This window comes from Dromiciops gliroides, chromosome X (genome assembly GCF_019393635.1).
Source record: "Dromiciops gliroides isolate mDroGli1 chromosome X, mDroGli1.pri, whole genome shotgun sequence".
Taxonomy (NCBI): domain Eukaryota; kingdom Metazoa; phylum Chordata; class Mammalia; order Microbiotheria; family Microbiotheriidae; genus Dromiciops; species Dromiciops gliroides.
In genome coordinates, this window is record NC_057867.1 from 23,271,047 (window position 1) to 23,405,999 (window position 134,953).

Below are 134,953 nucleotides of genomic sequence, written 5' to 3' on the forward strand. Positions count from 1 at the left end.
CACCAGCCCTGGATTCAGGAGGACCTGAGTTCAAATCTGACCTCAGGGGCAGCTAGATGGCACAGTGGTTAAAGTGCTTGTCCTGGATTCAGGAGTACCTGAGTTCAAATCCAGCCTCAGACACTTGACACTTACTAGCTGTGTGACCCTGGGCAAATCACTTAACCTCCATTGCCCCGCAAAAACAAACAAACAAACAAAAAAAAACAACCAAATCTGACCTCAGGCACTTGACACTTACTAGCTGTGTAACCCTGAGCAAGTCACTTAACCCTCATTGCCCCCTCCCCAAAAAAGAGACTGCCTCATCACCACTAAGGCAAGGCAGTTGGAGAGAGGGAGTGTGGAACCCTTGAATTCAAGAAAGAAATGAGAGAAAGGGGCTCATAGGACTTAATCTAGCTATACCATAGCAATGCCTGGTTGATTAAGGCTTAGCATTCGTGTTCCCTGTGGGACTGGGGCTGGTAACATACCAATCAGTCCAGTTTTCACTGGCTCACACCAGACAAAGAAAAGAATATGGATTGAGATGGTCTCAAATAGAAGGCACACAAAAACATGTGGAGGCGAGAGGCATAGGGCACGGGAAGCCAAGTTGTCCAGTCTGTCTAAAGCAGAAGGTTTGTGTAGGGGAGTCATGGGAGATTGGGCTGGAAAAGTTAGTTGGAGCCAGGTTATGCTAAGAAGTCTGGGCTTCATTCTGCACACAATCAGGAGTCGCTGCAGGATTTGGGGTGGAAGAGCTACATGATCACAGCCGTGCATTAGGAAGAGCAACCTGGGAGTGGGGAGTGGGATAGCACTGGAGGTGGGGAGATTCTTGCAATGCTTTAAGTCAAAGGCAGTTTGGGCCCAAACTAAAGCAATAGCAGCATGAGTGGAAGGGAGAGAACGTCATAGCCTTGCCAAGGACCTAACAACTGATTAACCATGAGAAGTGAAGGAGAAGGAATAGAGACAACTGGGGGCGAGGGGCTTGTAGCTACATTAAAAAGACATAGTTTAACTACGGTGTCCCATTGCCAAACTCGAGAAAACAGACACCATGTCTTACTTCCTTTGTGTCCTTTCCAGCGGTCCATAGCAGCCAAACAATAAAGGATCGCTGATCATAGAATAAACACAATGATTTACTTGCCCTGGGGAAATAAAGCAAGTCGGCAGTCTTTCCTTCCAGAGGTTCTCACCAACGGAGAGGCTATCTCCATCCCATTGGGAGGCTATCTCCATGTTTTTGCTAAGTTATTAGCAAAGGAACAAAGCTGGGGAAGTCCAAATGTGAACTGGAAGGGCTGGGAGGAAGGTTCCCCCATTACAAACAATACCTATGTTTCCCAGGGTTGAGAGAGGCTTTACTGTAGGTATGGATCCAAAGGGCTAGCCTCATTTTGTTGAAACTGCCCCTAATTTCCCTAATCTTGGCATAGGCCCTCACCAAGCTGGGCCCAACCTATTTCACCCTTGAGTCAGATTGGTCTCCTTACTCCTCTTACTCCCCAACACACTTGGTCCATCCCTGCCTTCTTTGTACATGCCTACTTCCCGTTACCCAAAATGGAATGCCCTCTCCCTATGCCCATCTTGGAGGCTGTGTGGTAGAATGGGAAGAACACTGCAATCAGAGTCAGAAGACCTGAATTCAAATCCTGGCTCTGCTACTTCCTGCTTGTGGGACATTGAGTAAGTCCCTTTCCCTTCCTGGGTCTCAGTTTCCTTATCTGAAAAATGAGAGGGTTGGACTAGCAGGCCTCTGGAATCTCTTTTTCACTCGATAATCTATGATCTTTATCTATTCTTTAAGGCCAAGTTCAAATCCCTCCATTATGCTTTCCTTGACCACCCCATCCTATACCAACATCCTACAGTATCTGGTACTTATCTACACTTGTCTGATGCACACAGAGGGACTCGTTTTATACTTAGTTGCAACCTCCACAGCAGTCTAGGGCCCAGTACAATGCTTTGCACACAGTAGGTGCTCAGTTTAGATTTATCAGATGATTAAACCAGGACCAATAAATGTGTTTGGAAAGGAGAAAAACTAGCAGAGGATCTTGGGACACCAAAACAGCTTGTGGCTTTGATTCCTTTTGAAGGACTAAAGAAGATGGGTGGACACAAGACTGGAGGACCAGTTTGGATGGCCAGACCCAAAGGGTAACCATGAATGGTTCGGTCAACTTCCAATGTCTTCAATGGAATTCCTCAGGGATCTATGCTTGGGCCTCTATTCTTTTTGTTTTGTTTTGTTGTTTTGTGGGGCAATGAGGGTTAAGGGACTTGCCCAGGGTCACACAGCCAGTAAGTATCAAGTGTCTGAGGCCAGATTTGAACTCAGGTCCTCCTGAATCCACTGAGCCACCTAGCTGCCCCTGCTATTAAATATTCTAATCAACGACTTGGATAAAGGCCTGGTTGGCATCCTTATTTATTAAGTATGCAGATGATACAAATCTGGGAGGGAGAGCTAAGAATCAAAATCCAGAGACATCTGAACATGCCCGAGTACCAGAATAAATCTTATAAAATGTAATGTAGTGAGGGGTGAATGTAAAGTGTTATGCTAGAGTTCAAAGAACCAACCATCCAAGTCCATGGTAGGGGAGGCATGGTTAGGTAGCTGTTGGTCTGTGTCAATGGTGGAATGAGGTAGCCCCCAAAGAAGGCCCTCCCTAATACAGTCTTAGGTAACTTAAGAGAAGCATAGCTGATAATGGGAAGAGCTTTTAAACTGTACTTACTATGTACCAGACACTGTGCTAAGTGCTTGACAATCCTCATTTCATTTGCTCCCTATAGCAATCCTAAGGAGGAAGGTGCTATTATTATCCTCATTTTACAGATAAGGAAATTGAGGCAAACAGAGGTTAAGTGACTTGCCCAGGGTCACATAGCTAGAAAGTCTCTGAGGGTGGATTCAAACTCAAGCCATCCTGACTCCAGGCCCAGGGCTCTATTCACTGCAGCGCCACCTAGGGCCCAGAATAAAGGATGCTCCCACTGTACTGGTTAGCTTTCATTAGAAGTACTGGATTCGGGGCAGCTAGGTGGTGCAGTGGATAGAGCACCAGCTCTGGAGTCAAGAGTACCTGAGTTCAAATCCGGCCTCAGACACTTAACACTTACTAGCTGTGTAACCCTGGGCAAGTCACTTAACCTCAATTGCCTCACTAAAAAAAAAAAAAAGAAAAGAAGTACTGGATTCATATACTATTTCTTTTGTTTTTGGTGCTGTTGTTTTTCTTTTTTGAGGTTTATCCTTTTTGCTCTGATTCTTCTCTCATTACATGACTAATGCAGAAATATGTTTAATGTGATTGTACATATATAACCTATATCAGATTACTTGCTGTCTTGGGGAGGGGAGGGAGAAAAATTTGAAACTAGAAATCTTATAAAAACAAATGTTGCAAACTATCTCTATGTATAACTGGAAAATAATAAAATACTTTTATAATTAAAAAAAAAAAAGAAGTACTGGGTTCAGGTCTGGGTATGTTTTCGGGAGGATATTGGTAAGCCACAAAGTGTCCAGAGAAGGATAAAGAAGGGCCTTGAGCCTGCATCTCTTCAAAAGCAGCTCATTCCACTTTGGGTCAGTTTTGAGTACCAGGAAGTTTTTCCTCAAATCAACCTCAGTTTATCTGTCTGAAACTTTTTCTCATTCCTCTTAATTCTGTTCTCTGGGGAAAGACAGAATAAGTCTCATCCATCTTTCAGGTTCTTCAAGACAGTTATCATGTTATCCCTCGGCCTTCTTTTCTCCAGGCTAACTAGACCCAGTTCATTCACCTGATCGTCATGTGAAGGCCCGTGATGAAGAGGCCCAAGGAGATAAAGTGATTTCCCCAAGATCACCCATAGGCTCCTATACCTACAACTGGAAAGACCTCCAGAAGTCATTGAGCCCAACACCTTGTTTTACAGGGGAGAAAACAAGCAAAGGGAAGAGTGACACAGGCAGCGTGTCCAAAGTAGGAGATGAACCCAGGTCCTCTGACCCCACAATCGATGTAACTTCCATTGTACTAAACTGCCTCCCTAATGGGTTCCCCCTTATCAGACGTCTCTAAGCAAACACGGGATGAGTGCCTGTCAGTTATGTGGTAGGGGGCATTCTTCTGGGATTGGATGGTGGCTAAGTGCCTTCCAACTCTGAAATTCATTGACTTCTGAGGGCATTGAGTGTCCTCTCACCCCACCCCACCCTCTCCATCCCAAAGGGCAGGGCGAGAAGCAGCAGGATGGACAGCCATCGTTTATTAACTGATTCTGTACATATAAGGCAAGAAGGTGAGCCACTCCTTCCGATCAAAGGCGAGGGAGCCCAGGCTGATCACTCCAGGATGTGGTTGGTCTCTAACACAGTTTGCAGGATCTCATCCACTTGATCAGACTCAAAGTTGACCTCTTCCAGCTCCAGGTGAGGAAGGATGGAGGCCAGCAGCCGGCTGACATTGACCCGGAGGCTTTTCAGCTTCTTCAGGGTGCTGAGATGGAGAAGGAAAAAGGACATCAGTAAAGGGGCCCCCCAGACAAAGGGCAAAGCAAAAACAGCTGCTCCAAAGTGGGCTTTCTCCCCTCACTCCCAGCCCCTGACCCACCACGCCTCCATCAGGCAGAGACAGGAGGGAACGGAACACCTGACCCCCAGCCCAGAGCCACCACCGAAGCTTCCCAGCAGGCACTGGAAGTGAAGGGAGCCAGAAGTCCGGGCTCTCCCTCCATACCTGCCCTGTTTTTTAAAAACCCAATCTATTGTAAAGCATGTATAAAATTGTAAAGCATGTATAAACAAAAGTTGAGAACTAAAAAAAATAAATAAATTAAATTAAATTAAAAAAAAAAAACCCAATCTAAAGGATTCTTCAGGGATCCTTTTTATGCTTGAGTGAGACCATAATCAAGTAAGTAATCTAAGGCATCAAAACATGAGTTACTGGCAGCATGAGATTGGCACAAGAGAAGCTTCGGCCGATTTCAGTTAATGGCCTGGGAGCTGGCTCCCACTTCCTTCTCCGTCCAGCAGGTTTGAGACCCGGCTCACCCCTAACTGGCCACACAAGCTACCCCAGTCTGTTTCCCCAATCTGTCAAAAGGGGAGAACGCCTGCTTGATCTCCCTCTGGAGTCAGCAAAGAAGGCCTTACCGCTTCTCCAAACACAAACCTGTCTGTGTTTCGTGGACTGCTAGAGAGCAAATGAAAGGGGCTACTTCTCAAACTGGGCCTTAGGCTTCCCTAGTGGAGCTGGGGATGATGGAGCAGAGGACAAGCTGAGGACTAAAAGAATGGAGGGGGAAGTCTCTCTTTTCTTCCTCTCTCAATCCCAGATCTAGACATTCAACTTGTTGTGCAATTATAATGACCAAAGAACAAATATGAGGCTGTAGCTCACCTCCTTCTTTGCAGAGGTGGGGGACTACAGGTGTGGAACACTGAATACACTGTTGGACTTGAATGAATATAAGAATTTAAGCTTCTTGAGTAGAGGAATATTTTGTCTTGGTTACTACTCTTTCTCCCCAGTTCTTAGTGCACAGCCTGGCACATGGTAGGTGCCTAATGTTTGTGGATTGATCAGAAATGCAGGTGCACAAAGACTCTGTACGGGAGGCTAGCCACAGGGGACAGGCCAGCAGTTTCATGGGTGTTGGGAGCTCCCAGTTGGGGAGACTTCCTTTTCTGAGGGACGTTGGCCCCTTCTGTATGATTTCTAAATCTTAGGGTGCAGCCTCGAGCCTTGAATGCCCTGCCCTCGTCCCCAGGTCTTCCCGGCCAGCTCCCTAAGCCCAGACAACAGGGGAGCTGGAGCCTCTAGGGCGCAGGCCTGCATTGCCCATCCCAGCCAAACCCTGGTAACAACCTCCTGTCTTCTCCCTCCAGGCTCTGGTAGGAGCCCTGGGCCTCTCGAAGAACCTCCATGCGCATCTCCGTGGCCTTGAGGCGCTCCTTGAGCTCCGTCTTCTCCTCCAGGGTCCTCTCCAGCTCGGACTTCAGCACCTGCAGCTCAGCCTGGCGGTAGCCCATGTGCTTCTTGCTCCAGTACAAGCTCTCGCTCTCTCGGGCACGGAGGGTCATCAGCTCGTGCTGGGTTCTCTCAAACTCGGTCTGCCAATGGCTCTTCTCCTCTTCTAGCTCTTGAACCTGCGGGCCAAAGGACAGGAACACACACACGCACACACACGCACACACACGCACACACACGCACGCACATGTGGAGACGCGTCTCCAAGCCATCACTGCCACTCCACACCTCGTTCCATCGCCAGACCCTGCCCTGGCCCCCAGTCCTGGGCAGATACCTCCTGGGGTTCACCCCCTTTAGGAATGGCCGGCTCGAGCCTGAGCTCGGGAGGCAGAGGAGCTAGACCTGCCAACTTCCCTGGGCAAGTCGCAGCCCCCCTGGGCCTGCCTCAGTTCCCTCACTGCCCCCCTTCCCCTTGTGCACCCATGTGCCCCTGACCTTCTGCTGCAGCAGATCCCTCTCTGCCAAGATGCTTTCCAGCCGTCTCTCAGGCTTCTGCTCCTTGGGCCTGGGCTGACTCAGAGCTCCAGGATCTCCGGCTTCGCCTTTCTCACCGCTGGCCATGGCACGGATTTGGCTCCGGTCTTCCGCCCCCCGTCGGTGCTCAGCTCTCTCCTCTCGCCCGAATGGGATCAGCTGGATGGGAGCCCCACCATCCATGACGGCTTCGGTGATCCCAACCACAGCCACGAAGGGGCCTTTGGCCACTTCCTGTGGCAGCACTCTGCCCTGCTCTGCCCCCAAAGAGCTTCGGCTTGAGGGTGGCCAAGCTTTGTTGGCCACGTCAGCCATCAAGGACGACCGCTGACTTCCAAGCTCCTCGGGGTGCTTCCCAGGCACCCCGTCCTCTCGGGCGCTCACCAGGGAGCCTTGGCCTGGGCCTTGCTCTCCAGGAGGTGCCACCCAAGCCTGGCTGCTACTCTGGCCTGCCTCTGGGAGGAGGCTTCTCTCAAGGTCAGCTTCGCCTCTGCTGCTCTCCATTTCTTGCCGGAGGGCAGCCAACTCTGCCCTCTTGTGAGAGTCACAGGCCATCCCTGGCTTCTGGGAGCGTCTCCGCTTTCCCAGTGGCTCCTCATCTAGGAACATTTTGTGCTTGCTGCAAGGACAAGAAGCAAGTGATTAGCATGGAGCCCACCGAAGTCCAGGCGGTGGGCAAGGCCACCTTTTGCTGGGGTCCCCTCTTCAACTCCCCACATTCAAATCCTCATCAGCTGCCCATCGGGGCTCAGGAGAACTTCTGGACCCAACTCTGCCCTCTGAATCTGCCCCCCACAACCCACTTTGCTCAGCAGCAGCTGGTCCGGGCTGCAATTGGGGAGGGGGCAGAGAGGGAGCCTGCCCAGGCAGGAGCTGCCTGACCTTTACAGGAATTTTGGACACAGGCACTGAAATCAGCCCAGCTTTGAAGTCTCCCAAAGGCAAAGAGAGGGAGAAAAAAACACCCAAATAAACATAAAACAACCCCCTAACGCAATGATAAAAAAAAATAAGGTCACACAAAGGCCTGGTGGGGTATGTGGAGGCGAGCAGGGCCAGCCTGTTCATTGCAAAGTGTCACAAAACCAGGCAGTTTCAGACTCAGGCACACGTTGTTATATTGCAATGGAACACCACCCGCTCCCTCTGCCAGCCGCCTGGATTGTGGCTATGGCCCATTATTCGCTTGTAAAAGTTAATTAAAACACTGGGTCCTCGCCAGAAACAGAGGCCGAATCAGCCCGACCTAAGCTGATTCAAGCCAGTGGCCAACAAACTCTTGGTTGACACCAAGGACGCCTCCTTGGGTCCTTCAGGAGGACTCAAAGGAACAAGCTGAGACCTTGACTCAAGGCAAAGAGATCTCTGGCCCTGGATGGCTCGGTGCATGCATCTAAAGCAGGCAACAAACCTTGGGGCCACCCTGCCTTCCCTTTAGCGAGTGGCCCCTCCGCAACTGAAACTGAAAATGTGATTTTCCACTTTCCAGTAAAAGAAAGTCAATCAACAAGCACTTATTGATAAGCATTTCTTACCCAAACACACCAGGCATTGTGCTAAACTGAGAATGTAAAGACAATGGATGAAAATTTCTACTCTCAAGGAGAGTCTTCATTGTGAAATCACCACACTGTCCCCCCTCCCACTTCCACCCTGGTTCTTCTGAGGGGCTAAAGTCCACACCAGGGCCATGTTTGGGTATAGCCCATGGTGGGACCCTTCCAATGACCTTCCAGCTGTGTTTGTTCCCCAGTTAATTTTCTAGGTGTGACGTGTGAGATTGTTCCACTTAGCTGTGGTATTCAGGATGGAAACTCCCTGAGGGTAGAGATTACTTGATTTTTATCCATTGTTTCCAGGGTCCGGCACAGTGCCTCACACATAGTAGGCAATTAATCAATCCTTGTGGATTGACTGTTTGATGGCTCCCCCAATGGAAAGTAAGCTGCTTGAGGGCAGGAGCTGTTCCCGTTTGTCTTTATGTCCCCAAAGTGCCTGAAACACAGCAGGTGCTTAAGAAATGTTTGGTGGTTGGCTGATATGCCTATGCTTAGAGAATGTAATCTCTCAGAGGGCAGGGACTATTGGATTTCTGACTTTGTTAGCTCCAGGGTCTAGCATAGTGACTGGCACACAGTAGGTATTTCATTAATGCTACTCAACTGATCGATGAGAGCAGACCAACTCACTGATCTGCAAACACCTGGGAAGGTGCACAGTCCTAGGTAGCAATTATCTCTATGAAGAAACAAAGAGGCCAAATTAGAATTTCAGAAAAGTCTTAGATTCAGACCCACAGAGTCCTCATGAAAAAGCTAGGAATGAATTGATAGGAATCAGACTGTCATTAGGCAGGTACCAAAACTGGCAAGAGGGCCACAGCCAGAGTATAGTCATCAATGGTTTGGGGTCAGCCTGAAGGGAAGGGTAAATTGAGGCACATCCTACAAGGTTTTGTTCTGAGGCTAGCACTAATGATGCTGATAATGACAATAATCATAATAACTAGCATTTATATAGTACTTTAAGGTTTGCAAAGCACTTTACAAATATCCTTTCACTTGATCCTCACAACAATTCTGGGAAGCAAGCACTATTATTATCCCTATTTTGCAAATGAGGAAACTGAGGCTGAGAGCTTAAGTGAGTTGCCTAGGGTCACACAGCTAGGAAGTACCTGAGGCAAGATTGGAACTCAGTTCTTCTTGACTTCAATAGCTCTGTTCTCTCCCCCCCAAAGCATGTAGCTGCCACTAGTGAATGTTTGTGGCTAGTCAACAAAGTTGAGTGGCAAAAAGTAATTCAGGGGCAGCTAGGTGGCACAGTGGATAGAGCACTGGCCCTGGAGTCAGGAGGACCTGAGTTCAAATGCGGCCTCAGACACTTAACACTTACTAGCTGTGTGACCTTGGGCAAGTCACTTAACCCCAATTGCCTCACCAAAAAAAAAAAGTAATTCGGGGTTCAATGTTTGGAAGAGGGCAGAGAAAGCTTCATGGAGAGGGTAGCATTTGAACTCAGTTTTCAAAGAAATGAAACCAATAAAATATTAGCATTAAGGGACCTCAGAGTTAATCTACGTGAGCTTCAGAGAGGCAGAGATGGGCTTTGATGGGGACCTCCATAGGGTAGAATGGTAAAAGGTGGCAGCTACGGCACCTGGATGAGTCTGAAACCAGAATGACAGCTTGAAGGGGAAAGCAGGTTCAAGGCCAAGACATCCTAGGTGTCCCAAAATTCTCAGTGCCATTTTAAGCTTTCATAGGACACAAAGGAAGACTCTGACAGAGTGCAAGACACTGAAGGAGTCTGATTGGCACATTTTAAGAGGGTTATGGAAACACCGCAAAGGGTGGAAGATGGATTATTTGGGCCAAAGAAAAAATGATGATGTCCAAGAATCATAAATGCCCCCCCAAAAGGTCAGATTCTAATGATAGTCCAGGGTAATGGAAAGAATTGCTTGGCCTGGGAGTGTGGAGAGGACTGGCTTCCAAGCTTAGGAGGCCTGTGACTTTTTTTTGTGAGGCAATTGGGGTTAAGTGATTTGCCCAGGGTCACAATCTAGTAAGTGTTAAGCGTCTGAGGCCGGATTTGAACTCAGGTCCTCCTGAATCCAGGGCCAGTGCTTTATCCACTTCACCACCTAGCCCTGTGACTTCTTTGGAAGATGAGGCAGTGTTGTGCAGCCAGTGCTGATTTGCATTCTTGGAGAGACTTTCCACACTGGGGGTTCTGTATACCAAGGAAATCAGAGGCCTGAGCCAAGAACAAATACTTAGGCCTGGAAGATTTGAATCAGACTGTGAAGACATCTAATACCATGTTAGGGGCTTTGGGGAGTGCCTTGGCCCCTTTTAAAATAAATACAAGCTTTTAGTCCTAAGCCTTGTTGGGGAGGGCTGGCGGCTTCTTGGGGGAGGGATTGTTTTTCAGTTTCATCTGGCTTTTCTCAAGTGCCTAGCATGGTGTCCTGTATACAGCAGGTATGGATAAGTATTTGGGTTTGGGTTTGGGGACTTTTTTTTGTGCTGAATGGCTTTCTAAGTCCAAAGATTTAAAGAAGCTTCATCTGTTAGTCAGTCACTGCCTTTGTCAACATGCTTATCTCTGTATTGAAGGTGAGCACCCCTTGGTCCTGCAGCCTTTATAGACATGTCTCTGTCAGATGCTGTGAAGTGGCTGATCTTCCCTTCTTTTCTAGAAGCAGATCTTCTCCCGGGGCTGGGATTGTGTGTGTGTGTGTGTGTGTGTGTGTGTGTGTGTGTGTGTGTGTGTATACTCACACTTGCACGCACACAACAACTTAGCAAAGCGCTTATATAGCTTTGTTGAATGAAATAATAAACAAACTTCTCAATGAGGAAGGCATGATTTCCTATTAAAGCAACCAGGGACTGGGGGCTGGCTAAATAAATGGTGGTCCATGGGTGTAATGGGATACTCCTGGGCTGTAAGAAATTATTGGTGTGTGATGAATGCACTGAAGCTGGGCAAGATCCATATAAAACAAAGCAGAGTGAGGTAAGTGGAGGAAAAACACTCTCCACAATGACTACAATGATATTGATGGAAGAACCACCATGTACCCTGAATCAGAAGTCAATGTATCTGGGGCAGCTAGGTGGCACAGTAGGTAAAGCACTGGCCCTGGATTCAGGAGGACCTGAGTTCAAATCCGGCCTCAGACACTTGACACTAGCTGTGTGACCCTGGGCAAGTCACTTAACCCTCATTGCCCCACCAAAAAAAAAAAGAAGTCATTGTATACAAATTCCAAGGTTCTGGCGGGACTGGGATACAGGGAGGGAGAGGACCCCCACACATACAAGCTGGTCCTTTGGAGAGGTATCAACTCCACAGGTGCTTCAAACCAAAGCTTCTTAAACTGTGGGATGCAGGGCCAGCTAGGTGGCACTGCAGTGGATAGAGCAATGGCCCTGAAGTCAGGAGGACCTGAGTTCAAATTTAACCTCAGACACTTGATACTTAGTAGTTGTGTGACCCTGGGCAAGTCACTTAACCCCAATTGTCTCACAAAAAAAACCTGTGGGTTGTGGCCCCATATGGGGTTGTGTAACTGAATATGGGGGTCTTGGAAAATTTGGCACCAGTTGAAGGTTTCTGACTGTTCCATGACCAAAATCTGTATATCTGTATAGCCAGGGTTGTGTAAAAAGTTCTCAGGTGAAAAGGGGCTGTGAGTGGAAAAAGTTTCAGAAGCTGTGCTATATACTATATATGTTCTCAGGCATAGTCAATGCATCCATCAGCTGTGCTGACTTTTTGTTCTCTTGAAACAGAGATGCCTGTCAGGGAGGGGAAAGGGAAGGGGTTCTTGGGGTAAACTCAATGACAACTATTTTTTTGAAAAGAGAGATGTTGATTCCGAAAAAAACAATGCCCTGCTCTTGCTGCTGCCCCTGGTAACGTTTCCTGTGTGCTCTGAACAAAGCCTAAGAATGGACTTTGCCATTTGAACCCAAGGCTTGTATTCTAACATTGGGTGGCTGGGTGGTACAATGGATAGAGCACAGGAGCTTGAGTCAGGAAGACCTGGGTTCCAATCTAGTCTTAGATGCTTACTGGATGTGTGACTTTGGGCAAGTCATTTAAGTGCTTGTGGTCTCAGTTTCCTTATCTGTAAAGTGGGGATAATGATAGCACCTACCTTGAAGAAAGTTGTTAGTGGGGATCAAATGAGATCGTGTTGGTATGGTGATTTGTAAATAGAGCACTATACAAATGTTAATCTTCAAAACTGTGAGTTTTCTCATGCTGAAAGAAAGTTGCCTTCAAGTTAAAATGTAGCCACAACACAAACTATCTGGTTTTCCTGAACTTGTAAACAAAACACTTCTTTGTTTTATCAGGAGTCCTTGAGCTCAAACAAGAGGGAGAGGGACAACCCACAATCCTCCAAAGGTAGTTTGAGATAGCAGCTCTAAGGCACAATATCATTTACCAAGCCCACACAACATGAATGGAATGAATTATTATTATCAATCGCCACCTACCTCTTTTTCTGAAGAGAACAATTATTGTTCTCAACAGGCTATGGGGCATAAATGAACAGGCTGTGCAAGGAACAAAGTACTTTCCTCCACTCCTACACACCAAGGCCAAACTGCCACCCCTGGCTAAGAAGGCTCATCCAAAAGAAAAACTTAACAAGAAACTGCTGAAGTGCACCACCTACTGGCAAAGGTTATACTCCACCTAGCACACATATACCCACAATTCCCTCCTGTCCTCAGAGCCCAAATATTCCCCTTCAGAAGTTATAGAAGTGATGGATAGAAAGGGTGTTAGAAAAAGACAGAGGAAAGAACATAGGAAGAGAGACAGAAAGAGAAAAGGAAGCATAAAGGAAGAAAACAAACAAAAAGGATTGAAGGAAAAAAGGAAGGAGGGAGAGAAAGAAGGAAGAAAGGAGGGAAGGAAGAAAGGAAAAAAGGAAGGGGGAGGAAAGGAAGGAGGGAGGGATAGAAGGAAGGAGAGGATGGAAGAAAGAAGGAGAAATAAAAGTATGTGTTCCATGAGGCAAAAAATCAGCCACACCAATGGCTATAGTATGTTATGCTCCAATCCAAGAAAGGAAGAGCAAGAGGCTTCAATGGAGCCTCCTGGCATTAACCAGGAACCGAGGCCATGACAAGAAAAGGCAACATCCAAGGCCTTTGGCAGCCCTTGTAGGGAGGACAACGAGAAACATCCTGGGGCTCTAGAATGGAGACGGCAGGGTCCTCCAGAGGCCCTCCAAGCCCAACCCCCATTGCCCAGGGAGGGGAATTGCCCGGCCAGCGTCACCCAGGCTGTGAGTCTCCAAAGTGGGAACCGAACCCAAGCCCCCACTCACTGGAACACGTTGCCCAGGCCAACCTCATTTTCCCAAAACGTCAACACAAAATTCAGAGGCTGGTGGTGATTTGGAGTAACGTCATACAGTAAAAAGAACACTGATTTGGAATGACAAGAGCTTGGTTCAAATCCCACCCCCATCACTTCCAACTCACTTCCCCTCCTTGGGCCTCAGTTTCCTCCTTTGTAAAATGAGGGCATTGGACTAAACAGTCTCTAACGCCCCTCTCCAGGTCTAAATCTAAGAGGCAAGTTACTGTCCCTTTCTGGGCCTCAGTTTCCTCCTTTTGAAAATACTAGGATGACCTTCTACTAGAAAAGTGATTTCTTTTGTTTGATTCTGCAGATATATTTCAAGGATTTTCTTTTTCTTTTCTCCAGTGAGGATGGGGTTTGGGGGGGGGTAGATAAAAGGGAAAGAAAATAGATTTTATTAATTGAAAAAAAATTAATGTAATTCACTAAGTAAAACAAGGTAGAACAAGATGGCTACAGGGGTTCCTGCCAGCTCTGAATCTACAATCCTATGATCCCATAAGGCCCCTGGCAATTCGTGTGTCTGAGAGCAGCACTATTCTATAAGAAGCTACAGCAAAGCAGGGTGTGTGTGTCTGTGTGTGTGTGTATAAGTGTGCATTGTGTGTGCGTGTGTACATGTGCATGCGTTGTATGTGCATGTGTACGTGTGCACGTGTGTGCAGTGTATGTAAGTGTGCATGTGTGCGTTGTGTGTACATGTGTAAGTGTGTGTGCATGCATGTGTGCATTGTGTGTGTGCGTGTGTGTGTGCGTGTGAATGTGTATGTGTGTATGTATGTGAGAAAAGGCTGGCTCCAAAGCTTCAGAGAACAGAGCCATGCTCCCAGCCCAGCCTGGCCCAGTGGGAGCCATCTCTGAATAATGTCCTTCCTTCCTCTCCATCTTGCTGTGAAGATTAAGAAGGTGATATGGTGAAGTAGTTCAGAGGAGGGAAAACCACCAAGGGAGCCCACACTCCCCTCCCAGCCCCAAGAGTATGAACATTCAGGGCCACCTGGGGCAGTCACTGCTTGCCCAGTAAGTGCCAAAGCAGCAGGCCACCCACCTCCCCTGCTGCTGCCAGCCTGCGGGGACCCTTGGGGGCTTGCAGGACCCACGGGCCCCTGCCCACCGCCCAAAAAGCCAGTCAAGGGCTCTGCATTGAGCTTTCTCATCCACGAGTCCATCTGTGTTCTTCGAGTCCCTGGGCCGACACAGTCTGAACACAGCAGCCATGCCAAATAATCATCCCCAAACAGTCACTTACTGTTCCCAAGCAAAGGAAAGGAAACTTGTAAAATTACAGGTCACTTAAAATGTTGAAAAATTCTCTGAAGCATACACATGCATGCATAGAAATATACCCCCACACATACAGCTACACACAAAGACCTATGTATACACACATGCACACACAGGCACATGTATATACATATGTACACACATACACAAAACATCCTACTAAAATAAAACATAATAAATATGTATTTATAATAATCTTATAAAATGTAATGCAATAAAATCATAGAATCCTAAGCTAAGAGCTAAAAGTTCTACTAATCCTTCTGAGCTCGGTGCTTATCTAGAATGAAAACCCAGATAAAACCCAAACCCGGAGAGCCAGTAGCCTTATGGGGGGGCAGCTGATGCTGACCACTAAAGTGAAGGGCTCTTGTTTCTGACCCACCTGGATAAGTGGAGGTACATGGGCTCCGGAGGCCTGGGGAGAAGACATGGAGGTGGGCGTTCTCCTGGCAGGAGCAGAGGTGCGTGAGAGCCACTGGCTCCATCGCCCCTCACTTCCCTGAGGTCCTCCAGTTCGGTTCTAGCCTGCATAGGAATGGACTTCGGTGGAGCAGTAAGTACCTGGGAGAGAGAGAGGAGAGAGAGAGAGAAAGTGGTTTAGAAAGGCCTGGTTTCCAAAAGGAACCCTCAAGGAAGCTGCTGTCGGCTGGGCGTAAGAGATGAGTTAGCCAAATCACAACAAACTCATTCCCATACAAGACAAACAGAGCACAGTGAGATACGCTGGGACACTGACCCCAGGCAAGCCCAGTCATCGTCCTTATCAGCTGGCCACCAAGAGCCAACCTCCCCCTCATTTGGTTATTGGCTCCAAAGCTTTCCCACCCAGGAAGTGGACCCAGAACTCTTAATCATTGTCCAGCTCTGCCACAGTAGGAGGGCAGGGCTTCCAGCCCTCTGGGATCCATAGCAGGGATTCATTCAAAGGAACACAATGGAGATAAGACTTCTGAGTTGGGTTCACAGAAACATATGCAAGGTCCCAACTCATTTAGTCCAACCCCCTCATTTTTCCAAATGCATATACACAAAGACAAAGTGTGTGTAGTGAGGGGGACTCCTTGGGAGGGGGTATCAGATATCTAGCACTTGAAAGATGAAAACAAAAGTAGACAAAGAGAAATCAACCAGAGGGAAAACAAGGCAACCCTAAGGTAGTACCCAATCTGTGTGTGTGAAGATCCATCCCTTCAAGCCAAAACAGTGGGGCTCGACATCTAATATGTTACTTAGGTGTATGACAATTAGCATGAGCTCAGATAAGAAATTAATTATAAAAGGGAAGTTGCCCCCTGGCCTCCCTGCCCCCAACCAAATCTGACCTTCTTTGATGGAGCAAATAGAAGATGAACTCGGCATATAATGAGCTCTATGTAGGGAAGAATGTACGGAATGACAAGGTTGGGTGAAGAAGGTGTACTGTGCTGGGGTGGGTGATGAGAAGAGAATGTCCTGGAAAGAGCAGCCAACCTTACCGTACCCTCGGGGTGTCCTGGCTCTATAGCTGAACACCAGAGAGGCCCAGAGGGATTAAGTCATAGATATTTACCTCAATAGATTCAATAGACATGTCAGAAGCCATTTAATCCAACCTCTGCCATTTTACAGAGGAGGAAATTGAGGCCTAGAAAGGTCAGGTGACTTGGCCGGAATCAAATAGCTCTTAAGTATCTGAGGCAAGATTCAAACTCAGATCTTTGCTAACTCTAAATCTACTCACTTTTCCAATTAGTCTCAAGGAAATTGAAACCCAAAGATAGGAAATGCCTTGCCCAACATCACTCAGGCACGAAGTACCACAGCTGGCCTTCATGCCTAGGTCTTCTGAGCCCAAATCCAATATATTATCCACTGTGCCACTGTCTTCTTCTCTCAAGTCCCTTGCCCCTTTATTCTATTGCCAATCTTGCCCTTCCAGGCACAAGTCCTAGGTCACTCCCACCATCCGCTGCCTTCATTCTTACTCATGTGCTGCTTAATAAAGTGTGTGTGTGTGTGTGGGGGGGAATCTACCAAACCATGCTGGCTGGATTCACCACCAAGTTATGCCATGTGATCTTGGCTGGGCCTTCACTGCTGCCAGGCAATCCTTCTCAACCTGCCTTATCAACTTCCTATCTCACTTTCCAAAGCAGCTCTTCTAAACCTTTTCAAACATCCCAAGGCTTTCCCTTGCCCTGCCCCTCAGCTGAGAACTCTGCCTCATATTTTATAGAAAAATTTTTGAGGCCATTTGCTGTAAACTCCCTGTTCATCTTACATCATCCACATTCCCCCTACCACTATGTTCACTTTCACAACTGATCCCATTCCAGTCTCCTCTAGAAGACTACCCTAGTCTAGCACTCAACTCTATCATTTCACTTCCATGTTTTTCTGTCTATTGGCTGTTTCCCTACTTCTTACAAACATGCCCACGTTTCCCCAATCCTCAAAAAAAAAAACCCTTACTTGATCTATTCAGCCCCACTACCTATGATCCCATAACTCTCTTCCTCCCTTTTGCAGCTAAGCTCCTTGACAAGGCCATCTACAGCAGATTTCAGAAAAACCTGGAAAGACTTACATGAACTGATGTTGAGTGAAGTGAGCAGAACCAGAAGACATTATACACAGTAATAGCAACATTGTGTGATGATCAACTGTGATAGACTTGGCTCTTCTCAGCAGTGCAGTGATCCAAGACAATTCCAAAGGACTTGTGATAGAAAATGCTCTCCACATCCAGAAAAAGAACTGTGGAGTCTGAATGCAGATGAAGGCATACAGACTATTTTCACTTTTGTTGGGTTTTTTTGTTTCTTCTTTCTTGTGGTTTTTCCCTTTTGTTCTGATTTCTCTTTCACAACATGACTAATGTATAACATATATCAATCAGATTGCTTTCTGTCTTAAGAAGGGGGCAGGGAGGGAGGGAAGGAGGAAGAAAAAATTGGACTCCAAATCTTACCAAAATGAATGTTGAAACCTATCTTTATATACAATTGGGAGAAAATTAAAATACTATGAAGAAAAAAAAGAAGGAAAAAGTCATCTACAATCGATGCTTTTCCTTACTCTCTTCTTAACTTTCTACAGTCTGACTTCTAACCTCATCATTTGAACAAAACTGCTCTCTTCAAAGTGACCAATGATCACTTTGTTAATCTAACTAGGCCTTTTCTAAATCTTTATCCTTCTTAACCCGGACAGTGTCTGACATGATCAATTGCCTTCCCTTCCTTGATAATCTCCTCTCTCTAGGTTTTCAGGACACCCCTCTCTCCCGGGTCTCCTCCTACCTCTCTGACTGCTCCTTCTCTGTCTCCTTTCTTGGATCTTCATCCAAATCATGGCCACCAACCCCAGGTGGCCCCAGGGCTCTGTTCTGAGTATTTTCCTCTTCTCCCTCTATATTATTTCTCATGGTCATCTCATCATTTCCCATCAATATCACCTTTATGCTAACCATTATCAGATTTGCTCATCTAACCCTAACCTCTCTGCTCACATCATGTGCCTACTGGACATCGTCAATGCAACAAATCCCAAATTGAACACAGTGTCTTTCCCCGAGAACCCAGCCCTCTTCTTTAATCCCTTTTACTGTTGAGGGCTCCGCCATCCTCCAAGTCACTCAGGCTGGAAACCTAGGTACCATCCTCGACATCCCCATGGCCAATTGGTTTCCAAGGCCTGTTGATTTTTTGGTAACATCTTTCCCCTCTGATATTGCTGCCACGCAGGTGGCATCACCTCCCTCCCAGGTTATTGCAGTAGCTGCTGGTTGGTCTCCCTGCTTCCGGTCTCTCCTCACTCCAGTCTATCCTCCATTCAGCCGTCAAAGTGATCCTTCTACAGCACACATCTGACCATGTCATCCCCTCTAATCAATAAACTCCGGTGACTCCTCATCCCCTCCAGGATCAAATATAAAGTCTCTGCTTGTCTTTGAATGTCCTCAATGGCCACCCCTCACCTTTCCACACCACCTCTCCCCAGCTGCCTCATGTACTTGGCTTCCTTGTGGCTCCTTGCACAAGACACTCCATCGCCTGATTGCGAGCATTTTCCCTGGCTGGCCCCCATGTCTGCATTTCTCTTTGCTCATCTCGGCTTCCCTGAATTCCTTCAAGTCCCACCTAAAACCCCACCTTTTCCAAGGAGCCTTTCCCTATCAATCCCCTGAAGGCAAATGCCTTCCCTCTGTCAATCATCTCTACTTGAATTGTCTATGGCTTCTCTGTACATAGCAGTCTGCGGGGCATCTCCCTCATTAGATCATAAGTTACTTGAGGGCAGGAGCTATCTCTGACCTTCTTTGTACCCCCAGTGCTTAGCACAGGGCCTGGTGCTTAATAAATGCTTATTGACTGACTAGCCGCTCTCCCTCTTTTGGAGAAGCACATCCCTGACTTCTAGCATAGTGAATATGATGTTTTTATTTCTCCATAATCAGTATTTGATTCTTGTGGGGGGGGTTCCCTGATATTAATTGGGTGCCCAGAACAGAATCCCTGGGCAGCAGAATATCCAAGTAGAAGCAAACACTTCCCTCTTTGAGCAGGGTCAGCAAAGGCCATTTGTCATGGCCTCTGTTTCCTCAAAGGACTAGCACAGTGTTCAGGAGTGACGTGTAACACTTTAAACTAATGGACTGATGGGAGCGTGCTGTGCTGACAGTTTTTTCAGAATTTCAAATGCCTGTAATTTAACAGATTTATTTTCCTTTGCTTGGGAACACTAAGTGACTATTTGATGATGATTATTTGGCATTCAGGCTGTGCTGGCCTGGGGAGATGAAGAATATTAACAGAGTCGTGGAGGGGAATGCACTGTGGGCAATGGGCTGGGGCTGGGATTATACTGACGCACATAGGCCATGCTCCTGGAGGCTGTGTGGGAGGCAAAGGGCCTCTGCTCCATGGAGCCCGGCCACTTGTTTACTGTTTCCTGGTATGGATTATTTGTGTGGTTCTCCTCTGGATTTTTCTCTTATTTTTAAGAACTTCATTAGCCCCATTTCATTATTCTTTAGAATAAGAATAAGAGAAAGAAGGAAATCACCAGCATAAAAAGTTTTGCTTTGGAAGTAGAAGCCCTTGGGTTCAACTCCTGTCTCTCGTACTTACAACATGTAAGGGACAAGTTGGCAAGCCCCTTCCTGTCCCTGGGCCTCAGTTTCCTCCTCTGTAAAAATGAGGGGGTTGAAGTAGATGGTCTCTGAAGGTCCCTTTCATCTTTTTTTTTTTTTTAGTGAGGCAATTGGGGTTAAGTGACTTGCCCAGGGTCACACAGCTAGTAAGTGTTAAGTGTCTGAGGCCGGATTTGAACTCAGGTACTCCTGACTCCAGGGCCAGTGCTCTATCCACTGCGCCACCTAGCTGCCCCAGGTCCCTTTCATCTTGAGATCTAGGAACCTAAGATCCTCCTCTGGAAAGAATGGACCGGGATCTTTATCAACAGTAGTAATTCCCAAGGAGACAGGTAGATATTTGTGGGTGAGTAAAGGACAAAAGGGAAGAAGATGGAGATATTTCAAAACAAAGCTAGTTTACCATGGAACATTAGAAAAGGGGAGAAAATGAGATCAAGTCAACAAATAATAATGAAGTGCCCACTAGGTGCGAGGCACTATGTTAGGTGCTGGGGACACTAAGATGAAAAACTATGTAGTGCCTGCCCCCTGAGAGGGTGCTTGCACTCCCCTGTTGGGGGTGGGGTGCAATATGGCCACAGAAAAGTATGATATCAAATTGAGCGATGGAGGTGGTCGGGAATGGGTGTGTGTATGGGAGGCGGGGGGTAGCCAGAGACCAGAAGAGACACCTTGGTAAAGTTCTCCAGGAAAATGTGAAGAGGGAAAAATAATTCCATTTTGGAACTGAATTGTTCAATGATAAAAGAAGATTCTATAAAGAAAAACAAAAGAAACCAGGAACCCTGTAGCCTCTCACCCTTGCCAACCTTTACGAACCTCCCTCGAGGCAGTTTCCTGTTTTTTGAGTTTAGTAACTTCATTTCACATTGGAACAACATGCAACTGGAAGGCATTTCTTCCTGGCCCACATACTGAATGACAGCTCGGCCTGAAGAATGACTCTTGGGAAAGAAACATTGGATAAGATGAGACAAAACCATCTTGATTTATAGACAATATGTTGGTATATTTAGAGAAGCAATGAAAAGGGGGGAGAGTGACTAATTTCAGTAAAATAAGATGAAAATAAACTCACAAAAAGCATCACCCTTTCCACATACAACCTGTCCCTAAAGTCTTAGTTCAGCTTTAAGCTAGTAAAGCTATTAAAGCTTAAATTTAGTTTTAAGCTATTTGAATTATTAAAGCTTAAAACTGCACCAAGAACTTTGGGAGACCCTGTGTTACTAACAAAACCAAGTAGGAGGGGGATAGAGAGAAATTCCATTTAAAATTACTTCAAAATCCAGAAAATATCTGGGACTTAACCTCCCAAGACATGTTTGGGCTTCATGGAAACACAATTACAGAGCGCTCTCCAAAAATAAAGGAAGACTCAAATAGAGAGCATTCATTGTTCTTGGTTAGGTCACGCCAATATAATAAAAAAATATTACCACTGAAATTAATATATAAAATGAATGCAATGCCAAATAGCTGACTAGTTTTGCAGAACTACACAAAATAACAGCAAAATTAATTTATGGGAAATGGTCAAAAATCACAGAAAAATAATGAAGAAAAAGCAGGAATAATGGAAGTCTAATATATTATAAAGGAGTAATCATCCAAACTATTTGATGCTGGCAAAAAGCAGATTGGAACAGACTGGATAAGTAAGACCCAAAAGCAACAGAGCACAATAACCTAGTGTTCATTAAACCTAAGAACATAAACCAGTAGGGGAAGGATTCATTGAGAACAGCTGGGCAAACTGTAAAGTGGTTTGGCAGAAATTAAGTTTAGATCACCATCTTATGCCATAAAAAGTGTACAACCTAAATATGAAAGATCACATTATTTTAAAAAATTAGAGGAAAATGAATGGACTACCCATTCACAATTTTGGTCAGAGGGATTTAAAAAAATGTTTATCTTATTTTTATTTATGGCTTTTGTTTCTATGTCACATTTTTTCCTGAATCTATCCCTGCCCTTCACAACCTTCCTTGTAACAAAAATTAAACCAAAAAAAGAAAATAGTTAAAAAAAACTAGTGCATGCACACACACACACACACACACACACACACACACACACACAAACACACACCAGCAGTGAAGAGAGGAATATGTTTTCTCAAGTTTTCTCCCAGGCCAGGCTTGATCATTACAAAAACATTTAGTTTGTATTTTTTCATTTTCCATTTACATTATTGGAGCTAGGTTTTCAGGTACTGCTTGCTTACTCCCTTCTGCATAAGGCCATATGAAAGGGTTTGGGTTTTTGTTTTGTTTTTGTTTCTGTTTTTTAAGGGAGTGGATTCTTCACCAAATGAATGAGGCAAAGGAGAAAATTCTGACTACATAAAAGCTTTTGCATGTAGGAGCTAGAATAAGGGAAACTTATCTTTATATCAAATGATTGTAGATAAAAGTTTAAACTGAGAGGCATCATGGGATACTGGAGAGGGAGCCAACCCTGGAGCCAGGATGACCTGAGTTCAAGGTAGGGGAGTTTCCTCATTTGGAAGTTCTCTATTTTGATGAACTCACAGGTTCAGTCCCTATCTTCCTAAAAGGACTCTCCAGACCATACATCAATAGACCATTTCCCAATAGAAGTGGTCGGGCAGCTAGGTTGGTACAGTGGATAAAGCACTGGCCCTGGATTCAGGAGGACCTGAGTTCAAATCCGACCTCAGACACTTGACACTTACTAGCTGTGTGACCCTGGGCAAGTCACTTAACCCTCATTGCCCCCCACACACACACACACAAAAGAGAGACCAATAGAAGTGGTCAAAAGATACAAACGGTGTCAGAAAAAAATGTGAATGATGAATACATCACATTTTTTTAAAATGCTCCAATCACTAATAAGAAAAATGGAAATGACAACAGCTTTGAAGTTCTACCTCATACCCAGCACTGTGGCTAACACTGACAAATGGAAATACTCGACATTGGTCATAGGGGGAACAGTGTTGATGGTACTGGAACTTAGAGAAAAATCACTAAACTCTACAAAGTCTGGGAACCAGCAATTCTGCTACTGGTCATATACCCCAAGTAGAACAATGACAGAAATGCAAGGTCCTATTATATAACAAAATATTTTATCAGACAAAGTTAAAATTAAAATAGATTTAATCAAAAGAGAAAAATAGAGAAACCTCATTATGTGTGAGCAACAGTATTCAATACTGTTTTAGACCATAAAATACCTGAGCGTATACCTGCCAAAACAGACATAGGAACTATTGGAAGATAAACATGAAATACTTTTTATACAAATAAACTCAGATCTGAAGTAATATTTATTGTTCATGGGTAGGTAAAGCCAATATAATTTTTAAAATGACAATTTTACCTAACTAATCTATAGACTCAATGTCATCCCAATCAAATTAAAATTATTTTACCGAATTAGAAAAAAATAATAACAAAGTTCATTTGGAAGAACAAAAGGTCAGAAGCTTCAAATAAACCAGGAAAAAAGATGTAAAGGAAATAGTTTCAGCAGTATCAGACCTTAACCTATGTTATAAGGTGAGAGCACTGTTAAAGTGCAAAATGGATAACTTTAGTTATTTTAAATTAAATTGTTCTTGTATAAATAAAATCTACATAGCCAAGATGAGAAGGAATACAGAAAATTGGGAAAAAAAACCTTTCATGGACAATCTCTCAGGATGTGATTGGGTTGGAATATTGCTGTGGTGTAGGAGTTGATGAGCTGGTTGACTTGGAAAGACATGGAAAGACTTGGACTTGTGAAGGAAAAAGCTCTCCAGCTTCAGAGACACAGAAATAAGGAAATAAGCACAGTACTGTTTTACATGTATGTGTATGTGTATAGATATCTATATATTGTAGTAATATTAAGTTTTAGAGGAGTGTAGTAATATTAAGTTTTAGAGAATGTTTCAATTTTTGTTTTTATTATATGTTTTATGTGTAACAACTAAGATTCTGAATTTCCTTAGACATGTTTTTGAGAACTCTCATTGTTTGATTTGATTATTAGCAAAGCTATTTAAAGTTGTGTTAAGCTCAATTTTGTAGGAAATTTTCCTGGCTGATTACCAGCACCCACACATCAACACTTGAAAAGACTTCCATCCCACAACTACACCCAGAGGATATTCCAAGAATCATCTCAGAAAAGATTTCCAAAGACTTAAATGGACATTTTCCTGTTTTCCTTTTCCACATTGTATACACTGTTTATAATGTCCACTTACTAAAGGGGAGTGCCCCCTTTAGTTTTTTTTTTCTGTTTGTGATTTCTACCTGCTAATAGAGGAGTGCCCCCTTTAGCCTTTGTCAATGTGTCGCTCAATTTCTTTTTCTTTCTTTTCATTCCCTTTACTTAGTTAGTCATAAGCATCTGTAATGGGGGCAGCTAGGTGGCACAGTGGATAGAGCATCGGCCCTGGAGTCAGGAGGACCTGAGTTCAAATCTGATCTCAGACACTTAACACTTATTAGCTGTGTGACCCATGGCAAGTCACTTAACCCCAACTGCCTCACCAAAAAACAAAACAAAACGAAAACAAAAAATAAAATAAAATAAGCATCTGTAATGTTATTGCTTCATGTGAGGAAACCATGTTTCTTCACCTAAAGCACAGGTGGGACTGTGAGAATTGGAATAACTCCCCCTGCTGGGAGGAACATTTTGTGAGCTCTGGCCTGAAGACATAGCCATGTGGCCTTGACGTCAGGAAGTGACATTTGCTCATGGGTACTGTCAATCAAAGCTATCAGCCAATTAGCTTGGAGCTGTGTGTGTGTGGATGGCCCTTTTTCCTGTTTCATGAGAGGTTTCTGGGAAGAAGAAGGAGCAAGGGGCTCTCTCTTTCGCCGGGACCTCGTGTGGAGTGGAGCAGAGATGCTGGCTCTCTTAGATAGATAGATGAAGGCATCTTGGCCTCTTTCTCTCTCCTCACCAAATTCTTATGCTCCTTAATAAATACTTAACAGTCTAAACTCTTGGTAAAGCTTATAATTTATGGCGACCAGTCATTAGATTTTTAGACAGTTTAGCTAGAATTTTAGCCACTTTACAGATAGCAATTTTACAGTATATATGTATCTATCTATCTATGTGTGTGTATGTGTGTGTGTGTATATCTCCATACTTAATTGCAGCCTTCTTTGGGGGCAGAAATAACAAAGTAAAAAGTACACAGCAGAGAACAAAAGAACCAATAAGGAAGAACAGAAAAATTGGGCAGATTTGAAAACAATGTGTAGTATTCATTATATAGGTCTTCTTGAAATTGAAATTTATTGTTTTATATTGTATCCTCTCCTATGTTCTGCTGTATACATGACAACTGTTTTTTCTTTTCTCATTTTGTATTTAAGTTCAAAATTTGAAAATTAAAAATCTAATAAGAAGTGGCATTCATATTAGAAATAAATATATGTTACGTTTTATATATTCCTAAAAATATATTCATTGAAATGCTCTTCCTTTCTAGGCATGTGTGTGTGTTTTGCTAGTTGAAGGGAGTTAGTCATCATCTGGCAGAAAAGCTAATCAAATTGTGGTATGGGAATGTAATGAAATATTACTGCATCATAAGAAGTGATGAAGTGGAGGGCATCATAGTGTATAGACAGAGAGGATATCTAAGAATCAGGAAGACCTGGGTTTGAGTTCTGCCTCTGGCACCTACTGGCAATGTGATACCCTGCCATAACCTCTCCAGGCCCTAGGCAACTCTCCAAGTCTCCAAGTAGCAGAAGAATTGCTAATCTGTATCAGTATACTGAATTTCTAAAAATACAGGTCTGGTCTACCACCACCCCCCACCACCAAAAAAAAGGGAAGTTAATTCAGAGAAACTTGGGAAGATTTGTCTGAACTAATGAGAAGTGATGTAAGCAGAACCAAGAGAACAACATACAAAATGATCACAATAATGTCAAAGAAAACCACACTATGGGGCAGCTAGATGGTGCAGTGGATAGAGCACCGGCCCTGGATTCAGGAGTACCTGAGTTCAAATCCGGCCTCAGACACTTACTAGCTGTGTGACCCTGGGCAAGTCACTTAACCCCAACTGCCCCGCAAAAAAAACAAAACCCCACACTAAAAAACAGTAGACCCCAGATCAATGCACTTCCCAGTCTTGATTTCAGGACTAATGGTACCCCTCTCCTCCAAACAGTGAGGTAGTGGACGACAGGCACATGATGAGGCACATGCTGTCAGACATGGTCACTGTATTGGTTTGGTTCACTTAATGATACTTTTTTGCTACAAGGAAGGGTTCCATGATGTGGGGAGGGGTATAGTAAATGACTGCAGAGGGAAAAACAATCCAGAAGAAAATCATTCAGATAATCTGGGGAAAGTTTGTACAGTATCAAAGCCCAGAATTTCAAGGGCTCTAAGTGCTCTCACTCCAAAGTCATCCAGTTCAGCCCAGACCAAAACAGAAATCCCTTCTAAGCCTTCCCTGATGAGCGGTAATCTAGGTTCTAACCATTAGGCAGGTTTCTCTTACATAAAACCTGCTTCTCTACAATTTCTACCCACTGTTCCTAGTTCTGTTCTCTTAGTCAGAACAACGTATTCCCTTTTCCACATGAAATTCTTCAAATATTCGAGGACTGATACAATGTCCTCTGAGGCTCCATCAAGAATCATCTCTTCTCCAGCTCCTCCAAACAACCCTTGCAAGGCATCTTGACATCTCACCATCCTGGTCACCCTCCTCTGGATGATCTCTAGCTTGGCTCTGCTTCTCCTGAACTAAAACTGAACATGATTCGTTTGTTTTCTCTTTTGCCACTGAGATTATTCTTTCTCTAGAATACTTCCAATATTCTAGTACCTTCCCCTCCACAAAAACAAAGCAACAACCCCCCCACCCCTTCACTCTTATTTTGAGGCTCTGCAATAAAGCTTCATAGTGTTACAGACAGCAGGCGACTAGGATCATTTCCATTCAACAAATATTTGGGGGTGCCTATCATGGTGAGGACCATAAGAAGTGTTAGCTATGTTGTAAAGGTGCTTACCCCTTCCTAGATTACTTCCTTGTCACGGTGGAAAGGCTTGCATAGCTCAATGAAACTAAGAGCTAGGCCATGATGCAGGGTTATCCAAGATGGGCAGGTCAAAGTGGAACGTTCTGATAAGAGGTGATCCGCCAGAGGAGGAAATGGCAAATCACGCCAGGATCTTTGCAAAGAAAACCCCATGGACAGAATTCTAGTGGAGGTGCTATGGTCCATGGGGTCACAAAGAGTTGGATGAGATTGAATGACTGAACAACAAAAGTGCTTATAATCTCTTTTAGAGTTGTAGATATGTAAACCAATTCAAGATAGTATATGATCGAGTTCCAAAATATGTGATACAGGAAATAAGTATTTCAGAAAGTCTAAAAAGAGATAAATCTCAGCTAGAATCATCAGAGAAGCCTTCCCAGGGGAGGTGAGACTTGAGCTGGGCCTTGGACAGTGGGTAGGATTTGGTTAGGTAGAAGAAAGCAGAATGCATTCCAGGTAAAGTGAGGAAAGTAGAAATGATCCTGTCACATGTACGGGAAATTAGATGACTTCCCTGGTCAGAGCATGAGGATCTTTATTAGGAACAAATGAGATCAGGTGGTACATTTTACAATTATAGCTGACAGAGAATTTTTTTTTTTTAGTGAGGCAATTGGGGTTAAGTGACTTGCCCAGGGTCACACAGCTAGTAAGTGTTAAGTGTCTGAGGTCAGATTTGAACTCAGGTACTCCTGACTCCAGGGCCGGTGCTCTATCCATGACAGAGAACTCTTAACTAAACTAGAGACAATCTGACTACATAGAGTAAAATTGTATAATAAAAATCAATGGATATAGGATTAAAAGGAAAATAATTGAGTATGAAAACTATTTGCATCAAATAGTGCTGATAAAAGTCTGATCCCCCAAATATAGAGGGAATTAACACAAATATATAATAGTGAGATCCATTCTCCAATAGATAAATTGTCAAAGAATATGAACAGTTTTCAAAAGAATTGTAAACTGTAAATAATCTCAGGAAAACATGCTCCAAATCCCTAATGGTGATGAATAAATACACACTAAAGCAGAGGTTTCACCTCACACTTAATGAGAAAGGGTGGGAAGGATCGATGTTGGAGGCACTGTGGGAAGACAGGCATACCCAGGTACTGTTGGTGGAGCTGGGAAGTGGTACAAACATCACAGAAAACAAATCTGGAATAATTATATGAAGGTGAGTAAAATGGCCAAGCCCTCTGAGCCAGCTGGTGGACTGCTGGGCAAATACCTTGTGGAGATCAGGTAGCAAAACAAAGGCACCACATAACCCAACATGTTTATAATAGCTCTTTCTGTGGTGGCAAAGAACTAGAAACAGATTCGAGAACAGTTAACCAATTGTGGTACATGAATGTCACAGAATATTACTATACCAGGGGCAGCTAGATGGTGCAGTGGATAGAGCACCGGCCCTGGAGTCAGGAGTACCTGAGTTCAAATCCGGCCTTAGACACTTAAACACTTACTAGCTGTGTGACCCTGGGCAAGTCACTTAACCCCAATTGCCTCACTAAAAAAAAAAAAGAAGAAGAAGAATATTACTATACCTTATGGGAAATTATAAAGATGAGGGATTCAGAGGAACATGGGGAGATTTGTATGAACTGATAGAGAATTATGGCAAGAGAGATGAGGAAATGCCAGTGATAATGCTATTATCACTAGGACAGAATACAGTACACTTTGCCAGGTTAAGATTCAACCTGAGGAAGTCACCTATTCTTTTAGCTCTACTAGAACAGAATGGAGTGAGGCAGCCTGTTGTCTGACTTGGAGTCAGAAAGCCCTAGGTTCAAACCATACCTCACACTGATGAGAAGTGTGACCCTAGGCAATTCATTTCCCCTATCAGGGCCTCAGTTTCCTCCTCTGTAAAAGGACAGGGGTTTGGCCTCTGAGGTATCTTTCAGAGCTAGACCTTGGATCCTACAATCCATTCTCAGATAAGTGTTGGCTTAATTTTTTTTTTCGTCACAAGGGAGGTTTTGGTCTGGAGGAATGTGTGGAAAGTAAACTATACCAGAGAGACAAAAGGCATTGGGAAAAGTAGGGGTTTTTTTAAAGAGTAGTGGGTGTGGGGGCAGCTAGGTGGTGCAGTGGATAGAGCACCGGCCCTGAAGTCAGGAGGACCTGAGTTCAAATCCGTCCTCGGACACTTAACACTTACTAGTTGTGTGACCCTGGGCAAGTCACTTAACCCCAATTGCCTCACTCAAAAAAAAAAAAAAGTAGTGGGTGAGAAGGTCGACTAGGTCTAAGGGAGCCAGATGGCAGACAATAGGGTTCTGAAGAGCAGGCTTCTGGAGACTTTGGATTGGTTTAGAGCCACAGGCTGGCAGGCGGGCAAACACAGAGAGCGCACTGCTGGGTGGGGAGTCGGAGGGCAGAATAGTTCTTACCTGTACCTTGGATGGGGATTAAGGCAAGAGAAACCCTTCTCAGGTAACAGAGACAGATCAACCTTGTCAGGAAGCTGCATCCATTGAGACACTCCTCCCACTGTCCCTGGATCCAGTCAGGAGCCCCACTGCATGAAGGAGCAGGAGAGTGAGTTACATACCGGCCGCGCGCCTTAACTTACTTCTGCATCATCAATCATGTACAAGGACTTTGCCTCTGTATGGAAAACATCCTGTTGCCGTCAGCTTGATTGCTCTGTGTGTGTGCACGTGTACGTATGTATATACATGTAGACACACTTACTTATAGGAATATATTTACACATATTTCTATATGTGATCTAGCAATACCTATTATATATACACATATATAGTATATTCTATATACATATATTCACCAATGTATGTATATGTTATGATTATATATATATATATATATATATATTCTATATATCAATACAAATTCTAGATAGAGAGATATATCGTGAACAACTCTGATAGGACTCAGGATCCCTGAAGACAGCTTCCTCCCAAGGAGGTTACAAGCTCCCACCCAAGAGCTCCCCCTGCCAATTCAGTAAAAAAAAAGACGGTGAGGATTATGGACTCCACGAGATAACAACCCTGCTCTTGAGTCAGTGAAACAAGAACACCTTACCTAAAGCAAACAGGCCACACTGAATTTCCCAAAAGCACAAGGAAGGAACAAATTCGACCCAAGTTTCCTGTGCCCCACCCCTGCAATGACAAGCTCTACAAGGCCCGGCGGGGCTCATGGTGTCAATTTGCCTGACACTTGGCCAGGCTAAAAATACATTTACAGGAGTCACCAGAGCAGGATTCCCCCCTCCCCACTCTCTCCTCCCACCACACACATACACACATACACATACACTCACAAACTCAGGCTTTAAGCCAAGCCATTTTCTCTTAAAGAAATACCATCTACACCTCCAGTTTTGTCCTAAGATTGGGGGGGGGGTCCTAGATTGAGAGGCAGAAAGGGGAACCTCAGAAGCTCTCTGGTCCAAATCCTTCACTGTACACAAGAGGAAAAAGACTCAAGGTGGGGAAGTGAGTTGCCCTAGGTTACATAGAAGATTCTGGATTTAGAGACGTAAGGGGGGACCTCAGATTTTAAACAGAAGGAAACTGAGGCAAGGCTCGAACAGGAAACACGACTTGCCCAAGGACACCACAATAAAGTCCTAGTCGTAGGCCGGGTTCTGTTTGCATTTTTTTTCCCTGGGGTGTCTCTACAGGGCTCTTATAAATCTGAAATGAGGCAAAAAAGGCTGAGTTCAAATCCGGCCTTGGACACTTAACACTTACTAGTTGTGTGACCCTAGGCAAGTCACTTAACCCCAATTGCCTCACTCAAAAAAAAAAAAAAGTAGTGGGTGAGGTCGACTAGGTCTAAGGGAGCCAGATGGCAGACAATAGGGTTCTGAAGAGCAGGCTTCTGGAGACTTTGGATTGGTTTAGAGCCACAGGCTGGCAGGCGGGCAAACACAGAGAGCAATGTGATGTCTGTTCTGAGGGCTTGTGTCCTCAGGGAGGAAAAATGGTTCTGTGAAGATACAGGAATCCTTTGTGAAAGAAATGTATCTTTTCTTTTTTAAAATGTTACCAATATCTTTTGTTTTAAAATCGCCTTCATTTTCAAATATTGCTTTCTCCTCTCCCCTATCTGGCTCAGCATCCCTTGCAGGAAAGACTAAAAAAGAGGGCAAAGACAGTTCACCAAGGGCAGCTGACACACCAGCTGTATCTGACAGTGAATGCAGCATTCTGCAGCCAGAGTGCCCCACCTCTACAATGAAGGGGGTGAGTGTGTGTGTGTGTGTGTGTGTGTGTGTGTGTGTGTGTGTGTGTGTCTTAAGAGATGGCTTCTTAAAAAGACTATGCTGCAGGCAAAAAATTGAAGGAGACATTTTTGGAAGTGACTTTCATTCTCAATTTCAGTTAAGTTCCTATACAGGTGTCCTCCTACAGGGAGTATGATGGTGTATCATACATCCTGGGGTATGTGTGTGTATCAGAATGTCTGCTCCTGCCCACTCCCTATGTTTCCTCCCTGAGGCTTCTGGGAATTTCATCTGTTATCCACTGTTTTCTTCTGCCTCCCTGATTGGCTGAATTCCCTAATCACTTACCAGGCATTTAACCCTAAACAGCGTGATAGAATTCCTATTGAGTTTACATATAGATTTAAAAGCTAGGGTGGAATTGAGCTCTATCCATCAGTAACCTCAAATCTGCTACTCACAGTCTCTTTTCTTTGCTGGGCCTGGGATCAGGAATATCTGAGTTCAAATCTGGTCTCAGACACTCACTAACCCTGGGCAAGTCACTTGACCTCTGCTTGCCTCAGTTTCCTCATCCGTAAAATGTTGTGAAGATCAGATGAGATAATATTTGTAAAGTGTTTAGCACAATACCTGGCACATAGTGGGTGCTATCTAAATTCTCTTCCCATACCAGGCCATCTTCCCCCTGGCTACTAAAGTGACTTTCCTAAAATATATGTATTGATTTGGTACAAGTATATGTATACATGTGTCTACATGCACACACATGCATGCGAGCACACGTTTCCTCCTAAGGGCAGGGACTTTTTCACTTTTTCCTTTTGTATGTCCTGGACCCAGCACATAGTAAGCACTTTAATGCTTGTTGATTGACTTCATCTCCCCCCATTAAAATGGAAGCTATTTGAGGGAAGGCTGTCATTTCATTTACATGGTTGTATCCTCAGGGAGTAGCACAGTGCCTGGTTCATAGTAGGTAAGTAACAAAAGCTTGTGGATTTCTATGTTTCCCCCTCCCCTACAGAATGCAAGGTCCTCAGTGCGAAGGGCTGCTTTCTTCCTGTATCTTTAACACCTAGAAAAATTCCTGTCACATAGTAGGCTCTTAGTAAATCCCTGGCAATTGATGGACCCAAAAAAAGGCTAGTCAGAAGGATTCTGGGCAACCATTCTAATCTGAGAGTTGAAAAGTGCTTGGAGATCATGTAGTCCCGCCCTGTCATCTTGCATGCTGGAGGTCTTGGAGCCTTCCCTGCCAACTCCCTCCTGCCAGCTCCCTCCTCCCTGCCCTGCTCCACTCTGTGGGTGCGGCCCATCTGACTCACACTATTGGACTGGATGCAGCTGAGTTGGGAACATTTTTCTGGGATGCCTTCTCCTTCCAATGAGCACTGAGCTTCTGGCCAAGGGCGGCTCGAGTCAACCTGAAGGAAAGAAAGCAAAGAGAGAGAGAGAGAGAGAGAGAGAGAGAGAGAGAGAGAGAGAGAGAGAGAGAGAGAGAGAGAGAGAGAGGACAGAGAGAGGGATTTCAGGCTCCAGCCACAATGGCCCAGCTCAGGGCCAGATGCCTGCCTCTCTGGTGCCTTAACAGAGGCCATGCCCAAGCTGCCATTGCTATTTTGAGCAGACCTAAGACGGGGCCCATGGCCTTCTCCAGTCACACACAGAACAGCCAATGTAACGCTGGAAAGTGATTTCGAGTGGAAGTTTAAAGGAGTTCCCAGTCCTGGCACCAGCAAGCCAGGCAGCTTCGCAGGCCTTGTAGAGCCATTTGGGGAAGCGATTCAAGGAGCAGCGTTGACAGAGGCTCAAATAAAGCCAGCTCAAGTTGCAGGGTGGGGCTGGAAGTTGAGAGGCCGTCCACAGGGCCTGCTGTGAGGGACTGACAAGGATCAAGTTACTGGGCCAGATGATCAATAGGGCGGCCTTCAGAGCTCTTCAGTCTGGCCTAGAAATTGAGCAGAATTATTCTGTGCCCAGGTCTCTGTCTCCCCAACCCCTGACCCAAATGGTGTACCCAGCAGGGCAGCAGCAGCTCACCCCCAGCCCTGGTGCTTGACTCACCCCTCCCCCAGCACCGTCTGCAAGGCTCCCAGGCAAGGCATGCCATGAGAAGAGGTTCAGACGCCTGTGCAACGTGGCTGAGTCAACAGCGGGGGTGGGGGTGGGGAGAGAAAGGCACAGTATTTTCCCTTCCTTGACATGAATAATGCCATTTTAGAATGGCCTCCATCTCTGTTTAAGTCACATCTAATCCCTGGCTTTTGCCTTCCTTTACAAAGCCCCATAGATCATGGGCAAGGCCAACCAAAAGACACAGCCTGCCCTGTCTAAGAAGCCCAAGGCCAGTGACAAGCCAGGAGATTAGAAAGTCTCCATCCTCCCCCCTAGAACACAACAAACTGCCCACAAGGCCAGTGATCAAGTGGCAGGAAATTCAGAGTCCAGAATGATCAAGCATTTTCTTTAGACTATAAGGACCTGTAGAAAATGGCACTTATTCAGAAGGCTGATTGCCCTGTCAAGACCCCAACTTCCCTGTTGGCAGCTAGAGGGCACAGTGGACGGTGCTGGACCTTGAAGTCAGGAAGACCTGAATTCCAATCCTACCTTGCAAAATCACTGTCTGGGCAATTCACTTAACTGCTCTGGGTCTCAGTTTGCTCATTTGGACTCAATGGCCTCTGACATTCCTTCGAGCTCCTGTTAGAATGGGAATCTGTGGTCTGATGATCCTCTGAAAATCTGAGTTCAGATTTTGCCACAGACACTCCCTAGGTGTGTGACCCTGGATAAGTCACTTGAACTCTCCTTGGCCTTAATCTCATTCCAGATCTAGAAAAGGAAGGGATGGAACTCAGCCTCCAAGATCCCTTCCAGATCTAAATCGATGATTCTATGGTACATTTCTCTGCCTCAGCTTATAACTATGGACATTGTAAATAATGATTTCGTCCTTATAAGGTTTGCAAAGCGCTGTACATGTTATGTCACTTCATCTTCACAACAACCCTGAGAGGTATGGTGCTGTTATGATGCCCATTTGGCAGATGAAGAAATTGAGGCAGACAGCAGTTAAGTGACTTGCCCAGGGTTACACAGCTAGTAAGTGTGTGAGGCTGGATTTCAGCCTGGGACTTTCTGACTCTGGGCCAAACACTCTATTCCCTGGGCTTCCTAGCTGTCCCAGAAGGCCTCATAAAGCCTTTTCCTGACAGAGGACCTAAATTGTAAATGAAGGATTTCCTTTCCACAACAAAAGAGGTACCCTAGGAGTCAGGAAGCCCTGGGTTCAAGTCCAGCTTCTGACACATCTCCCAGCTGTGTAGCCCTAGACTAGTCACTTAAGCTCTCACTAAGTTACAGAGCAGGTGGAGAGCTACAGGTGGCGAAGCTTCTCAGGAAGGAAATGACAGGTGTGGATCCCCTCCCCCCAAAACCGTTTCTAGCCACAAGTGACAACTAGTCTAGGCCTCCATCTGCCCACTGTGCCGAGCCTCTCGGCCCCAAATGAGTGGCTCTAATCCTTCTCAAGTGCCCACATTTTCTCCTCACCCTCTGGTCCCTAGGAGTACAGCAGAAGTTAAGGTTGGGGTCTTCAACTGTACACTCAGCCCATGCTATGCTATTGACCCTTAGAGCTGGCAAGCTGGGCCTGTCTTTCCTTTCACTGCTAAACCCCTACAAAGAACAGCCCCTCTTGGCCTCTTTCCTCCCCACCCACTTCCTGATCACCCGTGTGATCTGGCTTCTGACCCCAGCACCCCAGCATGTTACCCTCTGTGAGCTTGGGGCCTTGTTTCAGGCCTGACCTCCTCCCCGATGCTCTGCTGCTCCCACCACGGGGGCCTTGCCTCTCCCAGCCAGGCTCTTGTCTTGTTTTCCTTGACACTATTCATCTATGAGGTCTCCCTCTCAGCCTCCTATGCTGGCTCATCCATCATGACCACCCCGCTCCCCAAGGTTGAGGAATCATGTGAAGATGTGCCCTGGGCCAGCTTCTGTGTTCTTTTGGTCCTCCCTCCAGCTGACATCATAGGTTTCCCTGAGGTCAATTACAGGGCAGCATGTGATGGTTCACCCTTATTCTTCCCATGTCACATAAGGCTTTGGAGGTATTTTCTTTTCTTTTTTTTTTTTTTTGGTGAGGCAATTGGGGTTAAGTGACTTGCCCAGGGTCACACAGCTAATAAGTGTCAAGTGTCTGAGGTCTGATTTGAACTCAGGTCCTCCTGACTCCAGGGCCAGTGCTTTATCCACTGCGCCACCTAGCTGCCCCTTTGGAGGTATTTTCTACCAAAACTCCTTGGAAGGAATGGGCTGCACCCCACCTCTCCACACTATGTGTCTTTCTGTCCCCCTTTGAGTCGCGTGACATCAAGAGGCTTTGGTGATGGTTGTATGGAACAATTCACAAGCAGGAAAGAGCTGCAGCAGGTTGGGATCACTGAAAGTCTCCGAGTGACCCCAGCCAACCTCTTCCTCGGATTGTGCAAGAGACACTAAGTTCACATGGAAGTAGCTGGAGAAAGCCCCATTTGTAGAAGATTCTCCCAACCCTGTGAACTCTGCACAAGACATCAAAGGCACAGCAGGGCAGCCATCTTGAAGGCCCATTAAGTCCATTGCTTGTTTTGTAAATCAGTAATTATTATTCATGAGTGACTGTGAAGGTGTCATAGGAATCCTAGCTCTCCAGCTTGAAGGGACCTCAGGCAATAGAATCCAAGCTTATTGTAAAGAGGAGGGAATTGAGGGCCAGGCAAGTGCCTTAGCAGCTTCAAGGGACCTCAAATCCCTTTATTGTACAGAGGAGGAAAGAGAGCTGGGCTTCTCAAACTTTTTCCACTTGCGACTCCTTTTCACCAAGACATTTTTACATGACCCAGGGTGTGTATGTGTATATATCTACATCTACATCCATCTCTATCATCTATCTGTCTGTCTGTCTATCTATCTATCTTTCTATCTATCTATCTTTCTATCTTTCTTTCTATCTATCTATCTATCCATCTTTCTATCTATGAATTTCCCTCTCAGGTCAGAAAATGGGCTGGCATGTATGCATACATATGTGTATTTATGTGTATGTGTGTATATGTGTGTGTGTAGAGAGGGGGGGGGTCGTTACCCATTCAGAAACCTTTTACTGTTGCCAAATTTTTTATGACCCCCACATTCAGTTACTCCATATGGGGTCTCAAGCCATAGTTTAAGAAGCTTTGAAGGGGCTGCTAGGTGGCGCAGTGGATAAAGCACCAGCCCTGGATTTAGGAGGACCTGAGTTCAAATCTAGCTTCAGACACTTGACACTTACTAGCTGTGTGACCCTGGGCAAGTCACTTAACCCTCATTGCCGTGCAAAAAAAGAAAGAAAGAAGGAAAGAAAGAAAGAAAGAAAGAAAGAAAGAAAGAAAGAAAGAAAGAAAGAAAGAAAGAAAGAAAGAAAGAAAGAAAGAAAGAAAGAAAGAAAGAAGGAAAGAAAGAAAGAAAGAAAGAAAGAAGGAAAGAAAGAAGCTTTGAAATAGAGGGCCAGGGAGGGGAAGGGATTTGTCCTGCTGCTTCTAACCTGTGTAACCTTCCCTGGGCCTTGGTTTCTTGATCTGTAAAATGAGGGCCTCTGAGGTGCCTGTCAGCTCTAGACCTAGAAGCCTGTGCTCCCTCCAGCTTCCAGGGTTTCCACTCAACAATATAATCTCCTTGAGGACAGGACCCATTTATTTCATTTTGGTATTGGTTTCTCCAGTTCTTGGCGCATAGTAGGTGACTAGTAAATGTTTATTGATTGATTTGAGGAGCCTGACCAGAATGTCTTCAATAGAAATGGAGAATCGGCTCCCTAGACACATGGAAGGCCCTTTGCTTGGGGACCATCACCATAACTCTGGCAGATAACGTGATTGAAGGCTCCTGACAGCCCATTTTTCCGGGCTTAGAGGGAAATTCATATAATCGTCATTCGTGGCTTCATTACCCTTCACCCATGGAGCCCTGTCCTCTCCCTGTTCACCTACTCAGCCAGCCACTGTCCCCAGCAACAGAGACTAGAGAAGAAAGAGAAGGAAAATAAAGCATTTCGGTAAAACCCAAAGCATCAACCAAGATGGCCAGAAGGAAGAATTCCCCAAACACTTATTAATCAATTGCTTACTATGGGTAAAGGCCTGTGCTTGGCTCGGTCTTGTCTGACGCCACAGATGCTAGAACAGGAAGTGCTGTGCCACCTCAGAACTTTCCCATTTACTTTTCAAAGTTGTGCGGGCACTTGGAGGATTCTCAGGAACATGGGCTGGCTGCTTCAGCCCCCTAGTGGCCTGACGGTGTGGATATCCCTTTAACAAGGAGTCACCCGACTGGGCTCTGTTTGATGTGAGGGTTGGAGCCCACACACATGCCCCTGGGCTTAAAGAGCTCTGGCAAGAGGCTGGAGATGGGGGCATCTAGTTTATACCCTCTACTGGAAAAGGAAACTTAAGGCATATGTCCTACTGACAGAAAGTTTCCAATGTGTTTCTTCATAGCAAAAGAAGAGAAGAGAAGAGAAGGAAATGTAGCATAATTACAATAGCCAAGCTTGGTCTCAAAGAAGACATTAACAAATGCATGGCTTTGCAAAGGTGAGGGGCTATGGGCATGGAACACTGCATACACAGTCAGATTCAATTGATATATGGGTTAAGTTTTTGTTGTTGTTGTTGTTGTTGTTTTTCAGGGCAATGGGGGTTAAGTGACTTGCCCAGGGTCACACAGCTAGTAAGTGTCAAGTGTCTGAGGCCGGATTTGAAGACAGGTTCTCCTGAATCCAGGGCCAGTGCTTTATCCACTGCGCCATCTAGCTGCCCCCATGGGTTAAGTTTTATAGAACTGTCTTTTTTCCCCAAACTCTTTTCTAATTTTTTGTTATAAGGGATGTCTTACAGTAGAGAGATGCCTTCGACAATGAAGGTATTATAAAAACAAAAGGTAAACTGAAATGTAAAATTAAATAAAAAATTAAATGGAAACATTATTAAAACGTTCTTGTTCATGAAGTACAACACATTGAATGTTCAGGAAATAACTTTAACACTGGACAAATGTGCTTGCTATGTATGAAATACCAGGGATTTCTCAAGAAGAAAGCACTGATTTTGAAATATTTCTGATTTCCCCATTGGCAGCAATGGAAAAAGTGAACCACCCAGAGAAGGATTCTCCCTCCCTGCCCCCACCCCCACCCCCATCAGCCATCCTACTCTAACCTCTTAGTCCTGCCCTAGTTGGGAACATGTGCTATACAAACTAACAAAGATGTTGCAGATGCTTGGGGGAGGGGGGGTTGTGATACTGAAGGCATGGCTGAAGACAAGGAAAAAGAAAAAAACTGTTCATTAGGTCAGAGACCTGGAGCCATTTTATAGATGGGGAAACTGAGGCCCAGGGAAGGGATTTGCCCAAGGTCATACATAAGATCCTAGATCTAGGGCTAGAAGTGACCTCAGAGGCCACCTAGTCCAACCTCTTCATTTTACTAAGGAGAAAACTGGGGCCCAGGAAGGGAAGTACCTTGCCCAGGGTCACATTGTGGCAGGGGTTAAGAATTTGAACCTGGGTCCTCTACCTCCAAAGTTAGCACCCTTTCTACTGCCTCTTTTTTTTTTTTGGTGAGGCAATTGGGGTTAAGTGACTTGCCCATTGCGGGGCAATTGGGGTTACGTGACTTGTCCAGGGTCACACAGCTAGTAAGTGTCAAGTGTCTGAGGCCGGATTTGAACTCAGGTCCTCCTGAATCCAGGGCCAGTGCTCTATCTACTGCACCACCTAGCTGCCCCTCTACTGCCTCTTAATATGTTCTCTTGGGGCACATGGGGTAAGGGTAGGGGAAGACAGGGGAGTATTTTCATGGTCAATCACACTTCTGGCCAAAATGGCTGCCAGCTCCCAAACACCTACTCTAGCAAAAAAAACTGAGATTCACCCAAGGCCGAAAAATGATCAAGAAATCCAATCAGATGCTCAATTGTGATAGACGTAGCTCTTCTCAGCAAGACAATTCCCAAGGACTCATGATGGAGAATGCTCTCCACATCCAGAAAAAAGAACTGTGGGTTCTGAATGCAGATTGAACCAGATTGTTTTCACTATTCTTTGTTTTTTCTTTCTCGTGGTTTTTCCCTTTTGTTCCGATTTTTCTTTCACGACATGACTAATGTGGAAATGTGTTGAACATGATTGTACCGTATAACCTATATCAGATTGCTTGCTGGCTTAGGGAGGGAGAGAGGGGAAAAATTTTGGATACAAAGACAGGGAAAAGCCAAGCCCTCTGTAGAAGAGACAACATGCAAATAACTGTGTGCCACTAGCTCTAGATGGGATCAACTAGAATTAAAAGGGGTGGGGTCAGGCTTCCGCTAGAAGGTGAGATTTGGGTGGGGCCTTGAAGAAAGCCAGGGAAGCCAGGAGGCAGGAAGGAAGAGGGAGAGTCTTCCAGGCATGGGGCCAACCAGGGGAGATGCCCAGAATCAGGAGATGGAGCATCATGCGGAAGCCATTGTATGAAGGGGTGGGGGGAGTGAGGTATGAGGACGATGGAAAGGTAGGAGGGGGGCTGAGTCATGAAGGGCCTTGAGTGCCAAACAGAGCATTCTATATTGGATCCTGGAGGCAACAGGGAGCCACGGGACTGGATAGTGGGGTGGGGGGAGGTGACATGGTCAGACTGGCCCTTTTAGAGGCTGAGTAGAGGATGGACTAGAGCGAGGAGGGAGACTGAGGCAGGCCAACACACCAACCAGCAGCCACTGCAATGGTCCAGGTGTGAGGTGATGAGGGTCTACACCAGGGTGATGACAGTGTCAGAGGAGAGAAGGGGGCACATTGGAGAGATGTCGTGAAGGTAAAATCAGCAGGATTTGGTAACAGACTAGATATGGAAGGATGAGAAAGTGAGGGGTTGAGGCTGTCACATAGGTCGTAGGCCCGGAAAATGGGAGGATGACGGACAGTGACAGGGATGTTTGGAAGGGATGAGGCTTAGAGGGGAAAGATACTGAGGTCAGTTTGGGACATGTTGAGTTTAAGACGTCTACCAGACATTCAGTTTGAGATATCTGCTAGGTGCTTGGAGATGTAAGACCAGAGGTCGGGAGAGAAGTGAGGGCTGGACAGACAAGTAGATGTGAGAATAATGAGCATAGAGATGATAACTGAATCCATGAGAGCTGTTGAGATGACCATGAGAAATAACATAGAGGGAGAAGAGGTACCAAGATAAGAGCCCTGGGGGACAATCAGAGTCAGTGGGCATGACTCGGAGGAAGATCCAGCAAAGAAGTCAGACGGGGAGGAAGAGAACCAGGAGAGAGTGGGATCATTAGAACCTGGAGAGATATGAGCACCCAGGAGAAGAGGGTGATGAACAGTGTCAAAGTCAGTGAAAAAAGTACATGAAAAGGGGGCAGCTAGGTGGTGCAGTGGATAAAGCACTGGCCCTGGATTCAGGAGGACCTGAGTTCAAATCCAGCCTCAGATACTTGACACTTACTAGCCGTGTGACCCTGGGCAAGTCACTTAACCCCCATTGCCCCGCCCAAAAAAATGTACATGAAAAGTAAGCCCAAGGACACTAGGAAAGGGGGCCACCAGAAGAGCTTCCCAGCATGATCAGCAATGGGCTGGAGATACATGGAGCCTACATGGCCCTGGGTCTGGGTGGGGAATTGGGAAGTCCCAGGGATTGGCAGTGGCCAATGGTGTATTTGTCATGGCTTCTATAACCAGAGCTCAGAGTTCCTGGCCTTGGGCTGTCCTAGTGAGATGCTATAGAGGGTGTTGAACATCCAGTGCTCTGAACCTCAGTGATCCAGAGGGCCAACCTCACATGGCAGAGGTCAGTGTAGAAAACCTGGGGGTCCAGAGCATGACCAGCAGGGCTGATCACCCTGCCTACAAGTCCAGTGGGGTAGTGGAGCCTGGTATGTGAATATAATGGAATAATATTGCTCCACTAGAAATGAAAACACATTTTCTGAGAAAGTGTCTGGGTGGTATGAGCTGACACAGAAGTGAACGGAACCAGGGGAAAAATTTCTACAAGGACAGCAACACTGTAATGAACAACTCTGAGAGACCTAAGAACTCGGACTGAAACAGTGATCAGCTGTGTCCCGGGAGAACATCTTATCACCTCCCGATATGCAGCTCATGGACACAAGATGCAGGGGCCTATTTTTGGACCTAGCCAATGGGTGGATTTGTTTTGCTTGGCTCTGTTTCTTGGCTGGGTTTTTTCCCCTTTCTCTCGATTTTTAATGGGGGGGGGCAGGGAGGATAGAGGAGAATTAGCAGTAGTAAGGCTAAACAAAAGGTGGCCATAAAAACTGCTCCTCAGCCTCCATTGCTAGATCTTTGTCTAGGTCACATCCACCAAAGTTGGGTATCCCCCAAAGCTCTGTACTGGGTATTCTCCCTCTAAACCAGGGCTTCTTAAATTTTTGCCACTTGTGACCCTTTTTTACCCAAGAAATTTTTATGCAACATCGGGTATATAGGTGTGTGTGTATGTGTGTGTGTGTGTGTATATATATATATAATATATATATACACACACACACACACATTGGTTATTGCACGTTCAGATACCTTTTACTGTCGTCAAATTTTTCATGACCCCCACATTCATCTACTCAACCCCATATGGGGTCTTCGACTCAATCCAGTTTAAGAAGCTTTGCTCTACACCATGTCTCTTTGGTGACATCATGAGCTCCCAAGGGTTCAATTATCAACTCTCTGTAGATGATTCTCAGAAGGCCAAATCAAGCCCTAACCTCTCTGCTAAACTCCAGTCGGGCAGCACTAATCATCTTTTGGACACCTCAGAAAGGCCATCCTCCAGCCATCTCAAACTCGACATGTCTAAAACAGCCCCCATCATCTTCCCAACTTCCTGATTGCTGGCTAACATGATGCCATCCTTCCAGCCACCCAGGGTCCACCATCTCACTGTCATCTTGGACTCCTCACACTCTCTTACCTCCCATGTCCAATCTGTTGCCACCCATTCGTTGTCTTTTCTACCTTCACAGCACCTCTCGGAGATGTCCCCTTCTCTCCTCTGGCCTGGTGCGGACGCCCTTCTGTGGACTCTCCCCTGCCTCCTCATGTCTCTCCACTCCAATTCAACTGCCAAAGGGATTTTCCCAAAGGGCAAATCTGACTGTGTCATCCTTCTTACTCAACACACTCAAGTGGCTCCCTATTATCTACAGGATCAAAGAGCAAATCCTCAATTTGAATTTACACCTCTTCCCATCTTGGCCCCCTCTTGTCTTTCGGGTCTTCTTCCACCTGGCTCCCTCCCACATACTCTGATCCTGTGACACCAGTGTCCTGGCTGGTCTGTGAACACATTGCTGCAGGCGTACCTCCGAGCCTCAAATCCCAGCATGCTCGAGGCCTGCCCCCCACAGCTAGTCCCATCCCTCTGAGGTCACCTCCCATTTGCACTGTGGACATGTATCCAGTCTGTGATGAGCTGTCTGCAAGTTGTGTGCTCCTTGGAGGCGGCTCCCAGGCTTTTGCCTTTCTCGGGATCCTTAGTAAGGGAGCTAACACCCAGGAAGTGCTTCTGAGATGCTTGTTGACTGACAGAGAGAGAGCAGAAGGAAGTTCAGGAGGAAGCAAAGACGAGCAGGACAGTTTTGAAAGTGACGTGTGGAATTTATTGCATCCTTTTTTTTGGAAAAAGCAAGCAAGAAGAAATGGAGATTTGCAGTCTCACGGGGCGGCCTCTCTCACGGTTCGGCCCGGCATATAGAAACGCTCCTTTTTGGTGTTTAGGTTCTGAATTTAAAGCTTTTTTTTTAAGTGGCCAACAGCATGCAGGGTACTTAGCAAGGGGTGCCTTTGGCATGACAAGCTAAGCATCAGCTGGAATAGGGAAAAGTCTTCCTAGATTCTGAGAGCTCCAGAGACATAACCTTTAGGCAGCCTCGTGTTAGGCCCAGCTTTTCTGCTTGGGAGGCGTGTGGTCCGGGGACATGTGCCCATTGCATCTAGCACTCCAGTGGATCTGAGAGGAGCAGGGCAGAGCCCTGCCTTGTTTGTTGTGAGAAACAGGGTAGCTGAAGCCTCCTGATTGAGGGGGGAGGGAAAGGGGAAGAGGAGGAGGAGGAAGAAGAGAAGGGGTATGAAGGGGAAAGGGAAGGGGGGACAGGGAGGAGGGGGAGAGGGGAAAGGAGGAGGGGGGAATGGAGGAGGAAAAGGAGGAAGAGAAGGGGAACAAGGAGGGGGATGAGGGAGGAAAGGAGGAGAGGAAATAGGGAAGAGGAAGAGGGGGAGGAGGGGGAGGAGGGGGAAAAGGGGGGAGGGGGACAGGGAGGAGGAAGGGAGGAGGGGGAGAGGGGAAAGGAGGAGGGGGAATGGAGGAGAAAAAGGAGGAAGAAAAGGGGGACAAGGAGGGGCATGAGTGGGGAAAGGAGGAGAGGAAATGGTGAGGAGGAAGAGGAGGGATGAGGAGGGAAAGGGACAGGAAAGAGGAAGAGGGGGGATGAAGGGGGAGAGGGGGAAGGGAAGAAGTGGGAAAAGAGGAAGAAGACAGGGGAATGAAAGGAGAAAGAGGAAAATGGGGAGGAAGAAAGGAGGAGAGGAAGCGGCAGAGGGTGAAGAGGGAGAGAAGAGGGAAATGGGAGAAGAGGAGGAAAAGAATAAGAGAGAGAGAGAAAGAGGAGACAAAGAATGGGGGAAGGGAGGAGAAGAGGGGGGAAAGAGTGGGGGGGAAAGAGATAATTTTTATTTAAAAGTTATAGTGAGCATTTTGATTTTTCTTTTAAAATTTCAAAGTTACCAGGAGCATACACACAATAAGTATGACAACAGCAATGAAAGAACAAATCTCAGCCAAAATTCGGGGCTGCCCCTGCCCTGTGCCTCCCCCCACACACCCCTGGCCTCCCCCACAACTTCCCCTTCTGGCCTGTTTCACTTTTGCCTCTGCATCCCCAGGCCCAGCACCGTGTCTGGCACACTGTCCAGACTTGTCAAATGAGACTGAACAAACCTGGCCCTTGAGCAGAGTGGAGAAAATGAACCTCCTTGTGTCTCTGCAGAGCTGGGGACTATGGGTGTGGAACAGTGCATACACACCAGCAGATACAACTGCCGCATTGGTTAGTTTTGCGGGGCTGGTTTTTCCCCCTCCTACTTTGTTATTCCTTGTTACAAGGGATGTCTCGCTGGGACCGGGAAAGGCAGGGCATATATTCAGAAATAAAAGGCATCCATACATTTTTTTCCAAGCTCCCAGAAGAGCATCATGGGGGCCAAGGATATGAGACTGCTCTGGCTTTTCTGAGTGTGTCTGAGGGGTTGTGCCGTATCTCAGCCTCTGGTGGGTTGGGTCTCTGGGCCAGGGACCAAGGGCACCCTCCTCCACTCCTGTCCTGGCTGAGGGAAGGCCTCACACAACATTTCTAGTGTCCTAACTAAAGAACAGGCCTCCCTAGACCCCCTGCACTCCCCATCCTTCACTCTCTAACCTGCTGAAAACAAAATGTATTTTTGGAAGAACTGAGATTTCACTTCAATTTGGGTTTCTTTGACACAGAGAGTATGTACGTATACATAGGTGGAGGTTCTGGGGGAGTGATGAGGCCTGGTGATTCCACAGCCTCTCGAAATGAGCCCTAAACCCACATGAGAAGAGACACTGTGGATTCAAATCAATAACAATACTAATAACTAGCATTTATGAATCACTTTAAGGTCTTCGAAGCATTTTACCAATATTATCTCACTTAATTCTCAACTAAGGTAAGGTAAGGCAGGTGCTACTATCAATTAAGCCCATTTCATAGATGAGGAAATGGAGGCTGAGACACAAAGTGCTAGGAAGTGTCTGAGGCCAGATTGGGGCTCAGGTAATCCAGCCCTGAGGCCTAGCACTGGCCACCCGGATCTTGATAGTAATGAGTTCTAAACAATCTAATCACCGCTTCTAAGTAGAAGGAAAAATAATTGTGCAGCAGCAGAAAGATCACTGGCTCTGGAATCGGAGGGCCTAGGCTCAAGTCCTACCTTTGACACTATCTTTGTGACCTTGGGCAAGTCCCTTCCGTGTGTCTCAGTTTCCTCCTCTGTAAATGAGGGGGTTGGACTAGCTTATCCCTGAGAGCCTTTCCAGTTTTACTTCTGGAATCCTAGGTGTGAGCTGGGACAAGTGCCTTCCTCAACCTGGGCCTCTGTTTCTCCCTCTGTAAAATGAGGGGGTGGGCCTGAGGGCCCTTGCAGCTCAATCTACGATGCTATGGGATAAAGGCAGCAGGGACAGAGCACAGGTTTCTAGCGTCAGTTCCGACAATGTCTTGGTTTCTCAATCATTGAATTTTCATGCCTCAGTTTTCTGCAAATCTTGGAACACTGCTTAGTCTCAAAGGCTGAACTGGCTTTCTCCTGACCAAGGCCAACCCTTCCCCTTGTACCCTTGACCAAGTTCTTTTTGTACTTATCTCATCCCTCAGCTAGATTTGAATCTCTGAGGGCTTTCTGGGCCTCAATTTTGATTTCTTTGTCAAATGAGAGGTTGGACCCTCCCAGCTTGAAATCTGTGACGCTGTGAGCGTCCAAGGCCAGCTCCTCCTCCTCCTGTACATACAACGTGGCAAGAAACAAATTGCACCATTCATCACAGGCCCTGGGGCTCCAATCTCACCTGGATGGCTTTGGCCAAGTCATTTCAGTTCTCCGGGCTTCAATTTCCTCCTCTGTAAAATGGAGGCTTTGGACTAGGTGACCTCCCAATGTCTTTCCAGCTCTAACTCTCTATTATCCTCTGTGTATTTTGTGTGTCTGTGTGGACATGCACATATATACAAGTTATCTCCCCCCTTTAGAATGTAAGCTCTCTGAGGACAAGGATTGCTTCACTTTTGTGTCTGGCACATAGACAACCGCTTGTTGATAGGCTGGTTGATAATGCTTTATCTCTATCCCTTTGGGCCTATCATAGTGCCTTTTGTATCATAATGAGTAGTTGTGGAATCAAAGGGGTTAGGAAAGGACTTTGGGGAATGAATACCAAACCCTGACAAATAAAGGTGAAATGTTAAAGCTTTAACCAGAACCCATTAAATGTGCCAAGATATGAGGAAGAAGAAAGATGTCTTGTTACCTGAGCATTCGGTACAGGTCCCGAGGTGTCATTCCACCACCATTATCAGGACAGGTAGAAGCTCATTCTTGACCCCCTCGACTTCTATGCAGAGCATGTGGGCCGATCCCCTGGCATCTGTGGCATTGTCTGCAAAAGACAGGAAACTCTGAGACAAGATGCCAGTCTCAGCTGTCCCTTCACACACTTATTCAGACCTCTCCCTGGCATTTGCCTAAATCGCTGGGTGTATGAAAGATGCAAAGGGTTACACTAAGGAAGTAGCTATCTGAACCAGTGCTTAGCACAGTGCCTGGCATATAGTAGGTGCTTAATAAATGGTTACCAACTGGATATTTACTATTCAGTATTCTTCTCAGATGATCAGGATTTGCTCCTTCTTCTAAGACAGGGAATTCTCAACCCGAGGTATGTGTTCTTCCAGGGAGGAGACAGGGAATGAGTGGCAAAAAATTCTATTATTCTTCTGAGATTAATCAGTCTATTGTATATTTTAATGCACATGCATGGGAAACTCTAGAATTTATTTCCTTTCATACCAAACAGAAGGTATGGGAAAGTTTTCTGAAAAGCAAATGGCATATTAGACCAAAGGAGGTTGGGAAACTTCTGTCCCAAGAGAAAGGAATCAAGGCCAACTCTTATCTCACAGCTCCCTGGCCTTGATTTCCTTCTGCTGCTCTATACTTTTTTCTTGGGTGACCTCATTTATTCCGCCACTCTGAGGATTTTCAAGTCCACTTCATTATCACCAGTCTTCTCACTTGCTCTCTGCATAGATTTCTTTTCTGACACCAAGTGCTACTTGACACTAACTCAAATGAGTTCATCTCGCCACTGTGAGTCTCTTAACCTACTCTTCATCATCTCGTGTTTTGTCAGCCCTTGATGACTCTTTGCCTTTACTGGGCTGTGGCTCATCATTTGCTGGCATTGCTTCAGATGTGGGGCCGGTGGAAAGTTGGGAAATGAGCTGCCTAAAGGACAGCTGTGAAGAGGGACAAGGGCTGGGGGGCAGGGGCAGCCAAGAGACCCTAAGAAGACTCGATGGATTGTGTGTGGTCAGGTGGCAGGGCAACTATGAAACCCATTTGTGCATTTCATTTAGTCACCAGGCGTGCTCCCTCCTGGAAAAAATCCATTCTGGGGGTGGGGTCGGTCACTTTCCTAAGGCCCCAAACACTTGGATTTTTCTTCCCTCTTACTGCCTGACTCGGCCATTTCACTGATGCACCTTTGGGAAAAGGATGCCGGTGAGCAAAGGTAAAAACAATTTGGCTATAATCGATCCTATGTTGTCTTATTTCACCTTAGACAAATCTCATTTTCAATAGGAAAAATGATCATTTCTTCTGCTTAAACAAGATCTTTGTTAAGATCGTCATCTCGATCATAGTCTAGGAGGAGTTGGGACAGAAGGAAATCTGAGATTCACTCCTTTTAAGTCAGAGCCATTTAATTGCCTCTTCTGACCCTAAGACAGACAGCAGTCCAGCATAGAAATTGAGTAAGCACATCTCTTTTTAGGTCTGGTCTTCGCATTAGTCTGAGGAGTGAGGTCATCTATTCCAAAAACAGGAGGGGGAGTCCATAGCGTTGTCCAGCTTCCAAGGTAGCTTTCAACAAAGGGCTTACCTCTGAAATGGGAACTCTCAGACCACTGGACACCCCAAAAGGCGGAAAAAAACATCCCAAGTGGACACACACAATTTGGGGATTATCTATACACAGTCTAGGATAGGAACAACCAATCAGAGTTTAAGTTTCTCAAGGGGATGAAACTTTTAGACCTCTGGGTATGTTCATGACCTACCATTACACCCCATAGTTTGTCTAACGTCCCTAATGGCTGCATTGAAAAGGTAAGTAGGAGGGGGCAGCTAGGTGGTGCAGTAGATAGAGCACCAGCCCTGGAGTCAGGAGGACCTGAGTTCAAATTCGGCCTCAGACACTTGACACTTACTAGCTGTGTGAGCCTGGGCAAGTCACTTAAACCTCATTGCCCAACCAAAAAAGAAAAAAGAAAAAGAAAAGGTAAGTAGAAAAAAGCATGGGTGTGACCAGGTTATTCCTCTGCTCAACAAACTCCAGGGGTTCCCTATTACCTCCAAGAATCAAATCCTCTGTTTGGCATTTATAGCCCTTCACTACCTGACTCCATCAGGCCTACCATTCTAGCCTCATTATACATGACTCCAGTGGTCTCCAATTGTTTTTGTTCTTTGAATCAACTTCAACAATAACAACAAAAGTGTGGTGGATCCCTGGGGTGGGAGGTGCCTGTATAGATACAAAATATATTTGTAACACAATCAGGCAGTCACTTACAGCTTAAGGAGCCATTTAAAGAATATTCAGTGCAAAGCCCTTGGACCATCATTTGGACGCCCAGGGTTTGGAAACCACTATATTATTCCCTCTATACACTCTCTGCCTCTTATCCCTCACCTGTGACATCTCATCTTTTGTGTGCTATTGCTCATGTTGTCCCCCTTGACCGGAGAGTACTCTCCCTTTATCCCCCCCGCCCCCCCCCAATCCTAACACTAACCCTCTACGAATCCCTCCTTTCCTTTCCTTCTCAGCCCCAGGGCCACCTAGGAGAAAAGCTGTTCTCAATTTTTTGGACTCAGAACCTCTTTACACTTGGGGTGGGGGTGGGGGGGCAATGAGGGTTAAGTGACTTGTCCAGAGTCACACAGCTAGTTAAGTGTCGAGTGTCTGAGGCCGAATTTGAACTCAGGTCCTCCTGACTCCAGGGCCGGTGCTCTGTCCACTGCGCCACCTAGCTGTCCCTCACCTTTACACTCTTAAAAATAACTAAGGATGGGGCAGCTAGGTGGCGCAGTGGATAGAGCACCGGCCCTGGAGTCAGGAGGACCTGAGTTCAAATCCGGCCTCAGACACTCGACACTTACTAGCTGTGTGACCCTGGGCAAGTCACTTAACCCCAATTGCCTCGCTAAAAAAAAAAAATAAAATAACTAAGGATTCCCCTCCCGACAAAGAGCTTTTATTTATGTGAATCACACCTGTTGGTATTTGCCATATTAGAAATGAAAATGTCTTCCATTATCATGAAAATGGTTTTGCCCTCCTGTACCCCGGAAAAGTTCCGGGGCTCCGCAGGGATCCTTGTTCCACACTTTGGAACAGCTGTTCTAGCACAAGTCTTTCTTCGTGTCCCGTTCCTAGTGCCTTCCCTTCCCCCGCCCAAAAAACCCCTTGTATTTATTTGGCATATTCCACATATAAACCTTGTTTTTGACATGAAAATTCTCATTTGTATATAGGCTATATGTATATTAAAAATCCCACCTCCTACAAGAAGCCTCGGGCTTTCCCCCTTAATCCCAGTGCTTTCTCACTGTCGACCATCTCTAATAGATCCCTGCCTAGAGATTGTCTGTACTTAGTTGTCGGCATGCCGGGAGTTCCTCGAGAGCAAGGTCCGTCTTCTGCCTTGCCATCCTTAGGGCCTGGCACACAGTAGGCCCTTAATAAATGCTCTTGCCCACTTTGAAGTTCTCTCTTCCATAGAACAGAAACTTCTTGAAGGCAGAGGCGGTTTTATTTAAGTCTTCGGAGTTCTTTCCAAGGCCCGGCCAGCAGTGGGTGCTTCCTAATTGTAAGTTGAATGGCCGGCCAGCAGTGGGTGCTTCCTAAACGCTAGTTGACTGACTAGGTGGGGCCAGGAGGGGCCAGGAACGGGGGCAGCGCCCGGCGGGCTGGGGCTCCTCTCCCCTCTCCCCGGCCTCTCTGGGCCCCAGCTGGCTCCCTCCCCACCCCAGCCCCCAGGCACCGGAGCTGCGCAGGTTCACCTGGCAGGCCGGGCCTCTTGTTCAAACAGTTGAGCGCCGCCCGCTCCCTCCCAGCTCTTTCCTGCTCCGGGCCCCCTCGCTCCCCCCCGCCCCTCCGCGGCCCCCGGCCCCGCTCCCCGCTCCTCCCCCGCCCTCCTCCTCCCCGCCCCTCCCCCCCCGCGTCTCTCGCTCTCTCTCCCTTCTCTCCGGGTCTCGGGCTCCCCGCCCCTCCCCCTCCCCTCCCCCCGCCCCCTCCCCCCGCGCCAGGCTTCAGTTTACACTCGCCCCGCTGGGCGGCCGCCTGCCCTGCGCCCGTTATGTGCTCTTCTCGCCTCGGCTGCGGGCCGGCAGCCAGCCTATTCCGGAGCGCCCAGTACACCTAGAGGCGGCCCGGGTGCCGCGCCGCCCCGCCCCGCCCCGGCCCGGGCCCCCGCGCCCGCGCCCGCGCCCCAGCCCGCCGGGGGAAAGGGGGGCCCCGGCCCCCGGCCCCTGGCGCCCGCTCCTCGCTCACCTACCTGGCAGGGCGCTCACCTGGCAGCTCGGCGAGGGCACCGAAGGGGGGCCACGTGGGCCTGAGGGCGGTGCTGTGCAGGTCCCCGGGGCTCACCTGTGCCCGCGAGGCGGCCCGAGCCCACCTGCCGCCCGCCCGCCCGGGCTCGCCTCTCGCCGCCTCCCGCTCTCCCTCTCTCCCCCTCTCTCCTTCTCTTTCTCCCTCTCTCTCTCTCTCTCTCTCTCTTTCCCTTCCTCCCTCCCGCTGAAACCCGTCCCTCCCCCCCCCCACCTCGCTCAGGGGCAAGGCCAAGGCCGGCGGGGGCGGGGCCGGGGGCGGGGCCTCGCCTTTCCTCCTTCTGGCTCCCAGCTGGGAAAGGCAGGAAGGAGGAGCTGGGCTGGGCTGGGGCCGAGCCCGCCTGGGCCCCTGGGCGGCACGTCCCCGCGGCCCGCCGCGGCTGGCAGCCGCCCCGTGTGTGCCTGGGGGGCCGCGACGCCCCGAAGGGAGGGGAGAGAGATGGAAGGAAGGATAGGAAGAGGGAAGGAGGAGAGAGGAAGAGGAGGGAGGGAGGGAGGAGAGGAAGGAAGGAGGGAGGGAGGGAGGGAGGAAGGAAGGAGAGAGGGGGGAAGGGAGGAGCCTACTGGGGTAAGCGATATTGTAAACCCTGGCTCCAAAGCCCTCCCCTCCCCCACCGCTCCCATCTGTCCGAACCTCAGTTTTTCATCCATAAATTAGGGACGGGGGTGTATGTGTATGTATGTGTATGTATGTGGGGGGGGGGGGCTCTGACAGAGCACTGTGTTCAAATCCTCCCCCCCCCCCCATTCAGGAGGGGCAGTGTGGTGTTCGAGGTCAGGATGGCCAACACCCACGCCCCATTTTCAGGTACTAAAAGTACCACCCTGGAGAGGTGAAGTGACTTAATCCGGGTCCCACCGCTACTTGAGCAATCTTCCGCGGGGATGCCTCCTCGGTGCAAGCCATTGCTGAGCAAGTCAATTGCCCAAACTCCTCCCCCATGTGGTCATTTGTTTATGCTAACTCCCAGGCACCCTCCCGACTGGATACTTTAGGTTTGTTCGATAGTATCGGTCGCACGTTCGGAGCCGAGAAAGCCGATCTTTTAGATCAGAACAACCACCTCGATTAGTTTCTAAAATCCAGGCAACATCAGAAAGCCGAGGTTCTGATTCTAACTCTGCTCCTAACTCATTTGCATGGGACTCAGAAAGCCATCTAACCTCTGGGCCCCATATGCATGCAAGGAACCTCAAAAACCACCTAATTCAACTATCCCTAGCATCGGGTATCCTCTCTCTAACATCGAGGCCCCCGCCTGAGGCATTCATTCCATTATTCCACAGCTCCTTCCTTCTTAGGATAGCTCAGAAAAAGTCTGCTCTTCTAGGGGTAGAGACTAGACCAGTGATTTCATTAGCATAGGGAACTCGCACGAGGAAACTCTACCAAAGCAGGCCCAACACCTTCTCTGCGACTTACAACCCAAGAACTGGGGTTCTTAACTTTTTTGGTGTGTGTCATGGACCGCCCCCCTCGGAATCATGTTTGGAAATGCCCAAGATACCTCAAGATAACAAAGGACCCCAGTTATATTGAAATATAGTCATGAAAATATTAAGTCCACAGAGCCCAAGTCAAGAAGCCCTGTTTTAAGCAACTTGCCCAGATTCACCCAGACAGTAAGTCATAGTGGCTCTCTGGCCACCACAACATGATACTTCTGGGTCATCCTTGATGACAAACACTCAAAAGGCTTTTAAAGTAGTGGGTTTTTTTTTTAAACTAATCTCCTTTTAATCTCACTCTACTTCCCTTCTTAATTTAAGCCACAATCTGCTTTTCTGTAGATCCCATCCATCGTCTGGGGTCAAGGAAAAGAGGTCTCTACTCTCTCTTCCTTCAAATACACAGCTTCAAATACCTCTCCCTCCTAAGTCTTTTCTTCTCCATTTTCTTCCATTGAACCTCATACAGCATGGTCTGAATTTTTTCAGTCTTGGTTGCCCACTGGCCTTCCTCTACTTTGTCCCCATCCTTCCCAAAGGGTGGCCCCCACAACTGTGATGGAGGAGGCTAAAAGGGTTAACAGATAACCTATCAATAGTACCTAAAAGGGTTAACAGAGAAACTAAGGTTTGTTTTCTTACAGTAACCAAGAGGGTTTGTGCATATCAACCCTCACTATCAACAGAGACAGTAACCAGGGACCATTAACCATTAATAGCCATTAATATTCCTAGATGATAGGGCACCTAGAAACCAGATCTTAAGATACCATAAACACAGAGACCCTCTTGAGATTGACAAGTTTAAGCATGTCCTTGGGAACATGCGCAAAAAAGGCCAAATTTGTCCTTAAGTTCACCTTATGACACGTAAACCCCCAAAACACACCTCCAAGGAAAAAGGTACCCACTTTGGGGGTTGGCTCAAGCCCCCAGGAACTCCAAATTAGAATAGGCCCTCCCCTGTACCTCCTTAAGGTGGAGATTAGGATAATGAGATGATCAATTATTTTCTGATTATAAACATAACCATCTTTCTTTTCTATTTGAGACACCTGTCTCCTTTGGGTGATACTCCCTGTGGTCAGCACAGTATTGCAATAAAACTTGGGAAACGGAGTCACTGAGTCTTATAATTCTTTTGGGATGCCTCACGATCGATTTAATCAATTAACCCCGCCCCCATCAACTGGACACAATGCTCTGGATGTTCATTCCCCCCATAGTGGACATTGCATCTCCCTCAGTGGAGCCCAAGATAATAGTCACATTTTGGGTGGCCATGTCACATGCAGCTCACACTGAGCTTGTGGCTCAGTAAAACATCAAGATCAGGTTTTTTTTTTTCCTTTTTAAATGCTTTATTGAAGCTCTTTATTTTTTTTAACATCGTTGTCACTTCTCAATGACTCCCCCCACCCACGCCCCACAATGGAACCTTCCCTTGTAACAAATAAGTACAGTCAAGCAAAACAAATCAACATATTGGCCACATCTGCAAGTGTATGCCTCATTCCACACCTAGAGGCCACCACCTCCCTGCAGAGAGGTTGGAGGTGTACTTCACTGTCAGGCCTCTGAAGTCACCATTGGTCACTCACTGAACTAATCCGTTCAAGATCTTTTTCACATGAACTGCTGTCTAGTCACATCTCCTTAAGCTTGTCAGAGAACAGAAGCCCAATACAAAGGTAACAACCTCTTGCTCGCTGTGATGGGGCCGCTCTGATTGCTGGACCCAACTACTGATCGTTTAAACTGTATTTGTTTGTTGTAACTAAGTTTCAAGCAAACTGTTTCTCTACATATCCCTATTTCTCTAATATGTTCTAATATCTGTGACACACAGGACATTTCTGAGACAGTTGGAGGAGGGAAGAGAGGAGTAACTAGCTGAGGGCTGCTCTCTGAACACAAAAATGGGGAAACACTAGAAAGCACCCTTCCAGGAAGGGGCCCCCTGGACATGGAAGAGTACCCGCTAAATCACAGACACTTCCGGGAGAAAAGCGAGCAGGGGCCCTTGCATCCCGGTTGGGGAACAAAAGAAACCAAAAACACACCCCCTACCACCTCTCCACAGATATACAAACACTCATGGACACACATTCACATAATGTACCAAGCCTAATACACAAACAGGTATCTGCCCACGACACAGTACAGTTGTGTTGGTACATCACAAAATAGTATACACATAGCCATGGTTTGATGAGTCTTGTCTGTGCCCATCATTTGTGAAAACTTTCCTGGCTTCCCATATTCTCTTGGCCACAAATTCCCTTTTCCCACCTTCCCCAGGGTGCTTTGAATTTTGGCTCCTGATTGGCTGTTCCCAGGACACTGAGAGAGGAAGAAATCCTTGGATTAGGGTTGTTGGGGGGCGGGGGGAGTGGGATAGACTGTTTGGTCCTGGAGGAATGGCTAGTTCATCTAGGTGGACAAGTGTTCTAGTGGGAGGACAGAGCGAGTGGGATCTCGGGAAAAGATGGGTCCCACAAGAAATTGACTGGGAGACTAGGGGCAGGATCGTCTCGCTGCTTGTTGTCCTAGAGCTCTCTGGACTGGCCATAGCCACCAACACTACTCTTGCCCTCCCCTCAGTTCCCAAGGGCTGGTTTGGAATCTGCTTTTGCTTTTGGGGGAGCTAATCTTGCCCTGGACGAGGGACTAAGGGATACAATCTGATCATGGACACCAGAACTGCTAGTCCGGGCCCTGGATGCGGAATGCATTATAAGCAAAGGAGGCAACCTGTTTGAATGCAGACTGGAAGAAGGCCTGCCCCATGGAAAGGTGTTATTCTAGTCTGAAAATAAGGATGGCACGTGGGGGAATTGTGTCCAGGCCAGCAGGGTAGCAAAGAAGTTGCAAGTCCGCCCTGGGCATCTGTATCTTCAGCCAACTCCCTCAGAGCAGGCTTGGCAAACTTAAGAGGGAGCCAAGCCACTGGGCAAAGCTAAGGGAGAAAGCTGCTTGTGGGGGCCAGGGTCCCAAAGGGTATAGGCCTTCAAAGGGGGTGATGCTCTAAGGGCCTCTTAGGTTGTTATGGAATCAATCCCATCACCCACAAATCTACTATGTACAGGGCACTGTGCTAGGCACAAAAGAGGGAGACACAGAAACATAACACATGGTCCCTGCCCTCAAGGTGCATATGGTTTAGCTGGGGAGATGAGATATACAAATTAAATACACTTTGGAGCTGGTAGCTCTCCTGCTTTGGGGGGAGGGGGGACTTAGAGGAGGTGGGGCTGAGCGAGACCCATGCCCTTCCCCTGTGGCTAACAGGAGACAGGCTGGGAAGTTTGGTCAGCCTCTGGAAGGTAGCAGGCAATCTACGAAGACCAAACGGAAACAACTTGATAACAAGGCGATCTTACCCTGGGGAGGGGGAGAAGGAGGGCAAACTTTATTCTCAGTGTCTCCTCTAGCCCACATGGTCTCTCATTGAGGGAAATGTTTCCAAAAGTTACCCATAATGAACACTTGAAAAGGACTGTCTTAGGTGCTTTCTAATCACTCTCTCCTATGAGATGGTTCTTTATATACAGACCCTAGAAGTGAGTTGCAAATACAAGCGAGAACACGTAAGGACCCTGGTCCATTTCTCTTTTAGCTCCCATCACGTTCTGTCGTGCTATCTGCCGCACACGGGATGGGAGAGGCTGACTGAAGCCCCGACAGCTGCGTCTTGTTTTTTCCAAACTCTATCACCAGGGTTTTCCCCAGGAGGTTGTACCCATTCACCAGCAGCAATGCCTGCTGGGCCATCTCCAAATCTAAAAGAGAAAACAAAAAGAATTTACCAAAAGGCTCAACAACTTGATTCCACGGACTGAACTGGACTGGGGGAATTTTATATTATTATATTAGGGTTGATTGGCAGGCCCAAGGTTAGCTGGCCCCTTTTGATAATAATGTTCGCCAGCATTTCAATGTAATTGGAAGCTTGAGGCCCTCTCCAATTTTTCTGTCAGTACAAAAGGAGTCAAAGAAAGGCACCAGAGGAAAAGATGGGCCCATCATGTGGTGAAAGAAAAAGCAAACAGTTCGTGGATTCCATTAGCATCTTCACAATGTCAAGAGAAATTGAGGAAGGTTCCCCGCACACAGTGGATGGACCTCCTGCGATGAACTTCTGGGAAGACATGAACAGGCAGCCAGAGGTGGGTTGCAATCTGTACTGTCGGAGGGAATGTCCACATCGATGAGATCACAGATGCGTTTGGGCATACAAAAGAAGAAACAGATGTGGACGGTCCACTATAGGAGAAATCTAAGACAGAACTAATTGTGTACAGAAATCAGTTACTTAAGAAAATGCAACGAAACCAAAAAACCGGGTCTGACATGCATCTGCATTTCCTAAAGGAGTGCTCCTCAAAGCAAAGGCGGTTTGAAGGGATGGCAGAGATCTTGGAAGCCGGAAACTTCATCAACCATCACAGCTATATAACAGGCTTCTTAACCACCTTCCATTTCTGGCTCTTTGTGTGTCCCTTTCTTCACTAGAACTTTAGAGTCATAGACTTTCATCCATTTATGACCCCAAAAATCAGCAAAACAAAAGACACAGCAATCAATCAATCAAGCACTTGTTAAGCTGGGCACCAAGGATACAAAGACAAAAAAACAAAAAAACAAATAGTTCCTGCCCTCGAGGAGCTTACAATCTATTGAAACACCAGGTCTGTTGTTTGTCCTTTGTTCTCAAACAGGACCATGACATGAGGGATGTCATGACTTTCAGTGAATTGGATTTAAGTGAGGGAGGGCCATGCAAGGTCACCAGCCTCACTCTTTCCTCCAGAGCCATCTGGGTCCAGTGGCGAAATAGACATCAGGAAGACTGGAGATGGCCCTGGATGTTTGAGGCAATCAGGGTTCAGTGACTTGCTCAGGGTCTAAGTATATACTAAATATATATCAAATGAATACAAGGTCATGGGGGGGGGGCGGGGCGCGGGGGCGGGGAAGGGAGTAGAGAAGCCCTAGCATCAAGGGAGATGAGGAAAGGCCTCCTGAAGGAAGTGGCGGCATTTAGGTTGAGCCTGGAAGGACACTAGGTATTCCAAGGGGCTATATACAAAGGCTAAAAATGTCTATGAAAGCTAGATTGTGAAAGGCTTTTGATACTGACCAAATAAATTTGCATTTGATCCTAGAAGTGAGAATGAAGCAAAGCTTAGAGAGCAGAGGAGCAACATGTACTTTAGGGAGATCACTTGGCAGGTGGGTGGAAGACAGAATGGAGAGAGTAGAGACCTGAGGCAGGGAGATCAATTATCCAGCTCTTACAATAGTCCAGGCAAGAGGTAATGAGGGCTTGAACTAGGGGGGTGGCATTATGAGCCGAGAGAAAGGAAAAGCTGAGAGAGATAGCATGGAGGTAGGATCAGCTGCACTTTGCAACTGAAAGGGAACGAGAAGTCAAGGGTAATGATGAGGCTGCACATCTGGGCAACCAGGAGGATGGTGGTACCCTTTGGTGAAGTTCAAAAGAGGGCTGGGTTTTGAGGAAAAGATATGTGTTAGACATGTTGAGCTTGAGAGGTCTACCTACCGTACACATAGTTCAAAATGTCCAATAGATAACTGGTGAGGTGGATCGGGTAGATCGGCTGGATCTGGGAGTCATCTGCACAGATGATCATTAAACCCATGGAAGTCAATGAGATCATCAAGAGAGAAAATCAGAGAGAAGAGGGCAAACCAAGCTATAACCACAGTTAGGGGAGAGTATATGGATGATGATCCAGCAAAGGAGGCTGAGAAAGAATGGTCAGATGAGTAGGAGATGAAGTGAGTGGTGTCATAAAAACCTAGGGAAGAGAAAGTACATCTACAAGAAGAGGGTAATCAAAAGTATCAAATGCTGGTAAGGATTGAGAAGACCATCAGATTTGTTTCTTTTTCTTTCTTTCTTTCTTTTTTTTTTTGCCAGACAATGACGGTTAAGTGACTTTCCCAGGAGTGTCAAGTGTCTGGGGTCAGCTTTGAACTCAGGTCCTCCTGAATCCAGGGCTGGTGCTTTATCCACCCACCGCACCACCTAGCTGCCCCCAAGACCATCAGATTTAGCAATTAAGAGCTCACTAGTAACTTTAAAAAGAGGACTTTCTGTTAAGTGATGAGAATGGAAACCAGATTGTGAGGAATTAAAAAGTGAATGAATGCTAAGCTCAAGTGATGGCTCAATGTTTGTAGGCAGTGAGGAATGAGTCGGACAGAAGTTACAGTGGCAATGGGGTGTGTGTAAGGGTGAGCACAGGAGTGTGATGACCCAAAGAAGGGAAGGGAAGGGAAGCACAGAAAGAGAAATTATAGAAGGATCAAAATAAACTTTGCTGCATGCTTCTTCTAAAGAAGAATGAGTACTGATTAATGTTTTAGCAGAAGAACCCAGAGCTGAATGACATTAGAAATAAACTATTCAGCAGAAATAAATAAAATAAAGTTTTTTAAAAAAAGAAATAAATAGAACAGAAAATGAAAAACACAATAGGAACATAAGTTTTAGAGTTAGAAAGGTTTTTAGAGGTCATCTAATCTAACCCCCTCATTTGACAAATGAGGAAACTGAGGCCAAGGGAGGTTAACTGATTTGCCCAAGATCACATGAATATTAATAAAAACAAGAGCTGTTTTTAAGATAAAAAACCAAAAAACTAAAACCAAAACTGACAAACCATTAGCAAACAATCCAAAAAGAAGAGAGAAAACACAAATCACCAAAATTCGTGCAGTTACCACTAACAAACGAGAGAACTTTAATGAAATGGAGATTATTTGCAAAAAATACAAATTGCTAACATTTACACATCAGGAAATTTATAACTTAAAAAGACCAATCTCAAAGCAAGCAATATGAATTACCCAGCAGAAAGGCATCTGGTCCAGAAGGGTTCTTAGATGAACCTTCAAAGAATGAATAATCCCTTTATTACGTAGACTATTCCTAAATATAGAGAAAGATGGAAGATTACCCAATTCCTTCTGTGAGTCAAATATGGTACTGATTTGAAAAACAAAACAAAAAATAAAATTATAGACCAATTTCCCTAATGAGTAAAGATACCAAAAAGCTAACTTTATAAAATATCATCAAATATCATGTGGTAAAATATTACAAATGATTCACTGTAGCAGAGCAGGATTTATTTCAGATAACCAAGGCTGGTTCAAAACCAAATGAGTCCTGGAGCAAGGGCACTCACAAAATAGAAAGAGATCTAGAAAAAGGATCCCCACAAACAGGGTAGCTCCTCTCTGGTGTAGTTATGGGAAAATATGGACAAGAATCACCCAGAAGGTATAGGTGACTAGTGACCTGCATCAAAACAGGGTACAATCACATTGATGAGATCACAGATCATCCACTGAAGAATCGATCTAATACATTCAAAAACTTTAAAAAGATCCATGATCTTATCACCAGAGGCTCCCCAAAAGCCTTTTGAGAACATCCCAACACTCAATCATAAGCTGAAGCTGAAGCACATAATGCTGGTTCTTTTAGTAACTGAGAAATATTTGAAATATTTCCATTAAAAGCAGTGCTCACTTTCACTATTTCTATTTGGTATAGTATTGGAAATGATCGCAACTGCAGTAAGATAGGAAAAGATTTAGGGGACTAATGTTGCAATGAAGAGATTAAAATGGAAATGACATGATACTGTATGTAGAAAAGCCAACCACTGAAACAAAAAAAGTATTGAACCAATAAGTTTCACAAGTCAGCTGGATACAAAATAAATCCACAAAGATAATTTGTATCCTTATATACTAAAAATAAAAATCAAGAAAACATCATTTTAAAGGAAACCCAATTGACGACAAAAATTAAGGGTCTGGAAATTAACTAATCTAGACATATATCCACATGACCTTTAAGAAGGCAATGAGAAGATTACTGAAAAACAAAAGAAGAATAGGAGGAACGTTCCATGTTTATGGATGGGTCTGATTCATTTAATAAAAATGTCAATACTGCCTAAATTAATTTAGAAATTTAATGTAATACCCATGAAGATATCAAAAAATTATTTATAGAATTAGATAAAGTAGTAACAAAATTAATATGGAAAGAGCAAACTAAAATATCAAAGGGCACTCTGAAAAAATGTATGCCAAAGATAGACTTACAGATTTTAAAATGTTATAAAGTGGTTATCATCAAAACCATCAAAAACCAGGCAAAAAAATAGCTCAATGGAACAGAATGCAGACACCAGATATTAAATCAAATAGCTATTAAAAAACGAGTGCTTCTGATATGTACATGCATATGTATCTTGTAAAATATACAAATGTATGTCTATATGCACATACATACACAGACAGACACAAAATAAGATTCGTTGTTCAACGCAGTTAGAGGAAATGATCAGAAGATGGTATAGCTATTCTGGAAAACACTTTGGAATTGAGAAAAGCCATTAAACTGTTTATATCCTTTGACCCAAGCACCATTATTATCACATACTTCTTAAGGTCAAGGAAAGAGGGGAGAGTTTCATATCTACCAAAATATTCATAGCAATATTTTTTGTGCTAGCAAAAAACTAGAAACAAAGTAGTTGTTAATCGATTGGGAAATGGCTGAACAAATTATGACCCGTAAATATAATGGAATGTTATCAAACACTTAGAAATGATGTATAGGAGGAATTCAGAGAAACTAGAAGGGAACTTATATGAACTGATACAATGTGAAGACAACATAACTAAGAGCAATGTATACGATGATCATAATAATATAAAGGAGAACAACACTAACAGATTAATGTGATGACCAATCTTTATTCCCAATGAGTCATATTTCCCTCTTCTCTCCTAAGGAAGTGGTGGGCTATGGGGGCAGAAAGCTGTATATATTGTCAATCAACATATGAGCTATTTATTACAAGTGATAATAATGTATAAAAACGAAAAGAGCAATGTAGAAAGTAATAAAATTATATCCACACCTCGCACTCTACAACATTAAATTACAGCCACTTAAAACTATAAAAAGATGGAAGAAAATCGAGCAATATATTAACTTTAATTGTGATGGGGAAGTATCTTTTTATCTACTAACTAAATAGAGGAAATTATTTGGAACAAAGTAGATGCAACCAACTGTAAAACATTTCTACAAAGCAAAAATAAAAATCGCAATTATAAGGGGATAGGTATTACTAGACCTGTTATTTCATTAGGTATAGGGAACTTCCAGGTGAGGAAAGTCCCTCTAGCAATGCAAGTCAGCACCTGCTCTATGACAAACAAATCTAAGAGTTGCTAGGATTTGCATTAAGAGACCAAGTGACTTGCCCAGGATGACAAAGTAAAACTCTAAAATTTATTAAGAACTGATAAATATAAGAGCAAAAACCTAATCCCCAGTGAACGAATATTCAACAACTAAGAACTGATTTCACATGTATAATTGATATCATATTGCTTGCCTTGTCAATGAGTGGAGATGGGGTTGGAGGGAGGGAATTTAGAAATAATTTTTTTTAATAAACGTTAAAAATAAGTTGAAAAAGAAAATAAAAACAAAATATAAATAATCTACAATTGGGGAAACAATAATTATTTTGGGGAAAAAAATCACTTGAAAGTTAAAAGAGCTTTGGGGCATCACTTCATACTCATCAAAATGGCAAAAAGTTCAAAAGCAGTAGTGTCAGTGCTGGCAGAGACATGGAGAAACAAAATCCACTCGTGTCCAGCTGGTGGTTTTGCAAAATGACAAGACCTTTTTGAAGAGAAATCTGGCAGTGAATTGTAAAAATCACTAAAATAATCACTCCTTTACCCATAGCGAGAATATAACTGGACTGAATTCTCTAAAAAACAAACAAACAAAAACCTGTACATTCAAAGATTTTTATAGCAGCATCGTTATTGTCAAAAATTGGGACTAATCAAACTGCTGAACAGTGAGGGAATAGCTGCATAAGCTGTTCAAAAAGATCTGGGGAGAGCTAGGAATGAGGTGAAGGAAGAAGCACTAGAGCAGGCATGGGATGATTACATTGGAGGGGAAATCTAAATGGAAATCATGTGGGAGTGAATGGCCAAAAAGGAAAGACACAGGAGACTCAGAGGGGATAACTGCTTAGTGGTTGTGAATATTTTATATGTTGAAATTCAGGTATTCAGATATAAATATTTGTAGGATCTGCTTGATGGGTTTTGTCTGTGTAAAGGCTATTGGTTTTTCAAGTAAATTGTTTTTCTGCCTTAGAAGAGGTGGTAGGTAGTTTTTGGGGGGAAAATGCTATAATTTAGTGGTTATCTTACTGATAACTGAGTGAAGCTACTTACTGGGGAAGGTGATGAAGGCCTGGCCCTTCATGCGGCCAGTCAACATTCGGAATTGAATCGGGGGTCCTTTTTTCTCCTGGAACCGGGCAAACAAGGAGACAAGTTCCTTCTCAGTCACCCGAGGACTGAGGTTCTTCAAATACAGTACCTAAATCAAATTCAGGTTCAATAGGAATATTACATGAAGGAAGTACAAGGTAATTTAGTCATCATAGTTAGCACTAGCCAGACCTTTCCTAGCATTCTAGGCTCAACTTTATGTGAAGAGCCTCATTGAAAAGGGAGCGGCAGCTACAAAAAGACTTAAAAAGGCTGGGTAAATCAAGACCATTTCTTCTCCATTCTTACTTGGCTGTAGCTGGAGAGAGTCACATTACATGACAGGTCATAAAGGGAGAGGTGATGGTGAAATATGCCTCCCATCTCTTGGCAGACACGTCCAATGTGCTGATTTGTTTGCTTGACTGTACTTGTTACAAGAAATGGTTCTGCTGGGAAGTGATATTTTTAAAAGATGTTAATAAAAGAGCAATAAGACAGCTATAAAAAGAAAAAAGAAGTTGTCGTATAACCATGCCAACTGAGGCTATTATAAATGTATGTTATCTGATTTCAACTGGACCCTCACGGCTGCATTACAGTCCTTTTATCTGGCCCCAACCGATCGAATGATTGTTTCTAACCTCCTTTCTCAAGAATCCAAAAGCACCTCCTCTTCAGGATATCTCCTGTTTTCTCTCCTTTTCCACACCACGGAAATCCCTCATTTTCTCTTCCTTTGCTCTAGTCTTGAAGGAAGAGCGAGCCTTTCTTAGCAAGCTTAACCTTTCTCACTTGTGTTCTTGATCTCATTTCCTCCCATTTTCTCCTAGAGATGCCTCCTTGACCATTACCTTTTATCTTCAGATTCCCCTTCACCACTGGCTTGTTCTCTGCAGCCTATAGGTCTCCTTGATCCTTAAAGATCATCTCATTCCCTCAAACTACTGTCCTGCACACTGTCTCCCTTCCACAGCCAAACTCCTAGAAATGATTAATCATCTATACTACTGACCTCACTTCCAAAGCCCTTAGAACTGGGCCTCTGACCCTACCACTCTATTGAAACTGCCCTCTCCCAGGTTACCAAAGATCTCAACTTTTAAATTAAATGGCCATTTTTCAGCCATCACTTTAACTCTCTGTAACTTCTGACTCTCACATCTTTCTGGATACTCTCCCTCCTGTCTTAACTGCTTCCTTTTGTTGAGTCCTTTTTTGGTTGTTTCTGACTCTTCGTAACCCTGTTTGGGTTTTTTGGCAGAGATACTGAAGTGGTTTGGCCTTTCCTTCTCCAGATCATTTTACAGATGAGGAAACTGAGACAAACTGGGTTAAGTGACTTACCCAGGGTCACACACCTACTAAGTATCTGAGGCCAGATTTGAACTCATACAGATTAGTCTTCCTGATTCCAGGCCTGACACATGCCAATTAGCTGCTCCTTTACTGGATCACCATTCATCTCCTGTCTCCTTAAGCATGGCTATACCCTGAAGCTCTGTCCTCTGGTCCCTCCTCTCTCCATTATTACCACTTGTCTGTTAGACCTCTCTACCTGGATGTCCAATGGGTATCACAAACTTAACATGACCAAAATGGAATTCAGGTGTCTCTCCTAAACCCATTCTTCTTCCAATTTCCCTCATTTTAGTTGAGGGCATCCAGACTCACCACCTTGGATCCTGATCAGTTGCCAAGTCTTGCTGATTCTTCCTTCACAACATCTCTCATGTCTTCTCTCTTCTCTTCACTCACGTAATCGCTACTATGGCAAACGCCCATATTATTCCTCACCTGGACTATTGCAAAGTCTCCTGATTGGTGTCTCTGCCTCCAGTTTCTCCCCTCTCCAAAGTATTCTCTGCACCTGCTGGAAATTTCTATTTCTAAGTCTCAGGCCTGACCATCCCATCCCATCCCATCCTCCTGCTCTGCCATCTTTGGTTGCTCGTTATTATTACTTCAAGGATAACATATAAACTGCCATTTGAAAGCCCTCCCCAGTCTGGTTCCTACCAACAATTACAGGTTTATGACATTTCCACTGAACCAGCCTACGAACTCCCTCTAAAATGACTTGCCTTCTCTCTCTCTTCTGAGTTTTCAAGACCCTGCTCTCTCCTATTTCCCCTCTTACCTATGTGACTAATTCTTTTCAGTCTCCTTCACAGGATCTTCATATAACTCCCAATCCCTAAACCCTAGGTATATCCCCAGGGTTCAATCCTATTCTTTCTTCTCTTCTCTCTTGGTGACCACATTCAACAGCTCCCATGGAGTTTAATGATCACCTCTATGCAGACAACTCCCAAGCCAAGTCAATAAGCATTAATATTAAGCACTATGTGTTAGACCCTGTGTTGAGCTATGTAGATTTTTTTAAAAGAGCAAAAACAGGATCTGCCCTCAAGGAGGCCAGTCAAATGAAGGGGCTGGGGGAATGCAATGTCCAGACCTACACATCCAGGTGTCATATATCTTCTGAGCTCCAGACCTCTGTCCTCACTGCCTGCCTGACGTCTCCACCTGGCAATGCCAAAGGCAGATCAAACTTCATGTGCCCAACAAATTTCATTATCTTTCTCCTCTAAATCCGTCCCTCCCTCTTCCCAACTTCCTTATTTTTAGCTAGGTTATCACTATCCACTCAGTCGCCCAGATTCACACCCTCGGAGGTCTTTACTCTCCCTTTCCCCTCAAATTCCACCATTTGCCATTTCTTGATTTTACCTCCTTATCTCTCAGTCCATCCTTTTTTTCTCTACTCATAGCCATCACCATAGTCTAGGCCCTTGACGAACTAGTACACTGGCCTCCTAATTGGTCTTCCTGTCTCCAGTCTCTCCCCTCTCCATCCATGCTCCACACAGCTGCCAAAGTGATACAATGCAGTCCCATTGTATGTGCATCTAACTTTGGCAAAATCAAAAGGGGAAAAAAGCAATTAAATAACATAAGCAATTCCTTTTCCCCCAATTCCATTTGGTGAGGTTGTCCCCCCTCCCCCACAGTGAGCATGCGATGAGAGAGATAAATCTGCTCTTTCTCCAGTTTGCCCCAGTTGCTGTGGGGTACTCAGAGCATGAGAATAACTCTAGAATCTTATCAGCCCCACAGGCTCTTCATTCTGTATAGGCTGGTGAGGATGAAGGAGATGGCCTTCCCAGTGAACTAGAAGGCCCCTGACGTGCTTCCTTTAACTTCAATGCATTCTTTCTTGCCGCAGGAAAAAGACACAGAATTGGGGTTGTGTGATTTAAGATAATCACACTTCCACACACAAAGGATTTTGAAGAGCCATGTTCCCTAATCCTTATTTTTCCTACCAGCTAAGTCTTTACCTGTTTTTGTTTTCTTCTATTTGAGCAAAAGCTCTGGGTATTGCTCCGCTCCTCATCACCAGATTAGCTGGGTACAGGGAAAATCCAGCCTTGTCAGGGTAACCATAGGCCAATCTAGATTGCCTTTTGTTTGTTTGTTTTTGTTTTTTTGTTTTGCGGGGCAATGGGAGTTAAGTGACTTGCCCAGAGTCACACAGCTAGTAAGTGTCTGAGGCCGGATTTGAACTCAGGTCCTCCTGAATCCAGGGCCAGTGCTCTATTCACTGCGCCACCTAGCTGCCCCCTAGATTGCCTTTTAAAAAAGAGGCCTGGCCGCTTAGGGGCTCCAACTATTTAAAGAGACTCTATTGTACTTTATGGATGACTGTGGAGATTTTAAAACATTACTCTGACCACACAGCTTTGGCTTGAAAACCAAACACTGTGGAAGATGCTACTCCGCTATGTTCTTAAAGTACACTGCCCTCATCAAGAAGCTTCAATGGCTTCTTCCTTTTGCCCTTCTTCATTGGAGCATTTTAAATGCCCTTAACAACCTGGCTCTGACCCACATTTCTACACTGATTCCACATTACTCCTGCTGCCCATAAATAACACGTCATCTCCCACCTCCAGGCCCTTCTACAAGCTGTCCCTCATGCCTGGAATGCTCTCTTCCTTTGCACAGGGAACTCAGCTCTAGTGCCACCTTCTGCAGAGACCCTTCTTGTGACCTTTGCTTGTTAATATTCTCCCCAACCTCCCCCAAATCCAAACTATATCTCTTGTATTTACTCATCTTGGTATATATCATTTTCACCAAATAGACTGTAAGCTCTTGGAGGGCAGGGAATATTTCATTTCTGTCTTTGCATTCCCAGCCTGACACAGGGTAGGCGATTAAGTAACAAATGTTCGTTGAAATGAACCTAATTCGTGCCTTTACATAAGATTCCACTGGAATACACTCCCCCCTCATCTCTGCCTCTGAGAATCCTTCCACCCCTTTCAAGGTTCACTGGAGGTACGGCCTTCCATAGAAGGTAAGCCTTCAGCTGCTCCTCACTCCCACTCCATGCATACTCTTAGTGGCCATTGTCTAACCTATATATGTTGTATCTCTAAGCTCCTTGAGAGCAAATGACTATGTTTTTTGCTTTGCTTTCCCAGAACTTAGTATAGCTCTCTTACTATAGCTGAAATGAACTGAAGGTTGGGGCAGCTAGGTGGCACTGCAGTGGATAAAGCACTGGCCCTGGATTCAGGAGGACCTGAGTTCAAATCAGACCTCAGATACCTGACACTTACTAGCTGTGTGGCCCTGGGCAAGTCACTTAACCCTCATTGCCCCACTAAAAAAAAAAAGAAGGGAACTGAAGACTTTGGGGCAACTGAAAAATTGATTTCCAGTACAATGAAGGCTTCTCTTATAGATGATGGTGGTTCTCTTTTTTCCCCACATAAACAAACAATTTAACATGATGCAGAACAAAGACTACATAGCTAAGACCTTCCTAAAAGTGAGTACCTCTTCACACTGCGACAGGTTGTACTCCCTCAATTTGTGTTTTTGAGAATAACAACAACTAGGGGCAGCTAGGTGGCGCAGCGGATAGAGCACCGGCCCTGGAGTCAGGAGGACCTGAGTTCAAATCCAGCCTCAGACACCTGACACTTACTAGCTGTGTGACCCTGGGCAAGTCAGTTAACCCCAATTGCCTCACCAAAAAAAAAGAGAATAATAACAACTAAGTGCTTTATATTCGTTACCTCATTTGATCCTCACAACAACCCTGTGAGGTAGGTGCAGTTGCTAACCCCATTTTACAGACGAGGAAACTGAGAGGTTAAGTGACCGGCCCGAGATCACACAGCTACTAAGTGTCCAAGGCAGGATTGAAATTCAGGCCTTCCTGACTCCAAGGTCAGTGCTCTATCCAGTAAGCCAGCTAGTTCCCTGCTAAAATCAGGAGTCCCTTGTCTGAAATGATTTAAGTGTGCTCAGCTCTTTATTTATTTTTTTTTTGCAGTGCAATGAGGGTTAAGTGACTTGCCCAGGGTCACACAGCTAGTAAGCATCAAGTGTCTGAGGCCAGATTTGAACTCAGATCCTTCTGAATCCAGGGCTGGTGCTTTATCCACTGAACCACCTAGCTTCCCCCAGTGTGGTCAGCTCTTAAAGGAAAAATGTAATCCTGTGATTTAATTAAAAGTCATTTCTGGAGGTGAATGAAAGGATCTGAGCTTTCAAGTACCCAGCATGAAACATCATTAAGTCAAAATAATTCTCCTGGGTTTTTGTTTTTGTTTTTTTTTAAAAAGGAGTTTATAAAAGCTGGACTAATGTTCTTACCCTCTCAGAAAGGTCCACATTGAGATTTACTTCTTTGATCTGTCCCAAACAAAGTCTTCGAGTCATAAGCAAGAATTAACAGCAAAAATATTTTAGAAATGAAGTCACTGAAAAGATGTTAACAGGCCTCACCTACAACGCTCCTTCTATAATACCCAAGGATTGACAGACTCACTGAGTTGTCCATATTTATAAAATTAGACATCCCCCCTGCCCAAAAAAGCACATGTTGAAGGAGTGTTGGTCACTTTTGGGAGTGATATGCTCAGAGAGCGCTTTCCAGTCTACTTAGGTCATATGCCATTAGTGCACAACCATATCATTAGTGGAGATGGGGGCCAGATGATAATACAATGAATTCGACATGGAACTAGCTGAATTGGCAGACCCCAAAGAGCACTCTACTCGTTCATGTTTGTTTAATGTTAACTTTGAGGGAGCTCTCTGAGGCAGTGCCCCAGAAATTAATGGCTGGCCTTGTGCCATGGATAAAAGCCTAAATGGCATGCTCATCAAATCTGCAGATGACACTAAGCTGGAAGGACAAGCAAACACTAGGTGACACTCAGAATCCAACAACTAGAACCAAACATGGAGCCAAATAGAAGAAGAGATTTAAGAGGGATAAATGAAAAGTCTTATACTTACATGGGTCCAAAAGATGAACTTCACAAGTGCTAAATGGGGGGGACCTGGCTAGAACGCAGGTCTCTTAAAAAAGATCTAGAGTTTTTAGTGGAATAGAAGCTCAACAGGAGACCACTATGTGATATGATTAAAAGGGTACCTTAACCTTAAGCTGCACAGAGAGACATACAGTTGTCAGAAATAAAGGGGGGAGAGGTGATAGTCCTGTGCTCTGTACCAGACAACATCTGAAAGGCACCACATTTTTGGGAAGGACACCGACCAATAAGCTGGAATGCATCCAGAGGAGAGCAACTAGGACGGCCAAGGGCCTCAAATTCATGTCATTTGAATGGGGGATATTTATCCTGGAGAACAGATGCCTCAGCAAGACCATGATGGTTTTAAGTATCTGAAGAGCTCTCATACAGAAAAGGGATTAGCCCTGCTCTGCTTGACCCCAGAGGATAGAATGAGGAATGGTGGGTAGAAGTTGCAAAAGGACCAATTTAGATCCAACGTTAGGAAAACTTTCTAAATAATAAGAGCTAGCCAAAGGTAGACTGGGCTGTCTTATGAAGCAGTGAAATCCTCCCCCTGCTGGATGTCTTTAACTAGGCAAGGCCTAGATGACCACCTGTTAGACGTGATAAAGACACCACTTTTCAGCTACTGGCTGGCACATCTAAGGTGTCTTCCAACTCAAACTCTGTGATTCTGTGAACCTCAGTTCCCTCATCTGTAAAATAGCAATAATACTTGTATTACCTACACCTCGTAGGGTTACTGTGAAGAAAGTCTATGATGTTTTGTATACCTTAAAGCCCAATATAAATATGGATAAGTCATAGCATCCTCACCTCAGCCTCTCAGAATCTTTTGTCCTCCAAAGCATGAGGTCTTCCCTGATCCACCCAGGCACTAATGCTTCCCCCCACCTCCACCTCCCCAGTTACCTTGTGTTTATTTTGTGTCTACTCATACGTGTACATGTTGTCTCCTCCAACAGAAGGTAAACTCCTTGAGGGGAGGAGATGTTTCACTTTTGTCTCTGCATCCCCAGAACCTGAAGAGGTGCCTGGATCATCAAAGTCTCTAACAAATGCTTGGTGGTTGACTGGCTGATAGTCTCATTATTAGCAGCCTAAGTTACCAGCTACCTTGGAGAGCAACAAAGCTACCCAAAAGAAGCCACCCTTCACTATCCTTGGCAAGCTTGGTTAAGGCCATGCTGAAGAAATAAGGGCCAGTGGGCACCACTGCCCAATAGCCAAGCACCTGAGCAGCAGATGGCGCTGCTGTTTACTATGTTCAGAGCCATCCCAATGGCCACTAGATGGGATAGTTTCTAGTAAAAATAACTCATATTCACCTAGGCCTTTAAAGCTAACTGCCTATCATGTGGCTCCCCTTGTCCCAGGGGACTAGACGTTAGTTATTCTTTCCTAAGCTTGGGGGGCAGCTAGGTGGTGAAGTGGATAAAGCACCAGCCCTGGACTCAGGAGGACCCGAGTTCAAATCTGGCCTCAGACACTTGACACTTAACTAGCTGTGTAACCCTGGGCAAGTCACTTAACCCCCATTGCCTTACAAAAAAAAAAAGAGAGAGTTATGCTTGAGAATGCCAAGGGTGGCCGAGTGAGGAGCAAGAATTGGTGGTGGGCAGAGCCTAAGGCAGCCAGCTGCTCTGCAAAGGCTATTCATGGGGATGCTCAAAGGGAGAATCCATCCAGGCCCAGCAGGCTAGGCTAGGTGATCTCTTAGAGCCCTCTCAGATAGATGAGTCTATGACTCCTCAAGCTGAAAGGCAGACCCAATTGCCATGATGATCTCGTGACTCTGCCTTCTCATTACAAGGCCTAATCTACAGTCCTGTTTTGGTAGAGAAAAAAGGAAAGCAGCCTGTGGGTGCCAAGCTCGCTTTGGCCTATACCTTGTTCGGCTCTCCAGGACTGTAGGAAGCAAACATGGGGATTTTTCGGATGTCCTCCTCTGACAGACGATTTCTCTTGATCTCATCTTCTGGGACAAACTCCACTAGTTCTGTCACCTTCTTGGGCCCAGTAAGACATTGCTGGGACTCAGATTCAATAGCTTTCACCACATGGAGGCTAGGACCCTCAGCCTGTGCTGCCTGGTTTCCCTGATCCTGAAGTACTGACAGGTTCTTAGCTGTGACACTAGTGTCCACTAATGCATCTGGGTCCAATGAGGGGGAAGCAAAGGGTTCACCTCTCATAAGCTGAGCCTCTTCAGGATGTGGTTTGGCCATCATCTCTTGGTAAACAGTCTCCAGATTATTAATGGGGTCTTTCTCAGCCTCTAGTCTCTTATGGGATTCACCTGGATCAAGGCAAAGAGGAAGAAGAGTTATTATTCAAAGTCCATTCTAGCTCATGACAGAAATCAACCAATGAGCCCAGGCCCTGAGTCTCAGGAGATGTTCTGTTGAGGGGCAGCTCTTTAAAGTTTGTCATAACTGGAACTAGCAGACAATTAGGAAAATGTATTTGGTTACAGCAGTATCTTTGCTATACAAAACAGATGCGTTAGGTTGAAAAGAAAATGATTTATGGGTCTTTCCATATGGTAAAATTTCAGCTTATAGAACTGAAAAGAAACTCAGCCTAAAAAGACCTAAAGAGTCAAACTTTGAGAAAATGGCAGGCAATAAGGCTATTTCCTGACAACTCCCAAAGGGGAAGATCTTTCTTGTCCCAGGCACTGGAGCCAGAGGGCCAGGCAGAGGGCTTCCTGGCCCCAGGCAATGGACTGCTTTCCATGTGGCAGCCTCTTGGGCACTGCAGAGCCCCATCCTTTGCCTGCTGCCTTTCACTTCCAAATGGAATGTGCCATCCCACCACCCTGTTGAAAATGGAAGTTAGTGTGGGGAATTAAGGAGAGATACAGGGGTGTCTCAAAAGTCTTAGTGTGGTTTTAAGCTATTGAAATTTACAACTAAACTAAGACTTTGGGAACACCTCTTCCCCCCTCCCCCTATGGATAAACATATATGTTTAATAAAAACTAACATTTACATAGTGCTTTAAGGTTGGCAAAGCACTTTTTCCATGTATCTTCTCATTTGATGATATATAATGTATATATTTACTTTATAGATGATTCGGCTAGAATCGATTTAGGTCAAGATATATATGTAATATAACCTATATCAGATTGCTTGCTGTCTTGTGGAAGGGAGAGGGAAGAGAGGGAGGGAGGGAGAAAACCTTGGAACTCAAAATCTTACAAAAATGAATGTTGAAAACTATCTTTATACATAACTAGTAAAAAGTCAAATACTATTAAGATTGAAAAAAAGAGGCATATGTATACAAATTCTGTTTTCCCACTTATTTAGGATTATATAACTAGAAGTATGGTTTTCAAGAAAAAATGTCGGCCCCAAGATAATAGTAGCAATTAGCATTGGCAACGCAAAGTCCAAAATGTTTTAAATAAATTTTCATGTTATTCTAATTGAAAATATTTGGAAGGCACATGCTTTAAAGAGATATTATGAATGATGAACTGTGTTAGGGAGTAGCACAAAAGATCTAACCAAAGAGATGAATGAATGACCCAAAAAGGAGGTGGGCTGGCATGGAGCAAAAGCTTGGCCTGACAAATGGGTAGCCCACCGGCTATGTGAGTATCTACTCTATGTCAGGAGGACATGGGTGGCAGTTGCTTGAGATGAGAGAGAACGTGTAGATGGGTTGCAATCTAGACCAGTGGAAAAAGTACCTACCTTAATTAGACCATGGAGTCATTCAAGTATTGAAGAAATATTTAAAGGAAAAAATTATTATTTTCTCACAAAACACAATAATGGTTTACATACATATTAGTACCTCGGGGACACAGAACATTTTACTTATATTATCTCATTTGATTTCCACAATAACCTTAGGAGTTTTGTAACCCAGATATTTCATCATTCCCATTTTGTAGATGAAGAAACTGAGGCTCAGAGAAGTGAAATTACTTGTCCAAGTAGTAGGCAAAGCCAAAATCTGAACTTAAGTTTCCTCCCTGAGTCCAGTAAAATATGACTTTAAAATATTCTTTACATTTGGTCAAAGAGCTTAAAGATAAAAGCAAAATAAGGACCAGAAGCTTACTGGGATAGAGCTGTCCTAACTGGGATTTCAGGCACCATGCCTGGAGGCATCAGGACTGGGATTTCAGGCAAAGGCCTACAGCTAACCTGGCCATTCCACCAACACGAGCCTCCATCTCTGGGGTCCAGGAGTTTTCTCCTGCTGTCCCTCATGCCTGGAATGCTCTCCCTCTTTTGATTTGACTACTCACCTCCCCAGCTTCCTTTAAGTCCCAACTAAAATCCCACCTCCTCCAGGGACCTTTCCCAATCCCTCTTCAATCCAGTGCCTTCCTTCCATTAGTTATTTCCTATTTATCCTGTACAGAGCTTGCTTTCTATTTAGTTGTTTGTGGATGTCTCCCCCATCAGATTATAAACTCATTGAGGGCAGGGACTGTCTTTTGCCTCTTTTTGTATCTCTAGCCCTTAGCACAGTGCCTGACACATAGTAGGTGCTTAATAAATGTTTACTGATTGATTCGTACCAAAGACATCAGACTAAATGCCAAAAGTATCATAGCCAAGGAACAGTTAGTCTCTGGTGGATACATTGTCTAGGTATGTCTCATCTCCTGACATCTTGGAATGTAACTGATGAGCAGATGTCATATGTAATTTCTTCTTTCTTCTTCTTTTTTTTTGCAGGGTAATGAGGATTAAGTGACTTGCCCAGGGTCACACAGCTAGTAAGTGTCAAGTGTCTGAGGTCGGATTTGAACTCAGACCCTCCTGAATCCAGGGCCAGTGCTTTATCCACCAAGCCACCTAGCTGCCCTGTCATATGTAATTTCAGGCCTATCTCTAGGGACCCAAACATCTAGTCCCAAATCCCTGTCCCAGCTCTCTAGAAAGAGAACAAATGTACCAACACTGCCTTCCATGCTCACAAAACTCTGGAAAGTAAAGGCATTTCCACAGTGTACTGACTAGCAAATGTGTTCCTCCTGATTCCTCATCCCAGTGACTTTTTTTTGGTGGGTCAGGGAGGGTTAAGTGACTTGCCCAGAGTCACACAGCTATTAAGTGTCAAGTATTTTGAGGCTGGATTTGAACTCAGGTCCTCCTGAATCCAGGGCCGGTGCTTTAACCACGTAACTGTCTCTTGAGAGGAAAAAACCACAAAAACCTCAAGCTACCTCTCCCCATATTCCTGCCTTCATCCAGCAAGATGCTATCATCCCCCAATCCCTCTGGAAACCCCACTTGAATCATAATTCATGGCAACTCCCAGAAGACACTGCAAGGGGTAATCGACTGAGAGTCAAGAAGCCCTGGGTTCAAATCCTGCCTTTAACACTAACTAGCTATGTAACCTGAGAAAAGTCACTTAAACTCTATGTGCTTCCATTTTCTCATCAGGGAAATGGGGATACTATAAGGTTGTTGTGAGAATTAAATGACATAAGGTACAGAAAGCATTCCACAAACTTTAAGACCCTGTATAAATGTATTGTCCAAAAAATAAATAAAAATAAATGTATTGTCATCATCCTGGACCCCCTTAGCCAGTGCCAGTTGTACTGTCGCTCGTGTGCCCCCTGCAGTGAGCCAGAAGGAACCAGTGATGTTCTCATTGTTCCCTGCTGCCACTTTCAGACCCTCCTATAACTCAGCTACTTCTTACCCTTCAAGGTTCCCCCTGTCTATAGGATCCTATCCAGATCCTTGTTGCTATCATCTATCAGCCTCCAGCTCAGTCTCGTTCTTTTTTCTTGGGGAGTTCATAGTTTCTCCAACCCAATCCATGGCCGCCTCCCTGGGGCCTTCAATACACATACTGGTGTTGTATCAACTCTGCTGGCTTCCAAATTCAACCATTTTCTCAATGACTTCCGTTGAGTTGAGTTGAAATGATTCCAGTTTCCCTCTACCCTAACAAAGGGATAGTCAGCCCTTACTTCTCACCATCTCCCCTAACTGTGCAACCTGCAGGATTTCAAATTCTCAAATTCCTCTCTCTGATCACAATCTCTTGTTCTTCCATCTTTCCCTCTGCTTAAACCTCTACTTCATCCTCACCATAATGTCTAGCTACTGCATCCTTCACTCTTCTCCCACTCCATCACCCCAGTTCTGTCCTCATTATCTTCACTTCACCCTGGACTCTTGTGTCCCCTGATCCCATCGCCATTCACTCCTTGCCAGTTCTTGACCTTGGATTACACTCTACCACCCACCTCATTCACTCATACTCCTAAGATGCTGAATGGAATTGAAGTAAGTCACCCTGAGCCCATTACAAACTCATGTTATCGAATTTCAACTGAACCCTCACTGCTGTATGGCAACTTGTCTTCGTTCTTGATTCTCTATCCCATTCCCTTAAGGAGCTGTTCCTCCTCTGGTCCCAATACTTTCCCCTCAGTCCCCTTACTCTCAGCAAATGTCCCAACCTCCTACTTTACTGAGAAAATAAAGGTTGTGAACTCCCTCAACTCCCCTCCTCAATATTTCAAAGTCCCTCCCCTATAACCCTATAACATGGCCCTTCTCCTTGCCCTCAAGCCCTTCTTCTCCTATCCCTTCTAGAAGTCTAGCCTAGCCTAGCCTTTGTTCCCCCTCTCCCTCAAAGGTAACTATTCCCTAGTTCCTGGCTCTTTCCATGGAAACATGGAAACAAACAGGGAAGGCATAAAATGTCTTCATTTGACTCTGCCAACCCTTCAAGCTGTTGTCCTCTTTTCCCTTCCACAGCCAAACTCTTGCAAATTACTCTCTCTCCTCACTTCCTCACCACCCATTTCCCAATCCCTTCCAATATGGCTTCTGACCGTACCACTCTGCTGAAAGTCTACAATTACCAATAATCCTTAGCTGCTGAATCCAAGGACCTTGCTTGTCTTGGTCCTCTTCCTCCTGCATCTCTGCACCTTTGGATGCTGTGAGCAGTAGCAGTGCATAGCAGAAAGAGCGCTGGCCTCAGGAGGTAGAAATACCTAGGCTGAAAGCTCACCTTTGATGCTTACTAGATGTGTGCCCACAGTCAAAGGCATTTCCCATTCCTGAGCCTCAGTTTCCACCTCTGTAAAAGGCAGGGCTTGGAATAGATGACCTCTAAGGTCTCTTCCAACTCTGTATCCTATAACTAGGTTAGTTTGGTCTCTCTGAGCCTCAGTTTTTCCATCTGCAAAACAGGAACAATGCCCTCTGCAGTACTTACCTTTAGGGAATGTTGTTAGGATCAAATGAAATATGGCCCACAGAACCACCTTCAAATAGCCTTGAACTTGAGCATGAAGCATTGCTGGCTGCTCTCTCCTGGCTCTCCTCATGTCTAACGGCTCCTCCCTAGTCTTTCACTGTCTAGGCATCCATGGCTTGCCCCTTTGCTCTGAGTGACTTTCCCTTTCCACTATGGCTCGGCGCAGAAGGAGGGGGCCTTTGAGTTGCTCACAGAACAGGGGCCTTTGCATTCCCATATCTTTATTGACGTGGCCCTCCAGGTCACCAAGAATCATGAAGCTGAGGTCTAGGGTGGACCTCGGCTGTCCAAACCCTGCTCTGGTGTCTCCCTGCAATAAGCCTTGTGTCATTTGTCCCGATCATGCAGCCATTTCCTGAATCTCTAAATTCAAAGCAGAGCACTGCCTGGCTTGTCTGTCAGCCTACTGCAGGTAAACTGAGGCTTGACAAGAAAAAACTGCCTTTGAGCTCTCCCTGAGTGGAATGGGGGCCCTTTTGCATTGGAGCTCTTCAATAGGCCTGCCAGGGATTTTTGGTTAGCTATGGGTTGGCCTAGATCAGAGATTCTTATACTCTTTTGTGTCATGAGATATTATCCGTAATGGGCTTAGCACAGTGCCTGGCACACAATAGGCAGTTAATAAATGCTTATTCCCTTTCCTTTCCCCCATGGCAGTCTGGCAAGGTCTATCAATTCTTTTACATAATAATGCAATTTCAATTAGACATTAGTGAAAAGAAAGCTGGAATTTGTTCCCATCCAAGTCCCTTCCAAAATCTATCCACAAGCAGGTTGGAAGTTCATGAACCCCTGGTTAAGAAACCCAGACCTGGATGGCCCCTTCCAAACTCTCAGATTTTGCTTAAGCAGGAATCAGGGCACCTCAGTTCCACATTTTGTCCCAATGTTAATTGTCGGAAAAGAATTTCTTTGCCCAACTACCTCAATTTATGCCATGTGTTCAATAAGATCCTGATACTTCTCCTTTATCCTCCACACCATGGCGGCCGAGAAGACTTTGAAAAAGGATCTGCAAAGCCGGAGCATAGCTTGCAGTCCCCCTTCCTCAGTACCCAGCTAGACCGCTGTTGTAGGAGTTACTGGTCTATTGTTCTTTTCACCACTCAACGGTCTCTATGAGGGGTTTCCACCTACTGCTTCTATTTTCTTTTTATTCTCTTGAAATCTGGTTTCTATCCTTACTACTCTAACCAAACTCCACACCCCCCGTCCTGTTCATTCTGCCTTGAAAAGATTCCTTGGATCTGTCCCTACACAAAAAGCTCCATTGGTTTCCCCACTGAAAATAAAACAAAATCCAAAATCGATCTCTTTAATGTGGCATTCAATTGCCTTTACAATTGGGCCCCTACCCATCTCTCTAACTTTATCTCCTATTATTCCTATCCAGGAGTGCTTTACCCCAGGGTACACGAATTTGTTTTTTTTTTTTAATACTTTGATAAAATTGGTTTCTTTTATAATCCTGTGGCTTTTATTTGATGGATTTTAACATGTTATTCAGAAAAGGGATTAATAGGCTAGGCTGGCCTCTCTCTCTCTCTCTCTCACACACACACACACACACACACACACACACACACTCTCTCTCTCTCTCTCAGGGTTAAGAACCTCTGGTCAATGCAAGCCCTCTATTCCAACCTAACCAGTCTACTCATTGGAGAAATGTTCCTCTGGCCTTTGCTTCCAGCATCATCCTTGCCTGGTAAAGCCCTCCTGTTCCTTTCTGGTTTTCTAACTCCTAATTTTCCTTTATTGTTGCTCAGGTGTTTTCTGTTTGTTTGTTTGTTTGTTTTTTTAGTTGTGTCTGACTCTCTGTGACTCCACTGAGGGTTTTCTTGGCAAAGATACTGGAGTGATTTGCCATTTCCTTCTCCAGTTCATTTTACAGATAGGGAAACTGAGGCAAACAGGGTTAAGTGATTTGTCCAGGGTCACCCTGCTAGGAAGTGTCTGAGACTAGATTTGAACTCAGAAAATGAATCTTCCTGACTCCAGGCCCAGTGATCTATCCACAGCAGCGCCACCTAGCTGCTCACTTTACTTTTAAGAGCCCTCTAAAACCTTGCCTCTTCTGTGGATCCTTCCCCAACCATCTCAGCTCTGAGTGATCAGTCATTTCTCTGAATTCCTAGGGCAGTGACTCTCTGTACAATTCATTTAACATGTCACCATATATTGAGATGTTTGTATATGTGAATGAATGTGTATATATGTAAGTGGTCTTATCATCTCCAATAGACTCCAAGAACCTCCAAGCCATGTCTTATCACCTATGTCCCCAGGATCCAGCAGAGTACCTTACATGTGGCAAGCACTCAATAAAAATTTACTGATGGGGGCAGCTAGGTGGCGCTGCAGTGGATAAAGCACTGGCCCTGGATTCAGGAGGACCCAAGTTCAAATCTGGCCTCAGATACTTGACACTTACTAGCTGTGTGACCCTGGGCAAGTCACTTAGACCTCATTGCCCAGTAGAAAAAAGAAAGAAAATGTTAAAGTTTACTGATGGGCATGATGCAAATAGGAAAGTATAACTGTGACAGTGGACTGAGACGTGGAGATCTAGGAGTTATCTCTGTGAAAGGTGATGACCGAAAACCAAGTTCACACCACTGATGCCAAGTGAGTACCCCGGCAAACAGGCAGATATGTTTTTCATGTTTTGCAAGACCCTCTTAAGACTAATATTATGTGTACGAAATACAACTGCCATTTACTAGCTGTGCAACCCAGGGCAAGTCACTTAACCCTGATCACCTCCAAAAAACAAACAGATGAACGAACAAACAAAATCCAACTAGTTTTGTTCACAACGGGCTGCATCAGACCATGATCATCTCTTACTCCTTCACTGCTGACGCCCTGAACCTCACTCTAATTCCCTAATCATTTGCTCAGTAGAAGGACATATCAAAATCAGTGGGGCCTACACACCTTGGTAATAGAGAGCCCTCAGGAAGGAATGGCGATCGTTCCCTTGAAACAAAGCCTTTTCTATTTCCATCTCTCGCCGGCTCAGTTGTTTACTCCCTGCAAACCTCTGTGGCAAGGCCAGAATGCGCTGATGTTCTGAGATCTTCTCTTCGATATCTCGAAGACGATCCTGTGTTGCTTCAGGAGCTGCTCCCAGCCCTGAACCCTAAAACCAGAGAAAGGGGATTATAGACAGTGAAGACAGGGTACAGCCAGCAAGTCATGATATGATACGTAAGAATTAAGTAGCAGGGTGGTGCAGTGGATAGAGAACCAGCCCTGGATTCAGGAGGACCTGAGTTCAAATCTGACCTCAGACACATGACACTTGCTAGCTGTGTGACCCTGGGCAAGTCACTTAACCCTCATGGCCTAACAAAAAACAAAAACAACAACAATAACAAAAAGAATTAAGTAGCATATCAGAGGTGGTGGAAGGAATTTTGTTTGTTGTTCAGTCATTTTTTTCAGTCATGTCCAACTTTTCATGACCTCATTTGGGGTTTTCTTGGCAAAGATACTGCACTGGTTTGCCATTTCCTTCTCCAGCTCATTTTACAGATGAGGAAACCGAGGCTGACAGAGTGAAGTGACTTGCCCAGGGTTACATAGCTAGGAAGTGTCTGAGGCCAGATTTGAACTCAGGATGAGGAGTTATTCTGATTCCAGGCCTCACACGCTATCCACTGCAGTACCACCTAGCTGCCCAAAGAAGGAAGGAAGGAATTTTCTCCAAGATAATTATTGCATTCTTTTATTTCCTTTTCACCAATGTCTCTGGCCTGGAAATTCATGAAGATGCAGACTTAAGCATGTGTCTCTTGAAGGCTCAAAAATGCGAAGATTCAGGGGGCAGCTAGGTGGCACAGTGGATAAAGCACCAACCCTGGATTCAGGAGGACCTGAGTTCAAATCCAGCCTCAGACACTTGCTAGCTGTGTGACCCTGGGCAAGTCACTTAACCCCCACTGCCCCACAAAAAAAAAAAAATTGCAAAGATTCTAAATGTCAAATGAAAATTCTCTCTCCTTAATCTCTAGAAAAATGTGCCTCTTAGAAAAGTAAACCATATGTAATAGGCATTGACAGTTGCATGCACAATCCTCTTTTTTCTGTTTTATTAAGTACACAGAAATTTATTGTTTCTTGAATTCCAAATAAAAAGTTTAGAAAATGCAACCCACTGACCCTCTCAGATGAAGCCCGATTCTTCCACAGCACAATCTCTCTATCGTTAAGCCCCAAGTCCCTCAGAGATGCAATTTCCTGATCAGTCTTCTGTAGTGCTTGAAACTGGGACAAGCTCAAAGCCCCAGCTGCCTCCTCCCCAAAGGGCTTGTACACTGCAGCGGGGGCAAAGCATTGTTTCTTGGATACACACCTGCCAAACAAGTAACAAGAGTCAGGACTTATTCAAGTACAAAGAAACAGGGTGCTAGGCATTATGACATGGGCAGGACTGACTACTTCAGCTCAGTCTTATGCCCTATTTCTAGGCCGAGCCTCCAGTGCAGTGGTCTGAGGCTCCAGGAATCCCCACCTTCCATAGAGCTAATGACACTAAAGAAGAGTCTGTCCAGTATCACCTGGCTTCTCTGATCTGCTCTCCCACCTTGCTTGCAAAATCAATACTTACTCCTCAACAGAAACCGAAGTATCAAGCTGATGGTGAAGGAGGCTCCTCAGCTGCCTCTCTCCTTCTGTTTCCAAGTCCTCCAGGATAAGGTCATCACTGGAAAGGCTGCTGTTTATTCTGGAGTGGAAAGAACAAAATAATACAGAAAGAAAATGAGAAAGTGAATCTGAGCATTGTTCTCTTCTTCAAACTCTGGCTTCCAAGGGCCAGTTTGATCATAGCCCCTTTCCTATCCATTTTTTTTTTTAGTGAGGCAATTGGGGTTAAATGACTTGCCCAAGGTCACGCAGCTAGTAAGTGTCAAGTGTCTGAGGCCTGATTTGAACTCAGGTACTCCTGACCCCAGGGCTGGTGCTTTATCCACTGTGCCACCTAGCTGCCCCTCCTATCCATTTTATCAGATGAGATGGGGACAGTCAGGGCAGTATAACTGTAGACCCACTGCCTTTTATCAATCCCTCCAGTATGGCAGGGTTAGCCAGTTGTCTAAGATATAGCCTGTCCCTGCTTCCAAGCTCCAAGGAGCTTCCTTACAATCTAGGTTGGTGAGATAGGATTTACACATAATAAGATAATTAACTACATAGGATAGTATATGGTACCGACAGTAAATGCTATAAGAAATCAGAGGTGGGAGAAAATGCTTTGGGCTCAGGTTATCAGGGAAGACTTCCCAGAAGACATGAGTTTTGATATGATGATGATAATCAAAGATGAATACTATCCAGGGAGAACAGCATCACAAAAGACAAAGAAGTGGGAATTTTCATGGAGTGATTGGAATGAACTGATGAGTCTGGGCAGAGTATGTATGAGAAGAGTTATAGGTGATGAGATTGGAGAGCTTGGCTGTTGGAAGATTTTAGAGGGCATGATAGGCCAGACTATGAAGTGTGGACTTTCACTCATTTGTGCTAAAAACACTAAAAAACAAAGAATTAAATGGACCTTTCCAATAAAATCAAGGTTAAAACAAGGGTGTTCATTATGACCACTCCTGTACGATACCGTGCTAGAAATGCTATAGCAATATGACAAAAAAAAAGAAAGACAAAATTTCTGCAGATGATAGTATAGTTTACTTAGAGAATCCTAAAAAGTCAACTACAAAATGAACTGAACTGTATCCTGCAAAAGTGCTGGATATAAAATAAATCCACATATTATCCAGCAGCATTTCTGTATACTATCAACAAAAGTAGCAGAAAGAGAAGACAAAAAGAGAAATTCCGTTTATACTTGGGAGTCTACCTGCCAAAACACAGACAGGAATTATATGAATTAAAAAAACCTACTCTTTACATCAATAAAGACAGACCTAAATAATTAGAGAAATATAAATAGCACATTGGTAGGCTAAGCCACTATAATAACAATGATAACACTGCTTAAACAAATTTGCTTATTCAGTGCCATACCAACAAATTACCAAAGTACTATTTTATTAGGTCCAGAAAAAAAAAATGAAATTCAGCTGGAAGAATAAAAGGTCAAGAATCTCAGGGAAATCAATGGGAAAATGGGAAGAAAAGTACCCTAGAAGTAGTGCATATAAAACTATACTACAAAGTAGTAATCATCAAAATTATTTGGTACTGGTTAAAAAATAGAGAGGCTGATCAATAGAACATATCAGGTATACAACATACAGAAGCAAATGAACACAGCAGATTAGTGTTTGATAAACCTAAAGACCTGTCTTTCTGGGCTAAGAACTCACTCTTTAGCAAAAACTGCTGGGAAAACTGCAAGGAAGTCTGGCAGAAACAAGGTATAGACCAGTTTCTCATGCTCTATACTAAGATAAGCTCCAAACAGATATATGAATTAAGGAATAAAGGGGTGAAATCATAAGCAAATCAGAGGAGGAAGGAAGAAATTACCTTTTAGATATACAGATAGGGAAATAGATCATGACCAAACAAGGGATAGAGAGGAATGCAGAAGATAAAATTTAAAAATTTTTGCACAAACAAAACCAATGCCACTAAAATTAGAAGGGAAGCAGGTATGGGGGTGGGGAATCTTTGCAGCAACAGTCTCTGAAAAATATTTCATTTTCAAGATATATAAGGAACTGACATATTTATAATAAAGAGCCATTCCCCACTCGATAAATGATCAAAAGATGTGAACAGGCAGTTTTCAAAGGAAGAAATCCAAGTTATCAATAGCCATATGAAAAAAATGTTCCACATGATTAATAATTAGAAAGATATTAGATTGGCATAGTTACACTAAAAGGAAAATGACAATGTTGGAGTGGCTATGGGGAAGCAGGTACATGGATGAAGTACGTAGATGAGCTATTCTGGAAAGCAATTTGGAACCATGCTCCAAAAATTACTTAGCTGTGTATATACTTTGATTCAGTGAAACCACTGAATACCCCCTAGAGAGAAAATACCCCAAAGAGAGAAAAGAAAAAGGTCTTCTTTTATATACAAAATATTTATATTAGTTCTTTTTGTGGTGACAAAGAACTAGAAACTTAGGGTATACCCAGCAAAGGGACAATAGCTGAACAAATTATGGGATATGAATATAACGGAATGGTATTGCATTGTAAGAAACAACAGAGGATATTGTTTTAGAGAAATGTGGGAAGCTTTGTATGAACTGATGCTGAATGAAGTGAGAAGAATCAAGAAAACAATTTATAAAAATAAAACTATAAAAACAAAACTCAGGAGCAGCTAGGTGGCACAGTGGATAGAGCAACGGCCCTGGATTCAGGAGGACCTGAGTTCAAATCTGGACACAGGCACTTGACACTTACGAGCTGTGTGACCCTGGGCAAGTCACTTAACCCCAATTTGCCTCACCAAAAAAAACAACTCTGAAAGACTTCATAACTCTGATCAATACAATGATTAACCATGATTCCACAAGACTGATGATAAAAAATGCTGCCCACATCCTGACAGAAAGGGGATGGACTCAAAACTACAGAATGAGACACATATCTTTGGGCATGATCAATATGGGAATCAATTTTGATTGACTATGTATATTTGGTGTATGGATTTTGTTTTTCTTTTTTCTTTCCCCCCTTTTTTCCATTGTGGAAAGAAGGTGGGAGGAGAGAAAATAAATGCTCATTAACTGAAAAACTTTTAATTAATAAATTAAACACAAAGAGAATGTCCAGCTACAAGTCCAAAGGACCAATGCTAAAAAGTTTGTCTTGACTTTGTATATTTGTTACAAGGGCTTTAGTTTTACTCTTTTTTAATGGAGGAAGGGGAAGTAGAGAGAATATGCATTTTGTTCACTGAAAAAAAATGTTTGAGTTTATCCAGAAATAACAAAAGCTGACATTTATGTAATATTGTAAAGTTTGTGAAATATTTTACATATATTATCTTATTTTTCAATTCAATTAACATTTTAGGTGCCTACTTGGTGCTAGGCAATACAATGACAAAAATGACACAGTCCCTGTCCATAGGATCTTACCTTCTACTGGGGGAAAACAACATGTATACAGAGAAGTAAATACTAAATAGTAGTGAGGGGGAAGGGAGGGACATTAACTATTGATATCAGGAAAGGCTCTTGGGAAATAGGGATTACAAGAGGCAGAGGTGAAGAGGGAGAGCATTCCAGCCAAGAGGGGCAGTCTATGCAAAAGAGGCATGGAGACATAAGAGGAAATTTGGTGTAGGGGAAGTGTAAAAGACCACCTTGAGGGGCAGCTAGGTGGCGCTGCAGTGGATAGAGCACCAGCCCTGGAGTCAGGAGTACCTGAGCTCAAATCCGGTCTCTGACACTTAACACTTACTAGCTGTGTGACCCTGGGCAAGTCACTTAACCCCAATTGCCTCACTAAAAAAAAAAAAAAAAAAAAGACCACCTTGGCCTGAACGTAGAACAAGAGAGGGGTCATAATGTAGAATCAGTCTGGAAAGAGAGGTCAGTGCCAAACTGAGAAGGGTCATAAAGGCCAAAGTGGGTGGGGGAATGCTATTTTGTTCTAGAGGCAAAAGAACTTAAAGGAGGGGAATGATGTGGTCAGATCTATGCTTTAGAAATACCAATCTGGGGCAGCTAGGTGGCGCAGTGGATAAAGCACCGGCCCTGGAGTCAGGAGGACCTGAGTTCAAATCTGGCCTCAGACACTTAACACTTACTAGCTGTGTGACCCTGGGCAAGTCACTTAACCCCAATTGCCTCACTTAAAAAAAAAAAAAAAAAAAAAAGAAATACCAAATCTGATAACTGTGTGGAAGATGGAGTGGATGGTAGAGAAACTGGAATCAGAGAGACCAACATGAGGAGGCTCTTTCGATAGTTAAGTCTACAAGTAATTAGGGTCTGAATTAGAAGGTATAGAAGCAGAGAGAAGAGAATGGATAAATGAGCTATGTCAAGGAAGCAAAACTAACAAGATTTGGCAACTGACTGGAGTGAGAGTGAGGGAGGAGCCAAGGATGACTCCAAGATTGTGAGCCTGGGTGACCGGAAGGGTGGGGGTGCCTTTGACAGAAATGCACAAGTTAGGAAGATCTGATTCTTAGTACAACTATGAAGAAACCTGGGGTTGGGACAGGCTAAGTGTCTTGGCTAGGGTCAAAGAGACACAGGAAGAGTGTCAGAGGTAGGCTCCAAACCAAGGCCCTGGCCAGTTCACACCACCACAGAAAGCCATAGAAAGCTTGGGAAAAGGGGAATGACACAATCCAAGTGATGCCCAAAGCAATACAGAAGAAAGTTTAGTCTAAGAAACCGTACAGGGGCATCAGTTACTATAATCCTGAGCTAGGCCAGACACAAGATGAGGAAGGCTGGACTAGGGTGGTAGAAATAGGAATGAAGGGATAGATGTGAAAGACAGAAAGGGAAGGAGAATCTGCAGAACTTAGGCGGGAAATGGAAAAGAGAGGCTTCAAAGACAGCAAAGCTGGGTGACTGGGAGAATGATCGTGGCCCTGCAAAGAAGATGATAGATTTGATTTTAAGCCATGTTGAGTTTGAGGAGCAAAGAGATGAATTAAAGCTTCTGGTGGAATACGATTTTCAAAAGAAATAAGATAGAGAGAAGAAAAAGCAGAGGGCCTACCTAGAATATTTGTAATTTTCCAACTAAGGTTGTATGTAGGCATAAAGCTCCAAATGTTTAAAAATTTAGGTTGCACTTACTCTCATCAGGAGTGGTTCAAAGAGGGAATAACATTCACATTCAATTAGGTAATCTATCTTACCCTGCAAGAAAGTAGGAAAGGAAAGGGATGGGGGGGGGGGGGAAGGGGCAGTGATAGAAGGGAGGGCAGATTGGGGGAGAGGGCACTCAGAAGCAAAACACTTTTTTTTTAAGTGAGGCAATTGGGGTTAAGTGACTTGCCCGGGGTCATACAGCTAGTAAGTATCTGAGGCCAGATTTGAACTCAGGTACTCCTGACTCCAGGGCCAGTGCTCTATCCACTGCACCACCTAGCTGTCCCAAAGCAAAACACTTTTGAGGAGGGACGGGGTGAAAGAAGATGGAAATTAAGAGTAAATGTCATGGGGAGGGAATAGGATGGAGGGAAATGAAGTTAGCAAATAGTAACGTGAAAAAAATTTGAAGCAACTTCGTCTGACAGGCCTCATTTCTCAAACTCATAGAGAAGTGAGTCAAATTTATTAAAATAAGAGCCATTCCCCAACTGATAGATGATCAAAAGATATGAAGTTTTCAAATGAAATAATCAAAGCTACCTATAGCCATATTTTTAAAATGCTCTAACTCACTATTGATTGGAGAGATGCAGGTCAAAACAATTCTGGAGTACTACCTCACACCTATTATATTGGAGAATAGGACAGCAGAGGAAAATGACAAATGCTGTAGGGGATATGGGGAAAGCACTCTTGGTGAAGTTGTAAACTGATTCAAACATTCTGTAGAGCAATTTGGAACTATGGCCAAAGGGCTATAAAATCATGTATACTCTTTGACCAAGTATTATCACTGCTAGGTCAGTATCCAAAAAGAGATAAAAACCAAAAAGTTGAATTCTAAATTGAGGAGATGCCCATCAATTGGGGAATGACTGAACAAACTGTGGGATGAAATTATGATGGAACACTACTGTGCTATAAGAAATGATGCGCAGGATGCTATCAGAAAAAACTGGAAAGACTTATATGAGCTGATGCAAAACATACTGTAACAGCAATATTGTAAGATGATCTGCTGTGAATGTTTTAGCTATTTTCAGCAATACAATGATTTAAGGGAACTCTGAAGGACTTGTGAAAAATGCAGTCCATCTCCAGAGAAAGAACTGATGGTGTCTGAATACAAACTGAAGCATAATTTTTTTAGTTCCTTTTTCCTAAGTTTTTCTGTGTATTTATCTGTTTTCTTTCACAACCTAACGTGGAAATGTTTTACATGACTACACATATATAACTTATATTGAATTGCTTTCATTTTTAAGGGGCAGTGGGAATGGAGGGAGAAAGATAATTTGGAACACGAAGATTTAAAAATCAATGTTAAAATTGTATTTACATGTAATTTGGGAAAAAAATAAATTTTTAAAAATTTACCAAAAAAAGAGAAAATTTAGGTTACACAACCTACCTTTATTGGCTGGAGTCAAATAAGGCCTTGAAGACAACTAATGTATGAACAAATGGCAGAGCAGTTTAAGTCAATTTACAAATACATTCAGAAACCAATACCATGTTTAGTACATGGGAATTTTTTTTAGTGTTCTTTTTAACATCAACAAATTTGAACATTTCCATATACAAAGAACAAGGAAAGAAAAGTTTATATATGAAATTGTGAATCTCTATTCTATACAGCTTGGATTTTTGGGGAGAAGGGGCAGGGCAATGAGGGTTAAGTGACTTGCCCAGGGTCATTCACACAGCTGGAAAGTGTCAAGTGTCTGATCTGGATTTGAACTCAGATCCTCCTCAATCCAGGGCTGGTACTTTATCCACTGTGCCACCTAGCTGCCCTCTACAGCTTGGATTTTTAAAAGGTGGGTGTTAAATTTAACATGGTAGTCCCAATACTGTCCTGTTTGTCTGTATTCCCTTCTGTTCTCTTCCATGTATATTTGAAAATATTTAACTGACACTCTTTTCCTTTGACTCTCCTTTTCTGATATCACTATCACTACCCACCTCTACTTCCTCCATAATTCTCCCTCCAAAAATAAATGCCTCTCTTGTAAGAGAGTATAGCCATGTCATTGGTACCTCCAATACCCCACCTCTCTGCCAGGAGGTGAAAAGTCCTGCAGATTCTGTTCTTATAAAGCAGACCTTCCTTGAGGGCACTACTTGTGCAGACACCTCATCTACTTTCACCTCCTCAATGATTTCCCTGATGAGAACCCAGGAGGTGCTTAATAGATGTTTGCTAAATTCAAATGACTCCCAAATCTGTATGTTGTTCAAGGAAAAATGGAGTAATGAATAGGTCAGACGGCAGGCAGGATGGAGAATTAACCAATCCTGGGAAGATGAGGGTCGAGAATTACCAAGTCAGGGGCAGCTAGGTGGTACAGTGGATAAAGCACTGGCCCTGGATTCAGGAGGACCTGAGTTCAAATCCGGCCTCAGACACTTGACACTTACTAGCTCTGTGACCCTGGGCAAGTCACTTAACCCTCATTGCCCCACAAAAAAAGACAAAAACAAAGAATTACCAAGTCACTACCAAAAGCATCTGCCACAGTCCCCTGTATGTAACATTCCATCTCAACCCAACTATCCCAATAGTCTCTGACCTGGTCTCTCTGACTCCAGTTTCTCCAATGTCCCATCTTCCACCCCTTTGTCAAACTAATATTCCTAAAGCATAGAATTGACCATGTTATTCTCCTGCCTTAAGCACTTTAATACAATTTCCTCTTCTCTTGGGGAATGTAAGTCTCCTCAATTTGGTGTTAACTGATCTTCCCAGACTGATTTCACATTATTCTCCCTCACTCTAGTCAAAATGGTCTAATTGTGCTTCTCCCTAGACATTTCATCTCCCACTTGCATGCCTTTACACAGTCTGTGCCCCATACCTGAAATGCCCTCCCCCTCCTCATCTTCTCTCAAAAACCTCTAGCTCCCTTCAAGGCTCAGTTCAGATGCTACCTCCTTCAAGAGACTGATGCCTCACTTCTCCCATCACTATGAATTTATTTTATACATAGTTAAATTTACTTATATATGAACAAATCATATCCCAGTAGAAGACTATAAACTCTTTGAGGGCATAGAGTAAGATATTCCATTGAGTGATTAATCCTTTCCCCAAGCTCCAATTTTACATATCTACCTGGATACCTGCTGTTTCTCAGTTTCTTCTGCCAGATTATCTATACCCCACCAGCTATGTGTGAATATAGAGTAGCTAGGTGGTACAGTAGATAGAGGACCAAGCCTGAAATCAGAAAGACTCATCTTCATGAGTTTAAATCCAGCCTCTGACACTTATTAGCTGTGTGACCCTGGGCAAGTCACTTCACCCTGTTTGCCTCAGTTTCCTCATCTGGAAAATGAACTGGACAAGGAAATGGCAAACCACTCCAGTGCCCTTGCCAAGAAAACCCCCATAGGGTCATGAAGAATTGGACACAACTGAAAAATGACTGAACAACAACTGTGTGAGTCTCCTCACAGACTGTCCTGGGCCCTCTCTATTCTTTCTACATTCTTCCTTGGCAAACTTGCCAGATCCTATAACTTCAAGGATAATATTTATGCAGATGACTCCCAGATCTATATATTCAGCACTAATCTATCTCCTAAATTCCAGTCCCGTAGGACAGATAGACCTATTAGACATCTCCAAATGGATGTCCTGTTGTCATTTCAAACCATCATATCCTAGGCAGTTAAGCACAGTGGATAGGGAGCTAGACTTGAGAGTTCAGAAAATCTGAGTTCAAATCTTGCCTCAGACGCTGACTTACTGATTGACTCTGACTCTGGGAAAGTCACTTAACTTCTCTGGGTCTCAGCTGGATCATCTCTAAATTGAGGATAATAAAAGCACTTGGCCCCACGGGTTTATTGTTAGGATCAAATGAGATAATACACGCAAAGGGAAAGTACTACAGAAATATTAGTTATTATTTTTTTGATTAGGCCCCAAAACAACTCATCATTTTCCTTACCTTGCCTTCAAATCTCCCCATTTGTACTGAGAGCATCACCATCATTCTAATTAGGCAGGTCTGGAGTCTTGAAGGCTCCAAACCATCCCCCAGCCAGCAAGTGTCATTTTGACATCCACAACACAACCAGAGCCCATCCATCCCCTTTCCTCTGTTCCCATGGCCATCACCGTAGTTTAGACCCTCATAACTGACCAGCCAGTTAGCCTATCCTGTCTCGATTACTGAGGATAATCTGTGCAACATGGGTTTCAATTGCTCTTTAAATATTTGATAGAATTTACTTGTACATTTATAGAGCAATTTCAGTTCTGTAAAATGCTTCCCACAGTAACCTCATTTGTCTCAATCCTTACAACTCTGTAAAGAAGGTCCTTTTTTTTTTTTTTTTTTTTTTTTGCAGGGCAATGAGGGTTAAGTAACTTGCCCAGGTTCGCACAGCTAGCGTCAAGTATCTGAGGCCAGATTTGAACTCAGGTCCTCCTGAATCCAGGGCAGGTGCTTTATTCACTGCACCACCTAGTTGCCCCCAAGAAGGTCCTATTCTTATCTCCACTTTATAGATGAGGAAACTAATGCACAGAACAGGTAAGTGTCTTGCCAGGGACAACCAGTATCTGAGGGAGGAGTCAAACTCCCATTTCCTGACTCCAAGCCCGGCTCACTATCCACTACTATAAAAGTCAACAAAACTGTCTGGTATTGGTTAAAAAATAGAAAAAGAGATAACTGGAAAAAAAAACACAAATAAGAGCAAATTAAACAATGAAACTCAATGTTCAATAAACCAGAAAATGTAAATTGCATAGAAAACAACTCCCTATTTATTAAAAACTACTGGGAAAACTGGAAAGCAGTCTGGCAGAAAACTAGAATTATACCAATATCTTTTTTTTTTTAAATAAAGTATTTTATTTATTTTCCATTATATGTAAAGATAGTTCTCAACTTTTGTTTATACAAGCTTTCCAATTGCAGATTTTTCTCCCTCCCTCCCCCCTCCCCTAGACAGCAGGTAATCTGATATAGGTTTTATATATATATGGAATTATACCAATATCTTAAGCCATATTCCACAACAAATTAAAAATAGATAACTGACCTTAATATTAAAGATCATACCATAAAATAAAACTTAGAAAAGCAGATCATTTATCTTTCACAGCTACAGGTAGAAGATGTATTTTTCCTTCTTTTTTTTTTTTTTGGCAAGGCAATTAGGGTTAAGTGATTTGCCCAAGGTCACACAGCTAGAAAGTGTCAAATGTCTTTGGTCAGATCTGAACTCAGATCCTCCTGACTCCAGGGACTATGTTCTATCTACCGTGCCACCTAGCCACCCCTTAAGAGATGTATTCTTAACTAAACATGAGAAAGAGGCAATTTCAAAAGATAAAATGGATAACTTTGATTAAATGAAACTGAAAAGCTTCTGTACAAACAAAATTAATGCACCAAGATAAGAAAGGAAGTGGTAAAATAAGGAGAAAAAAATCTTTGTATCAAATTTTTCTGATAAGGCTTTGGTATCCAAAATATATAAACAATTAGGATACTTAAGACCAAAAGTCATTCCCTAAAAGGTAAGTGATCCAAGGATAGAAACAATTCTCAAAAGAAATGTAAACAATTAACAACCATATATATGTAAGAATGTTCCAAATCATCACTGATAATAAAAGAAATGCAAATCAAAGCAACTCTGAGATTTTACCTCACTCCCAGCAAATTGGCAAAGATGACAAAAGATGGCAATAGTCAGTTTTGGAGGGACAGTGGGAAGATTGGCACACCAGTGCATTGCTGGTAGAGCTGTGAATCAGTGTGACCATTTTGGAAAGCAATTTAGAATTATGCAAATAAAGTGATTAAAACATTCATACCTTTTGACTCAGAGATTCCATTACTATGCATATACCCCAAGAAGCCCGTGGATAAAAAGAAAGTCCCCATATATAGCAAAATGTTTATAGTATCACTTTTTGTGAGAACAAAGAATTGAAAACAAAGTAATGTCCACTAATTGGGGAACAGCTAAACAAACTGGTATATGAATGTAATGGAATAGTACTGTGCTGTAAGAAACAGCCAATATGTTGAATGCAGAAAAGCATGGAAAGATTTACATTAACTGATACAGAATGAAATAAGCAGAGCCAAGAAAACAATATACATGACGATTACAACAATGTAAATGGAAAGAATAAAAAAATCAAATGCAAATATTCTAAATTACAAAAAACAAATGTGGCTCAAAAGAAGAGATATAAGACACTCCTATCCCACTCCTTTGCAGAGGTTGGGAGGAGTCCATGAGTATGGTACATTGCATACATTTTCAGACTTTTCTGATGTATTGATCAGTTTTGCTCATTTCTTTCCCTCTTATTTTTCATTTTTTTCCTTTAAAAATGTTATTTGATGGGGCAGCTAGGTGGCGCAGTGGATAGAGCACTGGCCCTGGAGTCAGGAGGACCTGAGTTCAAATATGGTCTCAGACACTTGACACTTACTAGCTGTGTGACCTTGGGCAAGTCACTTAACCCTCTTTGTCCAACCAAAAAACCAAACAAACAAACCAAAAAAAAAAGAAAAGAAAAGAAAAGAAAAAGAAAAAAATGTTATTTGTTGGATGGCATAGCTCTTTGGAAGGGCTAAGAAGAAGGAGCACTGGTGAAAATTCTGATGACGCAAAAAAATATTAATAAAAATTTATATTTTAAAAAATAATTTATTTTTATGTCTGGATCAGAGTTTTGCACCCCCCACCATGTTAGTTCCTTTCTGGTTTGTTCAATTTCCCTTTATGAGACTGAGTTGTTCACAATCTCCATTTCCTGTTTTATTTTATTTTATTATATTTTTGTAAGTAATCCCCCATCTCCTTTAAGTTATATTTTGCTAGCATATATGCAATAGCTTCTCAACAGGTCTCCTCATCGTCAGTCTTACCCCGCTCTAACTCAGATTATTCTTCCCAACGTACAGCTATGATACTGTTTTCACTCTGCTCAAAAACATTATCTAAGGAATTCAATCCAAATTCTTTAGCCTGACATTCAAGCTCTGGCCTCTGAGCTCTGGCCTCAGCCCAACTTTCCAGCCTAACCTCCAATTATTCTCCTTACTCTATTCTCTAAGACCTGCTAGCCTCCTAATATGCCCAGTGCTTCCCAATCTCCACATCTTTGGGCTTCCAGTTCCCCTCCACTCCTCTACCTGCTGAAATTGTACCCAATCTTTCACAATCCAGCTCAACTGCTATTTCATAAACACTTTTCCTAGGCCTTTAACCAAAGGTATTCTCTCCCTCCATAAACCCCCCCAAAGCACTATGTACCTGTCCTGTGCCCTCTGCCCTATTCTGCAGTCTATAATAGCTATTTGTATATGCATCTCATCCCCTATATTAACTTCTTAAGGGTAAGAACTGTGTCTTATTCCTCTTCCATCCCTATCTTTCTCACTCCGCCCCGGCCGCCAGGGACTAGTACAGAGCATGGTGCATGATGAATATTTTCATTCAATATCTATATATCTACATCTACACACATACTCAATAGCTAGAAAACAGCTAGTGAATGAATATTATAGATTTACTACACAGGGAAAGTTGAATTCAGCCCTTTAATAGGCAAGGGAATTGGAAAAACTCTATGTAATAAATGTAATTAATAAAAGCTTATGACCCAAAGTATATCACGAATTGGTATAAGGTCAAGACACAGACTTCATTAAATAAATGGTTAAAGGAGATTTAGAAAATATAACTGGTAATTCATCACATAGAAAAGCCGCCCAGATTTGCTGACGATGAAAGAAATGCACATTAATTGCTTATTAAAATCGTAAAACTCCATGCATTTATTCAACAAGCATTTATCAGGAACCTAGTATGCATAAAACCTGGAAGCAAACATTGCTGGTGGCATTGTAAAATTGGTGCAGTCTTCTTAGAGGACATTCTGGCAAACAGTAAGCAGAGCTAGAATGCCGTTCAGACCATCTGACCGAGTAATTCCTCTTTAGGGGATGCACTCCAAAGAAAATAACTAAACAACAAAAAATTTAGAAAGCCGTCTAGGGTAGTGCTATTTATACAAATGAAGAACTGGAAATAACCCAAACACCCTACACTAGGGGAATGGTCAAGAAAATTCTGATATAAGAACAAGAAGGGACTGGAGCTATGAAAAATATCCAATCTGTAGACCACAACGATGCATAAATAGTGTTAAGCGAAAAAAGGAAACATAAGCTAGATTACACTATTAAACGGAGTGCATGCGTTACAATTATGTTACAGGTACATTAAGATTAGAAGAGAATTTGGAAAGATAAAAGAGTTTGATGTGAACGGGCATTTTCCTTAAATTCGTTTTTTAAAAACCAACAATAACAAGCAAAACAAAAATCAGCAACAGCCCTTTACTCAGGATTATGGGAGAGCCTGGGAAAAAAAAAAATTTTCCATAAGCAAGAAAAATTACTAAAGCTTTTCAGGCATTTGAAAAATGTTAAATAATCCCTAAAGAAAGAATTTGTTTTTAAATTTTTATGCAACATTTCAATTTCATTTTTAAAAAATCTTATTTAACTTGAAATGACTTTAAGTTAGAGAAGTAGCAAGGCAGAACACATTAACTTAAATTCTTTTTGGATGCCTTGGTTCTAAATTTCTCAAGACCAACATCTTTCACTCCTCCTCAGGCACACAAATGGACACAAAGGGTCACACCCTAGATCTCACCAACACCCACAAGGGTCCACTCTCCTCACTAAGAAGTATACAGATTCCTCTGCCCATATCCTCCTATCATTTCCTGTCTCCCTATGCTTCGATCCCCTTGTGTCCCTGCCCCTCAGTGCTGCAGCTCTGGCCCGACAAAGTTCAACTTTACCCCATCCTCTATTCTCCAATCCCTTGCCCACCTGGCCTACTGCTCTCATACTTTGGCCAAGCCCCATCTTGGATTGCCCCTACCCAGCATCCACCTCTTCTGAGATCCTTTCTAGCTCTACATCTGGCATCCTAGGTGTGATCTTGGGCAAGGTACTTCTCTTCCTTAGGCCTCAGTTTCCTACTTTGTAAAATAAGGGGATTAAGCTAGATGGCTTCTGAGGTCCCTTCTGGCTCTAAATCTGGGACCCTTTTACTGGTTAGATGAAGTGCCTTGAGGGTAATCTCCTAAACACGTTGGCACGTGGTAAACAATTTCATACACCATTTATTAAGCACGTACTACAGCCAAGCACCGTGTAGACACACTGTCTGTCCTACTAATAGCGATACCAAACAAAAGCCAGTCTCCAACGATTTTTGTCTTTCTATCCCCATTAGCACAGTGCTTGGCACGTAGTAGGCGCTTAAATGCTTGTTGCCAGATTGACTCAGAAGGAAATGGAAAACAAACAAAAACACAAACCGTCCTCAAAAGGAAAATCGAAAACCTATTAACAACCTTATATGATAGAATGCTCCAAATCACTAATAAGAGAAATGCAAATCAAAATAACCCCGGGGATTCACCTCACACCCAGCAAACTGGAAATGATAAAGGATTGGAATAGTCAAAAGTTGGAGGGGTGGTGGAAAGAGAGGCACCCCAACGTACCGTCGACTTAACGGAGCTAGGAATTAGTATAACCATTCTGAAAAGCAATGTGGAATTATGTAAATCAAGCAACTTAAATGCCCCTAGCCTTTGACCCCAAGATTCTACTTCGAGGCATAGATCCTCAGGGAGGTCACTGACAAAAAGAAGGGCTCCATATACACCCAAATATTTATCATAGATAGCTCTGTTTGTGATAGCAAAGCACAAAGTAGGATGCCCACCGATTGGGGAATGGCTAACCGAATTGTTTTACGTGAATGTCATGGAATTATTACCGTGCTGATTACAAACAAACAAACAGCCGAATACAGAGAAGCCCGAAAGACTTGGATGAGCCGATGCAAAATCAAAGGAGCAGAGCCTGGGAAACAATTTACGGAAAGAATCTCTACAGAGCAATCGCAAATGGACGCTAGGAAATGAGAAAGAACAAGCTTGGCCCCAAGGAAGAGCCAGGAGAATGAACACACGTTCCCCTCCCCCCCTTCTCTGCAGAGGGGGGGAGGGGGGTCACAGGTGTGGACCATCGCATACATATCAAGTCAGATCCCCCAACCCCCCACGCATTGATCGGTTTTTGCCAAATCTTTCTCTCTTCTCCCCCTTCCCCCTCCCCCTTCAAAAATGCTTTGTTATAAAGGATGGCTCAGGGGGAGGGGGAGGGGGGGATGAAGGGGGGAATGTAGGCGACGTAAAAACAAAAGCTATCGGTGAAAAGCGACTGAAGACAGCGACTGACAATCGGCAGGCCGAGTGCCCTTGGCAGCGTAGTACATTCTTGGGGAGCCGGGGCTTTGAGAGGGGAGGGGAAGGCGGCGGCTGGGGGGGGAACGAGAGATCGGCGCCCGGGGCGGGGGGGGGGGGGGGTGGCGCGGCCGGCCAGCCTGTGGTGTGGTGCGGTGTGCCGAGGCAGAGAGGCGGAACGCCGAGGGGCGTCGTGATCCGAGGGGGCCCCGGCAAACGGCTACGACAAGGCTCCCCCGCCCCCTTCACCCTCCGATTTCAAGGACTAAGCGAGCACCCGCCGGCTCCCTGGCCATTTTCTTCCTCACTGACGCCAGCCTTTCTTCCACAAACAGAGGCAGGAGGATTTGGAAACCATCGCAATACCCACCTCACCGAGCTGAGCCGCGATTATGCAACTCAGCCGGAAATGGGCAGCCCCGGGCCGGGCTGGGGTGGCGTGGGGGTGGCAGTGGGGTGCCGGGGGGAGGGGAATCCGATGCAGGCTAACGACAGCGGGGAGCAAAGCAGCTAGCGAACCACAGTCCTTAGGGGAGGCAGCCTACGTCCGCCGCAGTGCCTGCAGGGGGCGCCTCCGTCCCAGCCCCTAGGGCACCCCGTTTCTCAGGTTATTGGGGGATTCAAACCTGCCTCTTTCCTTTCCGCCCCCCCACTCCCGCCCCGCATCTGCTTTCGAATCCCTTTATAACGAAGGAAGACGGAGAACAGAGGGGGCGCGACGTCTACTACGCCCGTAGCCGTCCCATGTATGCCGCGTCGGGCCCGGATAAGGGGGAATTGGCGCTGCACCCCACGTCCCCGCATCCCCATCTCCGGGCGCCCCACCCCCGCTCCCTGGGAAGCCGCCTCTCCCACAAGCAGGAAGAGTTCAGTGCGGGAAGGGCTCGGGAGCCTAAAGGTCATCCCCTGGCCCGCGTCGGGGCGAAGCCGGAGCCCCGGGCCCCGCTCCCGCGGCCCCAGCCCCGGGAGCCCTCACCTCTTCATGTTGCCGCTAGAGCCGACGCCGCTGCTGTGCGCTGGATCCCGACGGCTGCGGACTGCAATGCCCACAATGCCCCGCGAACGCCAAGAGCCCAGGGGGGCGGGGCCCACTGCGGCGTGAGGGCTGGCGCGTGCGCAGTACCACCCGAGCGCTTCCTCACTGCAGGAGACCTCTGGGCAAAGCAAGAGGCCACGTCACAAAAAGCCAGGGCCTCAGCTGAAGGCGGGGGAGACCTTCTCGTTTGGCTAATATTTTGATGTTGCTCTTTCTTTTGTATCTTTAGCATTACTTATTAACTCACCTCCTCCTTTCCCCACAAGTAATAAGTTAATATCATTAAGCAAAATAAATCCACTGGAAAGAGCCTTGGCTCTGGAGTCAGGGTGTGGGTTCGAATCCTGATTTTGAGTTTTTGCCCCTAGCACTTTGCCTCCTCGGTTTCTTCTACTGTGAAATGAGGAAATTGGACTAGATCAAAGCTTCTTAAACTGTGGGTCGAGACCCCATATGGCGTCACTAACTGAATATGGCAGGTCACAAAAAATGTGGCAACAGTAAAAGGTTATGTATACCCGTGGTCAGGGGCAAAAAGCGATTGTGTGTGGAAAACGTTTTTAAAAAGCCCTGAACCGGGCAGCTAGGTGCCGCAGTGGATAGAGCACCCGCCCTGGAGTCAGGAGTACCGGAGTTCAAATCTGGCCTCAGACACTTAACACTTACTAGCTGTGTGACCCTGGGCAAGTCACTTAACCCCAATTGCCTCACTAAAAAAAAAAAAAAAAGCCCTGAACTAGATGCCTCTGAGGTCCCTTGTAGCTTCAGAGTGGCCCACATATAGTCATGACATACCTGTAGGGATTTCGCACCCACATGGCTTTGGGGGGTGAGGGGGGGTGGTATTTCCAAGAGTAACAGGGGCCCCTTCACAGCCCAGACCAAACCTGCTGTATGGGAATACACTGCTTCCCATTCATACAAAAGCACCAAGATTTGTAACCTTTATTAACTCCTAATTATGGCAAAAGCAAAGAATACTCATAACCTGATAACATTTACTCAATAGGAGGCAAGAACAAGGTGGGGGGGGGTGTTTGAGAGTCAGACACTGCCACCAATGCATACAGTGATACAGTGTCTGTGGGGAAGAGTACCCTTAGAGAATCTAGTAGGTAGGTAAGTGAGTAGGTAAATGCAAATGCTTAGGACAACTCACAACTCTGGGTGGCAGGTCTTGATGCCCCAAATCTCTTCAGAGAACAACCAGCAACAGGAGTGACCTGCTGGGCAAAGCCACTTTCTGGCTATTCTCAGTTGCCGGGGCAGCTAGGTGGTGCAGTGGATAAAGCATCGGCCCTGGATTCAGGAGGACCTGAATTCAAATCTGACCTCAGACACTTGACACTTACCAGCTGTGTGATCCTGTGCAAGTCACTTAATCCTTATTGCCCCGCAAAAATTTAAAAATTTTAAAAATAATAATATTCTCAGTTGCTAAAAAAAAAAAAAAAAGACAGATTCTTTCAGCATACAACCACCCTGATCAGGGCACTGAGAAAGTGTGATGTTCTTTCACTGACAAGCAGTTTCCTTAAGCCAGAAAACTAAAGAGTTCCTCAGATCTGCTCTGGAACTGTCTCTCAAACTGTACATAGCAAGAATGAAGACTTTCCCCAATCAACTCTTCAAATAACAGTGTACTCTGCTTTGTCCAGTCAACTACAGAACCTTTTCCACAACAAAGCAGATACAAATTCTGGGATTCCTCTTGGTTTCTCCCTCCCAAACTAGAAAAAGCAATAACACAGGCATACCAAAAACGTTTTCCCTCTCAGGCTACAGAAGGTGCTAGAAAGCAAGAAGCCCAGATAGCTCTTTATACCTCAGGAAGATTTAGTTCTCTTCCAACGGAGGTACCAACAACTCCAGTCATCTTTGTTAGCCTATTAGCTTGTTTATCGTCATCACTCCCAGGCAATAAGGACACTCAGATGCTGTCAGTTGCAATCAAGTTTCCTAACTACACAACTGTTTTTTTTTGTTTTGTTTTGAGGGCAATGAGGGTTAAATGATTTGCCCAGGGTCACACAGCTAGTGTCAAGTGTCTGAGGCCGGATTTGAACTCGGGTCCTCCTGAATCCAGGGCCAGTGCGCTATCCACTGAGCCACCTAGCTGCGCCCACAACTGTTGTCTTAAAGCAATAAGAATATGAGGAAGCAACAGGTTGTGGTGGGATTTTTGTGTGTGGTTATTCTTCCAAGCCTGCTTCCTGACTTCTGATGGTGTGTTAGGGTCAAGATCTGTGTACTTTTGGAAGAAATATCTGAGCTGGTCCTGCTTCTTCTTTCTGAGGAACTGAATTATTCCAGGATGTCAGAGACAACTCAGGCTTTCAGTGCTTCCAAAGTGGTCTGATCTACAGCAAAGTATGATTTCAGCCTTCTTGATCTGATCTCTGCATGTTACTGATCCAGGTTTGTGTATGAGCAACATATATATCAATTTGCCCTTGGCTGGAGTTCTAGTAAACTGCTGCTTAATTCAACCACTATCAGCTAACTGGGTAGTTCTGCTAATTCAGAGTGACAGAACTGAAAACTCTACTTTGGTCTGGGAGTCCTGCAGGCTTCCGACTGGGCTGGAAGTTAGAACTGAGACCCCACCAGAGCCACACAACTGCTGCCTGCTTCTAAATTTGCTCCTTACTCAATGCATAGTACAGGGCCTGTGATTGCTCCTCACTCTGGAACGACAGTCCTTCCTCAGTCCACTGTAACTTTGTCACCCTGAACTGGGTAATGAGCAACATAGCTGCTTCGCATTTATACAAAATCCGTCACAGTTACACCATGTAACCAGTACACCATTAAGCCATTAGCCTTTAATAACGAAAAGGCTTATTTAGAGTGGAATATATGAGGTCAATGTTGATGGTCCTGGCTTTTAGTAGCTTTTTGGAGCATTAACAGTAATCTGGTTATAAAAGTCTTTCAGTTTCTCATTCCCAACTTCCTTGGAGTCTACTTTATTAGTAGGGTTAACTTCAGTTCATCCTAAAAACATGTATACTATAATAAGAATGGCATATATGGGGGGTGTGTGTGTGTGTGTGTGTGTGTGTGTGTGTATGTGTGTGTAGAAAATAAGAAGCACAGAGGTAGCACAGTAAATAGACCTCCAGATCTGGAGTCAGGAAATCCTGAGTTCAAATCTTATCTCAGACACTTACTGGCTCTTGGAAAGTCATTAAACCTCTCTCAGCCTCAGTGTCCCTAACTGCAAAATAGGGATAATAAGAGCACCCACCTCCCAGAGTTGTTGTGAGAATCACATGAGAGAATAACTGTAAAGGGTTTTTGCAAACCTTAAAGCACTATATAAATATAGATAGGCTAACAAAAGAAAATGCCCCAATTTTGGTGTGCTGCTCTCTTTGACTTAGCCAGTCTTTATGATACTTTAAGGTATGCAAGGCACTTGAATCTCACAACAACCCCGTGAAGTACATACTATTTCACAAATAAGAAAATTGTGGCTGAGGTGAATTATATAATTTGACCAGGGCCACACAGCTTGCAAGAATCCATGCCATGATTTGAACTTGGGTCTCCCTGACTCCAAAAGCCATCTCCTGAGCTACCTACCTGGTTTTTTGCCTTGGCCTAGTTTCCTAAAATTATGTGTTTGGTGGGACAATAACAACAACAACAACAGCAATAAGTAGCAAGTATAAAATGCTTTATGCTATGTAAAGTACTTTGTAAATATTATCTAATTTTACCCTTACCTTGATAGTTAGGTGCTATTATTATCCCCATCTTATAGATGAAGAAACAGAGACAAATAAAGGTTGAATGACTGGCCCAGGGTCACAAAGCTAGGAAGTTTTGAAGACGGGATCTGAACTCAAGTCTTCCTGACTCTAGGACTGTGCCACCTAGCTGGTGGATGAGGCAGCTACAATATTATTACAAGTATGTATGTATATATATTGGTGAGGCAATTGGGGTTAAGTGACTTGCCCAGTAAATGTTAAGTGTCTGAAGCTGGATTTGAACTCAGGTCCTCCTGAATCCAGGGCCAGTACTCTATCCACTGCACCACCTAGCTGCCCCTAAGTATATTGATAAAGACAAATTTTCAACCCATGTCCTTTTCCCCAACCAAAATTCTGTACTGCAGTAATGACAAAATTAAGTCATATTAAGTCATAAGTCATAATGCCAACCTAGATCTCCTTTCTCTAAATTGCCTGACCAGCCATTACTAGGGTGGTCTTGGATTGCACTTCTGAAAAAATGCTCTGTAAAGGTGTCACGTGCTTTGCAAAACGAAAGACAGAAGTTTGGCTATGACTGGAATTTTCCTATTGAACTTTTAAAAACTCTCTTGAATCCTAGATTCCTGGGAACATGACATTCATTTATGGAGGGACATTCACAGTACCTGCTGTACTGGAATAATATCTTCAAGCCCTGAGAAGGTTATACTCAAGCCCAATTGCAACATCTATTGATAAGCATTTCCAAGGTCTGCAGCATAGTGTACCAAATGCAAACTGATGATTTCATGGTCTGGAATTGGGATACTTTATATAGTCATTAACTAAACTAAGAGTACTCTCTCTTCCAGATTCAATCTTGCTCAGATGAGAAGTCACAGAATTCTGTTCAGGGAGGACCTAACCTCCAAATGTTGCAAAGCAATCATATTACAGCATTCCAAAATCAAAACTATTTCTATACAATGGTTTCCAAAATAATGACTTTTTGTTTGGTTTATTTTTCAAAGTTAGCCCTTGAAAAATATCTTGATAGCTGACAAAAATGAGGGCCCTCGGGGCAGCTAGGTGGCACAGTGGATAGAGCACCAGCCCTGGAGTCAGGAGTACCTGAGTTCAAATCCGGCCTCAGACACTTAACACTTACTAGCTGTGTGACCCTGGGCAAGTCACTTAACCCCAATTGCCTCACTAAAAAAAATAAAAAATAAAAAATGAGGGCCCTCATGGGCCCTGTTTAAGTGAAAAATCTCTTAATTTTCTTGTTTGGGGGAATCAGGAATTAAAATCACTCATCTGGATTCTACATGAGGTAATAACTATATGCAGTTATATGCTTAGACTTTTCTACTTTTAAGAGCTTCTCATTGCCCTTATTTTTTTGGGGGGAGGGGGCAGGGCAATGAGGGTTAAGTGACTTGCCCAGGGTCACACAGCTAGTTGTGTCAAGTGTCTGAGGCCAGATTTGAACTCAAATTTGAACTCAGGTCCTCCTGAATCTAGAGCCAGTACTTTATACACTGTACCACCTACCTGCCCCCATTCTCTTTGCTTATAAATTGAGCTTCAGATCTACACTATGACATTGTAAACTATATCTAATTTCCTCTTTAATTCTCTACTTTTTCTATGCTGTTTTTGGAATCATTGGAGGAAAACCTTTTAAATGACCTTCAGTTCAGTTCATACTGAACAAATATCAACATAAACTCATAGACAAAACAAGAAGCAATGGGGGCTGCTAGGTGGTGCAGTGGATAGAGCACCAGCCCTGAAGTCAGGAGTACCTGAGTTCAAATCCGGCCTCAGACACTTAACATTTACTAGCTGTGTGACCCTAGGCAAGTCACTTAACCCCAATTGCCTCACCAAAACAAAACAAACAAAACAACAAGGAGAAGCAAACACTTCCCTTGCTAGCAGCATCCATTTAGCCACACAACCAAAATCCAGAGAATGCCCTCTTAATTTAGATTAAACAAGGAGCCTCTGAAAAAATTTTGGCCCAATCATTTTGTTCATGAATTTGCATGTTTTATTTCTCTGATGAGTGAGCTAAAATGGCAGCTTTTCCAAGAACAGAGACATTGTTCTAAGCTCTGTTCCCCAGTCCGAGGTCCCCAAACTTTTCTTGAGGTGGACACTCAGTATTGACTTTACTTGCATGATGCTTGGGTTCCAAAGGCCACAAAGGCAGCTAAAACAGGCTCTATAAAGTGTTTAGAGCTTGATCAGACATCAGTGATGCCATAGTCATTCCCTGCGTCCTGGGCCTTTTGTCTTGCCACTGGACTTCAATGACTCTGAAAGAGAGTGAGGCTGATGACTTTGGGCAACTCTGTCTCACTTATATCCAATTCACTTCCAAGTCAAGACATCACTCCATGATGTTATCTTCGAAAACAAACATCTGCATAGTAGAGAAACTGTTCTCAAAGCTCACTGAGTGACTCACAGGAGCCCAAGTCCCTCTCCCCGCTTGGAGCAGAGGACCTGGTCTTTTTCCTGGTGCCAGAGGCATGTGGAGCCTCATTTCCTACTGCTCAGGATCTCTTGATCTGAGGTCGGCCATTCTCAGGAAGGAGGATGCTCTGGCCAACTTTGGTCGAGTACTCTGAAAATGAACAGGAGGAACTCTTGAGCAAGAGGTTGAACATTTGGGGGAAGAGGGGGAGAAGGGAGGATGAGGAAGGAATCTTTACTGTGGAGGACCTACTGATTTTAATATCAGTCACTCCCTTAGGCCCTTCTATCTCTAACTACAGAGCAGACTGATAGTCACTAAAATAAGCCACAAAACTGTGCAAACAAAACAAACTTATCCCTTTTAGCCAGTTGAGAGTCATTGGATGGAGAGCTATGGGATTCATGGTATTCCCAAGGAGGTTGGGAGCAATTAAGCTCCTGGCTACAGACTGGGCCACTAGTCCCAGGAGATCTGCTGCCCAACACTAAGAAGAGGGCAAGGAAAGGTTACTGGGCATCCCCACTCATGGGGTAAGACACAACCTCCCTTGCCATTGGGGATCCCTTGCTGAATTGTCAGTGTTCTGGTACTAGCAGAAATTGGCTTAGCCCCAGTATGAATAGGTGATTTAAAGCTGCAAAAGGCAGGTTTTATACTGGCACAATATGAGACGTCCCACATGTAATACCCAAAGTAGATGGGCCACCAGCTCAGCCACAAAGGGACATGCCCATATCCACTTTATATTGTGTGACTCACTTGGCTTTTCTCTCAAATGGGCAGATTCTGTGAGCCCAACTGAACGTCAGCAAGTGTGGGCTGCTTTCCTCCAAAAGCTTCCTGTGAGGGCTAAAAAGGGGACTCACCACAATTTAGCCAGCCATAGGAGTCTTTCAAAGAGAAGCAGTCTTAGTGTGACCCTGGGCAAGTCACTTAACCCCCATTGCCCCACAAAAAAAAAAAAAGAGAGAGAGAGAGAGAAAAGCAGTCTTAGGCCTAATGTTGGCTTCTATTAAGCATCACAATTCAGGTAAAAGGCACCCCTAAATAATGGGAGAAAAAAAATTCATATTAATACAACACTGTGTGATTTAGGTTCGTCTGCTAGAAATGATTTTATTTAATATAATATTAATCAACATCCAAATTATTTCTACCTTACAGAGAGAAAAATGTCCAAATCAACATAGTCCCTCCTGCCATCCAACATGGCTCTTTCCCCCAATAACATTTACTGGAATCTTGAACAAGGAAAGATCATAACATGTTTTTTTCCTTAATAGTATTTTTTTCTATTTATATGTGAAGATAGTTTTCAACATTCATTTTTATAAGATTTTGAGTTTCAAATTTCTCTCCCTCCCTTCCTTCCTTCTCTCTTCCCCAATGTGGCAAGCAATCTGATACAGGTTATACATGTACAATTATGTTAAACATATTTCCATATTAGTCATGTTGTGAAAGAAGAATCAGAACAAAAAGGAAAAACCATAAGAAAGAAAAAAAAACAACAACAAATAAAGTGAAAATATTATACTGCAATCTGCATTCAGACTCCATAGTTCTTTTTCTGGATATGGAGAACATTTTCCATCATGAGTCTTTTGGAACTGCCTTGGATCATTGTATTGGTGAGAAGAGCTAAGTCTATCACAGTTGATCATCACACACTGTTGCTGTTACGGTGTACAGTGTTCTCCTGGTTCTGCTCACTTCACTCAGCATCAGTTCATGTAAGTCTTTCCAGGTTTTTCTGAAATCTGCCTGTTCATCATTTCTTACAACACAATAGTATTCCATTACATTCATATATCACAACTTATTTAGCCATTCTCCAATGGATGGGCATCCCCTCAATTTCCAATTCTTTGCTACCACAAAGAGAGCTGCTATAAATATTTTTGTACATGTGTGTCTTTTCCCCTTTTTTATCATCTCTTTGGGATGCAGACATAGTAGTAGTATTTCTGGGTTCATAATATGTTAAAACACAAAAACATTTCAGAATGATCACTCTTTAGTTCTTTTCTGGAAAAATCTTCTTTAGGGAGTTAAAGGCAGCTGGTGGCACAGAGCACTGGGCCCGGTGACAGGAAGACCTGAGTTCAAATCCTGCCTGTCACAAGTTATGTGATACTGGGAAAGTCACTGGACCTCTGGTTGCCTCAGTTTCCTCAAATGTAAAATGGAGATAATAATAGCATCTACCTCCAAGAGCTGTTGTAAGGATAGAATTTGATAATATTCAAAAAAAGAATATTTAGCACAGTGGTTGGCACATAGTAGGTGCAATATAAACACTTTGTCCCCCTTCCCTAAGGATTGAAAGGAGTTTCTTCCTGTGATCAATATCTTAACCTTGAATGCAAAATAAGACAAAACTCTTAAGTAGATTATGACAATCATTCCAGGTGGGTAGGAAGGCAATAATTTTATTTAGACAAGTGTTAAGTTTGGTTATCCACATTAATTCATTTCCCTAAGAAAGGTCTTAGCTTCTGTTCTACCTCTTTTCCTAGAGAAAAAAATCTGGAAAGGGTTTTAGGCTAGAGAAATATTACTTCCCAATATTTTATAATTTTATTTATTTTATTTTAGAAGAGGCAATTGGGGTTAAGTGACTTGCCCAGGGTCACACAGCTAGTAAGTTGTCAAGTGTCTGAGGTCGGATTTGAACTCAGGTCCTTCTGACTCCAGGGCCAGTGCTCTATCCACTGCGCCACCTCACTGCCCCTTGCTTCCTAATATTTTTAGAGAAACGGCAAAGGAGGATTTTAAAAAATATGCTTCCACCAGGCAAAAAAGACTGAGAAGGACTGGTTAAATAAGTCTGAGGAGAACCAAGAGAGAACAATGTCAAAACAAAGAACCAAAAAATAAAAGCAAAACCTAGGGAGAAGAGAAACAAGGATAAAAGGATGATTGACAGGGTCAAAAGTTGCAGAGAGGTCAAGAGGGAGAAGGATTGATAAAAGGTCATTAGAGATGGTGCTTATAAGACTGTTGGTAGCTTTGGAGAGAGCAATTTTGATTGAATGATAATACTGGAAACCAGATTGCAGATACTTAAGGGGGAAAGGAAGTGGAGGCTGTTATGAGATTTATTTAGTTATTTATTATTTTATTTCATTTTGTTATTAGTTTTATTATTTCATTATAATAATATTTAATAATAATATTATCTTATTATTTAGGACTAGGGGCCATTCTTCCCATAAATTTTGGTCAACTAAAAGTTCATTTTAATATTAATCTCACCTGACCACAAACTGTTCAATGAGATGTAAAAAATTTACTTAAGATCCTTAAATATTCTTTAGATAAGAAGCCCAGGAAAGTCCAACTGTCCCTGACTCCTGGGCAATATAGATAATCCTCCTCCTCCTCTATCATTAATTTATGAATCCTCTAGATGTAGTTTAATCTGTAAGCTGACTTGGTTTACCTATAGAGTTTGTTTGACAAAGTTTGTTTCCTTAGGGACATGAGATTATGTCTGTTTAACTAACTTTGTAAAACTTTTATCACATTGGAAGAAGTATGGGATTATGGATCTATCTTCTCTTTAAAACTTTTATGGCCTAAGAGAAATGTTCAAGATGGTGATATATAAAAGAATGATTTCTCTATCATTGTGATGTAATTTTGCTTATAAGGAGCTGTGTTGGAGTCCTAATCCGGGGTTCAGGTTTTCTGAGGCCTGAATCTATGCTCAAACACAATAATAAAATCAAAGTTTTTACCTCCATAATTTCAGCACTGCAGTAAGTATATCTTTGTCAGCAGTTACTCACCAAACAAACTCATAGAGGAGATATTTCTCCTATAACAACTTTAGTGAGCCATAAAGAGATGGGAAGTGAAGTTGGAAAAGACTGGGCCTCCCACTTCAGAAATTCTTTGGTGCGTGCAAAGGTATATTTTTACCTTGGAGAATTTTGAAGGGGAAAACTCAGCCAGGCCACAAAGCCTACTGTCCAAAAAAAAAAGAAGTAAGTTTGTCCTTTATGTGCATCCAATGTAGTACTATGTATTGTTCTGTATTTTGTTTTGGGAGTTTTTTGTCTCTTTTTTTTTCTCCCAATCTATTTTTATTTATCTAATTAAATATTTCTCAATAACATATAAAAAAATTTTAGCATCCATTTTTTAAAATTTTGAGTTCCTCTCTCCTAAAACTCTCTCCTTCTCTTACCGCCTCCCTAAGAAATCAAGCAATTGAATATAGGCTATACATGTGAAGGCATGCAAAGCACATCTCCATATTAGCCATATTGCAAAAAAAAAAAAAAGACCAAAAAAAAAGGAGGAAAGAAAAAGAAAGTGTGCTTTGGATCTGTATGCAAACTCCATCAGTTCTTTCTTTGGAGGTAGATAGCATTTTTCATTATAAGTCCTGTGTTGGATCACTGTACTGATGAGAACAACTAAGTCATTCACAGTTGATCATCATAAAATATAGCTGCGGGGCAGCTAGATGGTGCAGTGTATAGAGCACCGGCCCTGGAGTCAGGAGGACCTGAGTTCAAATCTGACCTCAGACACTTAACACTTACTAGCTGTGTGACCCTGGGAAAGTCACTTAATTGCCTCACCAAAAAAATTAAAAAATAAATAAATAAAATAAAATAAAATAAATAAAACAAATAAAATAAATAAATAAATAAATAAAATAAATAAAATAAAATAAAATATAGCTGCTACTGTGTACAATGTTCTGATTCTGCTCACTGCATTTTGAATTGGTTTATATGTCTTCTCGGGTTTTTCTGAGAGCACCCTGCTTATCATTTCTTTTTTTTATAACAGTATTTTATTATTTTCCTGGTTACAAGTAGAGATCGTTTTCAACATTTGTTTTTATAAGATTTCTAGTTTCAAATTTTTCTCCCTCCCTCCCCTCCCTCCCCCTTCCCCAAGACAGCAAGCAATCTGATGTAGGTTATATACTCATCATTTCTTATAGCACAATAGTATACCATCGCAATCATATACCACAATTTGTTCAGCCATTCCCCAATTGACAGACATCCCCTCAATTTCCAATTCTTTGCCACCACAAAACAAGCTACTATAAGTATTTATATATATATATATATATATGTGTGTGTGTGTGTGTGTTTTCCTTTGATCTCTTTGAGATATAGACCTAGAAGTGCTATTGCTAGGTCAAAGGGTATGCACAATTTTATAACTCTTTGGGCATATTTCTAAATTGCTCTCCAGAATGGTTGGATCGGTTCACACTCCACCAACAGTGCATTTGGAACTGATAGCATGACTGGCCCAGGACCACCCAGCATGGCATGCCCTCATCAAAGAAAGTGCTGTGAGATGCACAAATTCAGAGAATCCACCCCAAATGTTCACATGGACTATTTGTGCCAGACCTGTGGTAGAACATTTCAAGCTCGTATTTGTCTTATCAGCCACAGTTGGACATACTATAACTTGACTCTGACATAGTGATGCCATTTTGTTCCTCTTCAGGAATGAAGGACAACAAGTGATTGGTATCCCAATTTTCCCACATGTTCTCCAACATTCATTATTTTCCTTTTCTGTCATATTAGCCAATCTGATATGTGTGAGGAGGTATTTCAGAGTTGTTTTAATTTGCATTCCTCTAATCAGTAGTGATTTAGAGCATTTTCCCATGTGATTATAAATAGCTTTCATTTCTTCTTTTGAAAACGATGTCCTTTGATCATTTATCAATTGAGGAATAACTCATATTCTTATCACTTTGACTCAGTTCTCTATATATTTGAGAAATGAGGCCTTGAGCAGAGAAATTTGCTGTAAAAAATTATCCCCCAGTTCCTTGCTTTCTTGACTGCACTGGTTTTATTTGTGCAAAAACATTTTAATTTAATGTAATAAAAATTATCCATTGTACATGCCACAGTGTTCTTTCTCTCTTGTTTGATTTCAAATTCATTTATCTGACAGGCAAAATATTCCATGATTCCCTAATTTGCTTAAGATATCACCCTTTATGTGTAAATCATGTACCCATTTTGACCTTATACTATGTGTGATGTTAGTCTATACCTAATTTCTGCCAAACTATAAAATGTTTCCAAGGTGGTACAATCTAAGGAGAAGTGCAGTTATTGCTATCCTGGCCTATACTCTGGCCTTTACCCAAAAAGGGACCTTGTTCCCCTGTAGCCGCAAGGGCTAGCGTAACTTTCTGCCTTAGACCTGAGACCAGGGTTCCTACTCCCTTGTGAGCAACCAAAAGCACTCTTCTCTTTTCTGGAACTGTGACCAGGGCCCCCAATTCTTTGCTGCCACAAGCACTAGTGTTCCGCTTTGCCCTGGAACTCCAACCTAGAACTGGATATGGGCAATGCAACAGGCTGCTGCACCCAGTGCCAGTTAAAGGTCCCCTGTAATTTCTTTCTGACCAGTTGTCTGACCCTGTTACCATGTGTAGGTTGAGAGCTTCTGAAGCTGCTGCTGCCACCACCACTGCCATTTAAAGCCACTTACCAGGCCTTCTGCTGACATTGCTGAGGCAATGTTGCCATGACCTTTCCTTTTGACTTGCTAAGTTGTCTTGAGCTGGAAAATTGTTTTACCCCGACATTTTATTGGATCTACCACTGCAGAATTTGATTTGAGGTGTTATTTTAAAGTTGTTTGGAGGGGAACGTTGGGAGAGTTCAGCTGAGTTCCTGCCTCCACTCTGCCATCTTGGTTCCACTCTGTTTTTTGTCTCTTACATTTAAATAATCAGTCTGTTGAAACTTTTGGGGTGCTTAGTCTGGTAGAGACTTGATAAGCAAGACACTATCATTCAGGTGCCTAAAGCAAGGGCTGGACTGAGAAGCTTGGAGTCTTAATACGCAGGAAAAGACTTTTTTTTTTCCTTCCAAACTTTGTGCCCTGTTTACCTCAATACCTTGTGCCATTAAAAAAAAATTTTTTTTTAAACTGTTTTCCCCCTCAGCATATAAGCAAGAGACTTGTCTGTATATTATGACCATTGTCTCTGGTTTACATCTGGGGTTGTAGTTCTGACCACTGGTTAAATGGTCCTGGTTCAGTGGCTCTACTCTAGTATAAAGCACTGCAGTGGATTATTCTGGGATTCCCTTTCTGGTATGGTTCTGATTTGACCCTGGTAGGGTCTAGGGCTATGGTCTGATCACTGCTTGAGTGATCCTGGTAAGAATGTACATCTAACCTGGGGCAGCTAGGTGGTGCAGTGAATAGAGCACCAGCCCTGGATTCAGGAGGACCTGAGTTCAAATCCGGCCTCAGACACTTAACACTTACTAGCTGTGTGACCCTGGGCAAGTCACTTAACCCCAATTGCCTCACCAAAAAAAAAAAAAAAAAGAATGCATATCTGGCATATTTCTCAGTGTTATATCAAGGACAGGCCAGAAACAATCTGTTTATTATTAACTGTTATTGCAACAACATGAGAAAAATAATAATAATGATTGTATCTAGCTCTACAGTGATTAGTGGAATATACTATTCAGGTAAGCACTTTGGGGACTATATTTTGATATTGTTCTGAATTTTTATTTCAGGTATTGATATGAATGTATGGATCACCTAGATTTGATGGGGGTGTCTTATTATCCAAACGTATTTTTTATGAAACCCTAGGTTTTTTGGTTTTTTTGTTTTGTTTTGTTTTTTCTTTTTTTTTTTTTGGCAGGGCAATGGGGGTTAAGCAACTTGCCCAGGTTCACACAGCTAGTAAGTGTCAAGTGTCTGAGGCCAGATTTGAACTCAGGTCCTCCTGAATCCAGGGCCAGTGCTTTATCCACTTCGCCACCTAGCTACCCCCCGAAACCCTAGGTTAATAGGAGCAAAATGTCCTTCAACCCAACTCCAAACTGAACCCAGGTAGTTAGTCCCTACCCGGTGACTTTTATCCTCAGGATAGTATGTCCCTATCTTATGGGGACATCAGGGCACCCTCATTCTTGCCAAACCCTTTTTTTTTAATCCTGTAATCTTATCATGATGTTTCTGTATTTCTTCCATACTTGTTATGACTGAAATTGTTAAACTGCTTTTGCTTCTAGGTTGAATTTGTATCATACTATTGAAAATGATAACGCTCTGTAACCAGTGGACAAAAAACCTTATATACCCTCAAGAAAGAGGGAGTCCCTAAGCTCCCTTCTTTGGAAGGGTTTCCAGCATGATCATATTCTATTTCTTCTTGGGACAAAATAAATTGGTATTATGTTTTTTTCTGTCTGTCTCTGATCTGGTTTATCCTGTAGGAGACATCATGTTCTCTGATCTGGTTTTGTTCTGTGTGAGACATGTCTCTGTTCATTATTATTAATTTTTGTAGGAGATATTATAAAATTAATTTCTCTGATCTGTTTATTATTTTTATAGGCGACAGGAAGATAAAACTATATTTAATTTTCAACACAAGTATTTCAGGTATTATTTGATTTTCAGGTATTTCAGGTAAATATCAATATGTTAATCATCCATCATTCAAGAGAAATGCCACATGCTGTTGAAAAGGATTGTGATCTGATAACTGCTACAGGAAGATGTCTGTGCTCAAGAAGATTAAAGGGATGATCTTGTAAATCAGCTGGTAGGATGTCCTTGACTCAACTTTACCATTATGCTATTTCCTTTCTGGGTTGTAGTCCCAGTTCCTTTGCCCTCTGGAATATCATATTCCGTGCCCTCCAGTCCTTTAATGTAGAAACTGCTAGATCTTGTGTTATCCTTACTGTTGCTCCACAGTATTTTAATTCCTTCTTTCTAGCTGCTTGCAATATTTTCCTTTGACCTGGGATCTCTGGAATTTGGCTATAATATTCCTGGAAGTTTTCCTTTTGGGATCTCTTTCAGGAGGTGATCAGTGGATTCTTTCAATTTCTAATTTACCTTCTGCTTCTAGAATATCAGGGAAATTTTCCCTGACAATCTCTTGGAAGATGGTGTCTAAGCTCTTATTTTGGTCATGGTTTTCAGGTAGTCCAGTGATTTTCAAATTATGTCTCCTGGATCTATTTTCCAGGTCAGCTGTTTTTCCAAGGCGATATTTCATATTGCCCTCTATTTTTTTTTTATTCATTTGGATTTAATTTACTGTGTCTTGGTTTCTCATAAAGTCACTAGCTTCCATTTGTTCAATCCTAATTTTTAGGCAATTATTTTCGTCAGAGAGCTTTTATCTCCTTTTCCATTTGGCTTTTCAAGCTGTTGACTTTTTTCTCACGACTTTCCTGCATCACTCTCATTTCTCTTTCCATTCTTTCCTCCACCTCTCCAAATCTTCCTTCTATCTCTCCCAACTTCTCTTCAAAATCCCTTTTCAGAGCTTCCATGGCCTTAGACCAATTCATATTTTTTTGGAAGTTTTGGATGCAGGAGCTTTAACTTTGTTATTATCTTCTTTTGAGGGTGTATTCTGGTCTAGCTTGCCCCCAAAGCAGTTTTTGATGGTCTGCTGTTTTTTCTGCTTACTCATATTGATCCCCTATTTCTTGGCTTTTAACTCCTTTTTTTGTGGGGCAATGGGGGTTAAGTGACTTGCCCAGGGTCACACAGCTAGTAAGTATCCAGTATCTGAGGCTAGATTTGAACCCAGGTCCTCCTGAATCCAAGGCTGGTGCTTTATCCACTGTACCACCTAGCTGCTCCCTTAACTCCTTCTTAAAGTGTGGTATTGCTTCCAGGACATACTGTTCCAAGTTATAGCTTGGTCCAGGGGGTGATTGGGCTTTTTCTCAGCCTGCCTGGCCTGTGAGTAACCACAACCTGCTTTCTCTTTGACCTGGAAACAGAAGTCTGATTGAAATCTGATTCTCTATGGCTGGGAGCTTGGCATGCCTGTGCCCCTCCCTCACTGGGTGGCTGGCCCTCAACTTTGCTTGCTGGTTCAGAACGTGAGCGCCCCATCCCAGTTCCAGCAGAGACCACTGATATTCCCCACTACTGCTGGACCCCCTCACCATTCTGCGAGCTGAGCTTCAGAAGAAGCAGCTGAAGATTCTGAGGCTCTGGAAGCACTGCCTGCTGGAGACTGGTCCTGCTCCATGCACTGCACTCCTCTATCGGCCTGAACAGCAGATGATCCCAGTCACTTAATTAAGCCATCTTTGGCTGGAAAAGAGTCTCACTCTGTTCTTATGTGGGTTATGCTGCTCCAAGAGTGTCTTATCGCATTATTTTTGGAGGTATGTGGATAGGTTTTCTGGAGCTGGGAGAGTCACAGCCTTTCTTGCGCCATCTTGGCTCTACCCCTCTCTATTTCCTTTCTGAACAGGAAATTTTTCTACCTGGTTAATATTGAGCCTGGCTATATACTTTGTGAATAATGTGGGATTTTGCTGCATGATTGGCTATTCCAAAATAAAGCTTAATTATGACTCTTGTCTGGAATCAAACAGAGATAAGGAAGCTCTATCTTGTTATGCCTATGTTAAGTTGGTCTGTACCCTTGAAGGGACAGGTCTGATTTTGTTATAACCATATTTCTCCTTTTTCTTTTCATAGAAACCTCTATAACCAGAGCAGATGAATTGTAAAAGTACACACACACATACACACACACACATGTGTGTGTATACATATATGTGTGTATGTGTGTATGTGTGTACATACAGATATACATAATGGATCTTGTTGTAATACACAAACATCTCTGAGTTACTATAATAGGATGCAAGCATGAAAGACCTTAATTTTTAAAATTTTACCATTCTGAATTTGTGGTCTCTATCTGTTTCAACTTCCTAACCTAAGCAACTAGGTAAATAAGTCCTTAGGCTTGCCATCCATCCCCTTGTTAATGATTAAGTGTCCATGGGTGACATCATGTCTGCACAGTGGATTTTCTGGATGATATGATGAGATGTAGATAGATAGATGTTAGGTAGACAGATAGATAGATGTGTGTTTGTATGTATAAAATCTCATGGGGAGATGTGATAATGATGCAAAAGTTTTTAGTTTCAAGTTTTATGTAAAAGTTTTAAGTTTTCCTGGGGCAGCTAGGTGGCGCAATAGATAGAGTACTGGCCCTGGATTCAGGAGTACCTGAGTTCAAATCCAGCCTCAAGACACTTGACACTTACTAGCTGTGTGACCCTGGGCAAGTCACTTAACCCCCATTGCCCCGCCAAAAAAAAAAAAAGTTTTAAGTTTTAATGGAGTAGTAAACAATCACCAGTAAATTTCACTTTGATAAAAGCAACAAGGGGCAGCTAGGTGGCGCAGTGGATATAGCACCAGCCCTGGAGTCAGGAGTACCTGAGTTCAAATCCGGCCTCAGACACTTAACACGTACTAGCTGTGTGACCCTGGGCAAGTCACTTAACCCCAATTGTCTCACTAAAAAAAAAAATTAAAAAAAATAAAAGTAACAAAATTACACTATTTTTTTCTGAGAACTAGTACTCACACACACACACACACACACACACACGTTTGTTGTTCAGTTATCTTCAGTCATGTCTAACTCTTCACGACCCCATTTGGGATTTTCTTGGCAAAGATCTTAGAGTGGTTTACCATTTCCTTCTCCAACTCATTTTACAAATAAGGAATCAGAGGCAAACAGGGTAAAGTGACCTGGCCAGGGTCACACAGCTAGTAAGTGTCTAAGGTCAGACTTGAATTCAGGAAGATGAGTCTTCCTGACTCCAGGCCCCGTACTCTATCCATTGTAGTGCCACCTAGCTGTCCAGATTATATGTACATAATTGGCTTCCAAATGTTTCTATTAATAATTACAAGAGCACAAGGAAGCATGATGTTCCTGGATGATATATTTGTTTTCTTTTGATCCTGACAGTAATTAAAAACAAGACTGAAAAAGCAGAACAAAGTACTGAACATCCTTCATGTTCAATTGAATATGCACAGTTGAACTTCACAAAAAAAAATTTTTTTTCTTTCTTTTTTTCCCCTGGGAGGTACAGGCTTTGATTATGTTTTAGTAATAAGCTCTCAAAGTTCAATTAAGGATTTTTCATTAAAAATTACATTAATAACTGTAAAGAAATCTTAAAATCATGTTTTCCCCCCTATTTTGAAATCTTTCTCTGACAATATTAAGAGATAGAAGGGTTCATTTATAAGTCAGGCCCTCATGGATCCTCTTTAAGATTTTTTCTTCACCCTGTAGATTGCATTATCTATTCTATATCAGGTACAGGTTTCAGGTAAAGATAGAAAGAGGTAGGGGCAGCTAGGTGGCACAGTAGATAAAGCACTGGCCCTGGAGTCAGCAGGTTCTGAGTTCAAATCCAGCCTCAGACACTTGACACTTACTAGCTGTGTGACCCTGGGCAAGTCACTTAACCCTCATTGCCCCACACCCCCCAAAAAAGATAGAAAGAGGTATATGAAAAGGTATATAAAACTGAAATTCTCTGTACTTTCAGGGGGAAATTATAGATTTCTAATTTGATGTTCTTCTTACAGCTCCGTTGTTAATAAGGTTAACTGTAAGATTTGAACTGGTTTTCACCACAGGAACTAGACCATCAGGTGTTACTAATTTGTGTTGAGTCTTATTAGCATTACTTATGGAAACTTTGCAAGTGACTTGGAACCCGGGAAGCCTATCTACTAGAGGGAAACACCTTTCCAGAACCACCTTGGGAATGAAGCATATTCTAGAATCTCCAAGGGAAAATGTTTCCAAGGACCAAGTGGATATATGAGACAGCTAAGACGCAAGAGGAAATAAGCAAGTTAAATGAACAGTTGGAGTGTATTACCAGGAACAAGGTGGATCAAGGAGACTTGGTGTTTTTCAGTATTTTATTTATTTATTTTTTGCTGGGCAATTGGGGTTAAGTGACTTGCCCAGAGTGACACAGCTAGTAAGTGTTAAGTGTCTGAGGTCGGATTTGAACTCAGGTACTCCTGAATCCAGATCCAGTGCGCTATCCACTGTGCAACCTAGCTGCCCCTTTGGTGTTTTTCAGTATTAATGATCATAGTTATATTATTCTTGGCTTACCATTATAGCCAATCTTTTCCAACAATCATGTCTGCCTGTAGGAATATATGCACAAGTCCAGTTGAAATATGCCCAGGGAAGAAATTGAAAGAATTTATGTGGGTAATCAAAGAGAGGTATTGTAGACCTCTCTGTGATCAAAACAACAAACTTATGGGAATTTTTGTTTTCCTTTTATTATTTGAGACCAGGGGGACATTCTTCCTATAAATTTTGGTAAACTAAAAGTCTCTTTTAATATTAACTTCATCTGAACAAAAGTTGTCCAATGGGATGTAAAAAAAAAAAGTTACTTAAAAGCCTTAAACATTCCTTAGATAAAAAGCCAGAGACAGAATCTCAACTGTCCTGGACTCCTTGGCAACACGCAAATCTTCCTTCTCAATCAGCCTATTTGTGAATCTTGTAAATGTAGTTTAATCTGTAACCTGATTTAGTTTACCTATGGAGTTTGTTTGACAAAATTTGTTTCCTTAGGGGATATATGAGATTATGGGTGTTTAAATTTGTTCAACTTTTACAACATTGAAGGAAGTATGGGATTATGAATCTATCTTCTCTTTTAACTTTTATGGCCTAAGAGAAATGTACAAGATTTCAACATGTAAAAGAACCATTTCTCTGTCATTCTGCCATAATTTTGCCCATAAGAAGCCTTGTTAGAGTCCTGATCACAGTTCAGGTTTTCTGTAAGGTCTGAACCTATGTTTGAGTATGATAATAAAAATCTAAGCTTTTACCTTCACAATTTCAGCGTTGTAGCAAATATATATTTGTCAGTGATGCTGAGTTAAGTGAGCAGAACCAGGAGTAACAGTAACAGCAACATTGTATGATGATCACTGTGATAGATTTAGCTCTTCTTAGCAATATAATAATCCAAGACAATCCCAAAAGACTCATGATGGAAAATGCTCTCCACATCCAGAAAAAAGAACTGTGGAATCTGAATGCAGATTGAATCATACCATTTCTTTTGTTGGGTTTTTCCGTTTGTTCTGATTCTTCTTTCACAACATGACTAACACAGAAATATGTTTAATGTGATTGTACATATATAACCTACATCAGATTGCTTTCTGTCTTGGGGAGCAGGGAGGGAAGGGAAGGAGGGAAAAAAATTTGGAACTAGAAATCAGCGGTTACCACATGATCTCATTGAGGAGATATTTCTCCCATAATAAGGCATTGATTGTACATGGCCTTCTTGAGGATTTTAGCCATGAAATAGAGGAGAGATATAGGATGATAGTGGAAATGGATAGATCAAGTAAGTGAGGGTTTTTTGAGGATGGGGGAGATATAGAAATGTTTGTAGGTAAAAAGGGTGGCAGCCAGCAGACAGGAAGAGACTAAAGATTGGTGAGATTAGTGAAAAAGTGGAGATAATAGAGGGGGCAATGTATTGGAGGAGATGTGATCAAATAGAATCACATATGCTTCTAGAGAACTTTGCCTTGGGAGAGAGAAGGACCACCTCTTAGTGTGTGACAGGAGTAGAGAACTGAGTAACATAAGGTGAGGAGCAGGAGAGGAAGAGTGAGCTCTAAGTTAATGGTCTCAATTTGGGGAGTAAGATATGAGGCAAGATTCTCAGCTAAGGGGGTGGGGGAAGTTTGAGGAAGGATGAAAAAATTTGGAAAAGCAGCTATGGTGAGTGGGACAGTGAGCCGATTAGGGCGATGTAAAAGGATTACCTCAGTGCTGTGAGAGCCCACTTGAGAATATGTTAACATAAAGTTGGAGTGAAGCCAGTCAGCATGATTTTGTTATTTCCTCAGGCTCCATTCTGCAGTAGGGGAATAGGAATGAAGGCAGCAGATGGTAGGAGTAATCCCAGCCTTGGGTTTGGCAGGGAATGATTATCAACAGGATAAAGGGGCAAGTAAGTGACTCTAGAGAGTCTTGACTATTGTAAAGTTCAACTGTTTCACCAAGGGGTCAAGATCTGGAAGGGAGGAGAGTGCAATCAGTGCAGGGGTGATGACCTGGGGCAAAAAAGGGAGGGGTAGAGGAAAAGATAGAAACAGAAAAGATTATGGTCAGAGATTTCCAGGTCATGTGAGAGGCAAGATGGCAGCCTTGACATTTTCTCTGATCCTCCTGACCTCTCAAACCTTTCCAAAGCACAAATTCTGGGCCAAAGATAAAGCAATTTCATCTGTCTCCATGATTTAGGTCACCCAGAACCCAAAAGAAAGTTTAAAAACAACAACCCCAAAACAACCCCCAGGAACTGATTTCCACATTGAACTCACTCAGCATCCCTCTCCCACTTCCCAGGTTACTGGCATTAAGGAAGCACTTAGCAGACCCAAGTATGGAGTCACGAGCAAACCTCCCCACAAGCCCAGTACCTTCTTCCTCTCTCTAGTGCTGTGGAGGTTTGCCTGGGCTTCCAGCTCTGTGGCAGAGCTTCAGGGGCAGAAGCTTGCTGGGTGAGGGGGGTGTGACTGGAGGGTTCAGTGGTTTGTGCTACAAAAGATCTCTGCAGGAGAGCCAGAAACAGAGAGAAGGGAGCAGGACATGTGCCTGGGGTTGAAATAGAGCTTAAGACATCCCATCCTGCGCCAGCCCCAAAGAACTAAACTACAGAAATCAACCCATGGCACCAACAGCTGGTGCCTGCCCAGAGAACTAAGGAACAGAGGGAGCTTGACAGGACACTGAATGGGGTCACCACAGGGCTGGGAGGGGGTGCTGTGTGGCACTTCACTAAGCCTGAGGCTTCCCTCAGGAAAGAGCTCGGCATCCAGCTGGGGCCAGTTCTATTTATCTATGCTGGTGAACCAAGAATTGCCTCTGAGAGCAAATATGAAATGATCTGTTAGGCGTTTCAAAATCCTCATCACTTGGTCCTCTCCTACCTTTCCAGTCTTCCTTTTTTAAAAAAAAAGTTTTTATTTTCTTTGTGATATATAATTATATTTTATACATATATCAAACATAGATATAATACACACAAAGATACATATTAGCACAGCAGCTCCCTCCTTCTGACCTTCCAAGCTGTTCTTGGTTAGAAGATGATTTTGGTAGATTCTTCTGTGAGTTTTGCTGCTCTGGGCATTTTCCTGTGGTGTTATTTGGATGTTTTTTGGAGCGATCGTGTCATGAGTTCGGGAGCTCACTCCCTTTCCAGTCTTCCTATACCTTACCCCCCTGACAGGTACTCTTTGATCTAGTGACACCAACCTCCTGGCTGTTCCTGGAATAAGACACTCCATCTCAGCTTCAGGCATTTTCTCTAGCTGTCCTCCATTCGTGGAATACTCTCTCCTCCCTCTGCTCAGACTACTGACCTACCCAGTTTCCTTATGGCTTACTTTGTATATATTTATTTGCATATTGTATCCCCCCCCCCATTTGATTGTAAGCTCCTTTAGAGAAGGGACTCTTTTACCTTACTTTGTATCTCCAGAGCTTAGCATAGTGCCTAACACATAGTGGGTGCTTAATAAATGGTTATTGATTGATTGAATTGCCTGGTGTGGGAGGAGACTGAGACACTTAGAGAGAGATGTAGCCCTGAAGGAAACTACCATCAGAGGAGAGGAAGTCAAACAGTGAACAATAGGGAAAAAGAAGGGGAAAAAACCCTGAAATTACCAAAGATATCAGGAAGAAGAAAACTCAAAGACCTTGAACATAAGCAGATTTAAGTCAACAGGGAAAACATGAACAACAGGTGTAGTAAACAAATTCTGGCATCTATGAATAAATATTGCAAAAACCCCTCTAAAACCCAAAACCAATCAAAGCCTTGATGAGACAGAGGAACACGTGGAAGTTGAGGAGAACAAGAAACCACAACATGCTGTTCTTGAGTGGTTTAAAAGAGAAATGAAAATGATTAGAGCAGAATTTATAGTCTGCATAGTAAAAATAATGAACAGAATTGAAAAACTGGAATATGTAATGGCAAAGTCTCACCAAAGAACAAAAGACAATAGATTAGGAATGCAAATACACAGAACTATTGTTGTTGTTTGTCCTTCCTTCTCAAAGAGGACCATGACAGATATGATGATTTGCAGTGAATTGGATTTAAGTGAGGGAGGGTTGTGCAAAGTCACCAGCCTCACTCTTTCCTCCAGAGTCATCTGGGTCCAGTGGCAAGATATATTATCAGGACAACTAGAGATGGCCCTGGATGTTTGAGGCAATTGGGGTTAAGTGACTTGACCAGGGTCACATAGCTAGTAAGTGTCAAGTTCTAAGACTGGATTTTGAACTCGGATCTTCCTGACTCCAGGGCCAGTGCTCTATCCAACTGCACCACCTAGCTGCCCTCCCCTCCCCCAGAAGAGAAGGACAATATAGAAGAAGAGAAACAAAACATAACATTAAAAGAAAATGTGCTCGGGGGCGGCTAGGTGGCGCAGTGGATAAAGCACCAGCCCAGGATTCAGGAGTACCTGAGTTCAAATCCGACCTCAGACACTTGACACTTACCAGCTGTGTGACCCTGGGCAAGTCACTTAACCCCCATTGCCCCGCAAAAAAAACCAAAACAAACAAAAAAAAACAAAAGAAAATGTGCTCACTAGGTAAGCAAAACATCTTAATCTTGAAGACAGGATGCGTAGAGACAACCTAAGAATGATGGGCCTCCCAGAACAACATGACAGGACAAAAAACTTAACCACCCATAATGCAAGAAATGAAAAAAGAAAACCACCTAGACTTTCTGAGCATAGAAAAAGAAATACAAATTGAAAGAATGCACAGATCACCTCCAGAAAAAAACCTCAAAGCTACAAACTGCAAGACACATAGTGGTTAATTTAAAAACTTAATTCAGCAAAATGTTCTGCAAGCAATCAGGAGAAAGACTTTCAAATACAAAGGAAAGGACTACTCTACATCCACTAGAAAATGAGGATAGGATGGAATAAGGTGTTTTGAAGAGCACTAGAGCTCTAGATGCAGACCGGGGTGAATACTCTGCAAATGTGAGCTTAAGGATAAATGAAAAAAGATGACGTACAGTGGCATTTGAAACATTTTTAAAAAGAAAACTTGACCTGAAGAGATTATTTGCTTCTTGAATACCTCAAACAATAGAAATGCAAGAGGAGTGAATGAATACAGTAGTCAAGGGTAGTCAACAGTAACTGTGAGAGCAGAAAGAACAGTAAGAGACATCTTTCTAAATGTAGACACGGACCTGAGAGTCAGGTGGAGGTAATAGAGCACTATTGACAACACCTGGTGAATCGATGTCTTTTGTGGGGCTGAATTATAAAATGAGAGAGTGAATGAAGTGGGGGGCAGGAGAAAAGAGGGATAGAAGGGAGTATATGATGATATAGGAGTGAAATAGAACAGGGCTTCTTAAACTTTTTCCACTCTCAATCCCTTTTCTTTTTTTTTTTTTTTTGGTGGGGCAATGAGGGTTAAGTGACTCACCCAGGGTCACACAGCTAGTAAGTGTCAAGTGTCTGAGGCCAGATTTGAACTCTGGTACTCCTGAATCCAAGGCCCGTGCTTTATCCACTGCGCCTTCTAGCTGCCCCCTCAATCCCTTTTCACCTGAGAAATTTTTACACAACCCCAGGTGTGTGTTTATACATATATATGTGCGTGTGTCATTGACCATTCAGAAACCTTCGACTGTTGCCAAATTTTTCATGACCCCCACATTCATTTACATGACTCCATGTAGGGTCTCGGCCCACAGTTTGAGAAGCTTTGAAATAGAGGACTAGTAATGATAGGGAGGTGACCCCTTGTGTACTCAGAAAGAGAAGAACTTATAGGCAAGTAGATGAGGACAATTGGGAAGAATTAAAAATGCTTTGGTAATGGGAGGGGTTCTACTAATGGTAGATGAAAATGCGTGAAGGGATATAGGGAGCTTGTGTTGGGTGTAGTATGGAGATTTGGAGTTGAAAAGGTCTCTTTTTCTACCTTGGAGTGGGGGGGGGGAGGTTACTGGGGGTTACCAGCACCTGGAAGAGTGGAGGGGCATGGACCTAGGAAAGAGATCTTGGGGAAAATGGAGAAAAGAAGGTAATTGAGGGGGAGGGGAAATATAGATCAGTGGTAGACTGAATAATGAGGGACATGGGGTGGGGTCCTACCATGGGGCAGTGTCTTCTCTGTCACCTATAGGGAATGGCTTTGTCCTGGTAGTGAGGCACAATGGAAAAGGGAAATCAAAGGGGCAAGTTCTATCAGGCAATGGCAGAAACTGACTAAAGAGAAGAGCACAAAATGGATATTTTGGAAGCTTTGATTCCATGAGGAAAATAGAGAATAGAGACTGGATAATAGGAGTCTGAACAAGGGAATAGGGGTTTAGAGAAGACAGAAAATGGATAATGAAGAAAGTGAGAGAAACCTTCTATGAAAAGGGGCACAAAAATGAAATTGAAAAAACTAATGAATAGGACTAGTTGAAAGGGAGGAGAGAGGGGAGAATCCACTGAGAGAGGAAAAAGGGGGTGGAGGAAGAATTAAATAACCAGATAAAAATAGGAAAGGAAAAAGGAACTAATAAGCAAAACTCCAAAGGGAAATAGTAACTAATGAGAGGAGGGATTAGGGGTGAGAGGAAGAGAGTCACTGGGAATAAGGCAGCCTTAAAAAAGGATAAGCTAAAGTAACTGAAGAAACATTACTGTGTTTACAGCAGAAGAGGAAAAAATAATTAACTTAAAAAACTCCAATATTAAAGATAAATAGATGAAAATATAAAAATAACTCAACTTTAAATGGGATTGGATTAAACAATCCAATAAAACAAAAAAGAGAAACAGATTGGATAAGAAAACAAAACTCTACAATCTGTTTCTTACAAGAAACACTTTTCCGTTTTTTGTTTTTTGTTTTGTTTTTTTGCGGGGCAATGGGGGTTAAGTGACTTGCCCAGAGTCACACAGCTAGTAAGTGTCAAGTGTCTGAGGCTGGATTTGAACTCAGGTCCTCCTGAATCCAGGGCTGGTGCTCTATCCACTGCGCCACCTAGCTGCCCCCACAAGAAACACTTTTAAAAAACAAAGTCATGCACAAAATAAAACTGAGAGAATGGAAAAAAATTTACTATGCATTGAGTAGATCCAAAAAAGCAAGAGTTGCAGTCATGCTATCTGACAAAACAAAAACAAACATTCAAAAAATAAAAAGGGATAAAAAATGGGGGGCAGCTAGATGGCGCAGTGGTTAAGCACCGGCCCTGGATTCAGGAGGACCTGAGTTCAAGTCCGGCCTCAGACACTTGACACTTACTAGCTGTGTGACCGTGGGCAAGTCACTTTACCCCCATTGCCTGCAAAAAAAAAAAAATTATAAAAAAAAAAAGGGATAAAAAATGAAACTACAGTAAGGTAAAAAAAAACTACATTAAGACAACAAACCAATATCAGTAATAAACTTATACACTCCAAATTCCTTAGCATACAAATTCATAAAGGAAATACTAACTGAGCTACCAAAAGATGTAAACAGTAACACAAGGTCATAGAAAAAATTATAATGATGAACCAAATACCAAAATTTCTGGGATGTAGCTAAAGCAGTCCTCAAGGGGAAAAATAATATCTCTACAAAAAAATTATAGCCCCATAAAGGAATTTCAGAGTTCATGAAAATGGAAGTGTAACCCTTGTGGGTGATGGCAAGGTTAATGCTTATGATCAACTCTGTGTGTAGCTATGGTAGAGTGGATCATGGGAAATAAACAAATTGAGGAACCAAGAAGTTTCTTTCAGGGTTGATCTTAGCAGTCCTCATATGCCTTTTCCATAGTCTTGTGTAATTTGAGTTTGCTCTGGCCCCATTTCTGAATTTCACCACCTCCCAAGGGTTCTTCTCTTAGTGGGCTGAAGAGTATCTTTTTTTCCACATTGACTCATGCCCCCACCAATTTTGTTTCCCCCCTCCTAGGGCCCAGTGGCTAGCATCCCACTTCTAATTATCTACTTAATACTAGATTAGCTTTTACAGAGTATTATTTACTTCAAAGGTAAAGCAAGAAAAATCATACATCCCCCCCCCCAGCATCTTAGGGGTACAATCCTCACTACATCACCTCAGTCTCTAGGAAGAAGATGTCTACCCCAAAGCATGTTAAGACTTTCCCTGGCAGAATGGGATTGGGTCCTCTTTAAAACAACAACAACAACAACAAAAACAACAACAACAACAACAACAACACATTAGCTCCACCCTTTGAGCTATTCCAAGTCCCTTTGAGTCTCTGAACCAGCAGAGCTTTCCAGCGGGCTGATAGCTCATAAAAAGAGTAGGCTATTGGAACTCCACACATGGGCAAGCTCACAGTTGTGTTGCTTAGACCCAAACCCAAATCAGGAATTTTCAGATCTCAGACAAGGAGGGCAGAAGTCAGACTTTTCCATGGATCACACCACTTAGGAAGCATTGAAAGCTTGCAGGTCCTCAGCCTAAGTTGTCCCTTACATCTTGAAATAACTCAATATTCAGCTTTTTTGATATTTTATTTTTTCTAATTACATGTAAAATTTAAATTTATTTTTAAATTATGAAACTATTTTATTAATTTCCAGTTACATGTAGAGATAGTTTTCAACGTTTGTTTTTATAAGATTTCTAGTTTCAAATTTTTCTCCCTCCCTCCCCTCCCTGCCCCCCTCCCCAAGACAGCAAGTAATCTGATATAGGTTATATATGTACAATAACATTAAACATATTTCTTCATTAGTCATGTTATAAGAGAAGAATCAGAGCAAAAAGGAAAAACCTCGAAAAAGAAAAACAGCACCAAAAACAAAAGAAATAGTATGGTTCAGTCTGCATCCATATTCCACAGTTCTTTTTTTTTCTTCTGAATTTGGAGAGTCTTTTCTATCATGAGTCTTTGGAATTTTCTTGTACCATTGTATTGGTGAGAAGAATCAAGTCTATCACAGTTGATCAACACATAATGTTGATGATACCGTGTACAATGTTCTCCTGGTTCTGCTCATCTCACTCATCATCAGTTCATGCAAGTCCTTCCATTTTTCTCTGAAACCCTCCTGCTCATCGTTTCTTACAGCACAATAGAATTCCATTACATTCATATACCACAACTTGTTCAGCCATTCCCCAATTGATGGGAAGTTCCTCAATTTCCATAAAAATTAAATTTTAAAAAAAATTTTTAGTTCAAAATTCTCTCCCTCTGTCCTCCCCTCCTTCCTTCTTGAGGATGCAAGCAATTTGATATAGGTTATATGTGTGCAATCATGCAAAACACTTTCATATTTGTCATGTTGAAAAAGAAAACACTGACCCTCCCCCCCCCAAAAAAAACCCCAAACAAACAAGAAAAAGAAAGTTTTTTAAAGTACGCTTTGATCTTCAGTCAAACTCCAATGGTTCTTTCTCTGGAGTTGGATAGCATTTTTCATCATGAGTCTTTGGAATTGTCTTAGATGATTGTATTGCTGAGAATATCTAAGTCATTCACAGTTGATTATTGCACAGTTTTGCTATTACTGTGTACAATGTTCTTCTGATTCTGCTCACTTCACTTTGTATATAAATCTTTAAAATTATGTCTTTCCAGGTTTTTCTGAAAGCATCCTGCTCATCATTTCTTAAAGCACAATAGTATTCCATCACAATCATATACCACAACTTGTTCAGCCATTCCCCAGTTGATGGACATCTCCTCAATTTCCAATTCTTTGACACCACAAAAAGAGCTGCTATAAATATTTTTATACATAGAGGTCCTTTTCCTTTTCCTTAGATCTCTTTGGGATACAGACCTAGTACTGCTATTGCTGGATTAATATGCACAGTCTTTAGGCACAATTCCAAATTGCTTTCCAGAATGCTTGGATCAGTTCACAACTCCAACAATGCATTAGTGTCCCAATTTTCCCACATTTCCAACATTTGTATTTTCCTCTTCTGTCATATTAGCCAATCTAGTAGGCATTTGTCTAGTCAATAGTGATTGAGAGCATTTGTATATGCTCTTTATATGATTACACATAGATGGATAACTTTGATCTCTTTTTCTGAAAACTGCCTGTTCATATCTTTTGACCATTTATCAACTGGAGAATGACTCATATTCTTATCAATTTGACTCAGTTCTCTATATATTTGAGAAAAGAGACCTTTATCAGAGAAACTTGCAGTAAAAAATTTCCCCCAGTTTTCTGCTTTCCTTCTAATATTGGCTACATTGGTTTTATTTGTGGCAAAAAATTTTAATTTAATGTAATCAAAATTATCCATTTTACATTCCATAATGCTGCTATCTCTTGTTTTGTCATAAATTCTTCCCTTATCTAACAGTGTGACAAGTATCCATGCTCATTTAATTTGCTTTTAATATCACCCTTTATGTCTAAATCATGTACCCATTTTGACCTTATACTGTGTGAGATGTTGGTCTATACTTAGTTTCTGCCAAACTACTTTCCAGTTTTCCAACAGTTTTTGACAAATAGTAAGTTCTTGTCCCAAAAGTTTGGATCTTTGGGTTTCTCAAACACTGTAATTACTATGGTCATTTAGTATGTATTGTGTACTTAACCTATTCCACTGATTCCTGACTCTATTTCTTAGCCAATTGTTTTGATGATTACCGCTTTGTAATATAGTTTGAGATCTGGTACTGGCAGGCCACCTTCTTTCACATTTTTTTCATTGATTTTATGATATTCTTGATCTTTTGTTCTTCCAGATGAATTTTATTATTTTTTTCTAGCTCTATACATTTTTGTTGGTAGTTTGAATGGTATGGCACTAAAGTAATTTAAGTAGAATTGTCATATTTATTATTTATTATATTGTCTTGGCCTATCCATGAGTAATTAATATTTCCACAAATGTTTAGATCTGATTTGATTTGATCTGTGTGATTTGTGTGAGAAGTGTTTTGTAATTGTGTTCATATAATTCCTGGGATTGTCTTGACAAGTGGACTCCCCAGTATTTTATATTGTCTGCAGTTATATTAAATGGAATTTCTCTTTTTATCCTTCCTGCTGGACTTTGTTGGTAATATATAAGGATGCTTTGATTTATGTGGATTGATCTTATATCCTGCAATTTTGCTAAAATTTTTAATTATTTCAATTAGTTTTAGTTGATTCTCTAGGATTCCACAATTATATCATTATATATTCTGCAAAGATTGATGGTTTTGTTTCCTTGTTTCCTATTCTAATTCCTTTGATTTCTTTTTCTTGTCTTATTGCTATAGTTAGCATTTCTAGTACAATATTGAATAATAGTGGTAATAATGGGCATTCTTACTTCATCTCTGATCTTATTGGGAAGGCTTCTAGCTTATCCACATTATAGATAATGCTTGCTGATGGTTTTAGATAGATAGTACTTATTATTTTAAGGAAAGCTCCATTTATTTCTCCTTTCACTAGTGGTTTTGTTGTTTTGTTTCTATTTTGCGGGGCAATGAGGTTTAAGTGACTTGTCTAGGGTCACACAGCTAGTAAGTGTCAAGTGTCTGAGGCTGGATTTGAACTCAGGTCCTCCTGAATTCAGGGCCGGTGCTTTATCCACTGTGCCACCTAGCTGCCCCCTCGCTAGTGTTTTTAATAGGAATGGGTACTGTATTTTGTCAAAAGCTTTTTCTACATCTATTGAGATTATCATATGATTTTTGTTGTTTTTGTTATTCATATGGTTGATTATACTGATAGTTTTCCTAATATTGAATCAGCCCTGCATTCCTAGTATAAATCCTACCCTGGTCATAGTGCATGATCTTTGTGATACATTGCTGTAATCTCCTTGCTAACATTTTATTTAAAATTTATTATTTCAATGCTTATTAATATTTGTTCTAAATATTTATTAGGAAAATTGATCTATCATTTTCTTTCTCTGTTTTTGATTTAGGTATCAGCACCATATTTGTATCATTAAAAGGATTTTGGAGAACTCGTTCTTTACCTATTTTTCTAAATAGTTTATACAGTATTAGAATTAATTGTTCTTTAAATATTTGGTAGAATTCACTTGTGAAGCCATTTGGTCCTGGGAATTCTTTCTTAGGAAGCTCACTGATGGCTTATTCAATTTCTTTTTGAAAGATAGGGTTATGGGGGGCGGCTAGGTGGTGCAGTGGATAATGCACCGGCCCTGGATTCAGGAGTACCTGAGTTCAAATCCAGCCTCAGACACTTGACACTTAACTGGCTGTGTGACCCTGGGTGAGTCACTTAATCCTCATTGCCCCCGCCCCCCCCCCAAAAAAGATAGGGTTATTTAAGTATTTTATTTCCTTTTCTGTTAACCTGGGAAATTTATATTTTTGTAAATATCCATCCATTTCACTTAGATTGTTAGATTTATTGGCATGTAGTTGGTCAAAATAACTCCTAATAATTGCTTTAATTTCCTCTTCATTAGTGGTGAATTTACCCTTTTCATTTTTGATACTGGTAATTTGGTTTTCTTTTTTTTTTTTAAATTGAATTAACCAATGGTTTATCTGTTTTAATGTTAATTTCCCCCATAAAACCAGCTCCTAGTTTTATGTATTAGTTTGATGGTTTTCTTGCTTTCAATTTTATTGATCTGCGCTTTGCTTCTCAGGATTTCCAATTAGGTGTTTGATTGGAGATTTTAAATTTATTCTTTTTCTAATTTTGTTAGTTGTACACCCGATTCATTGAGCTGCTCTTTATCCATTTTATTGCTGTGTTTAGAGATATAAATTTTCTCTTAAGTACTGCTTTGGATGCATCCCATAAATTTTGGTATGTTTTCTTATTGGTGTCATTCTCTTTAATGAAATTATTGATTGTTCCTATGATTTGTTCTTTGACTCAGTCATTCTTTAGAATTATATTATTTAGTTTTCAATTAATTTTTAATCTGTTTCTATGGCCCTTTATTAAATGTAATTTTTATTTTATTATGATATGAAAATGATGTATTTAATATTTCTGCTTTTCTGTATTTGGTTGTAAGGTTTTTATGCTCTAATACATGATCTATTTTTTGTCAATTTTTGTGTAGGTGCCATGTACTGCTCAGAAAAAGGGTATAATTTCTTTCCATTCCCATTCAGTTTTCTCCAGAGGTCTAGCATATCTAACTTTTCTACAATTCTATTCATCTCATTAACTTCTTTCTTGTTTATTTTATGGTTAGATTTATCTAGTACTGAGAGGGGAAAGTTGACGTCCCCCATTAGTATTAGTTTTACTATCTATTTCCCACAGTAGTTTATTTAACTTTTCCTTTAAAAATCTGGATGCTATGCTATTTGGTGTATATATAATTAGTATTGCTATTACTTCATTGTCTATGGTATCTTTTAGCAAAATGTAGTTTCCCTGCTTATCTCTTTTAATTAGATCTATTTTTGCTCTTGCTTTGTCTGAGATTATAATTGCTACCCCTGCTTTTTTTTTTAAACTTGAGGTGAAGCATAATAGATTCTGCTTCAGCTTCTTACCTTAACTCAGTGTATGTCTCTTTGCTTTCAGTGTGTTTCTTATAAACATATTTTAGGATTCTGTTTTTTAAATTCCATTTTATGGATGAGTTCATCCCAATCACATTCACAGTTATGATTACTGTGTATTTCCCTCCATCCCATTATCTTCTGTTTCTTCCTTTCTCTTTCTTTTTATCCTGTCCCTCCATATAAGTTTCTGCTTCTGACCACTACCTCTCCCAATCTGTCCTCCCTTCTATCAACCACCCATTTTCTTATCCCTTCCCTTCCTACTTCCATGTAGGTAAGATTGATTTCTCCATTTCCAATGGGAGTAAATTTTAAGTGTTGCCTGCTCCCCCCTTCCCCTACACTATAAAAGATCGTTCATGCCTCTTTTATGTGAGATAATTTACCCCATTCTATCTCTCCTTATGCCTTTCTCCCAGTGCATTCCTCTTTTTCACCCCTTAATTTTATTTTTTTGAATATCATTCTACCATGTTAACCCATGCCCTCTATGTAGACTCCTTCTTACCTTCTCTAATAATGATAAATTTCTTATGAGTTACAAGCATCATCTTCCCATGTAGGAATGTTTAACCTTATTGATTCCCTTATGATTTCTCTTTCTTATTTACCTTTTTATGCTTCTCTTGAGTCTTGTATTTGAAAGTCAAATTTTCTATTCAGCTCTGGTCTTTTCATCAGGAATACTTGAAAGTCTTCTATTTCATTAAATATCCATTTGCCCCCACCCCCACCCCAAAGGATTATACCCCATTTTGCTGGATAGGTGATTCTTGGTTGTAATCCTAAATCCTTTGACATTCAGAATATAATATTCCAAGCCTTCTCATCCTTTAATGTAGAAGCTGCTAAATCTTATGCTATCCTGACTGTGGTTCCATGATATTTGAATTATTTCTTTCTGGCTGCTTGCAATATTTTCTCCTTGACCTGGGAGCTCTGGAATTTGGCTATCATATTCTTGGGAGTTTTCATTTTGGAGTCTCTTTTTAGGAGGTAATTGGTGGATTCTTTCAATTTTTATTTTCCGTGTAGTCTGGTCTCCTGGCCAGCCCCTTGTTACTGACATTTCTATGGCCAAGCCCAGGGTCAAGCTGGACATAGGAGGTAAGTCTATGGATGACACAGGGGTGACCCCTGTCTTACTCTCTCATTTAGGTCCTACTATTCCATCAAAGGAGCAGGTTGGGGGGAGTTTAAGGGGAACACCCCTTAAACATAGGCCAACATTGCCTTTAATATGTATGCATGAGGATCACAAATTCCTTCATCCCTCCCTGGTTCTACCCTCTTCACCTTGGCCCCTATTAGGGCATGATGTTAAGAAAAAGTGAGCTCAGTAAGAAATTCCTAGCATATGGGGTCTTAGTTCACTGCATAAACCAGAAGAAATAACCGTAGCTATCTCACAGTTGTTGATCTGTTTACTACTACTCTTAAAATCTTTCATGGTAGAATAGTTTAAAATTGGGAATTATTTGTAATGTGTAAAAGTTGCACAGTCTAACCATTGAACTGCATAGAATTAAGCTTTCATCTGATTGCTTAACTCTTGTCAGGCAGGCCATGCCCTGTCTTGCATTCAGCCTTGTTGGCCCCAACTGAAGAAAAGCAGCTACACTTTACTCCTTATCTGATAAGTCCTTTTTCATTTTTGCTCTGGTCTCTTTTAAATTTTTGTTTAAGTTTCTTCCATCTAGGCTCAAGGATTCAACCTCATGGCAGCTACTCACTGTGCCTATGTGTCTCTTTCTACCCTCTGGACCTCAGATCTCCTCTCACTCTGGACCAGGCCCTTCCCACTTTTCCCCCCTCTCCCCCTTCCCCTGCACTGTGATTTCTTCAACCCTGTTCAGCATGGAGCAGTTACAGAAGAAGACTCTTTTCCCCTTTTCCTTATATATAGAGAAGTGGGGAAATATAATGGGCCTAGCACCCCAGAAGTTCTCTGGGGTACATCAAAGAACCTTCTCCTTGAGAAACTAAACCAAAGGATAGACACACCTAAAGAGATAAGTGGAACCAGATCTGGACTGAGCTAGCTCTGGGACCACCACCCTTCATTCCAGTCTCTCTCACCCCTGGGGAGATAAGATTAGGTGTGGCTGCTGCCTTTGTGGCAGGAGGAGGAGAGAGATGGCTTGAGAGATCTGCAGCCACCACTCACCCAACTCCTCCAGCCACCACCAGTGGGGGATGGTCCTCCCTCAATAGGGGAACTTTTCACAGTCAGATGATCACCCCTATCAGTTCTCTATAAAAGTATCTGCCTGTTTTCTGCTGGAGGAGATTGGTATCTCAGCGCTGTGATAAAATAGTGGGACTTGGCAGATGCCCAGGAGCCCCACCTGAAGATTGATTTGGAATTGATTGAATTGGATGAGACTGAGAGATTGAGAACCTACTTAAGGATGATTAAATCAGGACCACACCTGGCCAGCCCTGAGTAGGGTGTTGTTCTCAGAGGCTGTGGACTGCGAGATCAACAGGAGACCACTCTCAGCCAATCAACTTGAAGAACCTCCCATTTAGGGGAGGAGGACAGGAAGTAGGAAGCTGAGGCTGGTGGACTGGAGCTTCCTCTTTTGATTGGAGACTTCGGCTTGGCAGCAGAACTCCACATGGGCTGCTAGGAAAGCTAGGATTTCCATGCTATAAGGAATCTGTTCTCAATCTTTCTCTCTCTTCACTATCTTATAATATATCTTTTAATAAATCCTTAAAAGCCCAAACTCTTGCTGAATTTATCAGTGATTTTAGCCAGTTTCCCCCCCAAACTGGGGAGGGGCATATTAGAACCCACATTTAGATTTTTAAACAACACAGAGCCATACTCTGTGCCATGCCTTTCTCCCCATGAGAAGAAGTCCAAGGATTTTTCCCTTGGTTTCCCTTCCCTAGCCCCTAAATAAACTATTATCTTATTCTCTTGGATTTGTGTGCAAGAGGGTATAATTCTTTAAAGAGGAATTCCTAAGGACCTCAAACTCCTACCCTAAACTCCCTACCCTATTTCCCCCAGAACACTATCTTCCTTGATAATTTATTGAAATATGATGCTTAGGCTTTTTTTTTTTATCATGGGTTTCAGGTAGTCCAATAATTCTTAACATCTCAATCTATTTTCCATGTCAGTTGTTTCTCCAATGAGATATTCACATTTTCTTCTATTTTAAAAAATCCTTTTGATTTTTTTGATGTCTCATAGAGTCATTAATTTCTACTTTTCTAATTCTAATTTTTGAGGAATTATTTTCTCAGTGAGCTTTTGCACCTATTTAGTTTTTTTTTTTTAATTTGGCCAATTCTGTTTTTTAAGGAGTTCTTTTCTTTAGTGAATTTTTGTACCTCTTTTACCATTTGAACTACTCTGTTTTTTAAGGTGTTATTTTCATCAGTATTTTTTATGCCTTCTTTAGCCAAGCTATTGACTTTTTTCATGATTTTCTTGCCATCGCTTTCATTTCTCTTCCCAATTTTCCTCTACCTTTCTTTCTTTCTTTCTTTTTTTTTTTTTTTTAGTGAGGCAATTGGGGTTAAGTGACTTGCCCAGGGTCACACAGCTAGTTAAGTGTCAAGTGTCTGAGGCTGGATTTGAACTCAGGTACTCCTGACTCCAGGGCCAGTGCTCTATCCACTGCGCCACCTAGCTGCCCCTCCTCTACCTTTCTTATTTGGTTTTTTAAATCCTTTTTGAGCCCTTCCAGGGCCTAAGACCAATTAACATTGTTCTTTGAGGTTTTGCATATAACTGGTTTGATTTCATTGTCTTCTGAGTTTGTGTTTTGATCTTCCCTGTCATCATAATAACTTTCTGTGGTCTTGTTCTTTTTTTGTTGTTTATTTTCCAGCCTATTTCTTGACTTTTAACTTTATGTTAAAGTTGGGCTCTCCTCCCAGGGTGGAGGGGGCACTTTCCTAAGTTTTAGGTTTTTAATTTTGCTGTTTTCAGAGCTAGTTCTCAGGGGTCTGTACATTTTCAGTTCTTCCAAGGTGGTGGTCACTGCTCTATTGGCCTAATCTCTGGGCTATGAGTGACCACAAGAACTAGGACCAGGGTCTGACCTCCTGCTAGTGTGCTTCCTTGCCCTGGGACTATGACCTAGAACCATGTCTGGGTAATGCAAGAGTCTTGCTTCCAATGCCAGCAAAGGATACCCACCTCCTGATAGCAAGATGATGGATTTAGAGTGCAGATCAAGACATATTTTTTAGACATGGCCAATGTGGGATTTTGTCTTGTTTGATTATGTGTTTGTAACAGGGGGTTCATTTTTTTGATTTCTCAGTGGGGACTTGGGGTGGGAGGTGAAGGGAGAAAAGACAGATTTTCTTGATTGAAAAAAAAATTAAAAACCAAAAGCAGTTGTGTGCCTATTACTGAGCCCTAGTTGCTACTGAACAGATGACACAGGGTCATACAATTGTCCTTTGTCTAGAATCGCCTATTATGACTTGGATGGATGGTGCAAAATTGTCCCTCTAACAAAGTAGGTAGGATATAGGAAACTTTTACTGATAAATGGAACTGGTACATTCAAAATTCCACTTGTTTGGCTCCCTCTGGTGTCAATGTCGTTCAAAAGCAAGTAGTGACAGCTAGTGACTGAGGCCTCTAGGCCAGATCCTAGAAGCCTGCCTCTGATACTGGTCCAGTGGGCCCCACCAATAAGGTCCTGGCTCCCAAGGAACACTGTTTTCCTTGGTTTGCCTTTGGTTCCAACTATTATCAGAGAAGCACATGCAACTGGATTTCATCATCCACTAATCTGGCAATGGGATACCCTAGAGCAGGAGTCTTCAAACTATGTATAGTGGGCCAAATCAGCTGGCTACCTGCTGTAGGGTTGCCTGGTGAGAACATTTTTTACATTTTTCAAAACAAGAAAACTTTTTTTAAAATGTCAAAGCCAGCCTCATTGCTCTGCAAAAAAAAAAAAATGTAAAAGCCATTTATACCTCTCCAGCTATACAAAAACAGGTACAGGACAGTTTGTTGAATAGGGATCCTGGAAAGTCCTTTCAGTGGGATAAACTACAGGCTGCATGGCTGGCATCTAAGAAAGCCTTGAAGGATGGAGCAGAGAAGATCTTCAACTCCAGTGATTCCTGGGCAATGGCCATGGATCAGGCCAAGTGATCTAGGGTTTAGAGAGCATTGTACTGGCCAACCAAAGGCTCTAC

The 134,953-nt window shown here is 43.1% G+C and overlaps 2 protein-coding genes across 6 annotated transcripts; both read right to left on the reverse strand.

The window, feature by feature from the left end:
• Nucleotides 1–4,248: 4,248 nt before the first annotated feature.
• On the reverse strand, nt 4,249–50,771 carry MORC4 (MORC family CW-type zinc finger 4). Of its 5 annotated transcripts, none has more exons than XM_043974876.1 (8): nt 50,581–50,771; nt 46,250–46,378; nt 32,424–32,522; nt 29,288–29,415; nt 15,073–15,251; nt 6,468–7,125; nt 5,868–6,148; nt 4,249–4,493 (listed from the first exon to the last, which is right to left on the reverse strand). In XM_043974876.1, exons 5-8 carry the CDS (start codon nt 15,219–15,221, stop codon nt 4,340–4,342), a joined length of 1,242 nt encoding a protein of 413 aa, XP_043830811.1. In that variant the 5' UTR covers nt 15,222–15,251; nt 29,288–29,415; nt 32,424–32,522; nt 46,250–46,378; nt 50,581–50,771; the 3' UTR covers nt 4,249–4,339. The 5 variants fall into 5 exon arrangements, with proteins under 5 accessions (XP_043830811.1, XP_043830810.1, XP_043830812.1 ...); XM_043974875.1 differs by having other exon boundaries at nt 50,565–50,771; XM_043974877.1 differs by lacking the exon at nt 32,424–32,522 and having other exon boundaries at nt 50,565–50,771.
• Nucleotides 50,772–53,401: 2,630 nt separating this feature from the next.
• On the reverse strand, nt 53,402–97,214 carry RBM41 (RNA binding motif protein 41). The gene is made up of 7 exons (XM_043973895.1): nt 97,110–97,214; nt 80,656–80,772; nt 80,208–80,400; nt 78,981–79,185; nt 70,667–71,076; nt 62,392–62,539; nt 53,402–55,847 (listed from the first exon to the last, which is right to left on the reverse strand). Exons 1-7 carry the CDS (start codon nt 97,115–97,117, stop codon nt 55,681–55,683), a joined length of 1,248 nt encoding a protein of 415 aa, XP_043829830.1. The 5' UTR covers nt 97,118–97,214; the 3' UTR covers nt 53,402–55,680.
• Nucleotides 97,215–134,953: the final 37,739 nt, after the last annotated feature.

Coding starts and splice junctions, on each gene's coding strand:
- MORC4 (XM_043974876.1), bottom strand. CDS start 15,221: ATGCAGGCTAGAACCGAACTGGAGGACCTCAGGGAAGTGAGGGGCGAT. Junction 7,126..15,072: donor ATGTACCTCCACTTATCCAG/GTGGGTCAGAAA, acceptor TTGTCCTTGCAG/CAAGCACAAAATGTTCCTAG. Junction 6,149..6,467: donor GGGATCTGCTGCAGCAGAAG/GTCAGGGGCACA, acceptor TTTGGCCCGCAG/GTTCAAGAGCTAGAAGAGGA.
- RBM41 (XM_043973895.1), bottom strand. Junction 71,077..78,980: donor GAGGGCTCTCTATTACCAAG/GTGTGTAGGCCC, acceptor GCCTTGATCCAG/GTGAATCCCATAAGAGACTA. Junction 62,540..70,666: donor GTCCTGGAGAGCCGAACAAG/GTATAGGCCAAA, acceptor AATTTGATTTAG/GTACTGTATTTGAAGAACCT.